Raw genomic sequence first — 142,165 nt, forward strand, 5'->3', positions numbered from 1 at the left:
TTCCTTCTGCACTCACGCACAAATGTGCATGCACACACACACACAAACACACTTATACTATATTCCCCCTTCTCATTATTAGGTTGTACCCTGCAGAGACTGTTCCGAGGGTGGCTCATAATAAGATAGCTAATTAGCCTTGGTTCTTAGGGAATCCATTAACCCACTACTGTAAGAAATACTGAAACATATGTATGTTCCTTTATATGTGTGTGCAAATGTGAGTTGTATAATGTCAGGTCAGGTCACTGGTAATTGCTAACATTTTGAGTTTTGCTTTGAGCTAAGGACACAAAATATAAATTGATGAGGTTCACTTTTAGATGAGAGGCCTTTTCAACTGTTATAATCTGATGAAATATCTTGGTTCGCTTAATGTTTAATTATGCACATCAGTTAGAATTCTTACTACTATGCAGTTTGCCCGAAGTAATTAAATATACAGATCTCTCCAGAAAACATTGTAATGTGTATGATTTTGATTTTGTGTATTTGGTGATGCAACTCCTTAAGTGTATGAAAGTTAAGAAGCTCTACTGACGCAATCAAGATGGTAGCCAGCCACGCTGTTGGAAAGTCATGCTTCAACAAAATCTTAATGAAAAAAACAAAAGATCTCCAGTTATAACAACATACATAAGTTATGTCAGCCCTTTAGTTCAGTCCTGGGTGAGGTTACACTAATGACAAGATTCAATACTCATCAGGTCTTCTTGGCACCTGAAAGTGATGAGAACAGCACGCGTGTGAGCCAGAGACTTCAATCCTAGAATAGCTTCCTGACATGTTGATTCTCTAAAAGGAGCTGAGTTCCTATTAGAAAGAGGCAAACATTGGATGCAAGTGTGACAGAGTCTCCTCCTTCAACACACAGAGAAGCAAAATGTTAACAGAGAATCAGACACAGATTTATTGCTTTGTGATACAGGCCATCAACACAAGTGCTAAAAGCTTTGCTGTGAATATTGTTTTTTATCATGCAAGTGATGCGACTATGCTTGCTGTTGGTATTTGTACATTAAGAAACCACGAAGTTTGCCTAATGAAGAGTAATGTACTATGTCCCTGTTTACTGGTTAAACTGAGATTAAAACAATACTACAAATACTTCATCTTATTTTGATAGCTCACTGACATTTCTCATGCATATTCTTTGAGCCGTCATTGTCCTGCAGTGTCTTGGGGTTGAGAAACCACACTTCACAACTTTATGTCTCAGCCAGGGGCATCATACGACAGCTAGGTTTCACTTTATGATAACATTTTGACCACCAGCAACTGAAAACAAACACATTGGCTGTTTTGGACATGCACCATGGCTGCAGAGGAACAAAAGAAGTAACAAAGGAAAAGTGACTTTTAATGGCTAGAGAGTGCTCTGGAAAGAGACAGAATGCAAGATGGATGCCAAATTAGCCTTCATTAAGGTGGGGCCAAAGTTCAGTAGTGTCCATTTAAAACAGCCAGACAGCAACAAACAGCATTAAAACAGCATTTTTTTTTTTTATGAATTTCCATAAAATGCTCCTTCTGACATTCAATATCTTGAGAAGATGACCCCATTTGACTCTTTTTTTCAGCGTTGAACGTATTTTATACGTTAAAAGTTTTCAGTGATTTTTAAGTAACTGATAACATTAAGCTATCCATCCATTCTCTATACAGCTTATTCCAATTCAGGGTTGGAAAAAAGCTGGAGCCTATCCCAGCAATTATCTGGCAAGAGACACTGTACACCCTAGGCAGTCCATCACAAACAACCACTCAAGCTCACAGGGAGAATTTAGAGTGACCAATTAAACTAACCCGTCCAAAAGAAGCCAGAGCACCCGAAAAGAACCCACGCGTACACACAGAGAAAAATCTCCCCAGCCACGGCTTAAACCTGTGACATTCTGTCTGTGAGGCCATGGTGCTAACCACCACACATTACACCTGCTTCTCAGCTGCAAATTGTGACACCTGCTTCTTATTTATTGTTAATCCCCAGTATGCTCCTTGGTTTTCATCAGTTCAGTGTCAGACTCTGTGAAACAACAGAACATGTTCACTACAACTGACATTAGAAAGAATAGGAAGGAAATGGGAGATAAACTCAGGGCAATGAAAGTAACATTTAAAATCCCAGGTATTTTACAGGGTAGCTCAGGAGTTGGTACGTAGGGCAGGAGATGTTTTTCAGGATAATTTTTCACTATATTGCTTAAAATCCTATTCACACCCCGACTGCAGCCAATTAATTAAACACTCAAAAAGAAAATTTGGTCACCTGTAGAACAGACAGGACTGAAAAAACACCATCCAATCATTTTAACCAGTCTGTTGTGAAAGATTGGTTGGTGATATGTCTATCAAATTAAACTGCCATTTGTCATAATAATTGTCAGATTTAGGTCTTTTTCTGGGATTCATGTGCAGAGTCTATTAGTCCATTTTGTATTAAGCTGTTTTAGTTTGTTTCGTGTTTATCCTGCTGTTGTAGCACTGTTCAGCAATTTGATTAAATTTTGTGAGTTTTGGTCTGCTTCCCATTTTTCTGCGTTGTCCTTCATTTGGATCCTACATAGAACAGAATAGAATAGAATAGAATAGAATAGAATATCTTTATTTTTGTTGCAACAGTTGTCGCAGTGAAATTGGGTGGGCATTCCTCCCACAGTGCCATAAAACACATAGAATATAAATACAATCACAAGTAACTATAACAAACATAAAAACGTCTCCACATCCACAAACATCCACAAACATCCACACGCATACGCACGCACCCACACACTCACACTATTGCACATTGTACAACAATGGATGGGTTATGTTATGAATAATACTATAAACAAAATAAGAACATACAATAAGTGTGTGCCTGATGTAGCAGTGACGGTGATGGTGCATGTGGAGGTTAGGCATTAAGAAGCCTAATCGCTCTGGGGTAAAAAGGATTTCTAAGACTGTTTGTCCGGCTGCTGATAATTCTGAACCTCCTGCCAGAGGGCAGAAGGTCAAAGAGGCCCCGACCGGGGTGTGATGGCTCACCCAGGAATTTCTTTGCTGTATTTAAGCCACTACATTTTGCAATGTCCACCAGGGAGGGCAGGGGGCAGGCAATGATTTTCTGTCTTAATGACCCTTGTAGGGCTTTTTTATCCTTAGCTGTACAGCCAGCAAACCACACAATGGTGCAGTATGCTACAACAGGGTTACAAAAAACTAATAAGGTTCTACAGATATTTTCTTTTCATACTTATTTAATCAAATAATTGTTTATGTTTTTATTTTGCAGATTATATTACTTTAAAATTGTTTGCTTCTATGTTGTGTTCAGCACTTTGTTCAACTGATGTTGTGTTAAAGTGCTCTATGAATAAAGTTGAGCTGAATAAGTAAGTAAAGTTTACAAAGTGCTTTGCACAGATAAAATCACAATGTTCTGTACATGGAAATGGGTGAAATAAAACAGCATAATAATGATATAACATGGTTCTTGTAAGCTAAAATAATATAGAAATGCTATGAAAGAAAATTCAAGTGGTAAAAGTATAATCAAATTGTGAGCTAGCAACTGTGAACCATGAAATTGCACAACTTGCCGATTCACATTGCCTTCACGAAACCTTTCATTTGGTCTAAATAACCCGTATCACTGTCCGCTGTCCTATCCCCCCTCATTGCTCCATCTTTCTCATCCTCTCACGCCCCCCTTCCACTTCGATGGCCTAGCAGCCAAAGGAGGAAATTATAATGTTCTTTCCCTGTCTTGCTTTCACACTCCTTCTCTCCTTCCTCTCACTTCCAGGAACAACTGGTTGTGTGTTTAGCTCTCTCTGCTGACATGATTCACAATAACCACACACCACATGGGCATACATTCACAAATTGACTCATGCTCTGATTGACTAACTGGCAAGGGGTTGTCTTGTGCTCTCTCCAGGTGGTGGGCTTTTGTGTGAAAGCATGAGACCAAGTTAATGGAAGTTAATGAAAAGCCATGTATACTATACTGAAAAAACTTAACATTTTCTTTCACAAATTAGGCAGCCAGGTTGATCAATACACTCGAACACTGCAGTCACTTCTAATGAAGAGTTACTGCTGTTTCTCAAAATACTTGAATTGTGATTACTTTGTTTATTTGACATGTCTTCTGTTAAGTTACTTTGAATAACTAAAATAAAGCAGTTTACTGTAGGTGTACGTCTACATATATTCAGACATTGCTGATTTTTTAAAATGTATTTTATCACAAAAATATATCAAATATAGACTCGGCTTCGGTTTGAAGATATACAAATTAGTTTTGCTATAAATAAAATCCTGTGCACATAATCAATAAATAAATGGATTTCTGCCCATGTGATGCTTTTCCAGGACTGATTTTACTGCAGCTGTCTTCAACTCATTTGTGTTTCTAGGTCTTTCTTCAACAGGTAAAAAGGAGCCTAATCAGGTCAAGATGACACATTGAAGAATATTCCACTTGTATTTTACCTTAAAAAAAACTCTTGCAATTCTTTTAACTGTTTCTTTTGGTTGCTGTTTATCTGTGCTGTGAATCACCATTTAGTCAGCATTGGCTGTATTTGGATGATTCAGAGTAGATATCTAAATGTACCATAGTTTAGAGTTGGCCTCATCAGCAGGTAACTCTTTGGTTATTGGCTGAAATTGCACATTTTTCTTTGCTTACTTGGTTGTTATAAGCATCATTTCTCAGATGGTTTTTCAGTCAAACACTTCAGAGCTACTTTCTCTGGCTCTTTAACAGTGGATGTCTGTTTTCGTGAAAATAAAATACTCGATATGTCCAAATAACATATCCAAAATCTATGAGAAGTCAAATGAATGGTCAGCAATCAGATAATCCCTTCTGCCTACATGTAGAGAGCTGAACTGCATATGGAGATGCAGTCCTTGGGACTGTGTTGGTGTTTGCATTCCTGTCAGTGAGGAGGCTGCAGTCTGGCGCCTGCCTCCTTCATCCTGCAGTATAACTTCAAGGACATCTCATTACAAGGGAGCCTGGAGGGAAGCAGTGTGATGTATGACTACAATGACCATCCTACCTATTCCATCCGAGGTGTGTGAGATGCCTCATTTTTCGCAGTAAGTGCTAAAAAGCCACACTGATGTGTATTTGCTAAGTAATAGTTTATTAAGCTGCAAACACAAAGTAGCCTATAGTGTATCAATACATGTGAGTATTCTCACTGAAAAGTTTAAGTCAACAGATGCCCTATATGTGGGTTGTCTCAATTCAACTCAGTCCACCACACTGCTCACATACATATCAGAGCTGAAGTGTAAAGATTTCCACGTTACGAACTTCTTCTTGACACTTCGTTGAAAGTGTTAATTTATGTAATTTAAAGCACGGGAGTGTGCAAATCTGTAGCATTTCACTTTCAATTATTGTTTGGCTTTTTGTTTGTTTGTTTGCTTGTTTTTTAACCAGACAATTGTTTTCAATTTCATCTGCTAATAGTAAAACTAGTTTAAGGATGGATGGATTCCTTGCACCCGCTTTCATTATAGTTAAATATAAACAGGCCAAATATGTCCTGTGTTTCTAGATTTTTCTGTCTTCAAACGTTATTTGATTTTATTAATACACTGGTCATGTTAAAGGTATGTTGACTCAGCTTTATTAATATTAGTTGTGAGTGTTTTTCTGAGTGTTTTGTATCTAAATTTTGGCAAGACAGAGTAAATGTGTCGTCTTTTCCTCCTTCCTCCTCCCTCCCTCAAATCTCTCCACCCCTCAGAGTATTGGCACTGTGAGGCGCGCGGCGCACAGCGTGGACTTGGAGACTTCTTGGAAGGTTTACGCACGACGGCGCAATAAACTCGAGAGCCTCGTTTAGAAGGACGGGACACTTTTAAGCCGAACTGGAATGCCATTCAACTTATGATTTTGGACATCAACTTTTCCCAGTAGCAACACGACTTTTATTTCATCATCTTCTCTCGGATCTCGTTCTGTCATCAGAGGGACTTGATGACTTCTCCTTTTATCCTCTGATCACTGCTAGAGGAGTGGGAACGATGTAAGCAGAGTTGGCAGGGAACAAACTCTAAAGAGCAACAGTCATTTTTTTAAAAAATAGATCGCAGATAAACAGGATGATCCCGCCAGCCAACGCGATTCAGGAGGACAGTGGGGGCAAAGAGGACGAACGGGACCAGGATGAGACACCCAAATCCCCGACGACGAGCGCTAGCCATCAGGAAACCAAGGTAGGTCTGCCCTGATATTTGTATCTTATTCAACTAACGGACCTACTGTAGGATCAGCCTAACTTTTATAAACATAATCAAACAACTTTTAAGAAAATTAAATTAAAAGTCGATTAAACTGAGAGTAGCTTTAAAAAGCGAATAAACGCAGAAAAATAGAAAAAACATTTAAACAAGTGTAAAGAAACTTTTTAAACAAAGCCCCAAAAGCTACATTTAGTAAGGATATCATAGAAATATCCAACCCCAAAAATCTATAATTACCAGTTTACATTTTTATTAGCAACAAGCTACCACCACATATAGTCTAGATAAATACATCCTTCTTAAATGTACCTTTGTAGACCCATAACCATGTTTCTTTATTTAGAGAAGACAATATAGTCAGTCCAGTTATTGACTGTGGATTTATTATTTTTGGATGACAAATATGTGTTTTTTAAGCTTCCAATCTGCCAAAAATAAGTTATTTTTTGTGGCTAAATAAACAGTATGGTCCAAATAATATATTTGTATTCATAAAATAGTCTGTGCCTCCTACTTGTGACTGCCTTTGGCATTTTACCATATATGTGGGTCACTTGTTGCCCAGTCTCATACAATTAGTAGGACATTTTTGGACCAGTCATCAGGGTAGGATGGCTGCAGCAGCTTTCCTCTTCTCCTGCCTCAAAACTCCCACACAGGAGCATCTATTTCTGTAATTCTAATAAATGAATGTGTATGATGCTGAGGCTTTAATCGGTTTTCTCAGTTGCAGTTGGGATGACCGAGAAAATATCTGCATTCATGTCTTTAATTTTATTTGTTAAATTGTGGAACTTAAACGTAATTTTTAAAAAGTTTTTTACTTTATAGAGTGTAGAATAGCTTTTTAATCAACAACTATCAAGTGAAGCTGTGTTTTTATTTCTATTCCTTTTTTAAGAATAATGTGAGGCCTGAACACCACAAGCGCAAGGTGAGCCTCCACTCATTTGTAAACTATAGCAAACTTCTGATGTTAGCCCATCATCATAAAGATATGCTTGCATGTACATACAGATAAAAGTTGTTTTGCATAATTGGCACCACAACTTTTACTGTCTTATTTACATAGCTCACTCTAAGGAGTCAGGTTTCATCCATCATCAGCCATTTATATTTGCTATATTTAGCAGAAGTACTTTAGAAATGAATTGAAATGTAACAAAAACTTAAAAAAAAGAAGAAAAGAAACTAAACGAAAAGAAAAGTTGGGTCAGAGATATGATTATATTGTGTTACATCAGCCTTCCTTTTCTGACACATTACAGTCATTGATGATAGTAATTGAGCCTTTCTAAATGAGCTTGTGTCAATTCTTGCAATACAAACTTTTAGCTGCTCAACAATCCTTAGTCATTTTTGTCTGATTCTCCTCCTTATAATGAACCATACAATTTCAGTAAAGATCCAGTCTGGACTGCAGGCCAGTTAAGCACACACACTTTGTGTCTAACAAGCCACACTGTTTTAAATCATGCAAAATGAGGATAGCATTGTCCTGATAACACAACCATACATGCAGGATGACAGCATACATCTAACCATAATTGTAATATAAACCCTCTGCACCATTGGTACCATCACACATATTCAAGTCTCTCACGCTGCTGGTGAATCTCAGTACCATTGTGGATACTGCTTTTTTCATCTTTTACTGATAACAGCCTGGATGATCCTCTTTGCAACAGAGAATTAAATGTCAGTTTTTCCAAAAATCAGCTAAAAAATACTCTCAATTTACCACAAAACACAGCTGTCTTTCTGTCCACATAAGATGAGCTTGTGCTCAGAGAACTCTGTGGTATTTCTGCACATAACTGATATATAGATTCCTCTTTGAGGAATATAATTTTAAGTTACATATCTGGACACAGCTGCAGACTGTTTTCAGTGACAATGGTTTTCTGAGGTCCCCCCCTCATAACATACTGATCATGGTGGCACGGTGGACTTGAAGACCGCTTGAATCCAATTGTGGTCTCCGGCCTTGGACTTTATACACCAATATTTCCCCAGACTTCCTTAATTTTTTCTCAGTATTACCCCTATGTTGTTTGCATGTCCTCCAAGGAACATGTACAACCTAAAACACTTACTTCTTCAAACACTTGACAAATTTGCAAATAAATTTCTTACCGAAGGCTAACCTTTGGTAAATGCCCTTCTCATACTGATAACCTTATCTATCACTATGTTATCAGCTGATTGGGGAATCTTACAGAACTCTGTGACACTGTAAATATTTCTAGCTTTCTCTGCCTCTGTCCCAGCTTCTTATTATTGTGTTGCTGGCATCCATTTTTAGATTTTGTTTTAATTCCTAAATGCAATAAATTTGTCTAATGAAGACACCTAAATGATTTCCTTTGGATGTGCATGCTAAATAAAGGTTCAAAAGCATAAGTCACAAAAAGTTTTATTGGATTTTAGAAAACTTCGCAACCCTTTTTTCTGGAGTTTGCATTTGATTCATGGTACTTTAATTTCATACAAGAAGTAGCTATTGCAGCTTGTGTAGCAGCTGAGCAGACCTTCATTAACCCTCCCTGCTTTATCATAGATGTTATTGGTTTGGAGCCATCTAACAGAGCATGAACTGCATGCACACCTTTAGTCGCTTTGCTTCATTTATTACCAAAACGTAGGGGATAATTTGTTTTCTACTCTACCATAGCATGTTTAAATAAGTCCTGCACATACAGACATTGCATAATGAGTAGTAAATCCATATAGAATCAAGATCTATTTGTCTTTACCACTACCAGGAAATTATACAGTATTTGTGCTGTTGGTTCATCTCTTAGTCTGTGAAAGCTTGTGTGTTTGTGCATCCATGTGTGTGGGTGGTAATGGTAGAAAAAGGGTCAAAATTGATTGTTTCCAGAGTGATCTGCAGAATTGATTCACTATTGTGCAGCTGCAGTGACTCTAAACAATTTGCTCAGGCATGTTCAGAAAATTGACAAGTGCAAACAGAGTATGAGCAGTGTGTTAATTCACCTAACATTTCTGTAGTTTAAGGCTAAGATTTCTCTGTCTTGTCTCTGTGCTTTGTAACAAACACAGATTTCCACAGATTGTTTACAGTTGTAAAGACAAGCCTGAGATTTGCAACAGGACCTAATGGATAAGAGTCTTTCCTTACCTATTATATTGATTCAGTTGTTATTCACAATTCAAAACAAAAACGAAAACATAAAAACACTTTGCCATTTTTTTAAATAATGTTTTTCTCAGCTTTAAGTGGATCTCACAGGAGAGGAGCCTCATGCTGAGAGATTAAATGAGGACTTGTCAGTATGGAGTGTTATGAGTAGTTTAACTGTAGAGACGAAACCTGATGTGACTGATAGTGGCTGTAGCCAGAAAAAGGTGCTTGATTGAGAGAAGTCATTTTCAGGTAATGCACTGGCGGAGGATAGAAATGACATTATGAACCAGATTGGTTCCCACTGGACAGTGATAAGTTTGCCCCAGTACTAGTCTTTTTACTGGCCATTGAACATGGAGGTATTAAAAGTTTAATAGCCAATGCTTGTTGTTGTCTAAGGTTGTTACACCAGTTTATTCACTCTACATATGCTTTCTAAATAGTTCTCTTTAGATTTTTTTCTCATCTGCTGCATTTTCTTTTAACTCATCCTCTCTGTTTTCAGCTGCAAAGACTCAAGCGCTCCTTGTCCTTCAAGACTAAAAGCATCCGCAGCAAGAGCGCCGACAACTTCTTCCGAACCAGCAACGAGAACAAGACTGAGCTGCTCTCTGATGTGAGCAGCAGTACAGGCCATCTCTGCAACATCGGGATGGCTCCACCACACACCACCAGCCTCCCCATTCCTCCGGTCCCACCGGCCATTCCCTGCGCTCCTCCTCCCACATCACGCTCCCAGTCACGCAACCCACTGCAAGTAGATTCAGCAGGACACTGCTTCATGGAGCACATCTTTAAGAAGCCCACGTTCTGCGACGTCTGCAACCACATGATTGTAGGTACGCTTGAAACATCAGAACATCAAAGCAACGTAAAGCAAAGTAGCAGCTTCTGCAGCAACTTCCACATGCTTTTCTGTCACCAGAATCAAGCTGTGAGAGTAGTAAACCTCTACTTATAAGGAAAAAGCATGACGTTCTGCATAACATTGTTTTTATGTTTAAAATACTATATTGTTATCCAGTTGGAAAAGTGTGCAATCCACTGAAACTCACACACAAACACAATGAGGCATCTGACCCTGAGTATCCAATTTGACCCTCTGACATGTGACCAAGTCCGTCCTAATTCACACACTGAGCTCAGTCCCTCCATCTGTCTGCTGAGGTGTCAGATCGCCAACAGTAGCTGTGCCAGCTCCTCTACTTGTCTTGCCCTTGCCAGATGTTCTCTTGCTACAGACTTCCTGTTGACCATCAGAGCCAAGGGACACAAAGTCTTTGTATCAGAGACTCATGATGGTATGTAAATGACAAGGTCTACTGGCACCATCTGCTCAATAACCCCCTCATATCTTGTGCTAATAAAAAGAAAGATCAGAGAAGTGGAAAGGTGAAAATGTGCATGGCATCACAAGTCTGAGCAGCTTATCAAATATTTTTAAAAAAGAAGGTGAGAATCCAGAATTAAAACACTGCAGAAGTTAATGAATTTGAGTAATTTTTTGCAGAGCTCTAAGTAGCTCTTGCAGGAGCAGGAGTTCAAGACATGGCTACAAAGAAGACAGGAAGAAAATAGTCATGGCAGGTTTAAAGTTGTTGTGGTACACGTATCAATCTGTGAAAAATAATGACAAGTTTACGGCTTTTTTCCTGACTGTGACCTAACTGTAAGAAATGTAGGAGTAATACCATGATTAATTAACCAGGCTCACTTGCAAAAGCCGTTTTTATTTTCAATAATTTAATTTTCCTAGGGAAATTAAAGTTAAATAAAAATCAATTATATTAAACAAGTTCACTGTACCTCAAAATGTACTGATACATAGTTCAAAACATGTTTACTTATACTGATCTGCTTTACACAGTATGTTTAAAAAAGTGTGTCCAGTTGTAAGCCTTGGGTGGTCTGTCTGTGATGACAGGACTGTGTCAGCCCCACCTGGCCCTGTGATTGGTTCTGTGCCCTCTGCTCCACTCATAAGATACTTCTTTGTTCTTCATTTGTCCTGCTTTAATGAGAGCATATTGCGTGTACTTGTGTGTGTATTTGTGAGTAATGAGATGTAATGGTGCTGTCAAAATCAGATTCAGAGCAGAACACTCAAGACACAAGGAGAAATCGTTGTTGTAAACAAGTAGGAGGGAGCTGAATATTAAATGAGCACAGCAATAATTTCTATGATTCCTTGAAAAAGAAAGAACATTTAGATACATTAAAAGTGATCCAGGTGTAATGTGTAGTGTGTTGTAATCCTTTTGTAAGCATAGATCCTCATCTGTTCGTATATTCCTTGTGGGGTCAAATTTTCTTTAGTGTGGAATATTATTTGTGTTCTTAGAGCAGAGTGTGCAGCTACCAGTGAATGGCAGCCATCTGTAAATCACATAAAATCTGACAATGTGGCGCCTTCCTGTGTGGTGGAGTGGAAGCTTCCAGAGGTGTTGTTCATATTAGTACTGCATAATATAGTCACATAACAACTGGCACACTGTCTGAGTCATGCATTTACAAGTAGTAAACTAAAATAATTCTCAATTTGCCTTTAAGCTTGACATATGATTAAGTTTTTAACAGTCTAAATCCATTTTTCCATAGGCTTGTGTAATAGAAATGCACCATGTAATACTGTATAAAATATATTTAGTATTAAGTTAGTGATGCTTAAGTTAACTTGCAAAATGCATTTGAATCTCCACGTCTAGGAATACCTACTACATGCTGTACACTCATAAATGCTTAAGAGGTGAATACAAGTATGCTAACACCACACAGGGTTGGCAGGAATTGCTAAACACATAGCTTGTTTATAAAAAAAAAAAAAGGTGCTCTATTTTATAGAAATTCAATATGCCATCTATTGTGAAATAAGACCAAATTTCATCACAATGCTTTCTGACTTTTTCATTAGCTTAGCATTAGCAGAGTAAAATAAAACGAGTAAATATTAGATAAAGCAAAGTGCTGATTTCTGTAAAGCAGCATGTTGAATACATAACAGTATCCTTGCTATTTTACATTATTATTATTATTATTACGTGTAATTAAACATAAATCAAACATGGTTCTATCTCGACAGGGATTGTTTGTAAAACGTAGCATATATTAGCTGATCAAGCAGGAAAATGATTTTTTGTTTAACTAATTGAAATTTAATTTTCACTACCTTTGATTTTAACAAAAGAAAAGTTGTTCTGATTTATTAGGGCTTCGTGTGTACAGCGAGCCAGCACACATGGCTCTTTAAGAAACCATAGATACAGAAACGGCCCTATCTAATAGATTGTCAAGACGGTTTCTTAAATAAAAGCACTTGATGTTATATCCTGTGTAGTCAGCGTTAGAGGATCTATGATTAGTGCAGGTAATCTACACTGGTATGCAGGAGGTAACGTGTCAGCGCAATGGATCAATATACGACTGTCATCTGAAGAGTGTGAGAGTGACAGAGTCATTGTGGGTAGGAGATTAGAGGATAATAGGAGGAGAATATTGAAGGAGGAAGATTAAATAGGAAAAAATATGAGGTGATGAAGAAGGAGAAAGTTGGAATCCTGTCCTGTCCTTTCCTGTTGGGTAAATGAATAATGGACTATGATGAATGTATGATTATACATGTTCCTAAATACACACTTTATTATCCAGCCATTAAAAGAAAAGAAAAAGTATATGCTAGTTTCTTATAGTTGCCTGCTGAAACAGACTGGTTAATTTCCCCCTCTGAGTTAGCATTTAGTTATCTCATTATTCCCCCATAAGAATGAGCCATCTAAAACAAGCCAATTAACAACAGCTTGACAAGAGCATCATTTGCTTCCTGTCCCCATGCACATACCCACGGAGACTAACAAGAACTCAAATCATGGTTTCTTAAAGATATCTCTTGGGACTACTTAGCTGACCTGAAAGGGAATGAAACACAAGCAGCTCATTAAGGAACATAATCTGTCTAACTGATTTAATGACCCCCCCCCAAAAAAAAAAAAAATTCCTGCATTGTATCTGCCGCTTCCGTTGTTGTTGTGGTGATCCATGGCTGACCTGTGTGGGTTCAGCTTTCTCTCAGTTTCTGTCTCAGTATAACTAACTCTGCCAGCTCTGTGTCAGATGAGAGTCACACAAGCTTTAAATGGGGGATCTAGTTTCCAGTTCCTGCCAATGTAGCCCAAATCCAAAATAAGCATGACACCAGTTCACATTACAGCACGTGAAAAGCAAAGATTTTATTCCTCCCTTTTTATTTCCCATGAGAGGTTTAGCACCTTGACTACAATTTCTTGTATTTGTTGTCTTGTTCAGGGATCTTGTTTCTCTGTTTGGCTTCATATTTAAAGGTCAAACTCACTTTAGTTGTCTGCCTTGGGAAAAATTGATATACATAAAAGGCTTGCTGTACAACACAAACACATCAGCATAAAATACAATAAATACACGTCAAAGCAGCTGAAAAAAGTTACCAATAAACATTTTAGACCTGTGCAAATATACGGTTCAACTCATATCGACTGACATGCCCCTTCATTCCTTTCCACCACTCGCATTCATCCTTACACACCCAAGTCACATTGGGCCATTTAAAAGTTTAAGGAGTTTTTGTATCTGTTGCGCTTACACAAAAAAAAACTCTGAACCTCCTCCCTGAATTCATCCTCCTATATTCAAAGTACAAAACATGTTTGTCAACTGGTAAGATGTTCTTTGCCAGTCTGCATGTGGCGTGCTCTAAAAGGTCCAGAGGACTGAGGAGAGTTGAGGAGTCCATCGTTTTGGATTACTTTTCTATTCACAGTAACGCTTTAAAATAAACTAATTCTGTACAAATTGAAAACGTTTCATAGCTGAAATTGTGGCTTGGCAGATTGCTCTCTCAGTGTCCACAGAAATAGATTGATGGTACTTTTGCGTATGCATATTCTCGCACGTATCTAAATGTGTGAGCCTGTGCAGGGCACGTGCTTATAGATTAATCAATAAAGAGCCACAGTTGCCAGATTACAACTAACAGCGGCACTATGAGTGTCCTCTACTGTTAAGGATAGCTCTCAAGAAATATACAACTGCTGCTTCTAAGTGATGGTTAATAGTTTATAATGACTAAGAAATTATTTGCCTTCTCAATAACTTTTTGTTGCTTTCTGTAAGTTATGATTATGTTTGTCACTTAACATAATTTTCCTTTATAATCAAAATCATATAAATTCCACAATTTTCACTAATTTAAAAGTAATATCTGGCTTTTATCTCATTTACCAAAGTGTTGCTCAGATTTTTATAGTTTTTAGGTTTTCCTCAGTTGAACTGATCACTTTAAGTTTTTTTTTTTTTTTTTTTTTTTTGGATTAATGTCATGGATTAGAGTTGGTCATTCGAAAACTTACTGTTTTCTTAAATTATTTGTGTGCTTAGTCGTTGACTCTCAGGGTTCAGCTCATGAGCTGATGTACTAAACATTTTTGTTTTGAATTTGCTTGAATAATTCAGAATTAATAGTTCAGTCTGAAACAGCAGGTTGTCCTAACCCATATCCAATAAAATAAGCCCAAACCTTGATCTTAAGGTCATAAGGGGAGCTGTGTTTTTTGTCCAACAGCTATCTCCTTGCAGCCCTGCGATGTGCATCTTTAACTCAAGAAATTTGAGATGTAAAAGATCTTATCCTGTTTCCTTTGTGACCATTTGGAATAAGAGATGCCTTGCTCTTGCAGAGATCTTCTGGGATCTAGTACTCATGGGGAAGATAAGATTGGTCTTGAATTTTCTCCCTTTGTAAACAATATGACTGTGGCTTTGTGGAGTACAAAGTTTTCCATGGCGTCCACTCACATCAAATTGTCATCCCATTGACTGAAAACCCCTGACTCTGATTTAACCTTTAAATCAACTGCTAATCCTGGCGATACACATACTTATGCCCTAGGTGATTTCCCCTTAGGTAACCAATAATTACAATAATAATTTTTGCCTAATATTTCAAAGTTTTCTCTTCAACTACATTTGAACTTATAGGGATCTCTTTAATCCTTTAGGTCATGAACTGGAGGACTCGTCGTCGCTTCGTCATTTGGTTAGGTAGAGCCTTTTGCCTGTCATATCTCGTTAATATATCTTGGTTATCATGAACAAATTTTCTTACTGAAATCTGTAAGGTTACCAAAATTCTTTTCTGCATCAATAATATCCTCCACCTCTTTTTTTTTTTTTGCTAGTTTTACCCATGTATAGCACCTTTGTCTTCCTGTTAATCTCTAACCCTTCCTTGACGATTCTGCATTATTAACACACTTAGTGCTCTTAATTCAACACCCAGCTGCAGCATTGCAGTTTCTACTTTGAACAAGACTGTTTTTCCCATTTGTGTTTCCCTAACTTTGTTTTTCTTGCTTCTCAATGGGTATTTATTAAAGTCATTCATTTATCTCCACACACACACATACACATGCCAAATGATTGCACTCATGTTGTTGCATGACTTTGGCTCACAAATTAATACGGTTAATCTTATTTTATTTCTGCAAATGTGAGTCATGTATTAATAAGGAAGAATAAGCTTCACTCAAGCAGCAATCTGACATGCTTTCAGATGGTGGAGATAACGCTGGTTCAGTTTTGGTGTGTTTGGGTGTAACAGAAGTTTACATCATGAGACTGTTTTGGTAAATTTTATTAGAACATTCAACCTTTAGTTTTTCTTGAGTACACTGGGAACTCCAACATACACTAGGAGTAAAATAAATTTGTAAAGGCAATAAAATCATGGATGTCACAGTGTTTAAAAAAAATACATTTTCTCAGATGTTTTGCAGAGCCTTTCCTGTTCAATGAAGAGCATCATTTGATTGCAACACTTGACAGATTGGAACTGGTTGTCTCTTTTTCTGTTTGCATATCAGGCACAACAGCCAAGCACGTGGTGTTCCTGGCGGGAAACACAGCCAAGCACGGCCTCCGCTGCAAAGCCTGCAAGATGAGCCTTCATCACAAATGTGAAAACGGAGTTGGGCAGCAGCGCTGCATGGGGAAGCTGGTGAGAGGCTTTACAATGTAACTACATCAGAAAATATCAGAAATGGCTATGGGACATTTCCCACCACAGTGTGCTTATTCAGAAATCACACTCTATGTGTCAGTGTGCAGGCACATCTGTGACCACCATGCATCCTCATCATCGTTATATCATCACTGTCCTCGTGTTAGATAATAGTGATGAAGCTTACTGTTCAGCCTCCTCTTTATTACCATCAAATTCTGATTCTGTCATAAACCATGAAATTAGGAAATAAGATTACTCTGAAGCATCTCATTGACGATCATGTGGCAGTTTTATGTGTTTGACATTTCATAGTCTCAACTGTGATGAGGCTGTTTTTAACACAAGTCAAGTCTGGTCTTTTATGGAGTTACAGGCTGTGGATCAGATGAAAGCTGCTAACTGTTCATTTCACCTAATAAGTCATTCTGTTTTAGATTCTGACACCATCCTTTTCACCTCTCATGGGAACATATTAACCACTTCAACTGGTTACTGGCAATTTATTCCATTGAAGAGAGGATGTTTGAAAAGTATTTTAACCTTGCCATCAACAGTTTAACTTTGCCTTTAGATGTTTCCTTTGCTTATAGAAGCCAATTCTGTAGCGAAAAAAAAAAATGCTTTGAAGGTTGAAAATAATTTAACTTTTGGTCTACATTTACCTCTTCAAAACCTCACTGTAACCTCCTGGTCAAAAGCTTAAAGGTTTTCATAAAGGCAAAGTATAAATGACTTTTCCTTAAGGCTTGCAAGAGTGGCCTGGAAGAAGCATGTGTAGCGCACTCATTCACACTAGTGGCAGGTCCCACTCTTATTAAAGATTTTCTAGAACTTCCCCTGGTAGCTTTTCAATGGGAATCATAATGGATGCAAGAAGACAAAGGCTGATTGGCTGATTTTAAAATGGCCTTATTATAATTGCTTTGTTAGCATTCCATTGCAGTTAACTGATGCATAGATATTGAGTAGAGGTACGGCCCAAAGAATGCAATCCTTTGTATATTGTGGTGCATTTCTTGCTGAAGCTCACTTTCTTAATGGGATTGTTGTCAATGTTGGTTGGTAACAGCAGTGACTGGGATAAAATAAGTCACAAGATTTTTCTTTGGGCATTGTGAGGGGATTTCATTAAAGTGAGATCTTTGGTCCTTGAGTGAGTATACGAGGGTGGTCAGGTTGTTTTTACATAGCTAGGCCCAGTCATGCTGATACCAGCCACTACCAAGAAGCATTTTCACCTCCACAGCAGTTCAAATCAACAGAAGGGACTCAACTCAGCAAGAATAAGGAAAATAAATTCTGTATTAAAATGCAAAACTAATAGCAACAATACAGCTGGTCTCTATATTTTTCCCCTGTTGCATCTTTTCACAAGATGCCTGTGGGATGAGGCTTGAAGATATGACTGGCTCTCAGGAGTGGAAAATGAGGTTAAAGGTCAAGCATAAAAAGGAGCGTTTTCCCAGAGGACTGCAGCTCTAAATTCAACTCACTCTAAACTTGGATGCTTTTGCAATCATGCTTGTTTCTCTTGGCTTGCAGACCCCTTAGAAACAAAGCAAGTGACTTCATGCTCTGAATCTTTATTAAACATGAAACCAGTGAATCTTCATTTTTCCAGTAAGCTTCTGAACATAACAACACAAATACTCCCTTACAAATGTAGATGAAAATCAGTGTCATTTGATATTTATGTCTTGGTAGTTCTGTTCTCCAGTTTCTACTGTTACTGTGGAGGAATTTTGGAGGAGGACTTTTTTTGTAGTGTTGCTTTATTTAGGATCAGGTTTGAGCCATTCATTTTAGCACAGCTTCCTTAAGGTCCCAACACAACATTTCAGTCAGATTTAGGTCTGTACTCTGACTTTTTTTCTACTATTATGCTGTAGATTTGTTGCTTTGTTTTGGAGATTTTTATCTTGTTAAATGACACAGTTTCAACCAAGCATTGGATTTTTGATAGATGACCTGATTTGACTTCAGAAAACTTTAATTTATAGGTCAACTCAATAACTGCAAGGTGTCCCACTTCTGTTGCAACAACATGAATCCAAATGATTGGCTTTCCACCTGGCATTCATACTGATTTGCTGTATTTGGTTTCTTCAGATGTTGGGTGCTGCATTTTAACCAAACATCTTCACTTTGGTCTTGTTTGTTAAATGGACATTGTTACAGAAGTCCAGTGGGTCCAGATTTACAAAAATCATGCTATATTTTTTTAAGAAAAAGAAAAGGCTTTCTCCTTTCTTTTTTACATTTAATCATAATACAGCTGTTGTTTGTGGGATGCCATTTTGGATCAAACTTAGTAGTGATCAGTATTTGTCAGTTAATCTGTTATTTGACTGCTTTACACTCAGCTTACACACGGACAACAGTTTACATGTCGTTGAACAATATCTGACACCATATGAATGGCAGATCAGCTGATTCAGAACATTATTTATGGTAAATAGTGATTTCCTTATCAGTTTTTGATGAGTATTTATCACGGAGATAAAAACAGACTGCAACAGCTTCACTTCATGTTCACAGCTTCATTCAGGTTCCTTGGTACACATGCAGACTTTGTCCCATGTGTCCTACAAAGTACTCACAATTCCCTGTGTCAGACAAGACTGGCTTCAACAGTTGTGTGATTTAACCTTTTCCTGAATGAGTTTGCTCTTGTTAGTTTGACATCTTATCTCTTGAGATCGGCCTGAAAAGCTTTAGAGTTGCTTATTTTAGCTGCCTCATCATTAGAAGTGTCAAAAGTCGTCTTAATCAGGGAGTGATTAGATAAGTGAGGTTTACCACTTGTGACCTCAATGCACTAAAAGTAATCAAACTTCAAATGAATAAATCAAGTAAATCTCCAGAAAGAAGAGCAATGCTTGAATGTTTAGAGAAAACAAAACAGATCTAAATGCATACATTAATCTTTAGTAGATGATATGAAGTCTCCTAGGATTCAATCTTCTGCATTTAGGTGCACTTAAGGCTTCAGAACTGATGGGAGAGTATTGATCTGATGTGCTGCCACTATAGATCTAGAAAAGATAAATGTGTGAGGATCTTGGCCGATTGGAGGAGTATGTGACAGGCAGTTAAATTGAGATAAAAAAACTATAAGACTTGAAGTTTCTCTCACTTGACAAATGAAAATGAACTCAACAAATCATACATGTCAGTGTGATTAATTAGTTTTTATTTATGATGCACGTTAAAATGTGGACACTAATATTTTTCCATTGATGCAATAATGTGCTGAGAGTAAAATTTAGTGGAACTAATGGTCCGTATCAGCTTCAGGGCCGTGCAGTATTGAATGTGACGTCTGACTGAGTCTGACGTCATTTTGTAAACAGACACAGTCCCTTCGGCATCTGTTGTCCACTTTGCCCTTGAACAATCTTCTTTGCAGAGATCTCACCATTTATTTAATGTGCTCACATTTTTGGGCTGCTTTAGTTTCTATGTTGCTTTGTGTATGTTTTTGCATTAGTTTATTTTATCTGAAATTAATCATTTAGTTTCTTTATCCATGAGTTGATCTGTGGTTTTTGTCTTTCCGCATAATTATGCTGCATAAACTAGTGGCAAATTGTAATACTAGTATATAGGACTTTCATTTTTAGCACATATTGTAGATCAATATAAATGCCCATGAATTGTGACTATTTAGCTCAGCTAATTGCTAGTTTTGGGTTCTGGTGAAAGGCTAAGTTAGGACACTGTGTGTGTCTTACAGTACATGGAGAAATTCCCCATCTAAACAGATACACAACAAAAAATGTAGTCAAAGAAGATTTGAAAGAATTCAAACTTTGTGTATTTTGCATTTATTTTTGTTGTGTATTGCTTAGACCAGAGGTGTCCATAGTTGGCCCTCCGGGTCCACTGTCCTGCAGGTTTTGGATGGTTCCTGCAGCAGCACACCTCATTCAGATTAATGGGTCAACATGCTTGGACAGCACTTGACAACTAGCTGGTGAGGTGAGCAATTTAAGTTGGAGCAGGGAAACATCTAAAACCTGCAGGACTGTGGCCCTCGAGGACCAGACCCGGACACCCCTGGCTTAGACAAACTGATAAAGGTGGACAAAAAACACTGTGCAATATGAGTTATGAGTTATTTAGAAATAAGTAATTTGTTAAATTAATTAATTTACTGTAACAATTTCTTATTTTTATTTTCTTTGCATTCATTTTTAAAGGGCAGTTGAAGGACTGTTAATATAAAGTTTTGACCTAATCATACAAAGTCTCCGATCATTGATTGTGTACATTCAATACACACTGACTCCCATTCAGTAAAAGTGTAAAATTTTCTCCCTGTAATGAATTTATTTTGTTTTTTTAAGGTGTACAATTTGCTTCAGTCACAAATATCATCTATTATGCTAAAACTTTCCCAGTTTGAAGTGAGCTGTGTTCAGAAAAGTTCAACTGTGGGCATTTTCACTGTCAGGGTGCAGGGCTGCCTGCGGTGGTGCGTATTGATTTGTTCCCAATGTCTGTCACATCACTCTTTTTCCCTCCTCCCTATCTTTCTCTCTTCAGCCAAAAGGCTTTCGGCGATACTACAGCTCTCCATTACTGATCCAGGAACAGTACGGCTGCATCAAAGAAGTACTGCCCATCGGTGAGCAGCATAAATCTCTTCCTCATTTCAGTTCTGTGTGGGATGGAATGCATAAAAGTTAACTCCCTTTTCCCAGAACCACTTTTCTGCTTGAGCTGTTTTATAAACCTCATCCACAAGGTTTCATAAATCACAACTTGGCTATTGTGAAAGCTTCATATTGGTTTGTTGTCAGCTTTTAGTAATTTCTGTTCTGTTCTTCTCCAAAGCCTGTGGCAATAAAGTGGACCCTGTATATGAAGCCCTGAGGTTTGGGACGTCACTAGCACAGAAGGCCAAGAGGGCCAGTGGCTCTGAGTCTCCACACAGAAACTCAGTAAGTACAAAATATCAGTGAATGTTGTTGCATAAAAGACACATTATGCCTACTTTTAAACAAGTTAAAACAATTTCCAGAGGTGAAAATTTATGACATGTTTTGGTCAAAATGCTACCGGAGAGACATTACAACAGAACCCTTTTCCAGCCCTGACTCTACACCTCCATTCACACTAGCTGGCTTTAGTGGGTGTTGTGAGCTACTCTGCTTCTCTCTACCCTCCGTTTCATTAAGAGCATTAAGTACCTAGCTGTAGAGCTCACACTGACACACAGCAGACTGAGCTCAGACTACTACACACTAAACTTGAAAATACACGACTGGAAAGTTTATTTTCATTTACATTACCATGTCTGCAGGTCAGCCACAGACAGTTGGTTCAGATCCCTGTTTTATATACAGGCTTGTCATGTGTGATATCTTGATCTGGTAAGGATAGTAAAACATAGAAGAATGGATAGAAACACTAAAGGAACAGTAGCAATAGCATCATCTGAGGCTGTGGGTAGACGTAAAGATGGAGAGGCTGGATAATTTCACTCTGAGCCTCAACTGTAACATTACATTTGGCCATGAAACTGAGATCTTACTGGATGACTTACTCTTAGACCTAGAATCGATCCCAAACAAACTGACATGGTTTTATTACAGTATGTTGGTGTTTCTGAACTAGCGGTTGTCTGAGACATGCTCTAAAGTAAAAAACTTTTTAAATTTAATCCAGAAAAAGCCAACTCACTGCACTGAGTTTTATTATCTGTATGATATGACAAGACTATCCTTTGTTCAGCTACATACAACTTTTGCCCCACTTTAGCAGACAGACTGTTGCTGATTGTCTAAATAGATACCGCCACAGCACGGCTATAAACACTACCAATAAAGGCAGTGTGGTCCAAGCAAACCCCTTGGAAGCTTTCACTGTAAACGGTCATCCTAAAGCCCTGAAGATTAATTAAACTGATTTCCAACTCCTTGTCAAATCTGTTTTTCACAGCATATCAGGTCTGGTAGGAGAACTGGATATGGGCCCCTGTATGATGACATCTTAAAGCTGTTGGGTTTGGGCCATCCTTTGCTGTCCTGTGCAGCTGTTAGAGATGGGGTGTGTGTGTCAGGGGTCTGATAATAGTTTCCAAATGCACACATGTTTATTGCACTGCAGTTTTCCAAACTGATGGTTAGCCTGTGAAGTTGGCTGAGTTTTAGGTACTTTTATGCTCAGAAATTGAAGCTGATCCATCTAGACTGTAATTATCTAACAAAAGCTATTCCTGTAGCAGTTTATTTCTCCTCTCATTCATTAATCAATATCTGTCTTGATCTCACTAATCACTGCTATCCTAATTTCTGCAGACCAGTGACTTGGATAATGTTCCAGAGGAAGTTGTGGCCCACAGCAGTAGGCAAGAGCTGTCAAGAAAACACAGCGATGATGGTTAGTATCTGTTGCAGAACCATATGTGGATCTTGATTAAAGCCATGCAGTGACATATAGCCAGAATGCACTGCTCTTATTCTTCCTACTAAATAGTCTAAGAAGGTTGCAACATTAAATATTTCTCCCCATAAAACATCAAAAAAGGCTTATCTCAATTTTCCACTGAGCTGAAGTCATTCTTTTGCTGTGTTTGCTCACTTTGAGACCTTTGTGTTGCCTACAATGTTTGCCACTCTTGAGTCAGTGATAGCGGGGGTGTTACAGTGGCACAGTGGACAATAGTTGGTCTAGTAACAAAACACTTAAACTCTGAAACACTCAGTGTGGATAGCGGTTTCAAAGCAAACAGAATGCACAAATGTTTCTGAAATGTGGTTGCAATGCTGCTGAAATAGTTCCACAAAAAAGCTGCACAAACTCCATACATTTTATGCATTTATGGTTTAAAAAGTGTTCAAATGTAATGAAGTGCATTTATATCAATCAACCTTTTTATAAAAAGAAGCTTGTTTGACAATTTAGTTTGACAATTAAGGCAGTTTTGGGTTTTTGTATCTTGCAAAAATCCTTCTAAAACAAATCAAGCCTAAGGGGAGACATATTTGTCCTCTTAGACAACATTTTTTAATGAACCTTTTTGAAGTCTTAAATTATCCAGAAATTCAGGCTGAGTATGTTACATCTCACCCTTCCCTTGCGTGATGTTAATGTTTGTAGTTTTCCCATCATATGCTCTAGATTCAGGTTACAAAACAAGAATAGATGAGCTCTGTTAAACTTGACTTGGTCTTTATTCGTGCCTTGAGATGAGTTAGTTGTGAATTGGTGCCGTACTAATGAAGCTAAATTAAACTGAAATGGAAGTGTGGTGTGGGAAAGAAAAACACATGAAATGATTGAGCTGACAAAGAATGTCCCTCTTGTGAAATTTGCTGCTCTCATCCATGTCCTCCAATGACACCTTGTGATTTCTGTGATCTTTTCAGTGCCTCTCAAAAAACAAAAATGAATCTGTTTTCTCTGTTTTCTGGTAAGGTTCAAGGAATATAAAATGTGTTAGGGTTTCATTATATTGGCTAAAGAGAGTCAAATTAACTGTTAATGAGTAAGACTCATTAATAGATTTATTAAGACTGTGTTGATACTATCGTTGTTTTAATATGCTGATATTTTATTTTTGTTTGTTTGCTTGTTTTTACAGTTTTTACAGTCATTGAAAATGGAACTGAGCATTTCTACCTGCCTGAGAGAAAAACTGAGGATTTACTGGTGAGAAACTGTTGCTGTTTTTATTTTTTTTATTTATTTCAAATGGCAGTGAACTAATTGTGAGGCAAAAAGTGTTTTTTCTTTCTTGGTCTAGCTCTTTAGCTGGAAGATGTCCTTAAACCACGTCAGCTGTCACTTTAGGTTAAAACACAAACATTGTGCTTCCACTTTCATCTATGTAAAATATAGCAAAGTGATGAAATTGTAAGTATGCTAAAGAACATAAACTAATTTAATGTTTCTGAGGACCTGAAGGGAAGACATTCTGTTGAAAAGCATTTCCATTTTATGTTTTTTCCCTTCAATTTTTTACAGTGTTGGTCATTCAGCAACATGTATTATTTGCCCTGTTTGCACTGAAAAATTCTGAGAGCCGACTTTGTCCGCTGACCAGTGCTTGAACTCTGCATGGTCAGTCTGAGAACTGATACCAAGCCAGCCTGCTCTGCTCCCATTAAGCATCCTCCTCCTCCCCCCCCATTGCCTCTGCTAAATTTCCCAGGATTTTGGGAGAAAACTCTGTTCTCTTCTTACTATAACAAATCAAACCCGAGCTGACATGGCTGCTGGCCTGCACTGAGACTGAGGAGCCTTGACCTTAGTGTTTGGATCAGCTCTGGAGTTTGCGTTGCTGTAGTTCTCTAATGCAATGTGGAAGATGCAAAAATCATCCCAAAGAAAGAAAAAGGTCAAATCTCCACAAGTGTCTTATCACCTCCTGCAGAACAGTCATGAATTTTTTATGGGCAGGTTTCGTGAGTGCTCTTTCCTCTTTATCTTCAGGATGGGAGTACTCTCTGTATCAGTGTTCTGTTTCTCTTTTCAGCCATCTGTCCTGTTTACTTTTATAATTCAACATGTTTATCTTTGTTGTCAACAATAGTAAAAGACCACAGATACTTGTACATACACAAAAATAAACAAATAACCATACAAGGCAACCGCACTCACATGCACACATATACACCTATCCTCTGCAAAGCAATCTAACAGTCCACTCATCCATTTCAAGGAAGAGGTCTGAAATGCATTGTGCAGCGTTTTCAGGCTGGAGCAAGCACAGCTGGCAGCAGGCAGTTTGTCTGTCAGATGACAGGTCCATTAGCTCAGGCTGGCGGACAGACAGATGGAGGCTCTGCAGGGTAATGAGCAGAGAAAAATGCTCCGACTCTTTCTTCACCAGTGAAGAAGCCTCCATGTGCACATAAGAATCGCCATCTGCTTACACTTTTCACAGTTAGTGTTAAACAATCTGATGCTGTAATTTTGTTTATGCAAGTTTGACTTGGTTCGACAGTTTTTCTGTTCTTCAATGGCGACCTCTTTTCGTTCCAAACTTTGCCTCTATTGTTTCTAGAAGCAATCTATCATTCCCAGACAAAATCACAGTCCCCAAAAGAGCCCCCAATCAATATTTTTATATTAACACTTCATCAAATGTGTGAAACTATTGATATTTCTCTCAGGAGACCAAAAGAACAGGATGAACACTGGGCTTTCAGTCAGTTGACATACAAATCCAGATTAATTGAATTGTTGCTCTGTAATGTCCAAACAAGTAACTGTTGCTTTTTTCATGTCAGCTGCACAAATGAATACATAGCAGTTTTTATTAATATTCTAATGAATGCCCATAAATTTTACACTCTTGACTTTTAAAGGAACCTTTTTCTTTTTCTAACTCTCTCTTCATTACACTGTCCCTCACGCTGAAGGCTTCTCAGAGGAAGGGTTATTATCTTGGCTGTCCTCTGTTCCAGGCAGCAGCCACAACATCAGGTGCCCCTTGAGGCCAGTGAGCAGCTCTTAGTTAGCTGTAATGGATCACCACCGCCTAATGTTGTTGTTTTCACCCAGAGGCTGTAAAAGCAGTTTGCCTTGTGGCCGCATTTAACTCAGTTCATCCATCAGCTTGATTACCAGTCCTTGTCGGTGACACTTGGATAGCCATTTCCCTTAATTGTAGAGGCACAAAGATCGAGAACTCTCTTGATGTCCAACCAAATAGACATTATTATCATAAAAAAACTATTTCCTCCCTGTTACCAAGCAGGAAAAAGTTTCATTTGGATGATTTTCAAGGACACAGCAGGCAGAATTCAGACTCAGGATCCTGGGTGATGAAACAGGAAGCAGCACCCATCAGTTTTCTCAACTGATGTGAAGAGCGCCAAGGTGGCAGCATACCATATTTCCCAGTTAATTCTGCTGACACATCTTTGAGAACTTCCTCTCCACTTACACTACCAAATCCTGTTTTCACTTCATAGAAACCTGATCCTGTCTCTCCCACTCATGTTGTTGTTTACGATGGATTTCAAGGAACAGATTGCAGAGCAACTTGGACAGCACCTCAGTCTTTCAGTGTGCTGTAAACATAGGCCTCTTCTCCTAATGCAAATGTTAAGAGATTATTTTATGTCTGGACAGCAAAAAAACAACAGCAAACACTATGAATGAGTGTTAACATGTTTATGTCTCATCTAGATGGAGCAGAGCCAGCTTCAGAAAGACATGCTCAAACTCAACACCTATGTGGCCTTGTACAGTTTCACCGCCCAAGAGAGCCATGACCTGGAGATAAGGTTTGCTCTCCGTCTTTCTCTCTCTCACACACACACCAGTACTGCTCAGTGCAACACCTTACCAGGACTGCAGATGAAATATTGATGGCTGATTAACTCTGATGTGCCTACAATGATTTTTCTTTTTGTTCAAAATAAGAAGTAAACAAAGACCCTGAAGTTCACATGCTGCAATCTCCCGTCGCCTGTGAGCATGAGTCAGGCTCACTGTGACATTTTATATATTAACACTTTTTGAACAAGGTAGATTTAATTTATTTTGTGATCAAATGATGTGTTTCAGTTCCTAAATACTTCAGTTGCACTTTTTAATGATGGTCATTCATTTTCATTATTGACAGGACCAAATCAAGCTATGTATTCTTTTTTTTTCCCTTTTTTTATTTACAATATATTCACAATATTACAATTATTTGCATCAGCCTGCCATGAAAACTGAGCCATGTTGCTTGTAGTTAGGACTATGAATAATTGATTAAAAATGCAACAGTCAATGGAATTAAACTGTGTTTTAAGCACAAAAAATCACACATTTACAGTTTATGTTAATACTAAAGGTGCCTTCTAATTAGTGTCTTTTCTGTGCTTGATCTTATATAACTACGTGAGTCACAGCAGCACACGTTACTATAAGTAAAAACAGATTTACAAAAGAAACCAATTAGTGGCCTCCTTTTAAGTAATGCTCCTCAAAGATTTAGAGCTTTGAAGTGGCCTCATTAATGGTACCTGATGTGGCTGCCTATTAATATCTAATCAGTCTTGTGTCTTCTTAGATTTATCCTGTGAGAGATGGATGAGTTTTATCTATTTATAGCTCCCACGAGGCTGTGACACTGTGCCAGTGACTAAGATGGGACATAACGTTTTTTAAATCAAGCACTAATTTGATTTATAGTGTTTAAAATGATGAACCATTCACATTTTTCAGCCCAGCACAAAAGTAGATACCTGCATTATTTAGAAAGTCTAGATTAAAGAGGTCAGAAACATGTGTTGCTGCCTTGTTTTTATTTAAACAGTTATTTCAAATCACTCTTATTTTCAATTTTAAAATAATATTTTAGATTTAAATCTAAAATTAGATCTAAAATAAAGATTTTAAGATGCAGATTTTTTAAATTTATTCCTTTAATTTTGATGAATGTTACTTAAATAGGTATACTGACTTCAGGTTGCTCTCATTGGGTGTTATACAAGTGGTTTGGAAGCACACATTTAAATTTATAAATCCACATTTACCAAATTTAAAACAAACATTTTAGTTACATTCTAGATGCAAACCAGAAAATCTGTTTTCTATTATAGAAACACACTGACCACTCACCATGATCACTAAAAGATGAAAAACTGCCTCTAAAGTCATTTGGCTGAGAAATGATATATTTACCTTCACTATTTAAAAACAGATGGTGGTTGTCAGTCTGCTGAAAAAGTTTCACATCCTTCCTGTCATGGCAGCTCTTCACACTGAACAATAGACAAAAAAAGTAACAAAAAAGAGAAAGTGAGAAGTAAAGTGACATAATTTTGGAGTCTTAATCACCTCTTTGTTGACATTAAATAGGAAGAATATATATAAAAGTCTTTGAAAGCTTGACCAAATTACACTTCAGAAAAAGTTAAAGTTACAGCAAGACTACACAACGGGAAAACATAGTTGGGCTAAAAAAGAAGCTGAAACTACTTTGTTAGACAATGATTTGATGAAATCGCTGTGTGAGTGCTGAGCAACACCTGCTCGGTGGGTCTGCATCAGTGTACACCCACTGTGCATCATAGGTGGAGTCTGCACAATATATAAAAGTGTCAGCACATATGCTGAATGCACTGCTCAGTTCAACCATACCTCAGCCATATGGCTGATAAAACAACAGCTCTGGCTTTGATGCCAGGCAACAGTAAATTCTCAGATTCATTCGTAAACTCACAGATCTGGTTATTGTGTTGCATGCCAGGCTGCACATTAGCCGCACATGCTACTGCTGGTGTCTTTTTTTTCTGTGCTTTGTTAACTTGTCGCGATAGAATAAAGACTCACAATGCTTTCTTTTTTTATTTTTCATGTGGCACACTCCTACTATGCCAGTTTTAGCCAAATTAATACCAACTGCAAAAATATAAATAAAATCATCTTCTAAAGACTCCGGTTTTTTCTTGGCTTCAGTAGTTTAGTAGTAATTTCAATACTTAAATGACTACGCAAATATGAATGTAGCTGAACTTTAAAAAAGTTATTGCACAATCAGTTTACGCAACAGTTGATGGTTTATGGTTTTCTAACCAGTGCTGCTGGCAGATAGGAAGTGGTTTTGGCCACAGTTGGTGCATTTGTTTATCAGGCTATGAATGCTGTTGTTTCATCTATAACTAATAAAAATGACCTCATTTGATACCTCTTTGTTCTTAACATGAGTCATGTAGGTTGTTTCTCTTTGCAGAAAGGTGTTAATGGCCTATTAAACCAGCATGTTTAGAAGCTCAGGTGTAAAATATTGTAGAATAACTTCAATATAGTATTTTATGCCAGCAGACAATGATTTTGCTTATGTAATTTATAGTAGATACATAGCATATCTGTCTTACTATCTCAAGACTTCTTATGGTCTGAAGCTCAGGGTCTAGATGTTATTTCCTACCATAACCCTGATTGATTGGACATCATGTTCAACATGCTTTAAAACAGGCCCTCAGGAAAGAACAGTCCTTCAGTCTAAGTGGCAATTTGTTTCTGGTTCTCAGTGAAATCTCCTGAGGATTTAGGGATAAGATATTGGACTTGTGCACACACATACACACCCAGAGACGGTCATGCGGCTTTCCTCTTTCTTCAAGGAAAACTTCAATCCTCAGACTTAATTTGAAATTCATTGACTTCTTCTCTAAGATTCCCATCAACACCTTCCAATGTTCTTTTATGAAAGCTTACATCCAAGTTTCTCTACTCACGACAGATGAATTAATAAATCAAACAATAACACATGAAGCAAAAAAAAGAGAAAAAAAATTAATACCTAATCAAAAAGTTTCATTATTTCAATTCATAGTGAAAAACTATAATGCTGATGTGTTTCTGTTATTTCCACAGACTGATTATATGATCACCTTCCACTATGTGATGATTGTACTGATGACTTCAACAGCATTTTAAAAATAGTACATTTGGAAAACTTTATTTTAGTATTTGGAAGCTTATAGAGTACATTCTTGCTCTTCTTCTGGGAAACAAGTTTTAAGATATTTCACATGTAATTTAAATGTGAGCGCACCTTCTCTCTGCTTGACTACAGTACACAGAGCATATTCCTCAATTGGGAAAGCAACTTCTTCTTTAGAGGTTTATAGCATCTTAATGATGGTACTTCACCCTTCAATGTCCTGGTTGAAGCTGCCACTTGCACCATTTGCTGTAATAGTAGCGGCAGATTTATTTTTTTAAAAATGAGATGTCTGCTGTTGCTGTATTATTTTATCACCATGGGGAGAGATTTATAGGGAGCCTCTCTGCTGCTTTTATTTGTCCACGCTGATCAAAGACAATCATTTTCTTGTGCAATACTGCTTCTGTTTTATGTATATTATGTTCTTATTTACAGAGCAGGAGACAGGATCTTGTTGGCTGATGACTCTAACGATGACTGGTGGAAGGTAGGTATGAAAGCGACACACTGCACCATTGTTATATCTCCAAATTGTTGCTCTGTTAGTTTGCATATTTCTCTGTTTTTCTCAGAAATCCCCAAACCTTAAAAACATTTTTAAATTATAGGAAGTGAAGCAGCAAACTATGGGAGCAAGGTGCCAACTCAGGACACAAATGCATGACAGATGAATTAGAGAAACAAAGGGCAGAGCAATGACTGCTTCAGAGGCAGTGTGTTACCACTAGACCATGAAAAAACTCATCATACTTTTTAACACTTTTGTCCAGGCTGTCGATAAACAAAGACATCTGGCCAGTTTGGGCTTTAAAAAATAGACACCAAGTTGAGACAAACTTTACCACCTCATGTAACACCTCAGTGCATCTTTATGAACATTTTATAGGTGTAAATGCAGCAACAAAGGCTCTGATCATTCATACACTGGGATAATGATCCTCTTAAACCTGTTCTCTTCATTTTACATGTTTGATGAAGTCTTTTCTTGTCTTTCAGGGGGTAATTGATGACAGGATTGGTTTCTTCCCAGCAACCTTTGCTCATCAGCTGCGGCCCGGAGATCAAGTCTTCAGATGTCACAGGACGTTCATTGGCTGCAAGGAGCAAGGCCAGATCACCCTGAAAGAAGGACAGGTACCCAGGCTCATTTATCCAACATAAGAAGGATGATGACGAGTGAATGCTTTATGCTTCAGTCAGGGTAGGTGTAATATCTGAGTGGATTCAGGCAGCCATACGTGATCTGGTTTTACATCCCAGCTATTGGGAGAAAAAATGCCATCCTCTTTTCCAGCACAGCTGCTTGTTAATTACTGGAGCTTCATGCTTTTGCAGTTGTCAGCACTCACCCTCTATTAGTTTGTTTGGATCGGCTGCAGTGTAATTACCCGTGGGTATCTTTTTGAAAAGCGTTCAGATTTGGTGAGAGGTTTTCCTGGACTTTCAGTGCTTGTTGTTCAGATTAACTGTGGAGCTTTAAAGCCAGAGAGACAGAATACATGAAAGATTAATCTAGTCTTTAGCATAAGTGGTCAGACCACATATTAGTAGGGTTAAACCAAAGAGCATCAACACGATTTGGCAAAGCAAAACTCATGCTCTCATTACCACTGCCTCTAATTCATGGTCACACCTCGCCCATCAGAGCACATCAGCTTCACTTTATTCAGCAATTATTCAGCTACGTCCTGTTGCTCTCTCGCACTAGTCCCTTGCAGCCACTTTTTGAGTGACAAGCTCCACTGAACTTCACAGACAATCATTTTGAGAAAATACTATTAAATTAACATTTTTACTCAGAACCAGCCCCCCTGTTTCCCACAATGCTGTCCAGGACATGTTGGGGTTCTGAGGAGGTCTAAAGTAAGAACCCCCAGCAGAGATGAAACCGCCAAAAACATGATAAATCTGTGGCCTGTTGACTCTCTTTTCCTGTCGCCAGACCAAGGGGAAAATGTGCTCTGACCCATTGAGAAGGTCAGGGAGTAAAGTATGTGTCTTTCCTGCTGATGAAAATACCACATTTACAACTTCAAACACCATGTAGACCCACTTTTAGTCTGTTGAGGATGAGTATTCATTTTAAAGTTGTATCTATCTGTCACATAACAAGAATAATCATAACCACAAATTAACAATCTTATCTCAGTATGCAGCAATATTTGTCAGAGATTAGAACAGAAAATAATAGTAGCTGAGTACAACATGTAAAACAGAAATAAAGAAAACGTTGGAACAACAAGTGGAAAAAATGATTGCTTATTTATGAATTATTAAAAATTTCAGATCAGGAATCCAAATTATGAAAAAATGTAATATGTCCTAATAGAGAATATTTTAAATCTTGCAGCTGCAAACAGTTGTTTTCTCTGTGAAGACATAGTTGGTTTAAACAGAACGAGCAGCCTTTATCTTGCTCACAAGATCACTGTCGTTATTCTCCAGGATGGCCACATATGCGCATTTATGTGCAGGAGTGTCTTTCACTCCTACAGACTGAATAAAGTTTTCATTCAGTCTCAGTCCATTTAATTTGATTTTTGCTGAGATATAAGGATGAGGATAACATGCATCAGGTCCTTAGGTATGTCTTCTGTACAGGTACAGGTACACAAAAACCTTTGTGTATGCAACTGCAGCTATTTGAATTGGTGAAGTTAAGATATCAGTGAAATGTAGAAATTCAGTGGCTTTATTCATGTTTTTTTTTTTTTTTGCATATATATAACCACAGAAGTAACTGGACAAACCACACACCATTAAATCATCTTCCATTCTGTATAGCGATTTTTCCCAGGCAGTTACAGGTTATTTCAGCTATCTCAGGTGTTTGAGCTGCCACGTGCCAAATTTGAACACTTGGAATGAACTTGAGACAAAGAAAAAACAAAGACATGAGCCACACCTGACCATTAATCAGCTAGTCAATGAGCTTACTTGTTTTTTGTTTTGTTTTTTAGCTACAGAATTTTGGTAGATTTTGTCAGTGACATGCACCCTGATAATGGCTAATTTGGCATCGGTCTTGCATCCTATCTGTACTCTGAGCTCTCTCCAGCCAGCAAAAAACAGTCTGATGTTGACTTTTGTCTTATCTCTCCCTCTGTGCCTTCTCTCTTTTGTTTCCTCCCATCCTCTGATAATGTCGTCTTGTGTTTCTATGCTGAATTAACCATGGTACGTATTCAAAGCCAGTGTGTTGATGTCCAGTTACTAGCGTGTGGCATGGTAAACTCAGCTGTAACATGGCAAAACCTCCCGAAAGCTAAAGATGTAAAGTGTGGTTTCTTTGCCTCGGGACACTGCTCGGCAACAATGCCTCCAGGAATATGTAATAAATGTCACTGTACCATCAAAACAAGTCAGAAACTCATATTTAACGGTCAGAAAGTTACACAATGGTTGGGATGAGAATCAGCACCTCCAAATCTGAGACAATGGTCCTCAGCTGGATAACGGTCAGGAATGAGGTCCTGCCCCAAGTGGAGGAGTTCAAATATCTCGGGTCTTGTTCACCAGTAAGGGAACGATGGAGCAGGAAATCAACAGGCGGATCGGTGTAGTGTCTGGGGTAATGCAGGCTCTGCATCAGTCTGCTGTGGCAGTCTGCAGTTGTTATACTTTCCTTCTCTCACCTATGGTCACAAGCTGTGGGTAGTGACTAAAAGAACGAGATGGTGAATACAAGCAGCCAAAATAAGCTTCCTCCGCAGGGTGGCCAGACTCTCCCTTAGAGACAGGGTGAGAAGCTCGATCATCTGGGAAGGGCTCAGAGTAGAGTTGCTGCTCCTTCGCGTCGAGAAGAGCCAGATAAAGTGGCTCAGGCATCTGGTTATGATGTCTCCTGGACGCCTCCCTGTCGAGGTGTTCCGAGCACATTCCACTGAAAGGACATCCCACTGAAGACCAAGGACACCCTGGAGGGACTACATCTCTCGGCTGGCCTGGGAATATCTCAGGATTCTCCCAGACGAGCTGGCAAAGCAGCTGCCCCGGCGAACTGACCCCAGATAAGTGGCAGGAAAATGGCTGGATGGAAGTTACATTGTGCTACTTTAAGTCATCTTGGCTTTTTGATTATAAAACCACTATTGTGGAAGAAACCTGACCATACTTCAAGGTCTCAAGAACAGAACACACATTAATCTTTTTTTTTTTTTTTATTATTTTATAATTTTGCCAGCTGCTTGAGGATGGCCTGACTTTTTTTTTTTCTTTTGCTTTCAGATCTGTGTTAGCAGTGAGAGTGAGCGCGGTGGCTTCATCAAAGTAGCAAGTGGAAAGAAGAGAGGCTTTGTGCCCTGTGATGTCCTGGAAATTATCTGAGATGACGGTCGGAAATGAAGACGGAAAATGAGGGAGGCGAGCTCAGCCACAAGGAGGTGAGAGGAGAAGGAACTGGATGCAAGTAAAGGAGTTCATGTCGTCAGAGACTGGAGTTTGAACTTAAACAAGCGGCAAAGGTTTTGTCACCAAAGACGCCGCTTTGTTACAAGTCAGTCTCCCTCCCTTTTGGTAGCTTACAGACAAAAACATTGAGACAACAAACTGCTGATTGTTTGCAAGGAGACAGGGGATCACTGTGTCACTGATTTTATTTAATTTATGAAGCTTGTTTATGTTCTTTGTTTCCCCTTGTCCTCATAGCCTAATTTGTCTACAAACTGTTTCCTTTTAGAAAGGGCTGCCAACTGGCTTTAAATGTTAAAAAAAAAAAAAGGAACAAACATTCATTCAAACAAATATTTGTCAAGCTTTTAGTTTTAAAATTCTTCCAACAGATAGTTGGTTTCTTATGTTTGTACATGTATGTTCCATGAAAATGTTGAACTAATGTACACTAGTCAACAACCGCTGCTGTAGTTTCTGTCATTCTGGATGGTAAAATCTGCTAACATCAGAGGGTTATGAAAGCTGTATTAATAAATAAGTCAAAGAATAATGTAAAAACTTCTCATTTACTCCAAAATTCTGTCAAAGGAAGATATTTGAGGTTCCATGAAAGAAAAATAAACGGTTTCTATGTGTTTCTCATAAAACAGGTGAAACACAGTTCAGGTGCAAAAGGGAGATGCAGCAGTTTTTTGTTGTAACAAAAGAGACTTTCCAAATCCTCTGTGGTCCCATAAAAACATTTTCATCACACTTCACTGATTCACTGACTTAATCAAGATACAGCAGGTTGTTATCATCAATAAAATCATACCTACAATATTAATATATATTTGTCTCATTATTTACCCAGTGTAACATTTTGTATTGCCTCCAAGCTGCTAAATTTACCTCTCAAGTCTTGTCTTGAACATATTTTCTCATTGATTTCTTCTGTTTTGTTTGTCTTTCTTTAGATATTTAAGCTGCAGCCACAATCTAATCAGAGCTGAATTTGGTTTTGATTGATTCAATAGTTGCTGTTTGTTCGGCCGGCTGGGTTTGGCCTGTCAACTTCTAAGAAACATGATGCATTTCCAGTTACTTTGAAATTTGAATGTCATCAGTTTTTCTTCTGCGGTTTTTTTTCTTTCTCAGCTCAGCACTTCTTCAGATTCTAGTGAAGTTCATTTAAGTGTTGCAGTGTAGTATTCTTAGAATATCTGTTAAAGGTTGCTCTACACTGAAAATTGACTTTATTAACTGCTCAGATATGCTTTATTGAACATAATGTATGAACAAGATTTAAATGTTGTTTTTATCACAATAATAAAATGTGTCTTATAATTATTGTTGCATTACCTTTTTTTTGTTTTTTGGCTTCTTTGTTAAACAACAATTATCAAACCTTGTATGAAGTGACCATCTCCTAACATTTGCTCAAATATTTGTCTGAAAGCAGTATTTGTTGATTTAGTTTTGGCCAACCTGGGTCTTTTGGAGTTCAAAACCTTTGAAGTCATATCATATTTTCTCCGCCCACAGAGACCTTGCTCAGATTCAATGATTATAACATAATGTTTAACAGCATATAAGCCCACTTCAGTCGTATAGCTGACACAAACACAAGGCTGGAAGGTGACTCTATTGAATATGTTTTATTCCAGTCTGTGCACTGAAAAGCAGGCAATGAATAATACAAAAAACCTTAATTGCTTTTACAGATCATGGCTGTTTTAAAGTGAAACCTCCTCTCGCTGGCTAACATTTTCTCCACCACTTGTCATCACTTCTAGTTAAATAAGTATTCAGCTGTTGTAGCCCAAAGTATTCTACACTAAGCAGACAAAAAGGACCTGGCATGATAAGGGTATGATAAGGTTCTGTGCCTCATATATGTCGTAGTCTTTGAGTTCAACTTCAACTTTATCCAAATGAAATAACTTTTCATATATCTGTGATCAGCTTCTTCTTGTTGTTTTCATGTGATATTGTACTCATCACCACCTTTATAGCTTACAAAATGAGATTCATAAAATCAGTACATTTAAATTCCCTTTAAAAAATGTAAAATATACATTTTACACTACTGTTCAAAAGTTTGGGGTCACTTCCCTATTGAATCCCATGGCAAAGTGACCCCAAACTTTTGAACATTAGTGTATATTTCTGTTATATTTATTTGTATTGTAGCAACATATGTTGTCATTTTTCAGGAAAGGTATTTCTTTTTAGCAAGACAATGCAAAGCTCTGTAGTAGAAGAATCTGGGAGTTAAACTGGTCAGCATCCAGTCCAGACTGGTTTCTCACTGAAAAAATCTATTACTGTGAGTTAATAGTAAAAGATGTGTATAAACAGTATGACATTTGCCAGTTTTGAAAGTCAGTTCTAAACACTTTATTTCTTGTCATCACGCTGAAGTTCATCTGGTAAAAAGCTTAAAGTGAGTCAGGGTTTTTTTTTTCAGACTATTAGCACCTTCAGCTTGTTTATTCAGCAGAAGCAACAAACAGATGATGCATCGATATCGACGCATTGTGGCAAAGACCACAATTTCCACCCAGCATTGCTTTTCACACATTGCAAAAACTTGTGAGTTCCTATTATTTGACAAGCTAGCTGTTGTAGAGGTTCATAGGAGCGATATTCTCACTCAGAAATTATTGTTTGGTAATAAAAACATCTTTGGTATTCCTAAAACAAAAGTATAACAGAACACTCTTAAGAAGTTGACATTCTGAATCCAACAAGAGTTATTAAAAAAGCTGAAACTATAGCATTTCTCAGTTTTAGTATTTAATCTGTTTTCTTACAACTTCCTTGCTGTTTTTGAAGAAGAGTTTTAACATACAGAGATGACCTAAAAAAACACACAGCACCCATTGTTAGGTGGTGACAGCAACAGTTCAAGCACAGCTTGACAAGGTGGTGCTCAAGAGCAAGGAACTGACTTTCTTCACTGTTTAAAAAGAGTGGGGAAAGTAGCACATGACTTGAAAATAATATATTCTCAATTTCATTCTTAAACTAGTTAAAATTTTTGTTTTTTCTGTTTGTTTTATTAAAATCCAACAAAGTCAGAACTTAATGATTATGATGTACAGTAAATCACATGTTACCTATATATTGCATGGATGAGTATATAGCAGGGGTTTATATATATAATAAGAGTTTTTGTAGTAATATGATGATTTAAGAAAACTAATATTCTATGAGGACTTTAATCATACATCTGTGGTGTCCAATCTGACATAAATACCAAATAACAGCATAGTGAAGTTTTAAAATATTCTTTGTTGGCTTTAAAAGATTTGTTCACCACCTGTAAATCAGAAGGAAGAGTGTTCAAAAATCCACATTTTTAAAAGAAGGCAAAAATACCAGAGTTTGAGTAGAATTGACAATTCTTTGTTAAGCCAGTAATAAGAAAACAATACATATCTTCTCGAGAAGGAGGCCTGTTAGCTTAGCTTCTGATCACTAATACACAAAGTGTCGGGACCCTTCGGTTCAGCCAAAAGACCCGCCTAACTAAATTATCCTCCTCATTTATAGTGATACAAAGCATTGTGGCTATGTGCGTGCATGTGGTGAGCCTTCATGTGAATGTGTATTTTGCAAGGTGGTCCATCCTTCTTCCGGGAATTTGATTCCTCCAGGTCCTTCGTCTGGGGTGCGTCAGAGCTGAAAAGAAAAAGATACTATGCTCTGCTTCACTATCTTTTTCTGCCCTTCTACTGACTCCCTTGTACTTTTTCTCACAATATTCACACAAAGGTCATTCTTTTTAATAATTTCTGAGTTACTGGGAAATTCCGTTCTGCTAGGAGTGAATAGATAAGCAAAGAGATACAAAAATATTTACGATTTACTCCCTAGTGGCCATCTAGAACATTGTCAAGGCCGCTAATTGTCAGCTGTTTTCTCAGTATTGAACTCAGTAACCTTATATGAGTTTATGTGAATACACTATCTGTAACCTGCAAAGCAATGATGACAATTAAGCTGTAGTTCTATTAAAAGCAAAGCCTAATGCACGTTACTAAAATCTAAGGATAAAATGTAAATGAATAAGAATGCTTAAATGAGTAAATGAATAATAAATGAGTAAATGAATCAAAATGCTTATAAAATATTTGCAACAATAGCTATCTCAACGACTTTCACAAGCATCTGTAAATGAACCTGTGAGCAAAATAAACACAATGACTAATGTGTGAAGGGGTGAACGTCACCACTTTAACTGATGAAGCCACTGATATTACTTTAATCTAAAAAGGGCTCATGTGTAAGCAAAGGGCATTAAGCTAGATTGAATTGTTTTTGTTAAAAGTGCAATGTGTAAGAATTACTGATAACTTGTGGTAAAGATTGGAAAAAGCAATGACTTTCCAAGCACAGCTGTAAATGGACGGTGGCTGTCAGTGGCCAAACCTCTTCCAGACATAAACACGTTTTCATAGGTGCAGTGATGACTGAACATCAGGTAATTACTTTACAACTGTCCACATGTGTATTGTTTTCTGTGCTTTTTGACATGTAGCTTATTCCATTTGGTGCCCAATCACCTATCGAAGCTTGTGCTGCAGGTTCAGAGTGTTCTCACCTCACACAGAGTTGTTTGTCCATTCAGAGACACCATAGTGAAAATGTGGGCACAAATATGGCAGCTGCTATGTGTGTTAACCCATGGTTAGTAGATAGATAAATGGCTCATTCTAAAAGCATAAAAACATAACAGCTATTTTCGAAAGTGATTAGATACCAATGGAAACAATAGCTTAATTGACTTTTGATTTAGTTACACACTGCACCTCTAATTTTATAACTTGCAGTGTGTTAAAAAAGGGCCTAAAAATCTTACTTTACTGTCATCTATGAAGAACATAGCACAGAAGCTTAATCAGCTTAAAGATGAAGTCACTTATGGAAAAACAATGTGATATACTTAACTATAGTTTTATATTATTGAATATAATTAATTATTATAGGTGATTAATTGTATATTGAGCCATGTTCTCTAAATGTATGCTGCATTTTTAGCAGTTGAACATTCAAAAAGAAAATGAAGAACATTCAGGTAGATATTTCTATATTAACTGCACTTTAATGTATTTATAAAAATAGTATTGAATATTGTACTCATAATATTTTTATTTCACATAGCTAATTTGACATTTGGCACATTATCAAAACTGACTTCAACAAAAGGAAAATTTCAAACACTGGATTTTTTTCTTTTGCAGTTCATTGTATGTGTGAAAGAGTCCACAACACTTTTAAATATGGTTGTTGTGGGTGTGAACTGCAGCACAAAGACATAACTGCTAGATTAAATTGCCAGAATGATGACTTAAATAACACGTGGACAAGGCATCTATGAGAGTTTAAATGTCTCTGTATATTTCATTCATCAGGGTGAAGATTTGGAGAGATACCAAGTCAGCCAATTAAATAAACTGTAGTATTTTTCAAGGTTCTTGTGCTTTTATTGGACTGACTTCATTTTATTGCTTACAGGAGCAAAAAAATATTCCAAGTACACCATGTCCTCTAGAAAATCAGGACAATTAACAGCTAAAAAAACTGCTCAATGTCTCAACAATATTCACACAAGGAGCCTATTTAGGCAATGTCAAGTCCCATTTAATCATGGTATTTGCAGAAAAGGCTAACACTTCTAAAACAAAAATAATAAAAATAAATAAATCAGTTCTCTGGCATTATGTATCAAGATACAAATCTGATTTGTCATCTCATCAAAATAACATCAGATTAAATTAACACATTACACCGAGTCATTGTTTTTTTCTTACAAAAACTAAGATAAAATGCAAACGCAGGGCATGAAAAACTAAATACACCCTTACTGCTTCAAATTAGGAGGACAAGAAACCACCAGCAGCTGTCAACCAAGTGTATTTGAGCAAGTGATCGTCAAGTGTGTGTACACCTATATAGAAGGAAAAGTTTGTTAGTTGTACAAGTACAATACTTGAGTAAAAAGTGTGTATTGAAAGAATGCCAAGGAGAAAAGAGATCAGCACTGATCTTAAAGAAGCAAATGTTCCTACCCACCAATCTATAAGTGTTCTATAAGGCAAATTTCCTCGTTCAGTCCTCGTTCTGCAGCGATCAAGATTACTGAGATTCAAGACAGTCAGTCTTCCTAAAAGTGGTGATTATATGCAAATTTAAAATGCTGTGTTTCACTTTTTCAAGCAGCATCACATTTGTGGTGAATAAAGTGCCGATATGTTCAGTTCAGATGTAAACTGACCAAGCCATACAGCATACGAAGTCACAAAAGCAGAGGTTGAAAACAGTTAGGGTGAAAGGACAATGACCGTGAGTCATGCCATCATCATCATCATCACTTTTCTCCATGAGTAAGACAGAATTCATTTTTGACCCTTCTGTCTCCATCCATTCTCTACACTTCTATCCAGCCACTCATTTTCTGAAAATGTTTTAACCCATTCTTTGGTTTTAGCTGCTTTTGAGTCACGGAACTGTCCGGAGGTCCAAAATTAACTATAGAGAAAGAGAGGTTTCCACTTCAGATTAAACCTTTTAAGAGAAGAGTCCACAATGAAGAGGAGGTGGGAATGACACACACACACACACATATATATATATATATATATATTCATTCATTTTCTGTATCGCATCAAGCGTATATATAATTTTTTTTATTTTTTATGGCATGTTAAATGTAAAAAATGGATAAAATATTCTGTGTGATGAAGTGCGATGTGGTGTTTTCTGAAGCTTCATGACCATAAACCAACTCACTATTTCCTTTCACAGCAACAGAAGATGAGTGTGGTTACAGAAATAGAGCACAGTCTAGGTTTGGTGGTAATAGGGGGGCCGTATGAAGAAAAGGAAAGAAGACGGACCCCCCCCCCCCAAGATCTGTGTCATGTATAAAAGCTCTCTGCCATCACCACTTACACTCATACTTTGAGATCACTGCTTACTGCCAGAGATGGAAACACCCTCAGTTCTCCTTCTGTGCATCTTGGTGACATGCTCAGGTGTGGTTGTAGTGCTCAAGATGCTTTTTACTGCAATATCACTTGTCCTCATGGCATAACTATACATTAATATTTCAATTTGTCTCTTCAGTCTGGGCAGTCCAAGGGAGAAGCGTTGAGGTCAGCATCGATGATGAGGAGCGAGTGGAAATCTCCGTGGAGGCTCGTGCGGTAATATGACTGCTTTAAAGATTTGGACTTACACTAGATTTGCTGTTCATCTTTAAATATCAGATGACGACATGCATAACGATAGAGAAAGTTGCTGACTGTGCAGATACTTTCTCATGCTTTAACATTGACTCTGTGTCTAAGCCCAATATGACTGAACTCAGATTCATGATGTTGCTTAATTTATTACTCATTCTTTGCTTTTAATTTGTCTTACGGATTTCCAGCTTCCAGGAATGTGCTGGGGGTGCAAATGGGCTTTAAACAGGGTGAAGAAAATCATTGGACAGAATGCCACTGCAGAGGTGAAATGTTTAAAAAGACTGGCAGCAACAAACCATATGATCAAATGAGAAAACCATGAATGAAGCAGTAATGTGATTTTCTTCTTTCGCAGAAGCTGAAGTCAAAGCTAAATACCGTCTGCAACGAAATTGGACTCCTGAAAGCTGCATGCCGCAAATTTGTGAAAACGCACCTTGGAGAACTAATTGAGGAACTCACTACCACGGATGATGTGAGGACAATCTGCGTCAACACAGGAGCCTGCAAGTGAGTCAAAATCATAGTGTAGAGCTGATCTGAGGCCTCATGTGAAAGGGAGGCAAGATTCTGGAAATTATTCATCTAAAATGGTTTAACTAGGACTCTAATAATGTGCTCATTTTTAACTTACTTTGCATGTTACACCTAATTTCTGCATCTTCATGATGCAAGACTCAGACGTAATCAAGAAATGCAGTTTAATGTTGAATTATCATGACTCCGCCACTGAGGAATCATTGCTTTTTTTCTCTGATCTTTAGGCCAAAGGAGCTGATGGAGCTGCTCTTCTATCCAAACAATGAAGGATCAAGAAATGAGATCATTGAATTCTTCTGATGCCACCGCATTTTATTTGTGAGAAAGGAATAATCTAAAAAGAAGCTGAGTAACTGGGCAAAAAATATAAAAAAATGAAATTGTTATCTGCTATCTTGGCTTTCTTATCCTGCTGTATTAATGCACTTTTTCTGTACTTCAGTCTGTATTGTTTTCCATTTCTTTACTTGTGCTGATAAAAATAAATTTATAAATAAACTTTTGAGAGAGTTTATGTTTTGAAAAGTCTTAACATTCATTGGGAGGCCATTTAAAAACAACCTTCATGGCATGGCTACCAGGCAGATGCAACAAAACATTTGTGTGGCATAGATCAAATGCATGAAGGGTACATTTAAGCACCGTGTAGTTGTTGTGGCATTTCAAAAATCTCTTTAATCTCTAACTGAAATTTCACTTTTAAACACAGCAGGAGAAAACTCCAGCCTGCATTTAACGGTTGTAAATTGTATAATGATGAAATTTTATGATTTTATTTTGTAATAGTAAATTAAAAAATAATCAAAAGCAAGGTAGTCAAGATCAAAATTCAAGACGCACGTTCCCACATGCATGCTCACAAACGTGCTCGTCTCTTCATCTGCTTCTGACTAGATGTTTAATGATGATTAAAAGAAACTTGAGTGGATACACATTTTTAATTACAGTGGCTCTGAATGGTCAAAGACTCAGGGACCCTCTGTGCTCTTTGGGGGATCCTATTGGGTTCCCGGACCCCAGGTTGGAAACCACTGTTCTAGGTGATGGGGACTTCTAGTCCAGTTTGAAATATCTCAACAATGAATTGATCGCTCCCAGTTAAACATAGAGAAAAAACCTCAAACACTTCAGTCCTGTGACTCCATCCAAGATTTTTTTTTCAAAGTACAGATCAGGAGTTTTGTATTAGGGCCCGAATTATTTTAAACTTTATCATTTATGAAGCCCTCTCAAACCAAATATCCTTATCAGATATTTTTATTATTCCAAACTAACCAGGTAACTAACCAGGTCAGGCAGAGCCACCTACTAAATGAAATGTATGTCTAGAAGCAGTTTTAACTTTATTCTTTGAGATAAAGTTTCATTGCTGAGTGGATCATTACTACACTGGGCGGTGACAGATGCCTTCATTAATGCTCTATCATCATCAACATTGAATAGATAAAAACTAAATTACCTTTCTTCATGCATTATTTAAACCCTTTTTAATAACTGTAATCTGCATATTTACTCATTTGCATAAAAATTATGTGTGAATTTGGTTTTGGAACTCAAGTGCTGCAAACATTAAAATCCATATATTTGTTTTTAACTTTTTAATTTATCATTTTTTCCTTTTCTTATATATTGAATTGATGCTTGAGTAAACAAATTTTTGAGTGTGAAGACAGTGGATGTAAACTGTGGATGAGCAGTATGGGAAAAGTGGGTGTGTTGATGTGTGTGTATCTGCTTGTACGTCGTGATTGTCGTGTTGTGTAGCTATTTTTTAATACTTATTTTACTCACATCTCGTAGAGAGATTTCTGTTGTAATGGATGCTTTTCCTTCTGGCACCAAAATGCTGCTGAAAGGCTTCTCCCTCTCTGTTCCGGTTGTCACAAATATAGATCCTTCTCAAACATCTGTAGACAAGACACGGAGCTACAGTGTCAAAACTCCTTCATCCCTGCTGCTTCAGAGTGAAGTCTTCCCACTACAACTTCAAGGCCATTGTAGGATTGTCCCCTCATGGAGCCCTGACTTTTTTTTACATCACTCTTAACTCCTGACATGTCCATCATGGTTGATGAGGTCTTCTCGGTGGAAGACCTATCTGGGACTGTTCATTGTCTTGCCTTCTTCTCTAAGAGGACATAAATGCTGGACATGGATGTTCTGAAAACGCAGACCATTGCTCGTTTGAGACTCCTCTTTGAAAACGTACTTTTATTCTTTGGCTTTTAACCCAGTGTGAGTTTGACATGGCTTTTATTGTCTTTAGATTGTATCATTTCCTCTTTGTTTTTAGTGTTTATAATAATTATTTCTGTCCTGACTTGTGCAGCACTTTTGTCAACCATGTGTTGTATTTTTAAAGTGCTTTATAAATAAATGTGGTAATATAAAATCTGCATATTTAAATCATTTCTATATCCGATGGCTACTAAGCAAATGTCATCTTAGATTTTGTATAACATTCCAACTGCACTAGATCAGTATCTCTAATTGATTTCATTGATTCATGATAGCCTAATTTATACACCAGCTTGCACCCTAAATTAATGACTACTTTAAATAAAACATAGCTAATAACAATAGTGAAAAGCAGAAGATGCAAAAAGAATTGAGGAACATATAAATCATAATGTATTAACTCTGTAAGGACCAGAAAAGTATAATTACCTGCCTCCTCTAGCCACTGTTTTTATTCTGTTTAATTACAGCAAACATGAATTAACTTATATGAATCCCCAGGAACACTGGATTATAACAAAGTATTGGTCACATAACATGAACACAAGTGCATGCAATAACCCAGTGGGGACCAGCAAGATAAACGTGCCCTGACAACAACTTCACTTGTACTCTTATCTTTATCAGACACTACAAGGGACATAAAGTTAATACAGTTAGCACAACTGATGTAAACAGAGCCCATCTTGTCTCAAAACTTGACAACAAACTGAGGCAGCCCTGAGGTGTGTGTAGATACTTCAGATTTTGCTGAATGTGTGCTCAAGACAAGCATTGAATCGGATTAAGAGATTTTTATCTTTAATTATTCTTTGTAATACAAATCACACAATCACAGAGCGAGCTGAGGACAAAAAGTCTTTCTACACAAAAACATAAATAAGGTAAACAAAGTATTTGGGAACCATGTCACTGTTGGTTGTATAGTGCATCATTTTTCTTTCACTTATCACCCAACAGATCTTTAAAAGAAAGTCAGCTTTATTTGAAAAGTTGTCTCAAACTCACTCAAAGAAGAAAAGAAGATGTTGGAAAACAAAGATCTGACATCACCTGCAACGCACACCTCATAATGCGGAGGCTGCAGCCGTGATGAGGCACTTAGCATTGCGGTCCAGGAAGTGTCCTTGTGGCTGAGTCTCATCCCAGCTCTGCTTTAAAGTCTGTCGGTCCAGCTTGTTCAGGCCCTGAGAGCAAAGACGGAGATCCTGGACCAGCTCGGACAAATCCTCCAGTTCTTTTCGGTCCCAGGGGCCAGACACCTGACAGCCTGAGGGCCACAATGGAAATTCAAAGTGATTATGGGATATTTCTGATCTGAACGCAGCTTTCATTTTCTACAATTTAACACAAAGAAGACAACTGGTTAGATCAGGGGTTCCCTAACTTTTCAATGCTAAGACCCCCAAAGAGCATTTGCTTCTGGCTGGAAACCCCCAAACCTACAGATATCCCACATCTTTTCAGCACTGTATATTTTCACTGAATAATAAAACTTTTCAACAAATGACAGATAAGAACAGAACAGAAAAAAAAAGAAAAAAATCAAACCTTTCTCACCTCTGTGTGTGTGTGTGTCTGGGAGGGACAGACAGAGAATACACTAAAGTCTCCAGACAGATGAAGCATTTTGGGCATTTCATGGCCATTTTCTGTATGGTTCTAAAGCCATACCTAATATATGCTGCATCATATTTTAGGATTTTAGTTGCCTATAAGTTTTTTAGGTCTTTTTGCTGGAGCAGAGTCCACCATGGCAGGGTTGTTAGTCTGGTCCTTTGGTCTATTTGTTGTCAAAAACCTGCCCATGTTGCGCTAGCTAGCTAAATGCTACCTTGAAGAGCAGAGCAGCCTGATAACCACCAAGTCTACAGAGATTATGATGAGCAAGATGGTGCAAGTTTCAAATGTTTCCCAAAAAGCAACTCAATGATTTATTTATTAGTTGAATTATATGATGAGTTTGCATAAGTAGATAAAGAAAACATCTGACACACTTTGCTCAAAATACTACAGAGAGGCACTACAGCAGTTTTTCTCTAACACCATGACTTTACACCTCCACTTATGGTAACTAGTTTTAGATGTTGTTAGCAAAGGTGTGAACACCACCACCAGTCCACCTTCCTCTTCAGCAAGGTGTGTGTGTTTGTCGACTACATTGGAAACATAACTTTAGACACAAACTACACCCTACAAGCCTTGAAGCATCTCACTATTGTATAAAAGCATACACCAACTAGCCTGACACACAAAGACTTAGCAGTTTCATTACTATATTTTCCCCTTTTCCTCCAATTCAGCCAGATAACTGATACAGATTCCTCAATCTTGTTGTCAGTTTCAACATGAAATGTAAGAAGGTCAAGCACTTAGAGCATCACTGTATAATTACTACTAATAATTTGCTGTTAATAGCAAACCAAAAGCGAATACAGGATTATTTGAAGCATGACTTGGGTTGAGCTAACTATGCAGAAGCAGGATATTTCTACTCTGAGCTGCAGGTGTGACATAAAAAACACGACTAATCTTAATGCTCACATCTGTGTTCACATCTTTGTGGACCCAGAGGCTTTTTCTGAGTTTTTCAAGTAAGTTAATTTTGACACTTAAATAAAAACTATCAACCAAGGGGAAAAAAAATACACATAAATCTACTGTAAGGAAGGAAGTTTGGAAACCTTGGAGGTTAAGAAGTGTCAGTGATCGAGAAGCCTCTCTGGTAAACCTCAAGACGCTGTGAAGGCCTGCCGAGGTCACAGACGGGTTCCCTGACAGGTTTAGACTCACCAATGTTGGACATGACGGCAGGCACCTGGAAGACAAAAAAAAAAAAAAACACAGAGAACAGATTGTTTCAGTGCAGGTGCTTTGTTGCAATTAAGTAATGCAAACAACTTAAAGTGTTATAAGCAGCTTGGGAAAAATTGCTTGCAGAGATCATTAAAACAACATTGCCACAGACAGAAAATGCAGCACAAACCTGGCCAGCGTGGTTACGCTGCTGTCTGTCAGCCCATTTGCTGCCAGACTCAGGTGAGTCAGCGAACACTCGCTCTGCAAAGACGCAAGTATCAATTTGATTTCACTAAATTGCAGGTACAGTTACACTTCAGACTGTTATATCAATAACTTGACCATTTATGTATGTGCAGACCTGTGACAGGACATTGGTAAGATGTTCCAGTGCTGGGAAATCAGCAGGACCCCTGCAGATGGCAGACAGGTCCAGATGTGTGAGACAGTGGAGGGGCAGAGTCTTCAAAACCAGCTCAAACCCAGTGGAGCCAAGAGCATTGTGTGAAAGGGACACTGATTTCAGGTGGCCAGTACCTTGGAGATCAAAAGACATTATTTGTGAAGTTACTCTGAATAAATGTTAAACATACCACTTCACATCTCCACACTGAATCCTCCAGAACATAACTGTCCATCAGGAGTTCAATTAAGCTTAATGACTTAAACATTAGAGTAAAAAAAGGGAAAAAGTGTTACCCGCCAGAGCGCTAGCAAGTATCAACCGATGCTGTTGAAGGAAACGAGCTGTGAGGCCACAGGCCTGCAGGGACAGCTTTGCAAGCAGAGGGCAGCAGGACAGCAGACAGGACAGACACTCGGACACACCGTCGCCCAACGGATTCATGCTGAGATCGAGCTCCTCGAGGCACTAGTCAGAAACAATCCCAATCAGCAATGTTCATAAAAAAGAAATCTCTTTTATTTAAATAGTTTATAGATAAGCTTGTACATAGATCTGACAGGAAAGTGTGTGAAATGTAGTGTGGTTGTATGTCTGTGGTTTGAGGTGCTCAAAAAGAACAAAGGAGGAGCTGTGATATTAAATGAGTCACACTAACCAAAAGGGCTGTTGAGAAAAAAAAAAAAAAAACCCTTTCCATTCTCAGCCTGTCAAAACACCAAAAAAAGTGTGATTCACATGGGAGGCTATTCTAAAAACTTTATATATATATATATATATATATATATATATACATACATTTTTTCCCATCTGCAATGGACTGGTGACCTGTCCAGGGTGCACCCTGCCTCTCACCTGCTAATTGCTGGGTTAGGCTCCAGCTTCCCCATGACCCTTAAAGGATGAAGCGGTATAAATAATGGATGGATGGATGGATATTTTTAATGAATGATAGTGAGTAAATGTTTTTACTCTTAGAAGTTACTATAGTCTATTCAAAACTTTTTCTTTTTAACATTATCAGGATGTAAACAATGGCTGAACAAATTATTAGCAAATATCCCCAGAAAGCATGAAATCCCTGCTTTCCCTGATAGATTTGTTCAGTTCAGGCCTTTACCGGGAACGCAGGATGACTTTGTCCCTTTAAAGCATTAACAGCCTTCTCCAGCCCTTCCCCTGTGATGGAATTGGCAGAAACGTCCAGCAGCCGAAGCCGAGGCATGGTGGTTGTTGTGGCAACCAGTTCTGGGAAAAGGGCGTCTGGGAGCCGGTTGCCTGATAAGTGCAGCTCTGTGAGGCTGGCCTGAAGTTTAAGGGCACGCAGGAGTGGGCTGAGGGAGGAGGGGCCCAAACTGAGGCCACACACTGACACAGCGGCGCTCCCATCCTGAACCTCGCAGAGCCGGGTGACACGTTTGTTCTCACCTGCAAGGAGATGCTGAATTTAAACCTTAGAACGGGGTACAGAATTATGTGTAAGTTTGAGAGTTTTTGCGAGTTGCTCACCCACTGCCAGACTCTGACATGCCTTCTTGTAGCGCTCAGGGAGAGGAGGGAGATCCCAGGAGGAAACCTCTGCAAGAACCTGCAACACAACACACCGTTTGACACTCAGAACTGATGCCTTGCTTAAACTTTAGTCTGATGTGTACATCAGTTCCTAATCCTTTTTTTTTTGCAGGTTAGTTGACATTTCAATCTTCAGACCTCTATCGTGCAATCATTATTCTTATGAGCCATAAAGTCTGGCTGTGTTAATACCAGTCCTCACCTCTTCATTAGTGTGTAGAACAGCCAGCAGCAGGTCCTGTGGGGAGAGCAGAGCCCCCTCCTTCTGCAATGAGAGGCGAGGCAGGAGGCCACATTTCTGGTAATAACGCTGAGCTGCCTGTTCACACAGCCATGACACAGTGCAGGAGTCTGCCTCACTGGAACACATTGAAGTGAAATATTACTGACAGACTAGAACATGCATACAACCCGTATGCCTCTTTACATCGATTGTTATTTTAAGTTTATTTATATTAATGAATGAACACATATACCAACTTTTGTGGAACTGGGATGAGAAACACATCTTCCTGAACTCTGACTCTCATTCTGATTGGAGGAGGCAGCGATGTGGGCAGGGGAGGAACCAAAGCTTGCACTGGAGGCTGAAATTACATAAATAAAAGTGCTAAAGTTGGCATCACCTTCTCAATCAGCTCTCTAACTTGAAGCAACATTCATTGTTGCCAAAGTTAATCTGGAAAGAAGACAGATTCCTGGTGAAACATTAATGATCATCTCCATGTGCTCCTGTAAAACTTATATGAAGCATCCCTCCCAAACTGTCTATAAACAGAATTTCTCTCAAAGGTTAATGATGGCTCATCAGGAGCAAAACAGGGGTTTCTGACCTGAATGTGTATTAATGTTGGAGGTGGAGGTGTGTCGGTCCTTATGTCGTCATCATCTGGAACGGTGGGACTGTGTGACCTGCTGACCTCGCGTCTGCCTAACATGACCATCCCTGGCATCTGAGTCATTTTCACCTGATGAGGCTTCACTGAGCCGTTCTTTCTCAGAGAGTGACCCCGGTTGGTGGAAGAGGAGGAGCTCACTGAAGAACCTAAAAGAAGAAGAGCGTAATGAAGGTAAAATAAGAAAAGAAATACGGAATAAAACCCCATAAACAAACTACTTCATTACCTCTGATGGCTGTGTCTGGTATTAGCTGCTTGTTGTGACTTCTAGCAGCTGATGATGAAGCAGTTTCTTCCCCTGTCAAATGATTATGTTCCAGTCGGAGCCTCCTCTTTTTCTTTGGCTGCATTTCCCCCAAATCATCCTCCAGCCAGTCATCAGCCAGATACTCATCCTCAGCAACCAGAGCAGACTTGTTATTGGATGAAACGGCAGGTGTGCTGGAGAATTGAGGTTGTGAAAGACCCTGGAGAAGAGTTTTGGCACTACCTAAGCCACGAATGGCGGTGTGGTACTCCTCTCGCCCAAATACACATGTAGCAGGGGCCTCCTTGTTGCTTTCTCTACCTGAGCTGGGAGCTGTGGTAATTTCCTTATTTGGTGGAGCATCCTTTTGACTTGGAGCTGCTGGGAAAGCACGTCTAGGACGAACAGGACGGAGAGGACTGACCGGACCGTCGGAGTCACTGTCATCTGAGCTGCTGCTGTTAATCTAGAAAGCACACATAAATATTCTGTTTTTCTCATCTAGATAATTCAAAGAGAATTTTTAAAAAGAAACTGTGTAGTTTTTATGCACCCAGAAGGCATTTGTCAGTTATTACCCCATAAAGAACAGCAACCTCTGTTCCTCTGGCTCTGTGCCGCTGTGATGAACCGTTGCTCTGCTGCCGTTTGGGGCTCGTAGCTGCTGCTTTCGCTTCTGAACTCCTGCTGTTTCGGGACCAGTCTTGGCTTGAGGAACAGCCCCCTCCAGTGGCTGACAGCGGCTCGGAGTCCTCTGCATCAAACAGCTGGCTGTCCTGCAGGGCATCAAAAGGCTTGGCTGGGGCTGGAGCAGCAGGCACTGTGGTTGGCGAAGATAAGAGAAGCGTTTGAGAAGTGTTTGAAGTCCCATGCTGAAGGGAAAACCAAGGCTAACATGACTCAATAATGTTAAAGCTTTACCTCCTCCTGCTACCGCCTTCCTCAGCAGTTTCTCTGTAAGAACACATTCCTGCCTGGTCTCTTCATCCAGCTCTCTTCTGTACATCCTCTGCCACTGACGCAGGGTGTCCATGGCAGTTTCACCCTGACAGGGGACACCAAAACCATGAGACAGTGGACGCACAACACAAGAAGGGCAGCACATGGCTCCAACTGCACGTCAGTTCATATAGTCTTCAGTAATATTACGTTCCAATTTATAATCTTGTCACATATTTTCAACAAAGTGAATATCTTCTTTTATTTGGTGATTTAAAGCTGATGTGAGGCAAAGCAATTCACTAAGGAGCGGCTCAACAGGAAGGCTGGAGGGTTATAGAACAGTCATAAACCCAGCTCTGAATCTGATTGAAGAGCAGCGGGGGGACTCTTCAAACACCTTGGACTTGAAGAAAAAAAAAAATCATGGAAGACTGGTCAGAAATTCCAGAAATACTGGAACAGCAATGCACAACAACCAAGAAGAAGGGGGCAATACTTGCACTCAATGCTGTTAATGTCAAGAAACAATATAAATTATAGAAATGATATGAATGAGAAGGAAAATCAAATGACATGCATGAAGGAGCTAACCTGTAACATTTTTTTTTTAGCAAATTGTATTAGTATTTACAACAAAACAAAATCAGAAAAATAAAACAAATACCTGTAAAAAATCTATTGGTCACCAAAGTAATTAAAGTACACCTAATTAACATGCACTGTATCATCAAGCAGTGTGTATTTTTCCCTTTCTGATTATGACATATTTGTATTTTGCATGGTACCAAATATTTTTCCTTTCTTACTTATCTTAAAACCCCCCTAAGCCTAAAAGGTCTTTGGGGGGTTTTTGTTTTATTTTATTTTTTTAATTATGTAACCAAATAAGCATGAATATTTCTTTGCAATTACAAACTGTGTCAAAATAAAGCTAACATTTGTAAGATTTAATCAAAAGTAGAAACATAGAAATATCACCAGTGATGTCACTGCATCCAATTAACTGATGATAGAACATAGTAAAAAAAATATCCTGAAATTTTTCCTAAGTATTTATTTATTGCCTTTTATAGTATATAACTCCTTTGAACATTTACAGGAGTAAAAAATTATATTAAAAAAAACTCAAGAAAACCATAAATCAACATATGGATGTTTTTCAGTTCGCCTCTATTTGGCACAGAGTGAAGTTCTCGTCGTCCAATGAGGAATCGGAGCTCCGTCCCACTGTCTTTAAAACATCTCCTGCACTTCTTCTGTGGTGTGGTATTTGTTTTGGGATGCTACTGTATACAAAAGTAACTAGAAAGGAGGATAAAAACACTGCAAAAAAAAATAAATAAATAAAAATCTGGACAGGAAACTGCTCTATAAGGACACTGGGAGATGGAGATTTGTGCCCTCAGTGTCGTTTATCTTTTTACATGCCATCGGGTCAGCAGGTGAATCCAAATTGTTTGTTTACTTTTTTGCAAAATTTCTTTACCTGCTTTTAATTGTTTGTCATTTAAATGTGTGGTGGTCACAGAAATGGTTTTGCTTAGCTTTTAGCTTAGATTCTGAACTTTCAGTGGATAAGACACGTCTATATTTACATAACAGACCTGACGTTACAGCCCATAAAACCCGATTTAGGGTTGTTTATGTAGCTGGTTTGAGTCGTTAGAGTGAATTATGTGCTTGCAACTGTTAAAGATAACAAAACTTCTCTCCATCTATGCTGCTCACAATAACACAGACTGCTCATGCGTTTGTATTATTCCCACAAAAATGAGGTAGAAATAATGGTGGTTTACAAAAACATCTAAACACACACACACCTTGGAGTTGCGTAGCGTGACAGAAGCCCCCTGTTCAATCAGTAATCTTGCAACTTTGAAATTGCCACAAGTGAGGGCGTCATGCAGAGGAGTCACTCCCTCACATAAGGAGCCACCGGAATCGTTGATGTTTGCGCCGTGCTCCAGCAGCAAGGCTACAATATCTGCAGGACAGACAGAAAAAGGATGTTGAAAACAGCTGAAGAGTCATCGGCTTGTATCAATAAAAACAACTCTGAGCCATTATTTATGCAGGCGATCTGAAATCTGTTACCATAGTGACCGTGGTTGCAGGCCTCATGGAAAGGGGTCCAACCACAGTAATCCCTGGGATTCACTGGGTGACCCTGACAAACACACACACACACACACAATTACAAGTCATCAAACAGCTCAGGATGTTTGATGTTACACTCTCTGTTTCAGTTTGTAGCTTTTTCTAAAAACTTTGTGTTCATGAAGATCACTTTTATTTAAACACTCAAAGCTATGCTGAGAAAATCTTTCATACTGAGATTAAATTAATTATGTATTTTTACAGTAAATATTTAACAATTTTAGATAAAAAAAAAAAAAAACTTTGGCCCAACAAGTTTGACATTGTCCTTCTGTTCCGTCCAGTGCAGAAAAATCAAAGGTTTACCAAGGACTCAAGTCATTCTGAGGTAAAATAAATGTTTGAAACATGAATAAGAAATCTTATTTCTCACCTGTTCTACCAGATATTGGACCTGCATCAAGTTTCCATCTATACACGCTCTGTGGAGGGATGTCTCTCCCTTCTCATTCCTCTTGTTCCACTAAAGTAGGAAGACAAACACAAGCAGAGATAAAAAAAAAATCATTCAACAAAGAGTTCAAAGAAGAAATGATTGCTCGTGCAAAGGGGCAGCTAACTTACTCTTCCTGTCTTCCTCCTTCCAGACACCATCTTGTCATAACCTTCCAAGTCATCATCTAGAAACCAGACAAAAATTCTCGTGGGACAAACGCCTTACAAATTTAGTGAATATTAGAATACGTGTCAGCTCTGTGTCAGTCAGCTGACAGCTCGCAGGCTACCTGAGTCTGAGAGAATGACATCACTGTCATCCAGCGGCTCACTGTTGTCCATCTCCTCTTCTTCCTCCTCCCCATCACTCCCCTCTGGACTCCAACCCTTTGAAGCACAGAGCTCATTCAGCTGGGCCTCCGTGTCATCAACATTCGACGAGCCGCTGCGTCTCTGGTATGCCAGCCAGAGCGTCAGCACGCGTTTCTGTGGGAGTGAAAGTCAGCTTTTATGCATAGTGTTTACCCCCTACCATCGTATTACCTAATTATCATTATCACTTCCTTGCGTACTTAAATGGTTGTTGCTGTGTAAATCCACCGATGTGTTCTTTAGTTAGACTAATGACTCCTTGGTGGTAATTGTGTTAAATTATGATGTTTCACAAACTTTTGCCCACATTTACCTTTACTTTTAAACTGATAAAAGTCTGAACTTAACATGGTTCATAATGCCGACTTTGATCTATCACAACATTTACAGTACATCCTACTCACAATGCTTACACCTTTTACATTACTGAGTCATTCTAAAGCACATTTCTATATGGAATACGTTTAATTCTTTTAAATGCATTTTTCACCCCCTTCCTTTTAATTTAAACCAGCTTTGCAGCTCTTAACAACTCATTTCAGCTCACCTGCAGTCTGGCCTGTCCAGATGCCTGAGCACATTGCAAGGCCATACTGTAGCTGCTGTCTACGTCCTCGAATGGGCGACCACTTTCCTCCTGTGCTGCAGCAATGTTCAGCCATGTGCTACACTCCTGATACAGGCACACAAATGAGAATTCATACATGCAAGGATGCATATAACACTTGCGCAAGATTTAGCTTCATTATTCGCCCCCCATCTAATTCAGTTCAACTAAGCAAAAAATACTTTTTTTCCAAAATCATGTGCTTCCAACTAGTGATTTCTATATCAGACCACTTTCTGGAATTTAGTAATCTATCCATAAACTCCCTGATTGTGGCATTAAGATGCAGATTCTTCATGATTACCTCAGTAGAACTGCCCTGTCGTAAAGCTAGCTCCTTTCTGTAGTGCTCCACTGCTTTGCCATGTTGTCTCAGGTCTGTGTAGGTTGCAGCCAGAGACACGTGGATGACAGCCAGCTCCCTGGCAGGCTTTCCCATTGCTTCAGCACCTTTCAGCTACACCACAAAATTCATTACAAACCAGTGAATGTAGAGAGCTTTAGCTAAAACGACTGGAATGTGAGTGAGTGTGTTGTACATTTTTTCATGTTATTCACCTGAGCTTGATAGGCCTCCAGAGCTTTGCTGTAGCAGCCAACCTTACAATAGAGATCCCCCAGCTGCTCTGACAGCTCCACGACCTGACGGGAGCCAATCCTTTTGCCCTGATCCTCCCCCAACTCTTCCTCCAATTTACAGCCATGGTCGGCTGTAAAATCAACAAAACAAATATGTTATTTATGCAGCCATGTTAGAAACTGCTAGAAAAGAAACCAAGTGGATCAAAAGCTGTTCTCTTACCATATTTAAAAGCTTTCTTCATTGCCAGTTTGTCCCGTGGCCTTTGGGAACCCAGCTGGAGAGCCTTCTTCAGAGATCGTCTGGCAGCAACAAAGTCACCCAGAGACAGCTGCACCTGTTGACAGATACCATCAGAACACACAAATAAAACATTACAATCTGTCCATCTGCAGTGACAGCTAGCAGAACAGATGGTGGAGCTCATACCTTGCCAATGCAAAAGAAACACTCGCTCTCACTGAACTTGTCTTTCATCTTCCTGGCGCACTCTTTGGCCTGCTCCAAGCTGCGGACAGCATTTGAGTGTTGACCGTTGCGGAAATAGATGTTCCCCAGGTTAAAGTTTGCACGGTAGAGATCCTCTAGTAGCTGGCTCTTCCTTCACAAGACAAGAACAGATGCTGCTCAGTTTAAAACACTTTAATCTGAGCCTTCAATACATGAACTACATGAACTGTGGTTCCCTGTCGTACTCTCTTGGATATAAGTTTTAACATAGGGGAAATACTCAGCAATATGCAGAAAGACAGACTAGTTTTAGTTTGTTCCTACTCGGCAATAAAGACACTACGGCGAATGAACTCGCTGCAGTGTTTGGATTCTCCCAGATGATCACAGACAATCCCAAGATTGAGGAAAAGACGAGCCTTCATCTCACTGATCTCTCGCGCAGGCACAGTCCCTGCAGGTTAGTAAAATGTTGAAACATTAAAAAAAAGCATTAAAATGAATCAAGATTGTTTAATATACATATTGTGGAGAATATTGAACAAACAGGTTAACAGAGTAACAATACACACCTCCTAGACGCTCATCCACAATGGCCAAGCTCTTCCTGAAAGCATCCTGCGCCTGCTTTAGACTGTTCTTTGATTGGTCCGATTCATAACGGAAGAGGTAGGTTCGACCAATAGTTGCCAAGGCCCTTTGCTCTTCAGCATGATCTTTGACAGAGCGAGCCAGGTTCAGGTGACAGTGTTGGTGCTGGGAAAACAAGATATACAGAACTGCTCATGCACTAAAAACAAAAAACATAGACGCCAGTGTTATCATAATGCAAGTTAGAAGTCCACTCACTTTTAAAGCCGCCTCAGTGTTTTCCATCTCTGCAAAACACTCTCCTATCTTGCGATGTGCCACAGCTCGTCCAATCACATCATCTAGTGCCTTGGAAAGAGCCAGCTCTTGTTGGTGCTCCCTGATGGCTGCCTCATAATCACCTGAGACGAAACATGGGCAAAACATTAAAACCTGACCATATAATCAACCCCCAAAAAGGTTTAAAGTTAAAGTAAATATTATACTTCTAAAGTTAAAGATTTAAGGAGGAATCAGAAGTAGAAAAAATGCTTCGATTATACAACAACAGGAGGAGGCATAGAGCAAAGCAGGAGATAATGTCAACAATATTTTGAGATCTGAATACATTATTCTAAAGCCATGCACTGTAGATTATTGGCAATAATGCAGTGGAAGTGTTTGTATATATGAAATCTACCTACCACTCCTGGACAGCAGCTCTCCAAGCTGATTGCAGATGTTGGCTTCCTCTTTTAAGTTGTTGTTGGCCTGGGCTTTGTTTTTAGCTTTCTGCAGCTCTACAGACAGAAAACAACAGAAGATAAGGATTGCACACGCCTTTTGAACTTGCAAAAACATATGCAAGTAAAGAAATACTTACGCTTGATTGCCCGTGAAGAGCTCATCTCGGTTTAGCTCTGAACGCTGCTCGCCAAGCTAACTTACAGCTGACAGTGAATGACAAGAAGCGCGCTACAGTTTAGCCTAGCGCCGCCTGAATCCAGCGCCAACTCACAAATAACCGCAACAAACTTTACACATCATTCTCGTTAGCACGTGTCTTTGTCTTTCCGAAAAGGTTTCTGAATCACATATGTTTCCTACTGTAATCGATGTCACGGGGAAAAGTATATATATCGAACATCTGAGTAAAACCCGTGCTGTTTTAGCTTTGCGCTCACAGCAAACTTCATTGACCCGCCAGGAAGCCCGCTAGCCAATCATTTAAATTAATATATTTTGCCCGTATCGTCACCTCCCAGGCACAAAATCCTCTTACAACCCTAAATAAATAACGTTTTTTTTTTTACTCAAATATAACTCCAAACCTTTATTATGTACCATGAACTAATAATTTATAGATTTTGTAACACATATATGGAGAGCAAACAGTTCAAATTCCAACAAGGATTTTTTTATTTCTCACAACAAAATGTGCCTATCAGTCTGACAGTCTAAACTTAGGGGGAAGTAACAGCATCTAAAATAGCGCCCTCTCATTGGCCAAAGCTAAAGCGTGACGCGGCTGTGCTACAGATGGTCCGAAGTTCTGGTTGTGCACTCAAACCCAGAAAACAAGACGTTAATTTAAACAAAAGACAGCATTTGATGTCTTTTTGTGTGACTTCCACCACATATATTGAACCAGTGAAGAAGTAAATGATTAATATGCTGCCGTTGCTTGGCCTAATTATGAGTCTGTTGGAAAAGTGAGATTCTCATTAACTCCTGAATTTGTTTACAGGTTGGTCACAATGTTTTCGTGATAAAAACTGTGAAATGTGATGTATTTTGGGTCTGTTTACTAGATTAGAACGATATAACACATTAAACCATTAAGCTTTCTTAATGGAGTGAGAGACAGACTTTCTTGTCATTTTGTACACAGCAGGTGTATACAGACGAAATGTTTGCATTGGCTTCAGTTCACAATATACAGATGTGAAGGAGCAAGGATACATTAATGTGTACGTAATACGGTGCAGAGATTTGAATATTTGTATTTTATATACAATACTGCAAAAAATAAAATAAAACTAACTAGTAGTAATAAATAGTAAGTAAGAAAGAAAAGAAAATGCAACAGGTAGAGCAGTAATGTCCAGAAATAGTGAGAGCTGATTGTGATTTTACTTGTTTAACAGTCTGATGGCCTGGGGGACAAAGCTGTTGCAGAACCTGGTGGTCCTGTGGTTTCCAGAGGCCAGCAGGGTAAACAGTCCGTGGTGGGGGTGTGAGCCTGAGACACGCAGTGATTCTGACAACAGTCCTGGATGGAGGGGAGAGGGTCTTGATGATCCTTTCTGCTGTCTTTACCACTCGCCTCACATCCTTCCAGCCGGAGGCGCTGCAGCCTCCAAACCACACAGAGATGCAACTGGTAAGGATGCTCTCTGTGGTGCTCTTATAGAATTTGGTGAGGATAGATGGGGACAGGTGGGCTCTTCTCACCCTCCGCAGGAAGCACATCCACCGCTGTGCCCTCTTCACCGGTGATGCAGTGTTCACAGGTCGTCTGTGATGTGCACCCCCGGGAACTTTATGCTGCTGAGCACCTCCACAGCCATGTTGTTGATAAGAAGTGGAGCGTGGCTAGGCTGGTTCTTTCTGAGGTCAAACTTGTCGACATTCAGGATCAAGCATTTGTCTTAACACCAGCCCACCAGCTGCTCCTCCTCCTCTCTGTAGGCCAGGTCATCATTGTCCCTGATGAGGTCCACCACTGTTGTGTCATCCGCAAATGTCACAGTGTGGTTTGTGGCATATCCCGGACTGCAGTCGTGCATGAACAGCAGAGGACTCAAGACACAGTCCTGAGGGGAGCCTGTACTGACAGTAGAGGTGTTCGGTCCAACCCGCACTAACTGTGGTCTGTCAGTGAGGAAATCAAGCAGCCAGTTCAGCAGGGGGGTGCTGAGGCCCAGGGGTCCCAGTTTGCCTAACAGGTGCTGTGATATGATGGTATTAAAAGCTGAACTGAAGCCCAGGAACAGCATCCACACATTAGTTCTTCTCCAGTTATGCAAGGAGGAGTGCAGCAGTTTTGTCGTAGGCAAACTGGAAGGGGTCGAGCATGGGAGGGAGTCTGGAAATGGCGTGCGCCAATGCCAGCCTCTCAAAGCACTTCATCATGATGGGAGTTAGTGCAATGGGCCGGTAATCGTTGAGAGAAGTGATCTGAGCTTTTTTCAGCACTGGTTTGATGGTGGCAGACTTGAAGCATGATGGCACTGCGGCTTGGTCCAGCGATGGAAAGGTTGAAGGACACAGCACTATAACCTAAATAGATATTTCCTTATTATTTGTCAATATTTGGTGTTTGTAAAGTAAGTGAAGAACAAAGTAATGTACTTACTCTTAGGTCAATAGTTTGCCCAGTCTGGTTACCAACAAAGATCGCTTTTTCAGTAAAATGTGCAAAACAAAAGTCTTTACAAATTCAGTCTTTCACAATTAAATAACATCTTTTATAAAATGTTGTGTCTATACTGGTCAATTGTCTTGTGGTTGTCATACTGGCAAACAGAGTAACACTCCAGTCAGTTTAACCGTTTTTTTCCGGCAACAAGTGGTGAGAGCAAACTTTCTTCACTAAGCATGGAGAGAATATTGCAGGTGACAACAGGTATGGTTTTTATTCTTAAAAACATGACAGTGTAAAAGCCATATCATTCTCAACATTTAGTACTGAGTTACACTTTAAGAATCTGCTTTGTAATAATAACCATGACTTAATAAATCCAGATTTAATTTTATAACCTTGATTATGATATTTTAAGGTGGAATAAGGTTGTATCTTCCATGTGAAGTAATTGTGTCACTTTTGTTATTATTATTTAAACTGAATGTTTTTCTCCCTAAATAAAAACATTTCCAGTTACTTGGAAATACTTGAAAAAATATATGTTGTTTTTTTTTTTTTTTTTTTTACTCTGTAATATGTTAGTATTCTCTGATACAAACAAAAGATGAAATCTTCTAAACACAAAATTAGTTAAAAGGTCATTTATATTGTATTTTATCAGATATATCTTAATAAATATATATTAAATATATATTTCCTTAAAAAAAAGAAGACATTACTTGGCCTACATTAATACAGAATCATAAAAATAAAAACAAATGTTTATATAATCAGTCTTAACATAAGGAAGGCCTTTTGTTAATCTCCTCAGCTTGTGTTTGCTTGGTCAGCAGTACTATTGTAAACAAATATGTAATACAAATATGCCTAATATTACTGGTTTTTAGTTTGACGTAGATGCAGCTAACCTAAATTCATGATCTTATAATCCAGCTGTTCGGTCAGCTAAAAAAAAAAAAAAAGAAAGGGGGACACATGGCCAGGCAGATGGTGACGTCAGTGCTCAGACCTTTATTTGACTGATGTATTTAGATGGACATGTTTTGACAGATAATATGTGTGTTGCTAAATGAAACAAACACACTCTTCTCTTGCTTTATTAGTATTTTTAGTGAAATTGATATGTATATGATGGTAAGACTCCTGATGTGTGCAGTCTGTTAACAAAAAAGTTCTTTATTGTTGAAAATTATCGAGCAGTCATTAGCTTCACTGCTATAATATTCTATGTTAAATATCATTTAATTACCATGACATGGATTTCAAATTTCTTATTGAAATATTGTGTTGGCTTTTACTGCCAGATCTGCACACATATTTTTCTGTAGAATCATTTTTTGGGGCATCCAAAAATATTCCCTAATATGGGTCCCCTGAGAAAAATACAGTGAAAAACACCACAGCATGCAGCTGTAAAAAAAAAGAAGCTCTGCTGGCGTTAAACCAACTAACAGAAATGCATCTGCTTTCTACAGCATTTCAGCAGGAGACTCCAGCATCAGAGGGAGCTGAGGAGCCTTTCAGATCACACAGAGCTTCGTCTCACCCTCTGCAGGTCTGTATCTCTACACTAGTGACCTTACAAATGAGCATGCTGCATCATTGTGAGACTTGGTGTTTCTGGGCAGTGCAAAGTGGAAGAGAGCACATCAGAGTGCAGGGTATCTGTGAGCAGCAGAGCACAGAGAGGCAGGCACATCCGCCGCTGGAGGGATCAAATCTGTACCATCTGACGCTCAAGGATTTATGGGTTTAGCCAAAATTGCTTTTCCCACTGTGGAGATTAAGCACCGTAGGATGTTTTCCACTCAGGCCGTAGAATAGCCCAGTGTAGCTGCTGCTGCTGTTGCTGTTTTTCCCCCTTCTTATCAGCTCCGGCGCTGGAGAAGGGAATGTCTCAGGAGGGAAGAGTGCTCCAAAGCCTGGTGGGGAGTAAATTCTGATTGACAGAAGAGGTCTGTCCTCTGGGGAATGTGAACCATGCAGGTGGATGCGGTCTTTGTGCTCTTCTGTGTTTGGCTCGCAGGCGCAGCTGGGAAGATGGTTCAGTCGAGAGGTCACAAACTCGAAACCTACAAACAAACAAGGTAATGTCTGATAAAGTGTCCATAAATACTACTGTGCATGTGTTTATTATCTAAGTAGGATTAAAAACTAAGATTTTAAAGTAAAAACTGTACACAAACTGATTTGTGAAAGTTATGTGGTCCATGGGGACTTCACTTTGTTTTTGGCATTATTTTTTCATAGGTGTGCACAATGTTGTCCACTGTTTCCTGTATCACCTGTGCTGCTCCCTCCCCCTCAGAAAACAGACTTATTCAGACAGCAGTTAGGAGAGATAAGAGAGGGAGACCTAAATCCTCAAATCTATTTATGTACTACGGGTGAATGCTGTGTTCTCTTGCCCCGCAACCGCTGCAGGGCAGTTAAAGACCGTTTTCCCTGCCGGCAGCAGTTGTAGTCAATGTCATTTTCAGGTGATTATTTAGGCTAATTGCTGCCTTGTTAATGCATCCATTGGATTAGATGTTTTAGTGGGGACTGAACTAGATCTGGGATTCACTAAAGCATCTTTGTTTCTGCATATTGATTGAAATGGCTTCAACATCAGAAGTGATTTTAATAGAGAGGATTTTATTTTTGACATTTAAAATGCTGTGTGTAGTTTAAGAGATGTGACATTTGTGAAAGCACTTAAGACAATCAGTCAATGAAGCAAATATTGTCAACTGAAAGAAAGGAATCAGAATTACACGCTTTCTTACACGCTAAAAGAATGTGACTACTATGAAGCACACATCTTAGAAATGGTTCGCTTTTTGCTGTGATTGCATAGCTGATTGGTCCAAACGAGTCCAAACAGCATTTTTTCTTTGCATATGTTTTGCCAAACTCGCTCCTTAACAGGACTCACAAAGCAATCAGCTGGTTTAGTTTAGTGGTGGATTCTTAAAAAAAAGTCATCATTCTTGTATTTATCTGTACAGTTATCCAAACTCCCAAATGAGACAAATAAACCACCCAGTTTGCACTTGGATGCAGATGAATGTTTGCTAATCAAGCTGCAGAATTAATTAGTCTGCCTCTCCTTGAACATTACATTTTCTTTTTTTTCAAGAAGTGGTGGTCCAAAGAACTGTTTGTTATGGTATTAGAAGTTGCACAGTATGCAGTAAACAGAGTTGTTGAGTTCCGATTACTATCTAATTACCATTTTATTATTGTGTGATGCACAAGGACAGCTGGGAATCTAATCTAGATGAAATTACAACCTTGAGGATTTTGTTTCGTTCCCCCTTGAACTCTTCTTTCTACATTTCACTGCATCAGATTAACAAAGAAAACTATTAAATTAAAAATAAAATGAGTTGTAGCTGAAAGTGTGTTTGTGCACATAACTGCTTACTTACATGCCTAGTTTATTTATTTATTTATTTATCTGCATGTCTTGACGTGCTCTTCAAACCAGGTTTAACTAAAATCTTCATATAGATTGTTGCCTTTTGAGAGCATTAATTCATCACTACTGGTTGAAACTGATAATAAGCAACGTAATCTCACAACGAATTGAGCCCATGACCTTCAAGCAAGATTGCTGGTTTAAATCCTGTTCCTTACAAGCTTTTCCTCAGTTCATCCGGCTCAGAACAACTGCCCTTGTCATCACACAATTGTGAAGCCTATATAGTGAGACTGTTGTAGAAAATATTGTACATATGGACAAAGTTTAATCTTTAATCATTTCTGGTGAGACTGGGCTGCAGAAATTTTGCCAAACACAAAGCAAGCTCACATCTCAGCTTTGCTTTAAAGAGATATTCTGCCTTTTTTTAAAGAAGGGTAGCTAGCACCTTTCCTGCAGGCAGAGTGCTCTCAGTTTGGAAAATCAGTGGCACATCCTGGCAGGCTAAATGCTACTTAGATAAAAACAGCTAATTTCCCTCGTTTAAAAAAAGTCAAATAAAAAAAAATCATTTTGATTTGTGAATTCTTTTCACTGTTCCACTTCTGGATCAGGTGGCGATCTGGGCTGCAGTAACATGTGCAGCTTGTACTGTGTAACACAGACTGAGGCCGTGTGGATGCAGAAGTGGTGTCGTATAGAAATCTTTTAAATACATATTATTTGAACAGCTAAGAAAATGTTCAAGTTTAAGCTGCTTTAGATGCTTAAAAGTTTGCTCTTTCTGTGGCTGCTTCTGAGCATCTTTCAGTTTAGCTTAGCTGCCTAGAATCCTTCTGATTCTCCAAACTGAGAGGACTCTGATCTCTGTGTATGGATGGTAAGACGCTGACTACTCTGTGCTTCACACAACCCCACTTCAGAGGACTGTGAACCCAAAGTGAGCTACAAAAATGTGACAGCATTTGATTTTAAGAAGAATTTCTTTCTAGTAGCTGTTAATCTCTTAGATATAAATAAACAATGTGTTTCAAAGCCTTGGCAGAAATTTTTGTGTCAATTCTGTTGAAAACTTGAATTTGTATCTCAGACCACACAGGATTTTTTTTTTCAATTGTCACCAACATTGTCCAATTAACCAAGCCTCACAAAAGTTATCAGGTGGATTTTAAATTTCCAAACCTGTTCCAAATCCATCTGTCACATCCAGTAAAACAGCCTTGCAGAAGTGAGATTATATCCCAGAAAAAGTTTCATGCTCCAAACTCCAAACTTGGTTGTGTTGACTCAGCACCCATTCCAGAGGTTGCCTAATAAAACATCATTATTTGACAACTTGATGAGGGGGCTGTAATAAGATAACAGTGTTTTCCCTGCCAGTGCTTTAGGCCATCTTTTAACATGGTTTCCTTGGCAACCGAGCAGTGCTGAACCCTCATTAGTAGTTTTCCCAAAATTGATAGATCACCTTCAGATGGCTGAACACCTGCTGAAAGCAACACTATTAAAAATACTTGACTTGGTCGAAGGACATATTTGCTGAGTCTGACATACATAAATATTAAATAAGGGAAGACTTTCACTTAATGATGAGTGTAGGAAGGCATCTTTTCCAGCTGTTAAAAACCTCTTTGTCTTGAGAAAATCAGCACAGAGTCCATCTCTGTAGCCGACCGCCTGAAGTGAGAAACGGCCTATGCAATAATATCTGGTTAAGATGATAAGATTTTCCCAAGCAGACTAGAGCGACATACGCATCTAAATGCTATCAGCGCTGAATGATTTGCATCTACTTAATATATTCAAAAACACTGTCAAATCATAATCCCCCTGCCTTTAGAGACAGTATCACTTTTCGTGCTATAATTGTAATTTATAGATCAGATGTAACAGAAAAACAATGTGCTCACTGTTAAAGAGTGTCATCCAGGTAAAATAAATTTTTGTTAAAGCAAAACTGCAGGTTCTGATCTTACTAAAAGGTCAACCATGAAGGAGAAACCCTGACTTTTGTTTATGTAAATGATTCCTGGTTAAACTAAAGCTATATTATGTGATTATCAGAGGTCTTTCTTGATTAAGATAGTCATTGAGTGGAGCACAATCATAATCATAATCATCTACAAAAGAGGCTCAAACCTGCTGTGCAATCTTTTAATACCTGTGTTGGCTGTTATAAAGTCTGGTTTTGTTGATTGTTATTTTTTTTTTTTTCCTGCACTAGTTAAAAGTCACCTCACATCAGTCTTCTTCCTGCTGGTTTGTACACTCTGCGAATACAAATCAAATGTAAATCTCTCGTTCTTCTTCTAGCATGGGGGATATCACATATACTTATGCAGAAGTCAAACTCTTCTTCTCTGTGTCTCTCATCACTCCACTCCTCCTCTCCTGAGTGTGAAATTGCAAAAGCGTCTGGGTGCTGCTGGCGTGGGTTTGTGGGAGTTTTCACAGCATTACTCTCTCCACTTGACGCCTTGAGAAGGAAAAGCTGAGGGGAGGATTTGTGTTGGACAGAAGAGGCCCACATATGAAAACATCAGAGGAGAACACCCTCATGTTATTCTAGAGTGGTTGTTGGATGTCTTTTTGGGGCAGAAAAACACATTTTAATGAAAAATCTTAATTTTTGTTTTGCCCACTTTCAAAAGGCAAAGCTACATGTGTAGTACAAAAAAACAATGCTATGATCAAACTCTGATTTCAAGCATGTCAAATGAACAGAAGCATGACGTCAAAGCAAATGTAGCTATAAATACATAAAGTACAGATATGTCATTTCCATCTGCTCATTTAATCTATGTATTTTTTTTTTTACTTTAGTGTTTTTCTTTCTGCCCCTTGCCTTTGTAAGCCATTAATGTGTTTAGAATAACCTCTGCAGAAGTTTATCCCAGTAACCGTAATGCAGCCTCAGCGGCGATGGCCTGCAGGTCCGCGGCTGCAGAGAGCAACAAAGACAATGTGGGACCATGCAGAGCAGAGCGGTGTGCAGACAGGCAGTCTGCTGTGTGTTGAAAGCAGGCAGGGAGGGGATTGGAGAGGAATTTGTGCCAAGAGGATTAGGAACCAGCTGCTGGATAGACATAGATGTGTAGCACCCATTGGCCCTCAGTACTGTGCAGCCAGCAACCAGTGAAGCGCTTCTCTTTGAGTTTTATTTTGCTCTTGTATTATTTTCTTTCTGTGTATGTGTGTGAGCTGTTCCTTCATCTCTTCCTCTCTCCTTCTGGGGCTATTTTCTTGGTGCATGTGTGCAGTTGTAACAGGGATTTGGCTTTGTCTGTCACAGCATGCTCTACTCTATTAATCCATTTTAGCGTTTTTGGAAAATCATTTTTCTGTCTCTCGTTCTGGTCTTGGCCCGAAATTTGTGGCTAAAGAGCTAACATACATAGGCAGTTCTTTGAAAATGTGACACCAGGCAAAACACTGGCTTTCTGTAAACTGGATGTGATGAAAAGATGCTTTGCTGTCCTTTGGCTGATTGTGGATGAAATTTACGTGATGTAACAGGATGTACTACAACTCCTCAGGGAGTCAGAGGCATCAAAACAAAACAAGTTATTTGTGTTACTTTAAATCAACATTAATGAAGGCCTTGAAATAATTAACGAAAGCTTAAAGGTTTTTTATTATTATTATTACTATTATTTTGGTTTGACCTGTCGTTTTATGAGTATATTTAGTTTCTATTTGCATTGGATTTTACACAGCCACTCTAATCACAGTAAGATTTCTAGTCCTGGCCATATGAAACAATACAAATCAGTACAATGACTAAGAAATATAATCAGCTGTTTTTCCTTTTATTATAATAAGTTTGCAGTTATATGTTATAAGTGGTATTTACAGCATTCTAAGTTTGATCATCCCACATGAAAAATAAAAAAATAGCATGAAATTTAAAGATAAATTATAAGCAAAGAGGAAAAAAACTACATATTTTTGCTTGAAAAATAAATGTTTTAACAGAAATTATGTTGACTATATTTATCAATAATTTAGTTTCCACAAACTAATGTTCCATTTCATTTCAAAGTTTAAACAGAAGAAAATAGTTCAATTTATATGAATCATGTTTACTTTGAATATTACTTGTCTTTATTAACAGGTCACGAAGAGAAACCAGAATGGATGGAGGAGGTGGGCACAAGACTGGGAGGCAAGTATTAGAAATATAAAACAAATTATTTTTCTTTTTTAAACATATATAATTGAGGCAACAAATGGCTGTTTGTGATGTACTTCTTCTGTTTTGGTTTACAGCCCAATTTATAAACGAAGCCCAGATCTGACAAAATCTCCAATGACAAAGTCTGAGCAGCTCCTGAGAATAGACGACCACGATTTCACCATGAGACCAGCATTTGGAGGTTAGAAACGTGTTCTGTCTTCTATAGACCTAAAGCTTAGAACATCTCTTCAGTGGACAAGGGCAGCTGGATAAGATCTGTGCAGAGGTCTTAGGTTTAAACCAAACAAGTCTGCTGGTGCTAAGCTCTTGAAGACCTTGGTGACACAAACCATGCAGCCTGTGCTGGAGTTTCTGATTGCAGCTCAGTGTTTTATATCACAAGCGTGACAATACACAGTGATTTAATGTCAGCTATTTGGACTTAAGCGTTATGTCAAGCTAAATGGACGCAGGCTTTTCTATCCAAACATAGTGATAATACAAAACATATCTTTTTGAGCTGTCTTTATCTTTTTATTTGTCATTTGAGGCAAATAATCACAAACACAAGAGCTTTATTTAGTGGAAACAAATCAGGCGCGGCGGCTTTTGCTTTGCAACACATGCTGTTTTTATCAGACCTTTTAATCACACAACAATCTGCTGCTGAAAACACACAAAGTGACCCTTTGCGGAATCCAGCATCCGATTTCAACTGCGATATAGAAAAAAAGAGCTGGATTTCGTCCACCGCTGCATCAACTTTGATCCATTATTATGACCTGATTGTATTTGTGCACTGTTGTTGGATGATGATGCAGAGTAGAGAGGCTGAAATAGGTCAAAAGAAGAATGAAAGCCAGACTGTCACAGTTGTGGCACGAGCAGTTTTCTATACTTGTGATTGATTTTTCACTTTTTTTTAACCTGGTTTCCTCAACAGATGAGGTTCGAACAGTATCGTCTATGTTTGGATTGGCCTTTAAAAACTTCTGAAGCTTTTATGATCATATAGAAAATCAATTTCCAACCACAAAAATAACATTTCTGCATATTGTTTGTTTGTTTTGTTTTGTTTTTTTGTTTGTTTGTTTTTTTTAATATAAAATTATTTTCTTTCAGGTCCTCCAATCCCTGTTGGAGTAGATGTTCAGGTTGAAAGTCTTGACACCATCTCTGAGGTGGATATGGTAAGTATAGAAGAGCTTTTAGGTCAGTTAACACAAGAAAGGTATGTATTAATAGTAATGATTGTAAGTAATTAAATATATTTAATAAAGTACTGTACTGTTTCAAAGGTTCAATACTCTGTGCTGTAAACCTTGAATAGCAAACAATTGTTTACTTTGTGAGTAGATAACTGTAATATGATCTCACCAGAATGAGCCGCTTGGTATTTTCTTTCACAAGCTTCTTGTTTGAAAAATTTCCTGGCCATACGTTTGTGCATGAAAGCATCTTTTAGGGCAAGCAAAGTTAGTTTTTTCTGATGATGAATAAACCCTCTTTTTGAGTTAAAGATTCCCACCGAGAGAGGGCTACGCTCTGTATTGTTTAGTTTTGTTTTTGTTTCTGGTTTTCCTAAAATTGAACAGTAGCCCTTTAAATATAGTTTTAAAATCTGTATTTTGTTTTAAGTACTGTATTATGCTTTTACACTTCAGTCTTGATTTATCCAGAATTTGAAAATGATAAAAACACACAAAGAGAAAGAAAAACTGGACAAGAGTCTGAAGCCATGGCTTTTTAATCTAAAAACAACTAGATTATGTTACTCAGATTAATTTATCTTAAGGTTTTCATTATGATCAGCTGTCTATAGTATCATGTTTCTTATTTAAACTCTTAGGTCCATGGTATTTTTCATTTGAAGTGGGAAGTTGAGCAAAGTTTCAGCTAAAATACTTCTCCATATGTCCCCTGATAGTTTCAAACCATCTTCCAACTTTTATCCAATCTGGCTGCCCTACATAAAATGTGGTGAAAGTTAAAGTCTATTTTGTAGCTCGATAAATTAAATTAGTTGCACATATATTGTCCAGAGTTTACTTGTGAGCATTTTAGAGCATATTTCCATAGTATTGGTATGTGCCATGTGTTGTAATGAACCAGTATTAGACTATAACCAACCTGGACAGTGTGGTTTACACTGGAACATGTTTAACTCACGTTTCTATTACAGTAAACATCAGTATATAACAGTAAAGACATCAGAGCTCAGAAGTACGGTCAAAAATATAGCATTTTATCTATATTCTGCTTCTTCGCTCATCCTTTTTAACAACTAGATGTATTTTTTATGCAGTAATCCAATAAACGGCTAATTTTACATTTCAATATTATCAATGATTAGCTGTGATATGATAAGCTAGCAATTAAGACCATCTTTGCCAATGTAACAGACTTTTTCTCTCTTATAAAATAATGTAAGGTATATAGCTGCTGATGCCACATCAGACACTAACAATGCTTATGCACTGGACCTTCCAAGTTACATGTCACATAAACAAATATGGGTGCAGTTACAGTCTAAGGTGATGGACAGCACAAGTTTGCTGTGTTTAATTGCTACCCTATAATTTTCATCTCTCCACACCATAAATATAACACTTAATGATGCCAATCTGTGTGCACCCATAACTTTTTTATTTTTATTTTACCGTTTTTACCTACACAAGCACTGACTGCAGTTGTAACTATATAATAATTTTCAATATACTAATAATGAATTATTATTATCCTTTAAATGCAATTATTATCAAAACTGCTTTTACAGTTATTGTTGCTTGTATGCTGAAATTTAAAAAGAAATGCATTATGGTCTGTTTTCAGTCACTCTTTTACAAGTCTATAGTGTACTATATAGTGAATGAAAAGTTTCAATTAAAACTTCAAACACACTTAAAAATATTTGACTCACTTTGTCACATTAAAGTGAAAGTGTGTACAATTATCATTTTCAATAAGAGACCTCTTTTACCCCTTAGGTTAACAAACAACTCATCTATTGAACATAAATCTTTCAGCATTGAGCTGTATTGGCAGCATATTGAACACTCTGCAACACTTGCAGTTGTTTTGTTTTCTTCCTGCAGGACTTCACCATGACGCTGTACCTGCGTCACTACTGGAAGGACGAGCGGCTGTCATTTCCAAGCACCAACAACCAGAGCATGACCTTTGACAGTCGCCTGGTGAAGAAAATTTGGGTTCCTGACATGTTCTTTGTCCACTCTAAGCGCTCTTTTATCCATGACACCACCACTGACAATGTTATGTTGAGGGTTTATCCTGATGGCAACGTGCTCTATAGTCTCAGGTTTGTTAGATTTTTTTTTTTATTGTAATCCAAAAATAATGATAAGCATTACAACAGCAAATCGTTTTTGACAAGAGGGCTTGCAAAGGTCACAGCTGATGTGTTGCATTAACATGTGCCACCTCACTCTTTTAAGTTTTGAAGATGTAAATCAGCAAAGTCATATATATATTTTTTGTATTTGTAACATTATCTAATAAGTTCACTTGATTAAAAAACTGGTGGGCTTTAAAGAGTGAATAGTACATGGAGACAATCTAAGGAGGTACCTGAAAAAAACAGAAAAAATGTCTTTTGAAAAACAATTCACAAAAACAGCTTTATAGAAGAAATAGTTGAGCAGCACAGCCACAAATTGAGCAAAGAAGGAATGGCAATAAACCAAGCTGGCAGGCCAGCAGCTCCAGATAGGTCATTTGTTTATCCCACAAGGAAAATTTTAATTGTAACGTCCTAGCATTAGCTTAACTCTAAGTGAGCCTCTCATTATCAAGGACAAAACACAGTTTGAGCATCTATTTTTATTCTTTTGCTCAAGTTCCACATCCTTTGTACTGAAATGTGTGAGTCTAACATTCATTAGTATGTTGTCATGAATATTAAAATGACAGTAAATCTTTTATCTTTGCTATTTTGATGGTTTTCCCTGTAGAGTCACAGTCACTGCCATGTGCAACATGGACCTCAGCCGCTTCCCTCTGGATACCCAAACCTGCTCCTTGGAGATTGAAAGCTGTGAGTGTATTTTTCAAACAAAGATAAATACATCCAAAAAGGATTGGTAATCTCTAAATGCATTTGGTACTTGGTGTAAAACTGGATCCAAAGCAACAACAGTGTACATGCTTGAAAGTTTGTGAGCCATTTAAAGTTTACATTTGAGAAAATAATGCAATTTCTACATATATATGATGTAAAACATGCACCACAAACATTGCAGTGAATGCAAGGCAGACTAGTAAAAGAAATGAAAGCAGGGGAATTTAATCATTTAAGTCTCAAAACCAAGAACAAAAGAGTACAGAAGACAAAAGAAGAAAAAACACTCTGACACAGGAGGCAGCAAAATGGAGAGAAACAAAAACAACAAGGACAGAAATGAAAAACACAGACCGCCACCAGAGATCTGACCAGGGGAGCAAACTGCAAGAGGGCACACACACACACACAAAGATTATTTTATTGGATTCTCTTTATGTACTTTTAGTACTAGCATAAACGTCTCCTGATATTTCAAGACATATTTTTGAAGATATACAGAGATGTTTGTTGGATCATAAACTTCCAAGCATCATAAAATAATATGTACCATTAAATGAGTTTTTTTAGAAGATAAATTCCCCTTTGATTTACCAGTATTGTACTTCTCAAAGCTTTCTGGTCTTTATATGGTAAAAAGTGCACTGTTAAGGGTACAACAGTAGTACCTTTGAGGGAACCTGTTACGGACCCCTTCTGGTCTAGGGGTGGAAAGGATGGAGTAACACAACAAGCCTGAAACAAAATTTAAATAAACAATAATTTATTCACAAAGTTACTGCTATTTACAAATAAATTCAACATAAAATGTCCTTTTCAGGTAAAATACAACAACAACAAACAAAGGGTGTCCTCTAAAAGGAAGTGCACTCTAACCGGCAGCAAAATATAACTCACTTACAATAAAAAAAAACAAAGGAAGCTTAACCAAAGAAATCAGAGTCAAAATGAAAACCAGAATAGCTAACAAAAAGGATCCTAACAAACCAAAAGAGGGGAGCCTCTCCTAATGAGGAAGCTCCCTAATTACAATCTGGAAATTTAACACTCTGTTTTAGCAAACCGTCTGTTGAACAGCCAGAACAGGAAACCGCTCAGGGTAACAACGCCTCATCAAAACAATCTAAAGTGTCCACTGACACCAAACCACACACAAAGTCACAAAGTGTGCTCTTAGCAAAACAGTTTACAAGTGCCACTGTACTTTGTGCTATGATGCTCTGAATCCTGACATGGTATGAGCCCTGCCTTTCTGTGTGGAGTTTGTATGTTCTCCTGGTGTATGTGTGATTTTTTTCTGGGTACTCTGGTTTCCTCCCACAGTCCAAAGACATGCATGTTAAGTTATTTGTTCATTCTAAATTCTCTCTAGGAGTGAGTTTGAAGGCAACCGGGTTTTCATTTCTCTGTGTTGTTCTTGCAATGGACTGGTGACCTGTCCAGAGTGTACCTTGCTTCTTGCCTAGTAGTTGCTGGGATCATCTACAACCCCTCATGACAATGCTTTGTAACAAGTGGGTATAGACAATGGGTGGTTGGATAGTTTAGATGGAGCTGTTATTCTTGTTAAATCAGAGAGCTGTACAGGACTGTATCAGGTTCTGCAGATGCCTCTAAAGCTGCTGTAGATGAGACATCAGTAGTGGGAAGGATGTCATGGATTTTCTCTCTATTAGAAATTATTTTGTTTATGAAGAAATTCTTCAAGTCATCACATCTGCGAGTTAAAGGAATACACGACTCAACAGAACTATGAATCTTAGTCATTCTGGCTACAGCGCTAAAAAGAATCCTGAGGTTGGTCTGGTTCTGCCCTATCAATCAGAAATAATAGACAGTTCTAACTTATAAAGGACTTTTTATATACTATGAAACTTTCTTTACAAGCTAAGTAAAATTCTTCTAGATCAGATGAGTGCCATTTTCTTTGTAATCGCCTTGATGTCTGCTTTAAAACTTGTAGCTGTGAATTAAACCAAGAAGCCAGCTGCTTCTTTTTCAGAGGTGCAACATTGACTAGTGTGGTATGTACTGAAACTGTTGCTCTGTCAGCAAGATTATTAGTTTGTGATGAGATAAAGCTCAGATCCCTGCTTTCTGTCATGTTGGCAAAACACACACACACAAAGTCTTTGTCTTTGCACACTAGACATCTCATGAAATCTTATTAATATCATCCCAATTAAAATTTCTATCCTCATTCCTGCTTTATTGGAAAGGCATTGCTTTAAGTCCTTTTTCACTTCCACCATGAATGAACATGGTGTTAACGTTGCAGCCTCTAGGGGACAGCTAGTGGGAGTTAAGAGTTTAAGTCCTGTCATTTTTTTATCTTCTTTGTTCCACATGTGGTTTACATTATCATGCAGCTTTGTACTTGCAAAATCTGTTCTGATTTGGTTTGTTACCTAATTCACATATTTCCTAACAGATGCGTACACAGATGATGACCTGATGCTGTACTGGAAGAAAGGCAACGAATCCCTGAACACAGATGACAGAATATCTCTGTCCCAGTTCCTCATCCAGAAATTTCACACCACAACAAAACTGGCTTTTTACAGCAGCACAGGTACCATTAGACCAGAGGAGTTCACAATTGATTTAAAACTTCATTTATTCTCTCTTTTATTTGTTTTTCTTTTTTTTTAAAAAAAAAGGATTTTTTTTACTCAACATTAGAAAAAAGAAAATATTCTTCCTTTGATGTCACACTAAGTTTAATGTATTGCTATTTAATCCTTACTGCAAAATTAAATTTATCAGACTCTGCCAACCACTTGTACACAGCTGGAAAGCTACTATGAAAGCACTGCAGCTTTCTCATAACCACGTGTCATTATCCAACAACCTTAAGCATTAAAAGGGATTTTGTGTCCTATCTTTCTGTGCCAGCTTCACCCAGCTTCATGTGCTGATACATCAGCAGCCAACATACGACAATGTGTATATAATGGTGATGTTTCTTCTTCCCAGGCTGGTACAATCGTTTGTACATCCACTTCACCCTGCGGCGCCATATCTTCTTCTTCCTACTGCAGACGTACTTTCCTGCAACCCTCATGGTCATGTTGTCCTGGGTGTCCTTTTGGATTGACCGCAGGGCCGTCCCCGCTAGAGTACCACTAGGTAGGCAAGGCCTTTTTTTTTTTTTTTTTGAATGACCTCTACAAAAGAAATATGGACATACAACAATAATTCCTTAGTACTTCTGGACTAAATTGGTTAGAAATATGTGGTAGCATATTGGTTTTGCAGAATGACTGAACTCTCCCAGGTCCCTTTGAGTTAACTTGTGGCTTTGAGCTGCTGGTTTTTTTTAAATGAACATGTTTTATAAATTACATTGGTTTTAACAGTGTTGGCTGACTCGTAGCCAAAAAAAAGTTATATAAGCAAAAATTAAACCACATTGTGACTTGCTGAATGTCTCCACGAGTTGAATTTTAAAAAGCTATGTAGCAGTATCTTAACTAACTCATTAAAGCAAAGGTACTTAGTCATTCAGATAGAGCCATGGTGCACAGTGGAAATTTCCATTTGCATGAGGGTAGGCAGAACAGAAAGTTAGGCATGATATAAAAGTTTATGAAGTCAAAAATATCTGTTAGTCCATGCAGAAAACTGCTTTTGTTTTTCTTTTCTAAAAACGTGTCCTTTTGTTACAACAGTTTACAATGTGAAGCTACCAAACACCTTGCATTGTGTTAAAACAGCAGTGTTTTGGAACACTTGACTTACTGACACAGAATCAGACAGAGCAGAAGTTTCACAAATAGCTCAACCACTTTCAGACAGTTTTCCCTCACGCAGCTGATTCAGATGCTGTGTATCACTGATACTTACTGGTAAAATTACAGGAAATTTACGAGGAAAGTTTTAATAGCACTGCTGTTTATTTCTTTAATCTGTCAGATTCCTCTGAGCAGCTGATCAGAAACCAAATGAATCTCCATCTATTGGGCTACATGTTGAAAGTAACATGTTACTACAGTCTTTCTTTATCTGATTACCTTTAAAAAGTGTTATGGAAGAGCAGCACACATGACAGGGACAAATTCAGTTGCCACCAGATTAATGGAAAGCTAAATTGACTAAAATACCCTTTTTATCTCTGCCTCATTTCCTATAATCATCCATGACAACTATGAATACTTTAACAAACTTTCATGATAATTTTTTTAGTTTATGTCTGAAATTACATATATTTTTGTCCATCTCATGGCCAATAAACTAAATTACTAAACTATAACTACTATTACTAAACTGAACTAAGACCTATCTTGTTTTTTTTTTTTTTTTTTTTTTAAGATTAGAAATTGAATGTCAGTGGCCGGTATTAAATGTCAAAATGTCAGTTAAATGAAAAATCCATATCTGCTTTGATTGGCTCTGAATTTCATGGGGACTTGAAATTAAATGCCGTGTGTTGAAATAAAAACAAATTGCTTCTGTATTGTTCTGCTGTTGGTTTCAGCCTTCCAACCAATGTAGTAAATAACAGCACTGCTGTGACTAAACTGCATTTTTCTCCCCTCCAGGCATCACCACAGTGCTGACCATGTCCACCATCATCACCGGGGTCAATGCTTCCATGCCTCGAGTCTCCTACATTAAGGCAGTGGACATTTACCTCTGGGTCAGCTTTGTTTTTGTCTTTCTGTCAGTTATAGAGTATGCGGCAGTGAATTACCTCTCAACTGTGCAAGAGAGGAAAGAGAGGAAGCTGAGGGAGAGGGTAAGTCTTTTTTTTATCATTGGTCATTGCCTGCAGTTGAAAAGAAGTGGGCCTTTTTGTATTTTTTCTTTATGATTCAAACACTTTATTTCAACCAGACCGGTGCAAAAATGTCTTATAACTGCTCAGAATTTTCTCTATTAGACGTTCCTCAGCAGTCAAAATGTTCCAGAGAAAAAGTATGAAATATACCCAGTGGCAGTATACAACTAATTCATGAGGTTTTCTGGCATTTCTAGAGGGGGTTGTCATCCAGGGTTCAACTGAGTATTAAAAATGTCAAACAAATATTCCATGACATAAACCTACATTTGTCTTTTATTTTTATTTAAAAAACAATGCGAAAATGCAATTGCAAAAGATTAAAAGGAAACCTTAGATTAATTAGATTAATTCCCTGAATAGATAAGATGACCATCTATGAGTCTAAACAATTATTTTCATCCACATTATTATTGTAATAGCAAACTTTAAAATGTCTCCTCATGGTAGGAATTAAAAACTCAGTTTTGGCCAATTCAACAGTGAATTGCAAATGAGAGACTTTTTCCTTAAAAGCAATAAATAAGACATTTCAGGTTTTTAAGAGGCCCACTTGAGGTAAAATAAAATATTTTACACATGACATTATTTATAAATTGGCAGAACCAGGAATTAATAATTCATGTATACAGCCAATAAAAAGATGTATATTTTCTAAATTGGCTCATTTTAAGATGCTCTTAGGGCAATGGCAAGTTATTTCTGGGACTCTAATATTGTTATTCTTCATCTGCCAACTGCTGTGACATATGGAGCCAAATTGCCCACACAACCCCTAGGAACATTTGCAGCACAAACATCCTTTTTTATAAATGTTTCATAACAAAGTCGTTAAAAGGCTGAGTGTCCTGAAAAATATTAACATTTGAGAAACTAATTCATCTCTCTGATTTTTATTCCTTTCATGGCCTCAGAAATTCTAAGATGTTTATTTCTTTTCTTATTACTGTGTGTCTGCTCAGCTGCCGTGTACATGTGGCATCGGAAACCCAGACGAGATGATGATTGACCCCCAGATCACTGGCTATGGGTCCATGGATGTCAACACTACAGGGAATTATGGGATGCCAGAGAATGGTGGCCGTCAAGAACGAATTCTGGCTCAAGTGTCGTTGAATGACCCACAGATTGCAAGCCAGGTGAAGCCATCCAGAGGTTACGTTAACATCTGGATAGACACCCATGCCATAGACAAGTACTCGAGGGTCGTCTTTCCTGGAGCATACATCCTCTTTAACATCATCTACTGGTCCATATACTCATAAATGGAGATGTATTAAATGGTCTGAGAGCTGTTCATGATAGGACCACAGGAGTTCAGCTGGAAATATAACTTTGCGCTTCCCGTGCTTTTCAGAGAGAAACTCCTCATTAGATGCATGGGGATCATTAACAGATGGGTAATCATTGCCTTCTTTACCCAGCCACTTAAAACTGACGAGTTAAAAAATGAGCAGGGGTTGCCACTGTTTTTGTTACTCCATCAAATCTTTGTGGTTTCATGTAGTTTCTGTACCATCGATGGAAAGATGTTTGGACATTGTTGTCACCTGGGGATTTATTGCGCAATGAGATGCTCAGACTTGGATTCGTGAAGTTAAACACTACATTTCTGGTTCTCCATGCAGTGACTGACCAGATTTTCAGCAGAACTGAAAACACATTTACTGGTATTTCCAGTGCATGGACTGATCTTCTCTTATAAGCTGTACATGACAATCATAGACAAACTAAGTCTTCAGAGGAATAGTTTTACACTTTCTTGAAAAGAAAAAAATGGTTTATTCACTTTCTGGTTGAGAAAATCAATGGAATCTATTCAGCACCAGTTAGTTTTGCCTAATGAGTGTCAACAAGGTGAAACAGTTTGCATTTTTAGCTCTATCTAAACCAATAAATGTTACCTGGTTAGGCTTCAAATTGTTGGCAACGGATTTTGTCACTGATTGTTGGGCCAAACCCTCTATAGAAGACCAAAAATGCCAAAATCACAACCTAAATAAATAAATACAGAAATACTGAAATATATACTTGAATGTGATAATTATTAATTCTTCAATTTAATTCTGTCTTATTTCATTCTTAATTGATTTTTACATGCATATATTTGTTTATTTCAAAATTAGTTCCTTCTTTATTTTTTGTTGTATAGTAATTAGGAGGGCATTGCTAACATAGTTATAAAGCAGGATTGACCACATGTGAGAATCATACTGTCTCATTTGAAACACAGAAGTAAATAAATGAATAAATAAGTCTATAAATACATAAATTACTGTGGAAAAAAATAAATAAAGCTAAGAATACATGAATAAAAGCAAAATATATATAAAATTATTTAATAATTTCTATATTTCTTCACACAGTTTGTTTGTCTTTTTATTCATGATAATGGCATTTTTGGTCCTCCATAGTTGATGATTCCCTTTTTGTCTGGTCTCTGTGCTAAGCTTAAGGCATCTGTCTTCTTGCTGTGGCTTTATTTTTACTATACAAACATTAGACTGTACGAAAAAATGAATGTCGTTCTTATGAAATTGATTTGTAGACGGCCATTTGAAAATCTGAAATTTAGCATTTTTCTTGTGACTTTCTTGGTTTCATTTGCTTCTGTGCCTGCAGTAGCCACCCCCGATAATCGTCCTCACTAGGAAGCCAAATGTATTGAACTGTTACAAAATCTCAAAATCACTAAATGAAACATTTTAAAAACATCTAAAAAGTCACAGGTCAGCTTCTCAGACTTTGTAAAAACAAAAACACTTGCTTGCTTTTTTTTAACATGATTATTTGTATGATAAAATTTATATTTTGTCTGTGAAACGGTGATGTATTGACACTGATATATTGTCTGACAAAATTTCTCTTTGGTCAAATACTGAACTGGCAGTACTGATCTTTGGTGCCCATCCAATAAATTACTTTAGATCTTCACTACATGTATTATCTGGGGTTTGGACGGGCATGGAAGTAAAGACAACTTTCTCTTTGGAGGTAGCATGCTGCTGCAAGGTTTAATACAGCAAGTAATAAAGGCGGATTTATGGTCACGCAGCATCAGCGTCAGTGTAGCTCCGCACAGGCTCGACGCGTACCTCTTCCAGACCTGACATGCACCCCTACTACGGATATCTGGATCTTCTCGCTGAATTTGTGCGGTAACCACCGTTTTTTAAAACAATAACTAGTGGATCAAGTTGATTAGAGGCTGATTGAATTATTTATTAATTTTCTTCCACAAGCTAATAAAGACACTAAACCATACTGGACGCCATTGTTGTTATAAAACAGAAAATACCTACCAAACTGAAATGAACCAGCTAAAGAACTCCAACCTGATGAGTTTACCGGCCGATACCACCCCTGCTGCCACCTTCAGATTAGGAGGAGAAACTGCAACGCAACACCAAAACGATGCATACCCCCAACGCTAGAGAGCAAGAGCAAACTCACCAGCGTCAGCTATGCCGTAACCGATTGCATGCAGATGCCGCGCTAGCATAAATCCGCCTTAAGGGCAGGATCAAAGTGAGAACTCAAGGACAAATGTTTTCAGAGGAGCCCCCTGCTGGTCATTACAAAGAATGCAGATTCCTCATTATCTTCACTTTTCAGACCAGGAGGCTACATCCATGTTTTATCTAAAGTCTATGGTACAGATGAGAGAGTCATTCCAGTTTAACTCTGCAGGAAAAAAGAAAACATCTGACATTATTTTTACTCTTGAAGTTCCAGTATTTCTTACTGCATGTCATTCAGTTTGTTATGTTTTCTTGTGAACTTGTACCAGTGCGGTTGTTTTCACTGTCAAGCTGCTGCAAGCCATTTGTATAAGTGGACAAAGTTTGGGAAAGATAATGCAGCCTCTTAAAATTACAAATGTAAAAAAAATATGTCTAAACAATCCCAGATTTTGACTATAGTATTAACTTTTTTTAATGTCCTTATATCTTCTTTTTTTATACAACTGAAGCTCATCTCCTTTGTGCGGTGTTGTGAGGCCACAAGGTTCACCATCACCTGTTAGTTGCTAGTTTTATCATCTTTTTCCATCTTAAAATAAATTCTTAGTGAGAAACAGATACATTAAAACTGGATTTAGGTGGTTTGCTGACCAAACACAGCTATTACCTAAAGTAAATAATATGTTATATGTGGAGAAAATGTTTTAATAAATGTTTTGTTCGAAAAATGTGAAAATTATTAGAGCTGAGTTTAGTTGCTGTACATCACAGCCACATAACTGTATGTTTTAAGACTCTTGCATGTAATACAAGCAAATGGAAAAGCTTTGAGATGCATGGCTGAAAGTTGTTTGTTTTTTGGTTTTTGGTTTTTTTTGTTGTTTTTTTTTTTTTGTTTTTGTTTTTGTTTTTTTGCAGCATAAATTAAAATCGCCTGAGCAAAAACAATCCTATAAATTCATGTCCAGATTTCATATCAACTGCAGCAGATGCAGATATTTTTCCATGTAATCTCTGAAGCCTCAGCCCTTGCAGACTAGTAGGACCTTGGAGAGTATTACCTATGAAAGGTGAGGTCCGGCAGCCTACAAAGAAAACAGATGGAACCAACTTCAACAACGTATTGTTTAGGGCCCCACAGTTCATTTTCGTGCATTGTGAAAACTGTAGTAGCATTACACACTTGACAACATTATAAGGTAGTAATGTAATGCTAACATAGTTTTTCACAATAATCTTCTTTTATGCTTCTATTAATATTATTACCACTTATTTATTAAAGCAATAGAAATTGCAATTCTTAAATGCAACTTTAATTGGCTCTTCTTCATCTTAGGAATCAGTTTCTGGCTCAAAGCTGAATTATTCTGATGAAGTGGTTCCCAAACTTTTTCGAAAGGGCCCCCTTTTTTATCGATACCAATAATGTCAAGGGCCCCCCACTACTACATGACCCCCGATGCTTACATATGTACAAATACATGTGCCACGAAGTAGTCTTTAGTTTATTGGCCGCTACTTAAAACCATGTCAGTGGCAGAAGGAGTTATCAATTCTTCTTCTATAGTCTGAGGTGTTTTAAATCGAGAAACTCTGCAAACTACTTCAGGTGAGTTGAACTTTCAATGAGACGGATGCTGCTTTTGTAAAAAGAACTCTGCTATAACGACAGATGAGTAGTTTATTTCTAAAGTAATCAACAGGCTTTTCTTTGTGTTCAGGATGAGACGTAACCAAGTGGTGTTTTAACTTCTTTGGCTTCATACTATATGCTGATATTTTTAAATATACAACACTGTGGCCTCTCTTCACTACCCACCATTGACCATTACCCTTACTTGATCATTACCTGGTCAAGGCTAGGACAAGATATGTCTCATCATATAATGTCTTTTTTTTTGTAGTTGTAATCTTTGTTGTAAATCCTTCATCATTTGTCCATTGGTATTTTCACAATTTTGCCCATGTTTTTTAAGGCTCCCAGTTTGGAAACCACAGCCCTAATGTAACTTCACCCTAATGAACCAATCATTCTATTACATCTGATGGTGGGTGGTCCAGTCCAGTACCCCTACCTTATTCCTTAAGAGCTATGCTTTGGGAAGAATGTGGTTTTGCAATTGTCTTGTAGAAAAATATATAATATCATAGATTTGTAAATTTATTTTGCCGAGGGTCCAGAAACAACCACATACCATCCCTGAGCCTGGCTTTTGAAATTTTTGATGATTTTCTTGAAGGTCCTTTAGTCTTTGGCCAGGAGCACACACAGTATAATCTTTTGCCAAAAAGAGACTCTGACAGCTTATTTATCTCAATATATTATGTTTCCACTGTATGATGGTCCATCCCAGACATCTCAGAGCTCAAGGAACATATTTCTTTTTTGCACATTTCAGTTTAAACAATTGTGCATGCAGTTAGTGCTCAAAGGTTCCCCACAGTAATCCCCTTTCCATGTGGTTATATCTGACATTGAATGGCATGAATAGCAGTTCTACATGGAGTCCAATCTAAAGGAGTCCAAGATCACGTGTGTGTAGCTTAGGCTTGCCCTCATGCCCTTTATGTGCAGAAATTCCTTCAGATTCCACAAATCCTTTACACAGAAAAATACGTAATCCCTTTCAATCTTACTTTGAGGATATTTTTAACATTTAAATGACTTTGTTGGCATTTGTTGACAAAGTGGAGATCCTTTACAAATCTTTGTTATTGCTCCAGGATCTTCTGTTTCATGTAAAGGTCTGATTACTGACGAGCATTCAGACAAAATATATACAAAATGTATATTTTTGTAATAACATTAACTGCATGTATGTAAAAAAAAAAGGATAGACATATATGCAGTATTTAGGTCTTTTTTAAGTACATATTTTTCTTTTAGATTTCTCTAAGGGAGGAAAAAATCCTGACTTACATGTATGTTGAGAATATCTCTCCTCTTTTAAGCCTTTGTTTTGATCTCAGTAAGACCCCAAAGGGCATGGTGTTGATTTAAAATCTGCACCATCTTCCAACAAAAATCATGAACAAAGGTATCACTTCATCAAAGGGTAAAGCATCATAAAGATACCCATAGCTTGATGTCCTAACCACAACCGTGACCACACGTGGGAAGTCGAAGTATCGAATTGAACTGTGCAGCTGTTGAAAGCATCTGTGAAACCTAAATGAGTGGGTGTGGTGTTGCAACTGCTCAAACATGAAAAAAATCAAAGTGAAACCAAGTAGAGAATATAAAAAAATGAAAAATCCTTTATATACTTCAGTTTAATTAAATTGCACAAAGGGGGGCAATTACATAATAAAAAAGATCAGTTACTGAATATCATTCACTCATCTTGTAGTTAAGGAGCAACATCAGCATTCATTTGGAGTCATATTTGTGTTCACCTGGTGAATCTAATTCCACCATCCTCTCTCCTTTACCTCTGATTTTGATCTCCAAGAACTCCTGATGGAAATATTTAACTCTTCAACACTTAAATGCTCCACTAGATTTATTTGCAAAAGGTTATTTGGCTGAAAATGATGCTATGAGAGCAGTGACAGTGATCCAGAGTGGTTAAGTTCTGTTTTTATAATAGTATGACCAACTCTTGGTACTGTTTATTATCAATATATTTCCCTTAATTCAAACTCAGCCAAATTCTTCCTTTGGATATTTTAGGGTGAGTGTATTCATTATTTATTGGAAATGTAATGTTGCCTTCTAGTCACTCCTCCAGTTTAAGTCTGGCTCGGTTGAAGTCTTCTCTCACTTGCAGAAGCAGATCTGGGCAACACACTACATCCACAGCTGTCATAGCCAGAGCCTTGGCTGTCCTCAGGGCGTACAACTGGGCCTTTTCAGCTCCTGGCGCAGGAAGGATGGCAGTGAAGGAAAATAAAACATGGAATAAACAGAAACTAACAAACCACATGACTTGGAAAGAGATGACGGCAGAAATCATCTGATTATTACAAGAAACTTGTGATCCCAGTCAACCTGTGCTACGATACCTGCTGCTTCTGTGTATTCCTCTGTGTGGTTTAATGCACCAGTGCCAATGTGGAAGAAAGGATGGATTCCAGGCACTACGAATGATACGTTGCCAAAGTCTGTGGAGCCTGCCAGATAATTACAAATTCACTCTGAAAACAACTCTGTCTTGATTCACTGCACAACAGGATCAATCTGCAAAAACAGTGGTGTCTCTTGTTGTTACACATGTTTAGTTTCATATATTTATGATAGACAACCCAGAAAGGAATGATTATATGTATATTTATTTTTTACCTACCAGAGAAACTGGCTGGCTGCTCTGGAAACTCAATCCCCAAAGCTTTTCCATTACTTTCATACAGGTTTGCCAGTGTGGCATTAGGCAGAATGTTATAGTAGGTAGGGGTTGGGTAGATAATCTCCACCTACAGAAAACACAAGAACGCCTACATGTAATACTGCTGTTTTCTGTTACTATTTCTTCTTTTTCTGTTTCCACTCTCTTGTTTTTTTTTTTTTAGCTAAACCTGTCTGAATCATGTGCTGACCAAGGAGAAAAGTAACCCAAGGTAATGATGAATTATGTAACAGTAGTACAGCACCCACAGCATAACTACAGGAATGTTACGAAAAGACAATGTTATATAAAAGTATAACTCAACATTACATTTCTTTACACTACATTAACATCTATTACTTTGTTCTTATATTAGAGATATGATGTGTCTGTAACCTAGAGGAGAGCAAATCAAAGACAACAACTCACCTGGCAACCAGTGGCCACAGCAGCTGCCCTGAAACAAGCCTCGGCCCTGGCCTTCAAGTCACAAAGGTCCTTCAGCAGTGGAGTACGCAAATAAAACTCTAACTCAGAGTAGGCAGGGATAATATTGGGCTTCACCCCTCCATGCTTGATTATGCCTGTAGAGAAAAAAGAAAGAAAAAATGAAGAGGTTGGAGGGTAAGAAACCAAATTTGCTTTGATGTCAGGTGTGCGACAGATGTTAGGAGACACTGACATGGATAATTTGAAGTATTCCTCTCTCAGAGGCTTAAAAAAAACTCACATCTGATTTTTTTCAACAACTTGAGCAATGACATTCGTTGTGTTGGCACAGAGTGAAATATTTTGATAACAGCATTGTTGGAGCATCATTAGGGAATGTTCCACAGACATTTGTGGCATAATTAGTGCTTCAACTGAAGTCTTGCAACAAAAGTTATTTCTTCAAACATTCACATATTAGATTGTAACCTAACTTTTCCATTAGCAATCTCTCCTTACACTCCATACTTGATAAACTGAACAGAAACTTTCTACTTTGACAATCTTCTTCAGTAGATAAAGGTCTGGTAGCTGTCACAGAGTAAAAGTTAGACGGTTAAATTGATCTTTTCAAAGCACGACATGCCATGTTGGCTTAAAAGTAAACATGCCTTGAGGTGAGACTGTTCTGTGAGCTGTCTCTTGTGAGGTTGAGACTAAACTTTGAAGATTGTTCCAGCTTTTTTTTGTTCCTCACCGTGAAGCCTCCACTCTGGTTTGAGCTGCTGTCTGAGCAGAGAGAGGTTGTTATAGGCCAGCACAGCAGCATCCAGCGCGTTCAATCCCTCCCAGGGATATGCAGAGGCGTGGGATGCCTTCCCATGATACTTTACTGACACCCTGGGTAACATCGGCATGTTTGGATAAGGATTGTCTACAATATGTAAAGGCTAGGCAATCAGATTGAGAAAGGAGAGAAGATATAAAAATCTTGAATTCATAGGAATAGTGAGAAGGAATTTACTCAGCGATGGTGACGGTGGGGAGAAATGAAGCATCCTGCTGAGCTGGATGAGCCATGAATACGAGATCAACATCAGTGAAAGCTCCTGCCTGGATCAGGTTGATCTTTCCCCCAATGGCCTCCTCTGCAGGGGTTCCCAGAACTGTTATCTGGAATAAAAAGTGTTCAGTCATGGTACTTCTCAATCATTCGGACTATTTATAAGCTGTTTTTCTTTGTTAAACAAATGTGTGTAGGTTGAAAATGTAATTTCTTAGGTCTAATTTCTGACTTCCTGTGTGCACTATGGCCCTTACCTTACAAGACGAACATGAAACATGATGAAGAAGACATGAAACAATTCACTGAGAGTACAAATTTACTTGGAAAATGTTCATAGAGGTAATCTCTTTAGAAATAGGTCATCTCCTCATAGAGAATAAACATCATGGGGTGAGGCATTCTGGGTAATACACGCCATAGTAAAGGGCAAGAAATCTTTTTCTTTTTTTTTTCCTCCAAGTAATTTTCTGCCTTTATGGTAAACATAGTCAAATACACACAATGTGTAGGCATTTCATCAGTCTAGCTAAACTACAGTGTGTTTTTAATCTTAGACAACATTAACATCACCAGCATGTCAGCCTCTGATCCATTATTAATCTGTGTACCACTACCACTGACCTTAAATCTCTCAATGCCACTTCAGCTGACATGACAATCCTCCTCTCTCTACAACCAGACTTCATCATATAAGTACAACCAGAGGAGGTACTCTATGTTGGCCTCTAAATAGAACACACGTTTAAGGCAGCCCTTTTCCGAACCAGAAACTACATTTATCTTCTACAGATAATCTGTGCTCCAAGCCACATACCACTAGGCTCTTAACAAAATCCTTTTTTCATTCGTTCATTTGTTGGTTCATTCATTTTTTACACCTCTTAGTCCTATCCCAGCAATTAAGGGGCTAGAGGCAGGGTACACCCAGATCTGGTTGCCAGTCCATCACAATATCAGATCAAAAATATATGAATAGAGCAGACTATGATCCTTTTCCATGATTGTTAAGCCATTCATCTGTTTAAAAAGTAGCTGGATCAAATCAAGGTGGAGGATTTTAAATACTTAGGGTCCAGATAAAGAGTGTGTGGAAAAGAGGTGATGTACACAAGCAGGATGTAACAGGAGGAGAAAAGTATGATGGTATGTGATAAAAAAAGGAAAGTATCAACAAGAATGAAAGAGAAGGTGTACAAGATGATCAGCAATGTTTTATGGTTTAGACAGTAGCTTTGAGGAAAAGACAGGTCGCAGAAGTGGAAGTAGCAAAGATTTAAAAAATGTTGAGGTTGTCTTGGGGAGTGGCCACAATGGACAAGATCAGGAATGAGTACATCAGAGGGACAGCACATGTTTGATGTTTTGGAGACAAAGTCAGTGAGACCAGACTTTAATGGTTTTGAGTATTCAGAGGGGGGATAATGAATATATCGGTAGAACAATGCAGAAGATGAAACTTCCAGGCAGGAAGCCTAGAGGAAAAATAAAGGGAGATTGATGGATGTAATGAAAGAGGACATAAAGTTAGTTGGTGGAAGGGGAAGGCGATGCACACAATAGGGCTATGGAGGCATATGATTTGCTGTGGGGACCAATGAAGGGAAAAGCCTGAAAAGAAAAGAAGAAACTAAAATTTTGTTATGGGACCATTTGCAGTTACATGACTGAGATGCCACCATTTAGTCTCATGTTGACAGCTTAACCATCTGCACAATAACTGAGGCCGGCAACAAACAGCATGCTAAAGAGCATGTATATATATATGTAAGTCTCTATGAATTAAGATTAAGAAACTATTTCAGTTTAAACACAGAAGAAAAAGACTTAGAGAGGCCCTTAGAGATTTTTTTAAAACTTGTGTTTTATGTTCAGTTTATGCTTTTAACTTGGTACCTTCACTGGGACCGGAAGTTCCAGCTGGTTTTCTAACGCAGCTTTCAGACCCACCGCGGCCGCCGCTCCCACCTCCGCTATCAGGTTGTGGCCGCACGCGTGCCCCACATCCGGCAGCGCGTCATACTCGCACAGGAAGCCCACGTTCAAGACGGGTTCCCCCTCCCCACCCCAGCCACCTACAGGACCCCAACTGGCCCGGAATGCGGTCGGTAGCTGGTAGTGACTTTGGACCGTCCAATTCTGGTCCCGCTGTGAGAAGAAGCGGACCAGCCTGTCGTGCGCGTGCGTCTCATTACCGGCGAGCTCTGGTTGGCTCCAAATGTCCTGACTCAGACTGTAGAGCTCGTCTTTAAGTGAATCTATAAACAGTTGGAGGGTTTCCTTCATCTGCTGTCGTTTCTCCATCCAACCGAACTTCCTGTCTGCAGAGTCCAAGTTCATAATAACCCGTTACCTTGTCCTACATGGTCCTGTCAAACAATGAAACTTTAATTTGTCCTGTTCTGTCTACTAATAAAATCGTTCCGGACTCTCAGAAATGTTAGCGTTTACGCTACGTAAAGGGGGCGGGGCTTCTTACCGGAAGTGCTAAAAGTTGAACTCTGAAGCAGCTGCAGTTGCAACCCTCATAGAAATCTGGCAGAAAATGTGTCACATATGTATTTTCTAAACCCGCTGCTCAGCCTTAACAGGGTTGAGCTGTTTCTGCACATTTTAGTTTGTTAAGATGCGGAATTAAGCGGAATTGCAATCATTCAAATTTTCACATGTTCAGCAGCCCAAAACCTGTAAACAGAGATTTATTTAGTTGCTCAATTTTATTTGACTTTTTAATTTTACTCCACCGCATTTCAGAGATGAATACTTTCTTCCATTCTCTGACTATTAATTTGACTGTTTAAGTTATTGTGTAATTTTGAAAATGAATAGTTTATACACTCAATAAACATAACACACTTTTAAATGACATTGCAGGGATTAAACCTATTTAGGGTATCTTGTCAAAAACAGTGTGTGGTCTGAGTCACATCACAGATTCTTGAATTACCAGCATCCCCAGAGCTGTGATTTTCTCTCAAATCATGTTATTATATTAATAAATATTATAAGGACTAAATAGTTCAATGCAAAGTGAAGATTAGAGAATACAATCTGAAAGCTGGATTGTTTTTCAGAACTTTTTTCCTTTTTCTCCCTCCTCTTCTACCTTTCAAAAAAGAAAAAACACCTACAATGATCAGATGTTTCTCACACATTGATCATTCAGATTTAATAATCTAATGATGTCATACATATAACTCAGAAAGACCTAACCAGTTATTTTTATTTATTCTCAATAAAAGTGGGACAAGCAGAGTTTTATTTTAATGGAACTATTTTCATGTTTTGATACTTCCACTTCAAGATCTGAACACTTTAACTTCAGGAATATTTAGGAAAGTTTTACACCACCACACCATTTTACACCAAGACTGACACATATTTGCATTTAAACTTAAACTGATGTTATCAATGTCGCTAGTTGACAATGCATTATAAAAAAAGGGGGTCAGTAACTGTGAAATTAGAAAAACAGTGAGGAGGTGTTGAATCTTTCTGGGGATAGGCTGCCACCTACTGGTCACAATCGTACTAAGTCCCTGCATTACTTATGCTAAATTCTAGATAAAGGTAGGGTATTGATTTCATTAATCAAGATCTTAATACCTGTTGAAAAACTATATAAAAAGAATCCAAGATGATAAAAAGGACCATAAATTATGTTAAGATATTCTCAGTCAGTCTGTTACAAAACTGTCTAAATTTGCTAAACCATTTTACACTTTGGACTACAGAAAACTATAAAAAGTCTTTTTATCAAAGCCAACTACAAGACATCTCTTCTGGTGTAGAAATTGCATGAAGAATGAACACAAAACAAAAAAAACCAACTAAATCTTTTCCACATAGCTCTGTTTACTGCACTAGAGGGACCCAAAGTGTCATTTGTACAAGACTTGCCGTGCACGCAGTGTGTAGTCTGCAGGGAGAATGTACCAGTGATCAACTGCTCTTTGTGTTTGACCTCATAGAGCAGAAATATCTTTGAAAAAAAAAAAAGATATATGATCCGTAGGGACGTTTATTTAATTATTTGTTCATTCAGGGCAAAGATGCAGCAAGCAAACAATACTTTTCCTTGCATTGGATCAACCATGATCTACATTTAGAAAACAAGGTCAGTTTAGCGCTGTGTGAATGAATACGAAGCTTTACAGCTGTCACACACCCAGCAAGAGTGTGTATGTATGAATATGTGTGTGTCAAAGTGTGACTGAGAGATCGCAGGTGTACATGTATGTGGTTTCTGTCTGCATTTGAGCTGGAGGTTAATTGGGGGTGGTTGTCAGTCACAGGATGAGGCATGTTGTACAGCGCTCAGTAAGCTGACACCACGACCGCCTCCTGACATGTCCTGTCTGTCAGCTCACTCTATGCCCCGCTGACGACGCTGACACTCTCCATTGTGTATCAATTAGGTGAGTGAAGGACCCATGTGTTACCCCATATTCTTATTCAGGGATTTGCCCTGTGAGCATGTGTTTAATCTCACATGAATACATGTGTACTTGGTCTTTGATTCAACTAAAAAAACTAGTACCTTTTAGATTTTTAGACTCAGCATTGGAAGTTGTCCTTATTTTAGATAGGGAGGGTCGATCCGTTGTTGAATTGTATCTCTGGATGATGCAACAAACAAAACCTCATGAAAACATGAGACCTAATTTTTCAAGCAGGGTGTATTTTTCAGGTTGAGACAAAGGTCATCACATCAAGCCACAGTAATGCATACGCAATGAAAGGAAAGGCGTGCAGGCGTCGCAACAGCAGGATGCCCCAGAAGACAACAGGCTTGACAGCAACAATGAAGGGACGTGATTTTGATGACAGCATGTCTCTCAGATGGGAAATGAAAATAAACAACAGGCTGTACTTGGGCAGGAATGTGTTTGTTTGAGGCCCCTGTGAGAGCGCTGCCCACCTCATCTACCTGTAAAAACAAAAATGATAATAAATGAATAAATAAATAAATAAGGATGTTGAAAAGTTAATTAGTAATTACCATGTCCATGTAAGATAGTAAACTATGTGACTGAAGATTGTTCACAGACCCCAATAATTGTATAAGTGGTTGTTTTTTTGGGTGTCTTGAATGAATTTAAGGTTCCACAGATTTGGGTTTAAGTTAAATAAGATGCAACAACATCCAGTGGATCTTTATACATAAAGTAAATCTGTCTTCAGTATAAATGTCTCCTTGCAGCTCTGATCAGAGGTTGTATTTTTAAAATCTTTGTGGCAAGCAATTCACAACTAGGAATGGAAAATAAATCTCATTTGTCATGGTTCACAGCTTTCCTCTCTTCCCCCCTTTTTGGAGTATTTCTTGTGTATTCTTTCTTCCTTTGTGGCTCTTGTGGACTCCATCTTAGCCTCTCCTTTCTTTGTGTGTTCGTGCTTGTTTGTGTGTGCATTCATTCATTCGCTTTGTGAGATTTTTCCTTGTTCAGTGAACTTTAGTTAAGTCAAAAGACACAAACTGGTAATTAAGGAGTCTCTTCTCTATCTGACGAATTGTCAGTGGTCTTCTTGTGGTCCTTCATTTATTAGTGACTGTGTGTTATGCTCACAGTCCACTAAATGTACTGCAGGGAACCCAAATTTACAAATATATAGTAGGGGAGCAAGAAGTGATTTTAGGGACACATGAACTGGTGGCAGCTTTTTTTTCTTTAATAGTAATTTCTTTGTATTTTATGCTCTAAAAATACAAAAGAAGCCACAGGAGAATAAAAAGGTAAGCATGTGTTCTATCGTGATGCATCTGAGGTTAAACAAGATCACGAACTAGAAGCAGAACAATTTTTCTGTGATTTATGAATCGTCACAATTAAAAATTGATGAATAAATGGGCTTCTATGAGGGATCTCACACTCTGGTCCTCCAGAGAACCTGTTCTGCAGGCGATGTGGCTCAAATTAATTGTGCACAACTTAACAAGCTGTTGGAGCCATTTAATTTTCATTATGTTTGTTGGAGCAGAGAAGCACCAAAAACCTGTAGGAACGTTGCCTCACGGACTGGAATTTGAGAGCCCTGTTTTATAGTGTTGGATGGTGCAGTGAGCAGCAGATGAAACTGGCTTCTGGCACCTTGATGAGCCAAAATAAAATTTAAAAATAGCCTCCTTTTGACATTTTATTTCCAATCTTCTGATTTTATCACATAACTGACGACCATCCTTTCCCGCCAATCCTTTATATCTCCCAATTGTGATGTTTGATGATATCTTACATTTTTTTTTTTTTTTTCAATCTAACTTAGCATTGTTCTTTCCCTGGGAGAAATGCATTTCCCATTTTACTTCTAGTAAATCATATTCTCCATGTACAAATCCTCATAAGCTCTTAAAGAGCCCAATTTTAAACGTGAAGTTCCAGCTGACTGAAGAAAACTGACAACGTGTCTCGTGAGCTTGCTTTGTCCTGTCAGCATCACTATCAAAGAGATGCAACCTCTGAGGAGTACACCCCACACCCCCTGAGGGCCTCAGAAATGTGTGCGTGGAACTTGGCAGTCTCGCTTCTGTCATTAATGTCACATCATCCCAGACACAGAGCCTCACTGCTCACCAAGCTGGAACACATTTACACCTCGGTTTATCAAGTTGTCTTGATTGTTCAGATCAGGTGAAATGGGGGTGGGATTACACTCCATAACACTTGCTCAAGTTTTTGTGTTACTGGATGATTCATATCTGCTTCAGCTTGGTCTGTCATGAATAATAAACTGCCAAAACAAATTACTATTACGTTTTTTTAACACTGTGAAGACTTGCCTGGTTAAATGATATTCATTTAATTTGATGCTTTGTAACTTTGAAATATTTCCAGTTAATAAAAGCTCTGCTAAAAAAAACAAACAAAAAAAGAAAATACTTTAGAAAATCAAGGATGTAAAAACACCAAACTACAAAATTGATGTGGTTATTTGAAGGATTTTTTCTTTTTTTTTTTTATTGTCAGTCCTTTCCTCCTCGGACGCCCCCAATTCCACTGAGCTGCCCTCCTGAGTCAGAGGTAACTGCTGCATCCTTTCTTTGTTTGACAGAGCTGAAAGGGCTGCTGTCTGCCTCTATAACATCAGCCTTTGTGCAGAGCCTGGTGAACAGTGGGAGTACAATCTCTTGAACCCCGACGGACCCCCAGCCAGCAGGGTAAGAGCAAAGTGAAGCTGTAGAATTGAAGATGGTTATTGTGGATGATGCTCTTCTTTAATAATAGAAAGCTTTGTAAAGACATCGCAAATATTTAGTTAATCACATTCAAAACAATGCAAAACGATATTCTACTATATTAATTAAGCTGTTTGAGTTTTTGTTTTTTTCATATCAGATGAAATTGCAGTTCAGTATTCTACAAAACAAGCTTCCTTCAACCACTGTAAGCTTAATTTGTAAATTAAAGACTCACTCTGTTCCTACGGGGCAGGATTAATTTCAGTTTTCTGCTCCAGAGGAGGGAAGAAACACTCCCTCCTCTTCAGAGAATCCTCCAGCTCTGATAAGCTTGAAACTGCTTAAATAAAATACAAACCGCGGTGACGCTTTGAATCCAAATGTCTGCAGGTCCAGCAGAAAATAAGAAAGGGATCAGTGTTTCTGTGCAACACAAAAGACATACCAGCTTCTGCAATATTCCAAGAGAGCACAAGGGAATAGGCAGCTTTTCGCAAGTAGTAGAAACAGAAGTGTTGATTTTTTGTTGAATTATACCAATTTAACAATTTCTCAGATATCATGACCAAAACGACAACAGAAAAAACTAAAATCAGTTCTACAACAGAATTTTACATATGTGGTGTAGCCTCATTGCTCTGATGATGTACTGGTTGTGTATGATACGTCTGTCTCTTGAAGTTTTTTTTTCTACCCCTAAAGGTACAAGGTGTAACAAAATTAAAACTTAATGACAGGAAAATTTATTAAATCATTAACATCTTTCTATTTGTATTTCATCACTTTACTAATATGACTGTTATGTTTTCCTTCCGTGCTAGTATCATTTGGGATAAGTAATGCCTTAAATGGTGCATAGAAGAAGAGAGCACATTTACACAATTTTGAAGTACTTACAGTACCTGTACTGCAGTCATTGCTACACCTGAGGCCACTGGATCCACTTGCAGATGAAAACATGTTAGTGTGTGGAAGAGTTTTGGTCACTGATGGCCACCGTCCATTCACAACTGTAATTTCTTTGTCCATTTTTACCATTAGATGTCAGTCATTCTTACACACTGTACCTTTAACCCTTTCTTCAGCTGATGCCGTGAAAACTACAATGCATCAGTAAGTTCCTACCAAGCTTCATACCATTGCCAGCCAAACAATTTTCTCCAAAATATTGTAGCCCCACGAGCAAATAATGAATGATGTTGCAAAAGCAAATGTGTAACATTGTCCATATGAAGGTCTTTGAACATTATTACTGTATGTAAGTTACTGATTTAATGAGGTACAAACCAGCAGAAGTGCAAATAAATGGTTTATTACTGCAGCTATCACCACTTTTCATGCTCAGCTTATTTTAACATAAGAGTAGCTGAGGTTCCATGTGCCAGCCTGATTTATTCTTCACCACACACATCCTAACTACTCTCACAAGTATTTCCTTTACTATGGCTCTAAGTGTATTTAAATAGACCTTGTGGTTGCAGAGATGTTCTCATTTCATTATGGGTATGCAATTTTCAAAGGTCAGGGACTCAAAAGGTCCAAATGCAACACACACCATTAGCACTTTTGTTTCACATTAAGAGGGTTCTGGGTTAGAACATGTCAACTAAAGTTTTAATGTTCTCCCTGTGCATTTTCTCCTGGTGCCTTAGCACCTTCTTCTCACTGTCCACAGACATGAAAGTAATTTTAATTGATTTCTATAGATCATAACTGTGAAAGTGCATGGCTGTCTGGGACTGTATAATACCCTACCTTTTCCTCAATTTAAATTCATAGCTGGACAGGCATTGTGGAACAGCTGGCATTGTCCTGAAGCCATATAGAAAGGGTAAGCTATAAAGAAACTCACAGTATCTGTGAAGCCTTTATTTTGTACCTGAAATTACTCATGGTACTCATATTTCACATGTAAAGAATGATGTGTATCCTTTGTGTGTATGCCTGAGCACTCTCTCTTGAAGCAGCCAACACTTCTGGGAGAAAGCTTAAGTGTTAATTGGAGGCTGTCCCACGGGGACTTGTAGGCGTCTTCCGTGTCCTCTGTGTTTATCGTCTAATGTGATTGCCATGGCTCTCTCAGACTCCCAGCTACTCTCACATAATGAGCATACTTAATATTCCTTTCAGATTCTTATGACCTGTTGTGCGTGAATAACAGTTAAGCTTTCAAAGAATTAGACCCAGCCAATGCAGCTGGATTTATTGCACAACATACACTGTGGTATGTTTATAATAGTCGCTCTTATGCAGGATCAAATGAGTCCTGCTTTGATATATGGTTTCTTCTGACTTTTGTAGAGTGTTAATAATCTTGGGGAACCCCCTGGGAGAATCTTTGGTATTAAAAAGGCTCTCAGAGGAACAGCCTGACATTTGATAAAATACATTTATAAAAGATTTGACATCACCCTTGTGTTTTTCTGGTGAACATGACCAGAAAAACACCAGCAGCAATCTGAAAGGTCATTCAGTAATTTTAGTAGTGTACAATATCCAAAAAAAAAAAGATATATATATATATATATATATATATATATATATATATATATATATATATATATATATATATATATATACATATATCTGTGGGCGGTCCATCCATCCAAGCTCAGGTCCTCAACCAGAGGCCTGGGAGCTTGAGGGTTCTGCACAGTATCTTTGCTGTTCCTAGGACTGCACTCTTCTGGAACGAGATAACTGAGGTTTGTCCTGAGATCTGCTGTAGCCACTCTTCCAGTTTGGGGGTTACTGCCCCGAGTGCTCCGAGCACCACTGTTGCCTTCACTTTCCAGGCCTTCTCAAGTTCTTCTTTCAGGCCTTGGTATTTCTCCTGTTTCTGAAGTTCCTTTTCCCTGATGTTGCAATCGCTTGGTATTGTGATGTCAACTACAACGGCTTTCCTCTGCTGTTTGTCCATCACCACAATGTCTGGCTGGTTTGCCATTACCATTTTGTCGGTCTGGATCTGGAAGTCCCACAGGATCTTAGCTCGGTTATTCTCTACCACCTTCGGAGGTGTTTCCCACCTTGACCTCAGGGCTTCCAGTCTGTACTCCCCACAGATGTTCCTGTACACTATACCAGCCACTTGGTTATGATGCTCCTTGTAAGCTTTCTATGCCAGCATCTTACACCCTGCAGTTATGTGCTGGATTGTCTCAGGGGCCTCTTTGCACAGTCTGCACCTGGGGTCTTGTCTTGTATGGTAGATCTGGGCCTCTATTGCTCTGGTGCTCAAGGCCTGCTCCTGTGCAGCTATGATCAGAGCCTCTGTGCTGTCTTTCAGTCCAGCCCTTTCTAGCCATTGGTAGGATTTCTCGATATCAGCCACTTCAGTTATCTGTCGGTGGTACATCCCATGGAGGGGCTTTTCCTCCCATGATGGTTCCTCCGTTACCACCTGATCTGTTTTCCACTGCCTGAGACATTCACCGAACACTTTGTCCGTTGAGGCCATCTTCCTGATGTATTCAAGGATGTTGGATGTTTCATCCTGGATAGTGGTTCTGACACTCATTAGTCCTCTGCCTCCTTCCTTGCGCTTAGTTTACAGTCTCAGGGTGCTGGATTTGGGGTGGAACCCTCCATGCATGGTCAGGAGCTTTCGTGTTTTCACATCTGTGGTCTGAATCTCTTCCTTTGGCCAGCTTATTATTCCCGCATGTATATATATATATATATATATATATATATATATATATATATATATATATATATATATATATTTCTATTTTCTCTATGTATGGTAAGCCAATAGCTGCAGGTTTAGAATTTTTTAAAACAGATGTGAGCATATTTTTGTTTTCATCTAGTTCTCAATAAGGAGGGTAATTACAGTATTTCTTAAAATGTCAAATTGACTGTGGCTGAGCCCATCAGTTATGGCTGTTCTCAATATTATCTTATACGGAAAAGGTCAGAAAAGATGCGAAATAACCTGAAGGGACCTTTATTTAGAATCTCTTAACAGAAGAAGAAATAACAAAGGGATTTGATGGTTTGGGGATTTGTCCTTATTTTGGTTCCTGTATCTTGCATATTTGCCTCTCCTATATTTGCATTATTGATTTATCCTTTTTGTCTCCCATGCCTTCCATTTTGTGTTGTCTTTTCTTTGAAAGGCCATTTTTTTCTATGCACATTTTAACATCATCTCCCTGTTTACTCGGTTTATTCATCCAGCATCCTTATACCATGACATATGGAGATCTACAAAGATCTGTTCTCAGGTCTTTCCTGTTCAATGTGTAGACGTTTCCTTTTATTGAATTCTTGAACGATGTAGAGATGTTGATTAGCTAAGTGGAAGACATTCAGATCTGTTATTACCATCTCATGGTAGTGGTGTTTAGGCCTGTTATGTTCATGCCTTGAGAAAATAAACAAATGGTTTGTTTTTTTCCTAAATTTAAGCAGACTGATTAAATCAATTATACGGTTTCAAATGAGCCAAATTAATGTAATCAAGATAACCTTAATTGGTCATTTTTATCAGGTATAACAATGTCAGTTTGAACACTACAAGTATGCTCAAGGAAAATTAAATGTCGTCCAAAGATAAACCTCATGCTATAATCACATCTCTGTAATTTTAAGTGGTGTCTTGCATAGTTTTTAAAAGTTTGATGAATGAATAAGTTGCCTCAGCAGAAATTTTTAACAAAGGCTCCCTCAACAACCTTTTCGTGACAATGTTGATTATGACTTAGACAATCACACAATCATTCTACAGGATCTGAAGACAAGATTGCCCACCACAGGAGGCTGTTTACACCCTGATTAGTGGGAACTGCAGATATGGAGCCCATTATGAAAATATCTCATGACTGAATAATTGTTGATCACTCCGTCAAAAAGCTTTGCATAATTACACATTCCTTCAGAAAGAAGAGCAAAAAACATCCATGCAATAAACATAACTTTAGACCTTTTGAATGACTAACAGGGATCTGTGCACTATTTTTAACACCTTCATTTAATTCTTGTATTTGCTGTAAATTTTATGAATATTTGCTACAGTCAAGCAAAAATATAAAATAAAATAAAGTAAAAAATCTTCATGTACCACATATGTTTGTTCAGTAATTAAACTATTATTGACATTTATTTTAATAATTAAGTGGATGCATCCTGCATCTGTTGGGCCATTTATCTGCATGTCAAATTTAATTAAAAACTAGGCTACATTTTTGAGAATATCTGGGAACCATTTGTAATATCTTCTTAGCTCATTAGGTAATAGAGATACTTGCGTTTAGGATAAATTTGCATCTGTATGATGCCTGACTCACAAATCCTGCATCTAACCCCAATTACAGTTATCTATCAATCACTCTGCAAGAGGCAATATGCATATGAAATGCAGTGAGGTTGGATGGAGATGTGACGGTCGGTGGGCAAATAATCTGCAACAAAATTGGTAGAAATTTTCAAAGACAAGCTTATCACTCAAGTCTGCAAATATTCACGTCTGATATGCCTATGCTTTTATACTTGGCATAGAAGCATGTCCAAATATTTCATTTTCAAGCTCAATGCAGAAAAATAAACAGAAACAAGTTACTGTGGAAAAACTACCAAATGGACATTTAATCCACCTGTGTGACACCTGAGCTGACTTATAAATTTTTTTTCACAAGTAAAATTAAGAGTCTGTAAAAACTGTTTTCTTTGTTAATGAATGGAATGTCCTGCAAAATATAATTAACACTGAAACGTTTTTTTTTTTAAACAAACAAAAAACAGGCCTGGTGAAAATGTAGGCCAGACATGCAGGGTTTCTGTAATCAAAACTGGCTGGTATGTCATCTCAGAATACAGACAAGACATATTGTATATGTAACACCTTCCTGCATGATCGTGCTGAGGTTGGGGAGATTTGTTTGTGATTAAAACATAAAAATGATCAAAAAGTCATAGAATATGTTTTACATAATTTTTTTCATGTCCATCCCTCTATGTTTTTTTTTTTTTTTTTTTTACTCACCAGCTAGTGGAGTGCTCTGCAGCGTGGGAATGAAATCGTTATGAAACTGTTCCATAGATGTTTTTCAGATCACCCCTTTTCCCCACACACTTTGGATAGGATCAGATTGTGCTGTAGTCTCACTGGATTTTGATGCAGCCTCGAAAAGAGACCTGATGGGCTGAAACATTTTCACAATGTAGCAGATGATGGAAAGTTACAGCAGTTTGCCAACCAACTGTCTAATTTCATGAGTCACGAGTTAGTAAGTCAGCAAAGTTTGCAAATGATCAGAAGTGGACCAAACCAACAATGTTTTAGAAAATCCCAACAAACAAAACACATAAAAGTTCTACATAATCCCTGCCTGGAGATGGACTATCTCACAGATGTCTCTTTTCTTGTGGTATTGATCTGTGTCCTGTTTGGGTTTATATATTATATTTGTTCTAAATAGTGTTGTTACACTTGCTCACATATCAAACCCAGAGTATAAAACTTTTCTTTTCGAGATGCTGCATTTACTTTCCTTTTATAGCATCTTCAGTGGACATCTGTGTGCTCGTTCATGAAGCACATTCCTCCTTTTGATTTGAGGGATCTAACCGTCTAGTGTCTCCATATGACCTCCGCTGTAATTACCTGCAGAACAACCAAACCAAGCTGTTTTTGCTCTCCTTGAGGCTACTTGGTTTTCAGAAAATTGTGGACATTTCAAGCTTTTCTTTCAGGCTGTCTTGCTTTATCTTTTGGTTGCTTTTAGTTCAAGGTGAAGCAGAGATACAAGAGAAAAAGAAACCTTGATGCTTTCAAACTCTACCTTCCAATCAATACAAAGCACCCCTTCTTTGTTTCTTTACAACTCTATTCCTGATTAGTTGGGTCTTTATGTGCATGTAAGTGTGTTGTGTATGCAGCAGTGACAAATCACCTTTTTTTTTAAAAAAAAGGAAGACTGAAAGAAAGGTGTCTGTCTGGATATAATTGTGCTGCCTTGTAACATTACTGTTGTATATCTGCACAGAAATTATATTTTAAAAAATGCCAGTGTTGTCCACAGAACACAGTGTGTGCAGATTCTTGTCCTTGAATTGCATAAAAAAAAGTTGAGGTAAGGGAATATTTGAGGCTTTTCTTTTAAATAATAACACTGAATCGCTTCTGTTTCACAAAATATAAGAAACAAACAGTCAGTATTGGCTTTTCACAACCAAAACCAGAGTTTGGGCATTACTGGCACCTTAACCGGGGAAATCTGACAACATGTTTCTCCACTTGAATTTTATTTTCTAACAACAGTCAAAACATGCTAGCTGGAAGGATGCAACAGTTGCTGCAAGCTCCCAGAGCTCATACATCAAACAGAAATTTCAAACACATATAATGTGACAGATTAACACACAAACACTCACACACACAAATTTAAAAAAGGAAAGCTGTATCTGTTGTGGGGAAGCCAGAGGTTACAGTGACTCCTAGCAATAAAACAGATAAAAAGCTGATTTTGTTGTTGGAACAGGTGCTGCTGCGTGACACCTCATTAATCAATCAGGACTTAACAATGAACTCTCAACTCTGGTGGTCAGGACCTTTCACCTCATCCATGAACATGTATTTGAGAAAGATTGATGAGGGCTGAACCTGCAATACAAAATTGGGCAAAACCAATGAGCTGAGACTGAAATAATGTATTTCTTAACACCGACTGCAGAAGGATAGAGCCCAAAGTGTGACCTATAATGAAAAATTAGTCGATTTTGCTTCTAATTTATCAAATTTTATTCAAATTTGCAACAAGAAAAACTAAACAAAGTCACCGAACCAGTATCTGTCCATCTGAATCTTGATCTAACTTATTCCCCCACATAGCTGATATATTCTTGTCACTATAATGAATAGACATCGTCATTTGATCTTGAGTCATTCACATCTACAGCCCTCAAGTTTCCATAAATCCTTCACTGTCAACTCCCCTGACTGTCTCCAGGAGCCTCAGAGCCTGCCTGATTTAGGAAACAGCTGCTTGCTACAGCTAAAAATGACGCCGTGGAAGTGAACCAGGAGAAAAAAGATGAATGACCGCAGGTTTACAAATCAAAGATGATCATCTTTGGTTAAAAAAATAAATAAATAAATAATGCGAGCTAAAATAAAAGTATCAGTTCTTATTGAGATATTTAGATAAACCACTATGCCAGTGAATTGTTAAGGCAGTGTGTCACCATGAACTTGTGTATTTACAGTAAGCCTAATGTAAGTATTATAATTACTTCTCCCACTTTTATGTATCCTTAAACATGCCATTTGGAGGATTCAGGCTCACAAGATCTGAAAATGTAACAGCAAGTTCCATACAAGTAACTGTGAATTTGTTAAAATGCACATTATGTGAAACTGTGTTACAAATAATGCTGTAAATGTGCTGCACTGTTCAGTCTTGACAGAAGGCATGCTGGTGTATCTGCATCACAGACCAACTGTTACCCACTATCAGCAAGAAAAGAAGAAGAAAAAAGGGAGAAAGGAAAAAACTTAGCTTGTAAAATCACAATCCAGAACTAATGAGAGTCCTGCAGTCACACCACTTTTCATAGACACTTTCATCAAACTTGCTGTGGATACTTTGTTTGAACTGCTTTGGTCTCACTCCAGCATTAAGCACAAGATAACTCTGTTGTAAGTCAGGTGACCTTGAGCAGTTGTGGTACAGCAGAGTTTCCATGGTGATGCACGCAAACTGCAAACAAAGATACGGTGCATCTTTTATATTCCTCTCACTCATGAATATGACTGCTAATTGCTCTTGTCCACACTAAAAAATATAGTTTTTTAAAGAATGCAAAGGACAAAAATGATGAAATGATGAAAACTGTGAGAAAAGGAGAAATGAATTAAATAAATAATTTTTTCTTTTAGGAACTTTAGTTTACTAATGAAACTGATACAGATTTTGTAATGCAGTGCTTTCTCTGTGTGATAAGTCACTGATGAGTCAAAGTTTGAAATGCATGCATGCAAGCCTGCAGTCAATTGGACCACAAGCTATAAGTGATAAAAGTATGGGGGGGGTTTAAAGGCATAAAATGAAGGATCATCTGTGTTCTGCATGGCAGGCTGCCAATAGGTTGTTTATACTCTGCAGCAATAAAACTATTTTCCAGCACAGATGGTTAAGATTGTTTTCAGAGGAGGAAATTTGAGCTCTACCTGACAAAGATGACATTATATCTGTTTGTGTTTTTACTTATGGTGCGCCTAATAACATGTATTAACACATTACTGATATAGGCTAAACAGTATACACACACACAGCACTCTGAATCCCCTCATGTCCATGTGTGGACAGTGAAATAAATAAAAATCTGAAATAAATGCATTTAATTTAGGAGATAGTTTTACAAAAGGTAGTTAAGTCCTCAATCTGTCAGCTGTGGCTGTAATAAACTAAACAAACTCAGATTATAGTGGATATTAAATTACCAGTGCAAGAAAACGTTTCCTGACAATGTTGATAAATGATTATTTCATCCATTAGATAAAAAAGACTCTTGCAATTAAGATATAAATCAGATAAAATCCAGATTAATTATCAAATAGTTGAAATTGAACTTAAAATTCAATTATTTAGTCTAAATTAAATTTGGTCTTTTAATCAGAGGAAGGATGGAGACCTGACCTCCACTCCTGTCAAGACCAGCATTTTTTTGTTTGTTTGTTTGTTTTTGTTTATGTTTGTGTGTGTTTGTTTGTGTCAGGCTGTACAAAGAAAAAGGATTTTAAATGTTTGTTTCACAATTTCCCATATTTGTTCTCAAATGTTTGTCAGCCTGGTTTTCTCATTCTATTTTTGACATAAATGACTAAATTAAACGTTTTAAACCCACAATAGCTGCTTAAATTTAGATGTCAGTGCATAAAATGTTATAAAATAAACCATTTAAAATGTCACATGCAACAACTGCCCATTTTTCACCCTATCACATCTTTTGATGAAAGAAAGAATATAGTGTATATTGCACTGATACTGGTTTTCTGAGACAAGTGTTACAGCCTGGCTCAACAGCTGCAACAATCAGAATGTATGTAGCGTAAAAAAAAAACAACTCATGCTGAGCCTGCTAATACAGAGGCGATCTCCTGGCCCAAACCAGGAGACACACTGACTGCAGGCAGGTGGAGGTCTTAAGAAGGGCAGAGCACACTCGGCCCAGGTTGTGGCTCATGCCAGTGGTTAGGTCACATTGCACCTGCAAAACAAGCTCACAAACATCGGTGGTGGGCCTGTTACACAAGTCAACCTCAAATCAGATTTAAACTGTTTGTCCTTTGATGTCAGTTCATTAGGGTCTCCTGATCTTGTGATAAAGCTAAAGACTGAAACACAAAGTGATTCTGTGATGAACTCTGGGATGTGAGAGCAGATTGTACTACATGCATTTGCCAATAATGAGTAAAGTAACAGGATGGCCGGAGTAGGAAGAGAATACATTTTTACTGTGTGTGAAATGCTCTCAGAGAAGTACAGGACTCAAAATCCTTTACTAGTGAAAGTCACTACAGACAATACATTTATTAAAGTGTTGCATGTGGTATTGATTTTTTTTTTCTTGCAGAATATGACTTCTATGAATAATTAGTGTGTTTCTGGATTAACAATTTCTAAATAGCCATTGTTTCTGTTGGCCAAACAAGCACATACAAGACTTTTCACGTGCTCCTGCTGGGCAGCTAAATACCCAGTGGATTACCTTTGGGTAATTCCAGGTCAATTCAACCATAAAGCTCTTACTGTTGTGCTTCTTTCTTTTTCTTTTTTTATGAAGAAACTATAGATACAGATACATTTTTCAACCATTAGTAAAATGGTACAGTACTTCTGTAACATCTCTTCTTATAAACACTACTGAAACATAACAACTAAATATACATTTTAGTGTTTATTTTATTATGTTGGCACTTTGGGGAACGCTTTAAAGAAATAGAGAATTATTTGTTGATTTTAACATAGCCCTCAGTCTGTGACCCTCTTTCCAGTCCAGCCTCTGCTCGATAAAGGCCATTAAAGCCACAAAATTTATATATAAAAACATAACTTAGAAGATAAATACAAAACTTTTGCATTAAAAAAATATCATGCCAGGAATGTTTGCCACTTTTACAATACTACAAATTGTCAGGATGTAATAAGGGATTTATGCTGAGGCAGATCTTCTAAAGTTCTTTCACTTTTCAACTTCACTGTAACTTGTGTTTTGTAGATTTGGGCATTAATGATACATGGTTATGGTGTCAAATTTAAATGATGCATTTAAGGCTTCATCATCACATCATGTTAATGATGCTCTTTACAAACAGCAAAGAACATGAAATCTTCCCATAGTTTTATAAATTTTCAATGCTGCCATTGTTATTGGGACATGGCTGCACCATGGTGAGAATAGAATTTTTTTTTTTTTATCAAATTTATTATTTAATAAAAATGTTATTTCATTATTTCAATAGTAATATTTAAAGGAATTTAATATTTTTTTTGTAACTAAACATTAATCTTGTTTGATTTGATTTTTTGTGTGTGTGTGTGTGTTTCATTATAATATTCATCCAGTCATATTCTTCATGGAAACTATTTTAACGTATTTTTCTGTGTCCTAGACGTTACTCATTTCTTTATTTATTTTTAAACATGCAAAATGTGACATTTTCATCCTACAACCATCTCCACAGGCCACTTTCTGCCACATTAACCTCATCAGAGCTGATCCAGTTTACGTTTAAGTTATGTAAGTGTTTCTTCGTCATTCTCTAGAGACAAGAATAAAACTAAATATTTACAATAAAAATCCAAGGTTGAATCCTTCTAATAGCTTTCATGTTATTGTGTTAATTACCCTCAACATTTTGCATGTGTGTGTCTGTATATGTGAGTGAAAGGGGGAGAGAGAGAGACATTATATCATCATGTCCTGGGTGTAATATGGGATCTTTAATCATGTGTCAGTTCTGTGTTAATGGCTTTTTTCGGAATATTTAAATGACATAAAAATTGTTTTCCATTCCTGATTGCAGAATGCATTGTATATAGTTAGAAAAAAAACTTGCTTTCCACACATATTGAGTAGGAAATCTGTACAGGAAATGAAAAGAGCACAGAGTTATAAATAAAAGTTCAATTTCACAAGTCTTCTTCTTTCTGACGGAAAATGGTCGTGTGATTACAGGTAGGGTGACTGCTGGTGTCACGGCAGTCACTTTCATTTGGGCTTTTTGTCAGTCCGTGAAGCTCTGCAGCTGCACGAAGGGCAAATGAGCGATTTTCTTGCTATGAACACGCCAGTGGCACTGCAAGGCTATTCCAGATAACAGTTTTACTCTTTTACAGGGCTGGAGTTTCATGAGCACCTCATGAGTTTATTTTCAATCAGAAAAGTCAGTGACTCACATACACTCACAGATTTGCTTTCAGGCTGCAGCCAGAGATACTGCTGTGGGTATGGTTTCACTGCTTTAACTTAAAACCATGAAGGTTAGCACTGAGAGAAATAGCTAGCTGGGTATTTCTGCATGAGTGGCTCATGTGCCAGTAGTATTCATTTGCAGTGTCTGCACAAGTGAGCGTTCACTGGACCACCTGCTAAGTCTTTGTGATTACAACTGTGTTCTACAGAGATAAAAAAGGTCTTTACATGACTAAATGGTGCATGAAGGAGATTTTACCCACTGACCATTATGTTGTCTGTCTGCTTTGCACACACACACACAAAAAACATTTTCTGGAATAAAAAATCCTGCATTACGTCCTGCTTTAATCTTTTTAAGAGAAATAAATTATGCTTTCTCTTTATATGTCATTTATTTCAATATCATTTTTTTTCTTTTACACAAGAAAAAGAGGACAGAAAAGCATAGAGAAAATCAGTCACAGAAGAGCGTGAATCACAGCTCCTTCGTGTTTTCAACAACACTGCTGTTTCCTCAAAAGATGATGTGTGCAGAGATTTTGAAGCAGGAGAAAAATCTGGTGACAAATATTCAGATTTTGCTTCCCATTATTTTTCTGTTACAGTGTGCAGGGTTTAGAGTAGTTTGTTCATTTAAAAGTAACTAGAAAATATATAACTTGATTATTTAGATTTTCCAAACAAAGCCAGACAGTTTGAAGAAATCTGAGGATGATTCTGAGAAGAAATGTGTAAAATTATCATTGTGATTCATCATTACATGCCAGTCGCTGCATTTAGGACTTTCTCCAAGATGCAATGATTTGATGTAAATCCTGTTTTTAACTTTGGTGTGTCATCTTGGCCATAATATGAAACGACTCATTCAGGGGGCAGAATATAGAGGTGACAAATTAGGAAACAGTTAAGAGCTGTCAGCGTCAGCCTCCCCCCCACCCCAACTCTATTTATGCATCTCTTCCTCCTCACCCGTCCTCCCCCTCCAGCCTCTTGAAACAAACACATCAGACAGGCCACCAGCTTTTGAGTCTCGATTACACTTTGTGTTTTTGATCACACACCCAGTGTATTGTACAGATATTATGCAGAGAGAAATTCCTTTTTTTTTTAAAAAAAAAGATATCAGTTATAAATATTTTTTCTGTCTGTATTTCAATCCATGCATCTGTGGAGGACTTGCCCCCGACTGAGAGTAATGACTCTATAATGCAGGCAACCCCTCGTCTAACTACTGCCTGTAAATGGCAAGAGATCAATATTAAATGGACTACATAATGGTGCTTTCATGTGGAATCCTGCTAAAATCAATCACTTACGATATTCATCCTCAAAGCCCAGATGGATGTGAAACAATAGCAGCTGCCCCTCCAATGCAGAGGATTAGGAAATTTTCACTTCTGCAGGTTGCTCTTCTAATTGTACGACATCACAGACAGTTTTGGGATTGAAATCTTTCCCTCTGTCTCTGAAATAATGATCGTAGTTTTTAGGATGAAGGTGGATTGCAGCACTCCTGTTCTGGGTAGATGGGCCATTTTAAACAAAACACCACTTGGTCAAACAAAACTCACTTTATATCAGAATTAATTACAAATTAAGTCTACTCACACCGGCCATAACTTAGCTGTTTCTGTTAATCTTTCTTGATGTGTCTTCATGAAAAGAGCCTGTTGGATATACTATTCTTTTGCTGCTTGAATCTGCTTCATAATCACAAGCAATCACTACTAGTTGGATGTCTCCTCCTCTGCGACTTCTATTCTGCCAAAACTGGAGGCTGGCACCATGTGCAGTGACTTTCCTTGTTTTCCCATGATGATGCATTGCCAAATGTCGTGCATTTTCAACAACGAGAGACATGTAATTTGCGAGAAGTACTGAAAATACACAGTGGAAATAATTGTGCAGCTGTGTAGGGCAGGAAAAAGAAAAAGTGTCCACGTGACCCCAAACTGGAGAAAAAGGAAAAGAAATAGTGAAGGATATTTAGAATTTTGATACTTAATACTGTGTATTTATGAGCATGAACTTAATGGAACATTACTTTTCCAAATGCAATAGTGGAAGAAACTTTGTCACATTACTAGTAAAAGTCCTGCAAAGAAAAGAATAGTTTAAGAATTTAAAGGATGCACTTTGCCAAATGTCTCTGGATTATTACATGAAAGCAGCTGGTTTAATGTTGTACTGTATATTGAAAAACTCATTTTTACTCAGTATAAGCTTATTATTTAGTTTTATATTGAGGTTTCTAAACATAATATTGTGTAAAACACACTCACAGTAGATTGTTTCCTTATAAGGGTCTGTCTTAAAGGACTGTACTGCAACCCAGCACAGGATGTAAACATGAAATTTGGAGAAGCACACATGAACATCCTATATGTAAACATATGTGTCTGGTTATGATTGGCTTATTTCAGACCTAAAGAATGTCTTTGTCTTAAGAGTATATAAGACTACAGCCCACATATAACAGGTCAGGTCTTATTTTCATTCTGATCCCAGGACCTTCAGATTTTCTTCTGCAGAAATCTGTATTGATGCCTGACTTATATAACAATTCCTGTGTTTTCGAAAGAGAAATGTTTTCTCTCATTTTAAATGGGTTTTTACACATTTCAAGGCTAACTATTAGCCGTTGTGTGGTGAAATGTGCTGAATGTTTGGTGAAATAAGCAAGGTATTCCAAGAAAAAAGAAACTTGAATGGAGGAATACAAAAAATGCAGGCTTTTAAACTCTGTGCTGTAAGCAAATCATATTGTCCTTCTGTTGTGTATTTGGTAGCAAGATTACCAAAAATCATTTAGGATTTTGATTGATTGAACTACAGAACAGTCTCCAAAATCACCACCCTTTATCTTGAGCCTCAATCTCAGGAGGGTGGTGACATTTCTAGATCAAAATTAGGTGAAATTTGGACTGAGTACATAACATTTAGTAAAATCTAATATCACAAATGATATAGTCCTATTTTAACCATTGCATGCATACAAATTCAGGAAGCTAAGTTAGAAAACGTATCAAACTGGGAGGTCACAGTTGTATACGTCTGCACATTTGACTGCAGGTGATCACACCATATTAGTGCAACCATGCACTGATATTTTTATCAGGAAAGTTCTGTGTCCTTCCTTCATCAACGCCACAACATTCTTGATCACAATGCATATTATTAATGATCTATCACAAGTATGTGTGCAATAGTGGTTAAAGGCTTGCTATGCACAACCTATACAAAACAAATAATGGCTGATGAGCAAATATCGTCCACTATTTTATTTTACAAATTTGTTCTTAAGATGGACAACATTATAGTATTTAAATGTTTGTTTGTTGTTTTTTTTTTAAATGTTTTTATGGGTAATTTACATGAGCTTCTTTCATTCCATACGTCTCCTCCTGCCTTACCCCCTAAGACTCTTCCTATTTGCGATTATCTTGTTATAAAGGTATGTATTGATAAACTCATACGTTTCCTTACTTCACCTCATTACTTTTCTTTTTGGTCACACAACTTTTCAGTGTTTTGCCTCCCCTGTTCTGACTTTTTGTAAAAAAATTAATTAATTAATTAATTAAACAAACAAACATAAATAAATAAATGCAGCTGAGACCAGTTTTAAAATGAGTCTTTTTTTCTTTACTTATGAACAGTGTAATTCCTCATTTATGACAATGTTTTCTTTTGTTCTTTTTATTTATTTATTTATTTTTATTTTTATTTATTTATTCATTTATTTGCAGTTTTCCAACTGTAGTGTTGAAAAAATTTGTAATTCATATGACTTTAACCATATTTAGGTCTCAAATTGTTTCCTTTTTGTTGTCGTTTGTTCTTCTTTTTGGATGGTGGGTTAATTAAGGCTGGTTTATTTCAATAAAATAAAATATTTTGTTGCTTTCTTTTATATGATCACAATAACACATCGATTTGACCATTTATAAACAACTGAGCATGAGACAATAGCTCTTCCTTTGTCCTGGAGTCTCGGACACTGTATTTTCATCTCCTCCCTGTTTGTGATTGAAATAGATTATTTTCACGCGAGTGATGAAAAGCGAAGCAGTAAATCTTTACAGAAATCTGTTTCATGTGTGTTGCCAGCTGCTGTGTTCATAATTGGGTGGGGATGATGCTCAGGGATGCGCTTCCTACACTGCGCTTTAACACCTCAAACCACGTGACCACCAGGAGCACAATGCCCAGCCTTATAACAGCGCGCGCTCTCCTAAACAAACTCACACCTCGCCGGCTGCTCGTCTGGCTTTACTCACGGTGATTTTCTGACGAGTCCGCGCGGGATTATTCACCTGGTAAATCATCACAATAACAACAACTTCACGATCACTTGCAGCGTTAGACTTGAGTTAGTCTCCAATTTTCTTCTCTCTCTCTCTCTCTCTCTCTTTTTTTTTTTTTTTCCTTCTTGGTTAAAACTTAAATTATTTTTCTACTTAATGGATCGGTGCGGGACCTTGGTCGAGAAAAAATGAAGGTATGTCTTTTTAATCGCTATAAAATGCATTTATAAACAAATGTCTATATTATCATCAATATTATTATTATTATTATTATTATTATTATTATTATATTATATATATATATATATTATTTTGTTCATTTTTTGCCTTGCATTTGAACCATATGGTACCTAATTTGTCAATACAAGCGCTATTAATCCAATTACTTGGTTTCTCAACTTCAGCAAACGTCTTATTCAAAAAGCTTCATGCAAACCTGACTGTTAATAATTGATATCATGATTACTGACACTAAATATTAATGGCTCACTGATTAGATATGTTCAGTCTTTGTAGTTCCTCCCATGATGCCTAATTAATCCAGTGATTACTGAAAAAAAAAGCTTAATGCCTAATGACCTCCTTTAATTAATAAGAAAGCCCCGACTGTCCTACATACTTAATGCAGTGATCTCCCCCGAGGCTGCACAGGTTCATCAACTGTTCAGTTTCCCACTATTGTCTGGGATGCATCTGTTCTGGAGTCAGCTGGCTGATGCACAGATTCCCTCAATATCTCCTGGCAACACTTTTTCTTTCCTATTTATTAATTATTAGTAAATATTGATATAATTAACTTCTCACAGAAAGATGGAAATGTACTTACCTGCTTTCCTGCATTCTTTAAGAAAAAAAATGTCCTTTTGTTTTTATAGATGTCCCTTTGTATGTGTCTAATGCTGCTAGACCACCTGCCCGTCTACTGAGCATTTCTGCAGCCCCAGACCAGCCATGAAGCTGGCTTTGCACCAGATAGCAGGCACCGCAATGAGCACACTAACAACAGGTGTCCAGTATCTCGGCTCCAACGATGCCAGCTACAACAACCCCTACATCGACTCCAGTCTGGTTAAGAATGGATTCCACTTTGAGAAACCTCACTCTGCCTCCATCAGTAGCTCCTTCCCTGAGCTCATCCCTGGAAATAAGGAGACCATTTATACTGTCCTATCCCCCATTTTCCCCACCAACATGTCAGACTTTATGCTTGGTAATGCTACTTCTGTGGAGAGCGGAGGAGCCACACAGTGTGCCGAGAACTTTGTGGACAACCTCGAGTGCTTTATGATCCTCACTCCCAGTCAACAGCTTGCAATTGCCATCTTAGCCCTCACCCTGGGTACGTTTACAGTGCTGGAAAACCTCATGGTGCTGTGTGTGATTCTGCACTCCCAGGCGCTTCGATCTCGGCCTTCATACCACTTCATAGGCAGCCTAGCTGTGGCTGATCTGATAGGGAGCATCATTTTTGTGTACAGCTTCTTGGACTTTCACGTCCTCCACAGAAAGGACAGCCCTAATATTTTCCTTTTTAAGCTGGCTGGGGTTATTGCTTCCTTCACTGCCTCTGTGGGCAGTCTGTTCCTCACTGCTATTGACCGCTATATCTCCATCCACAAGCCCATGGCATACAAACGCATTGTCACAAAGACTAAAGCAGTCATTGCCTTCAGTCTGATGTGGACAATCTCCATCATCATCTCACTGCTCCCACTGCTGGGCTGGAACTGTAAGCGTCTCGGATCGGTCTGCTCAGATATTTTCCCTCTCATAGACCAGAAGTACTTGATGTTCTGGATTGGGATGACAAGCGTTTTGGTCTTGTTTATCATCTACGCCTACATGTTCATCCTCTGGAAATCCCACCACCATGCTGTCCGCATGCTGAGCCGCAGCTCCCAAAGAAGTGTGATTGTGTACACAGCAGATGGGACCAAGGTGCAGACAGTGAGGCCTGAGCAGGCCCGCATGGACCTCCGTCTGGCTAAAACCCTGGTCATGATCCTGGTGGCTCTCATCATCTGCTGGGGTCCACTTCTAGCTATCATGGTTTATGACCTCTTTGGGAAGGTGAACGACTTCATCAAGACTGTATTTGCCTTTTGCAGCATGTTGTGCTTGCTCAACTCCACGGTGAACCCTGTGATTTATGCCATGAGGAGCAAGGACCTGCGAAGAGCCTTCCTCAACATCTGCCATATGTGGAGGGGCACAACTCAGCCTTTGGACTACAGTGCTGAGAGCGACTGGAATATCAGGAGTGTGAGAGCTACAGCCGGTGGGGCGGGGAAGGATGGAGGAAGCTGTGGAAAGACACGAGTGAAAGTAGCCAAGGTTACAGTTTCTGGAGGAACTGAGACTTCTACTGCAGAGCCGGTCTAAAATGAAAAGGCAGACTGAGCTGGTACTACTGTGAAGTATGGATGGTGGGGAATGCATCTTTAAAATGTGCCAGAAATTACTAAGTGTCAGAACTGAAAAACTATTTTAGTTGTAGTTCTTTTAAAAAGATGTAACCTGAAGTATAAAATCTGTACTCCCTGTATGGTGGAGTGAGATGGCCCAACAGTTATATCAGTGTTATTATCAGAATGTCTTTCATAATACTGTACAAGATGTACTCTATTTGCATCTTAAAAGCATTTTGCTTAAGGGCACTTTTCCTATGACTGTCACAGACAGTTTCATGCTGAGACATTTTTGCTTTTGTTTGAACTGCTGAAAGGATAAATTTCTGCTTTGTAAAGACAAAATAATGTCATTTCTTGTTGTGTTTTCATTTTTACTTGATATAGCAATATTGTGTCAGCAATTCAAAGTGAAAATCTGCCTACAGAAATACAAAATATCAGTTCTGAATGTCTTGAAACACTCCTAGTATATCTAAGCTCTCATTAGTCATTAGAAATTGACTATTAGTAGATAACCGAAGAGCATGATACTGTTAAGTTCAGCAGTTGTTCATTTTTATTAAATTTTGCTGTGTGTATGTATTTATTTACTTATTTATTTAATTTTGCAAAGCAAAATGGTGAGTTGTGTTTTGAAATACTGAATGGGTTTTTGATCAAATCCAAACTTTAATGGGATATAATCAGACATTATTGCTTAAGGTTTATTATTATTTATTTATTTTCATATGTTTCAAAAGCAATTACAACATTTTGTGTAAAGCCATAAACTTCTGAAACATCTATTGTGCCATCTTTGTGCGATAATGAAGTGTGCAACAAAGACATGTTCTCGATAGAAACGTGAAATTTGTCTATTTTTTATCATAATTTTGTCCTCATGTTCAGTATCTTTTTTATAATAAAATGACAAAAGCAGCTAATCCGTTCTGTTTTTACCTCTTACTTTTTAAATGCAAAACCTTTTTGTGAGTATATATGATAGTGTGTATGTTTATTACTATTTCATAACTTTGTAGCCTTCTCAGTATTGCAAGTTTAAAGCTAGTTTTAGATATAGGTGGAGTATGTAGTTAAATAAATCATCAGGGACTAATATATATATATATATATATATATATATATATATATATATATATATTAGTCACTCCCTTTTATGTGTGCAAGACTGACCTCTTGTGGAGACAAATATAAATTGATATAGCTAAAACCAGTAGCATTTAAAAATGGTTGTTCTTATCCATGAATTACTATTAGGCAGTAATGTAAAAATAGCATATTCAAAATATTACTTATGTTTATTTAGTCTAACATATATCGGAAGAAATCTGGCTTTCCTTCCTCACCCTGTGCTGTACTTCACTACATGACCCAGAATGCGTTTTGTTGTGGCTCGTATCTGACGTCACGAGCCGGAGAAGCCGACAGCCTCGTATCATAAACAGGCTACTAAGCAGCGTTAGCTAGCTTCCATATCTAACGACTGATAGTTGACCCACAGCTGGCTTGTCGTCGCTTTAACTTTTTGAAAGCAACTTTTACAACAACACGAGTTGACGAACGCAGCCGAATAGGCAACCCTTTCTCCATAAAAGGTAAAAGAAAGTCCGGTTTATTTAAATTAACAATAGAACGTAGTATCTTCTCAGCGATTGTCAAAGCTAACCATTAGCTTTGTTTTCTTTTTGATTATTGCCTAGCAGGAAAAGCTAACGTTAGCTTGCTACTAGACATTTAAAGCCTGAGCTGCGCACCGTGTTCAACATGTATTCCTCTGCAAGAGAGACTTCTTGTAGCAGAGAATTCACATTTTAACTGACGAGACATGTCAAAGTGTTACCACGTCCAGCCTTTATATAAAGCTATCGGTATTATCGTCTCATTATTGGCTGTTTAAGTATTATTTACCATCTTTCCCTTTTACAAACTTGAGTCATGGCGTGCGGAGCAACCCTAAAGAGGACCATGGATTTTGATCCGCTGATGAGTCCTACGTCCCCCAAAAGACGAAGATGCGTCCCTGTGGCTCCATCGTCTTCATCCCCTAGGAAGTACCTCAGCATGGAGCCTTCGCCATTTGGGGAGTCGTCCTCAAGACTTAATGCAGGTAATGTTATTAATGGACGCTAAGTTGGCCTCTGATTCAGCTCCGTGATTAGTTAACCACAGGAACATTAACAACGTGTTGAGCCACACAACTACAAACCAGAAGACTATTAGCGGTGGGTGGCTCCTTAACGTTACATCTGACCAGACTTTACTGACAGACCCCTTTCTGTCTTTGGGCCCACTAGAACAAATCCTCAACAGCATCAAACAAGAGTACAAACGTATTCAAAAGAGGAAGCATCTAGATGGAGGCTACCAACAGTCAGAGTGCTGCTATTCTCCAGAATCCCCATCCCAGTCGTCAACTATGCATGTTTCAAGCATGCCAGGTAGGTTCAAGGAGCAAGAGTTTCAGCTAACACAAACTTAAGTAAACAGACATCATCATCATCAACCTAATCCTGAAAGTTGTGTTTGATTTTTGAATAGGGACATGCTCCGGAGGTGTCTCTCCATCTAGAAAAGAACAGCCATTATTCACCCTTAGACAAGTTGGAATGATCTGTGAACGGCTGCTGAAAGAAAGGGAAGACAAAGTGCGGGAGGAGTATGAAGAGACCATGACCTCAAAATTGGCAGGTTGGTTCATTTTGAAGAAAGGATGCTGGGAATTTTAAAATGTTTTTCTCAGGACATAAAATTGTTATTGACCACTCACTTATGACCATCAGCACCATGTGTGACTCTTAGGTATGCAACTGATTATCTATTTGTAAACTATGGACAAGTGTATAAGTTACCAGAGATTACAGTATTGTTTCATTCATAAAGTATTGTGTATAAAATGGCTCAGGCAAATTAACTGTGAAATTATGTGTACAAGTAAGTGTCCAACAGTAACGGCTGTAATTTCCTGTTAAATTCCAGAGCAATACGACACCTTTGTCAAGTTCACACATGATCAGTTAATGCGACGATTCGGGGAGCAGCCTGCAAGCTGTGAGTTTTTATATTTCATTTTTCACATTCCTGTTTCCCTGGCACAACGTCAGTGAGAAAATCTGCCTTTGAAGTTTATACTAACAAGTCGGATTTCTGTATTTTATTTCATCTTCCTTCTCTCCAGATGTTTCCTGAGTGTGGCACAGAACATTTGCAAGACAGCCTTCTCTTGCTGCAAGCTATCGTGGTATTTCAACAAAGAAAAATAAATGCTCACCATTGTAAGAGATTCAGTTTAGCTAGTTTAAATGAGACTTTCTTACTGTGCCATATATCTGTCTTTGGGCAAAAGTTTATATGAAGCTGTTGTTGGTTGTTACCACTCTTGTAATCAACTAGGTGCTTCCTAATGTAAATTAATGGACCCTATCTCTACCAGTGGCCTCTGTTCCTACAGCTGTACGTATATCTACAGTTATCTCACTTTTGTAATGATTCCCAGCATTCCAGGCTTTCTCACTTGTTTCCGTTTGTTACGTGTAAATATGATGAAGCAGTGAAGTTTTACACAAGGTTTGCTGGTCGGTCTGACAGTAAGTGAATGAAAGAAGTTGAACAGTGTGTTTGCAGTTTGTCCTCTGCTCATTGCTTTTTTTAAATTGAGCATAAAGTGGGCTTATTTGCTTTCTCATTTTTTCCCTTCAGTGTTTTTATTTATTTTGAGATTTTTTTTTTCTGCTGGTATCACTTTGAAACTGATGTACTTAATGGAAAAAACCCAATAAAAGATCTTAAGACTTGAGAATCTTAATGCATGTAGAACATTCTTGCTTTAATTCAAATGCCTAAAACACAACTATTAAAAAAAAAAAAAAAAAGTTCTGTTCAATAACTACTGGGTATTGATTAAATCTTTTATTATCACATGTTAACAGGGACTAAAGAGGACAAAAACAAAGTTTGTGTTTCCATCTTGGCGGTTGCAGTCAGCAGCCTCCCCAGGTGAGTCGAGCCACATGGTCAGTCTTCTGCTTGGTGGACTTTATGAAGCCCAGAAATTCAAGTTCAGACACAGCGCGGATGAAACGAGCGCTGAAGGATAAATTAAGGAATAAAATGTTTGAATTTATTTCAATCTTTGTCCAAAAAGTAATACTTCCTGCATATCAGTACAACCACATTTATCCTAACACAAGGACTATTAAACATATAAAGAGCTAAAGAAAAACCTCATAATTCACTACAGCTGTCCAAATCTTAAAGTTGCATCTAAACCACGTCCCTGACCAGATAAAAGTGAAGCTCTTGGTTTTCTTTTTTTTGCTGAATGTGATATTAGCTGTCCAGAATTTTCTCATTTTTTGCCTCCATAGTGCATCACATATCTGATAAAAATGGCTGGACTGCAGGCAAGCCACTTCAGCATCCAACCTTTTACTACAAAGTCAAAGCTGCTGTAGCACAAGAGGAATGTAATTTGGTTTGGTTGTAAACTTTCTTAAATGACAGTTTCTTTTTACGGTCTTCCTGACCTCAGGCATGATGGCTTTTAAGCTTATAGCAGTAGTAAACTGTAGGTGCTGATGGTTGTTTTGAGCTTGTGCAGCAAACGTCTTTTACAGTTTTATCCATCTGTGATGTTTGCAGGCCTGCAGATCACAGCTCAGTGGCAGTCTTTTTCCCTGAGTACAGATCTTTCTGGATTCACACACGATTTAAAATAATTACAAAAAATCTCCAAACTTGTGACAATTTGAAGTTGAGAAGTTTAATTGACTATTTTTAGTTATCCCCCTTCATCTTTACTTCTGAAAGATTTAGCTTATGGGATTTTTTTTCTCTTTATGCATTACAAGACAAAGATTTTTAAGTCTTTAGTGGCTCCTGTCCATATTTTTTTTTTTTAAATGCATGGCAGATGTTAATTTGAAAAATATTAAAAATGGAAAAAAAAAATCATTTTTGTTGTTTTTGTCCCACAATTAAATATAGATTATACACATCATTTTTACACACTTCTGAACATCTAATGAGATGTGGAGAAGACAAAAAAAAAGACCTGACAATAATGCATCTATATGCAGAGGATACTGTTTGACTTCATCCACTTTCCCAAAACTGTCCGAGTCCGGATCGGTACCCTCGGCTGCAGAAACCACCGTGGCGTAGGCCTGAAAACAAAGACGTGTCCGGTCACGTCAGTATCTGAGTCATCCTGGAGCAATACTAGATCTTCTAATCAATAACAAGATACTTTGGAAATGTGGATCAATAAAGCCTCTTCTACAAAAAGACAAAAAAAAAAGAACTAAGAAAGTAAGAGGTGCCGTTAATGTTGAGAGATAAAACGCTGTAAAGGCATTACTTTTTCTTTTTTAACTCGTTCTTTAGCATAAAAACTCACTTCAAGCCAGTCATAGAGGTTGATCAGCCTGCCGCACTCCAGGTGGAGCTTATATGCAATACAGATATCAGGAGCTGCGTTGGAGACGGTCCCATCTTCCGTCTTCAAGCGGTCGTTCTGAAAGAAAAGTCAGACTGCTCTGCGAGTGGAGAAAAACATCAGAGCACACTGGCACATTTCAGCTGATGCTCCATTTTCTTTTCACTAAAGACAAGGTGAGGCCGTTGTACCTGGAGATAATAGTAGGGATTGCTGAGGGCAGCCTGTATAGAGGTTCTCGGTGTTGCGTTGAGGTGGCGTCTCACGGTGGCAGACGAACTGTAGTAGCAGACTTCATAAAGAGTTTGAGACTCTGGTGGCAACAGATGAGTCCTAGGTGGAAAAAGCCAAATTTAATAAAGATTTTGTTGTGTTTGGAAAGTTTATTGGCCTTTGAAATAGAGCAAGAGTGAGATTTTTCTTACTTCACTAAACTGTCAATGAACTCAAGAGCTTCATTCCTCAGAGTCTCAAACAGACTCAGTTTCTTTGACCTACGAGACTCGTTCATCTCCAGCAGGGTCTGCAACCACGACAACGGAGAGTTTGCATTAATAACAGGTGTACAGAGCTGGTGAAGCTTTTCAGAAAAGCTCAGTGAAGGTAGCTAATATGTCATTCCTAAATATACCGGTGACCTACTTTCTGCAGCTGGAACAGATCCGTTTTCTTTTGGAGGTTTTTCACTGGAGAGGTGAAGCTGTCTTCCAGACTGGGGACCACTTCAGCAGCAGCTGTTGTAAGAATGAGGAAAAACACAAGGGTGGCTTAGAAGACGACTACTGTACTGTCAGAAATAATTATCCCTGACAGAAGACAGCACCAGAATGAAAACACAGGGAGGGAAATCCAAGACTTTCTGCACAAGGAGAAACAAAAAGTCACATATTTAACTTTTTTCCTACTTACGATCCAGATGCTTGAACTTGACAAGTCGTTCCTCCAGCTGGAGAAAAGCATTCTTCATTGTTTTGGATTTGACAGGCTGCAGAATCTCTGTACACTTTTGTAGCAAAGAAATCAGCTCATCTTTAGCCACCATCCTGGAGGGAAATCACAGCCATTTAGAATTAACTGCAAGACAACATAAGAAGGAAAACATTCCAAGAAAAAGATGCGTGTACAGTAACACAGTGGCCACCAGGGGGTGCAATGATCTCCAGAGAACCCCTAAACATGTTTTCACCAGGTGGAAAAATAGGTAGAATAGAACAGTTCTAGTTATGTCACCCACTCATTTACATACAGCTCAGTTATTTGCGCTTACTTTAACAGCTTTATGGCAGACTGATAATCCTCATTCTCCCACACGTTCTTCTCCAGACATGTCAAATGGAGCTCCCTGATCTGTAACACGCAATGAGACACTTAAATCAAAGCAGATGTGATTCTGTTTAAACATAAAAAAAAAAAATCTAAGTTCTTGCCTGTTTTCCAAGAGGATATCGAGGTAAAGATGAGGTCAGTGTGTGGAGACACCGTAGGATGGGATAATAGTTCTTGTGGTATTCGCGAAGGTCTTTGATCAGTTTCTGACATGTTTCCTAAAATAAAAAAAAAGAAAATCTTGTTAAATAACTTCTCTTTTTACCCAGGGGTGGGCACTTAATAAAACCCTCAGATAAGGAGACAAAACAATGAACACACCTTTAAATGAGAGTCATCTGTCATCAAATTGACCTGCTCCTGTGTTTCCTGCTTCTCTACATACCTACAATATACACACACATTAAAAAAAGAGACATCAATGCCACCTTTTACAACTAAAATGCAAAGAAAATTTAGGAATAAAGCTTAATAAACAGCCTTATATCCTGTCTAACCAACAACTCACAAATATAAGAAGTGGAGTCATTGCATGCATACAAAAATAAATCTCTTTTTCAGACATATCTGTGCGAGTACCTCTTAAACGATGGCAGCTGCCTGATCCTTTCCAAATCTTGGTGACAGAGCTGCATCACATTAAGCAAGGCCTCCTTCTTCTTACAGCAAAGCACGCTGAGGGGCTGCGAGTGAAAGTGCTCCAGCAAGGCCAGCTGCAATGAGCAGGAGCAGAAATTTTAGACCGGTGTGGGTCTCACAACGACATCTTCAGAGAGGCATGGACGTTTAAAAGCTGATCTTTACCTGCAGGCCCTTAATGAAGTTTCTAACGGAGAAATCGTGATAGAGGAAGATGCTTATTAGCACCTGCATCACTTTTCCGTTGAGTTTAAAGGGAAAATGATGTGTAAGGATCAACTGGAAACAAGCAAGACAAAAAAAAAATTTGAAGTTACATCTTAGTCAAACAGTTTTCATACAAATCTAGATAATATGCATGATTAGAAGTTGTGCAGCTTGTGTCTTGACTTAGATTAAAACTAAAATTGTTCCTTGAAGTAAGGGAAATATTTCCCCTTTGGAAGATCAGGGTGCTGCAAACATCCCAATCTGAACTGACTCCAGGGGAATGTTTGTTTTAGTTGTGGAGCTGTGTTTCAGGGTAAAAACTACCTTGTCTATGACCGTGGCGAGGTGCTGCGTGCAGGACAGGGACTGGAACAGCTCTATGCACAGCAGTGAGGACACAGAATGAGGCAGCATGTGCTGGATGGTACTGGGTGATGTGGCGATCCCAAAGATGAACATCAGCGGAAGCTGTTTGATGTAGCGGCTTTGGAACAGAGGTTAAAGAGATGCTGTGTGAGTTTATTAAATAGAATAATTTTCTCTATTATTTTATTTATTTAGCCCAGATAATTCTGGCATCTGATCACATCTTTCTGAAAATGAAAACATTTACTAGAGGTTTTTTACCTGCAGATGAGTATGAAGTCCTGAAGAACCTTTGGGTTAAACGCTTCAAAATCCTTGAAAATGATCACAATAGGAGGCTCCTGCTGCTCCTCCCTCGCTGAGGAGCTGCGCTTTTTTCCAGGTGTGTTACATTTCTTAAATCCAAATAAACACTAGCTGCAATTACTTAAAAAAAAGACAAACTCAAATGCTACGTAGCCAGCTGTAAATGTAAAAGCATGCACCCCACATATTAGCCTTCAGACCTCACCTTTGTTTTTGTCATGTACCAATCAGAGAGTGCACTGAGGGAGCAATGCACACTCCTGTGGAGCTGAGCACTGGTCTGCTCAGTTTCCTCCTCATCCTCATCATCCACAGCCACGACTGTATCCATCAATCTCTCCAGAACCTTCTTCATCAAATGCTTCAATGCTGGTAAGATAAACCAAACAATTTAGACCTGAATTTAATTACATGCATATGTTCTAAAATACAGATGCACTGGCTTTTTTTTTTAAGTCTTACCTGTGCACTCTTTGGCCTGCACAGAAGCCACATGAGGAGAGACAGATTGCCGGAGCAGGTCAGACAGACTCTGAAAGGTCATGTCATGATCTGGGACATTTACACCTGCGATTCATATCAAAGGTAAGTCAAACTGGTTTTAAATGGGGTAAATGGAAACATACAGAGTAAACTGTTGTCTCCAGAGTTTTACTAATGAAAAATGGACGTACAAACAGGAAAATAGTTTAATGTAGAGATCACGAACTCCAATGTGAAATATGACCAGCATACCCAGCACAAGAGCAGCTGTGGAAATTTCACTGGCCCTCATCTGTGATGCCCAGTCGCTGTGCTGACGACTGAAGGAGCACTTCCTGGTGAACTCCAGTAAGCTGTCCAAGATTTTCCTGTTGAGTTCATCCTGTAAAACCTTACAAGTAGTCAAAATCGTCATTAAATCTCTTTGCATTCACTTTGTGTTCTTTTTAAACATTTATAAGAGAAGACCAAGATCCCCTTAACTTGTGAACACCTATGCCTACATAGAAATATATTATCTCGGTATGTAAACAATGCATTTGATTCAACGCCACTTTCTAATCATACTGCATGTTTTGCTGTGATTTCTATAATAAAAAACTGCTGTGAGATCATGTTAAACATCTGTTTTTACCTCTGTGTCAGCTTTGATTTTGCCCCACAGATGCTGACAGAGCTTGAATCGCATTTCTCTGCTCTCAGCGCCCTCACAGCCATGGATGAAGTAACTCTCTGTGTACATCAGATAGAAGACATCAACGAGCTGAGACACCAGACAGCTAACTGCGACTCTAACAGATAAACTGGAAATGCATCTTGTATTAACACCAGTATATCTCACCTAAATCCAAAGTCTTCTTTTTCTTTGTGCTGGGCTTGAAAACAAAACAGCCCTGAAAGGAACAAAAGTCATAAAGGGTGTCAGCTAATTACAAACATATGCAAAGGAATATAGTGACGAAGCCATCTTGTTTCAGGTCTATTTTATGAGGTTTTGTCCAACATTCATGCAACATAAGTTACCTTTGACACCGATGAAGTAGACATTGTTGCATCAGATATATTAAGCAGCTGTTCAGTCTATCAAAACTTAGATAGCTCAGCAGTGCTCGCTTTTAAGATGCCGGCGGCGTTTCGTCTCACTGAGTGTGGATTTCCCGCCAATGTGACGTTTGCGGAAAAGGTTGCGTTCAATTAATAAACTGCTTTAAAATTAGTTTTCATTGTTTTATTACGCATAAAGTGCACCATCTAGAATTTACAGAATTTTAATAAGCGAGTAGAAAGATACTGTGCGATTCTGGCTTCGGTTTTGTTGGAATAAAACCTGTATCGTGTGTTTTATCTTCTTGGAAGATTTGTTAACGCTGCTGATCTTGAACAACCCCTCAATCCTCCTCGCAGTACGTTTATTATTTTTTTCTTTTTGCAACCATCTTTTTAGACAGAGGGCACCTTGGTACAACTATTTACTGGGAACAAAGCTCCCATTGTGTGAGATTATCCTACGACTTTTCAAGTAAAACCTAACTATTATTTTAATTGAGTATTCTACATGTATGTCTTTTAATAATTAATTACTACTGAGATAAAAACCAGGTTCCATATATTAAATATATTATTTTTCTAAGTTTCATGACACATTAGGACCACAAACATGTCAGATAAAAATATATTCTGTACTTTAAACGTAACATAAACTATACAAATAAAGAAGAATACGGGATCTGCAGTCTGTTTTACAAAAAGAACCAGTAACATTTTATTGAACACTTTGTGGAAGACATGTAAATATTACAGATAGGTCTACTAGTGTTGAAAAAGGATGAAATAAATACAAACAGAACTTGAAATCCCATAGGGATATATAAAAACATAGTTTTCTTTAAAAGTCTCCATTTAGCCAAAAAAAAAAAAAAAAACATCTTTAGTACTAAGCATAAATACAAACATGTTTCTAAAATCTATGCCCTATAGGTTACCTGTTTATTATAACTAACATACATACTTAAAATCATCAGAGACAATTTGTTCAATAAGTACAAAATAGGCCATTTCATCATTAACTGTGACCATGACTGTTAACAGATGGAAATCTGAAGCATTAAGAAATAAACCATTCTGCAGCATAACTTCTCAAATCCTGAGTAAGATTGAGTTAGAAACCAAGTATTGGGCTATGATCCGCTATAAATCCACTTTTTTATTATAACTATGGGTTTCATATCTTGTAACTGCTTAAGCAGAATATCAGCACGGTCCGACAAAGTTTTATCCATGACGATTTTTACATTACTCACAGAGTTGAGATTCAGGGGATTTCGGAAGTCTATAAGATTCTCACAGCCTCTAATTTCTTCAGTCATTTTACTTTTCACTGCAGATTTGTGTTTTTGAGTTTGTTGCCTTTTGGGCGGCACTTCAGCGCTAGATTTCTCATTTAATTTGCGTTTTGAGGAGTTTGTTGACTCTGAGGTTTCTAAGAACTTAAGGAATGAGTCCTCAAGTCCTAAAGGCTTAAAAGACCCAGACGTAACCCCGTCGTCACGTTGCTCTTGGGCTGTAGGGGTACCAGGATTTGAGTTCTCTCTTGAACTGTTAACAGTCGAGCGGTTTCTAAGGGTCTGCATCCTCTCTGGACAAGCTGGTGTGGGATGTGCCGGTTTTCTGGGACGTCCTCGTTTAATTCCTCCATCTGCACCATTGGAAGCTTGGGATTCTGCACTATCATCATTAGACAGCTTGCTGTCCTCTTGGCTTATTTTTTCCAGCTCCTCTGTTTTCTGGTCGCTGAGCTTTTCACCTTGGTCTGGCTCGAGCTCTAACTCCAACTCTAGCTCTGGCTCTGCCTCTAGCTCTGACTCTAGCACTGGCACTGGCACTGGAGCTAGCACAGGTTCTGCCTCCTCCTCAGAAGAACTTGATGCACCCTCGGATTTGTTTGTATCTTTGAATCTGGAGCGTGAATATTTTTTGCAGAAAATGAACTGACTCCTCTGATCTTCAATGTATCGTTCTGTGAGGCCATGAGTCGTGTAATGCTTAAAAATACTTCTTTCCGCCCGCTCCACTGCATCACAGCCTATGATCATGCATGGGTACTGTAGAGGAAACTTCTTGGTGCACATGGCTGATGCCTCTTCGTGGGATTTTAGCGTAGGTTTGCCAAAGCTAGTCCAGTGCTCAATGGACTTCCCATCCTTCTTTTTAGTGTTCTTCTTTTTCACTTTAAATTTGTTTTCTACATTCTCTTTCCCATTGTTAACCCCTGGAAAGAGCCCAACTGATTTAGTCCTTCTTCCATCACTTGCTTTGGGGTCATAAACATAATTATGTTTTTTGATCAGGTGGCGGAGGAGGTTGGATTTTGTAGTGTACACACGGTCGCATCCGTCATACTCGCACCGGAAGGTTGGATCGACTGAGCCGCTCTCAGAGATGGCGATTTCCTTGTGGAAATTCTTAATGTGCTCGATGTACTTATCCACAGACTCAAAGGGGAGAGCACACTCTGGCCGGTCACAGTTAAAAGTCCCTATGGTCATGCTGGCCATCATGGCGGTAGCTTTGTCACGGGTGAACTTGTGAAGTAAAAGGTAATGCTGCACTAACCTTGTGATTCCCATGAACACCCTTGAACAGTTTTTTACTTGACACCTGACTTCATTATCTTTTTCTATGCTCTGATTGCTCTGATTAATCTCTTGTGTATTATTACTGACACTTGTCTTTTCTATTTCAGGTTCAGCTTCTGTTTCAACTTTATTAGGGGGCAGCGATGCCTGATGCATGGCCCTGTAATGGAGAATCAAATTGTGCTGGATCGTAAATGCTGCAGAGCATCCTTCGTGAACACAGCGATATGGTCTGTACGGGCTATAGGCATTATCTGTGTCGCACATTTTGAGGCTTAACCTTTTCTGAAATTTGTCTTTCTTCTCCTCTTTTGTCGGTGTGCTTTTGGAGCTGCTGGGTTTCTCTGGGGAAGATGAAGCAGACGCAGTAGAGGACTGTGGTTCATTTACTTTACTCTGCAACACATCTATTTTTTCTTGCTGCACCTTTGCTTTTCCAGCAGGACTTAGTTTTTCTTTTACATTAGGTTTAACTTTCACGTCTGGACTCTGGTTTACCACAGGTGGTTTTGGCTGCTCCCGAGGTCTTTCAGGAGTCGCTGGTGCCACCTCCTCAAGTGGCTTTTCAGTCAAATAGCTCTGAGGTGAGGGCAGTCGTGTAACAGTTGATACCTCAGGTGTCAAAGCAGGTTTTGCTGCCTCTCCTGATGCAATTTCAGAATCTTCTAGATTTTTCTCATTCCTTGGTTCTGGTGCGATTACAATGTCAAGGGGTTCTTGCTTTATAGCGGGTAATACTAGTACTGGTTGTGTTGTGCAACCTGCAGTAGATTCAACGCCTGTACGACTATTGAACGTGACATCTTTGTTAAGTCTGAATGCTCGTCTGTTTCGAGCACTGATTCTTAACTTTTGCATTTCTGCTTTTGACAATCTGTGGACTTTTTCATAGTGAATTCTCAATCCTGTTGTTCTTGTGAATGTTTTTGGACAAATCTGACAAGGATAAGGAGACAGTTTGGATGGAGTTCTTTTGAGCTCTTCTATCATCTCATTGGAATAATCATGCATTTTACTCAAGTGTTTGAATAACGCCTCCTTTGTCATGAATGAGAACTCACAGTCAGCCTGGTCACACTTAAACGGCTTTGGTACCTTTTCAAGGGGTTTCTCATCGTTTTTACTCTGTGTTTTAGTTTTTTCAGTGTCAGTGGGTTTCTCACCATGACTGACATTTTGCTCTAAGGACATAGCGTTCCGCATCTTCTCTTGTGCAGCCTCAATCAAATCCAGCCTTTGAAAGGCATGTGACATTTCCATCAGGTGATCCTCTTGATAAGGTCCAGCAAGGGGAGGATTAGCCACCTCTGTTGCTTTCTCTTGCTGGTTTTCAGGGGGAAATGAGAAGGAGTTTGAATGTTCTGTTATATTTGTATTCTGTGGCTCCTGTTTCAGCACCATAGGTGAGGTCAAAGTGGTCAAGCTGCAAGATTCCCGTGAGAAATCTCCATTTGGCATGTTGTACAATGCACCATTAGCGTCAGGGACATGAGGGTCATTGAGGAAATCCAGGAATGATGTTGGCAAATCTGCTGTAAGGTCAATTTCATCCAGAGGTCTGCACTGTGAGCGCTTAGACAGATGCCCTCCAAGAGATTTGGTGCTTGTGAACTCTCTGAAACATCTCCTGCAGATAACTTTGCCATCTTTGATGATTGCTGGCCATTTAGTACGCTTGCTCAATCTGCTGCGTTTTCCCTTCTGTGTGTCAGGTTCCTTTTCATCTGTGGGGTTGGCTTCACATTCAGCAGCTGGACCGTCTTCATCATAAGGAAAATCAGTGTGAATGACACTGTGTGGACTGAGCATACCATCAACAGAGTTGTCCATCTGTTCATAACCTGGGGTTGGTACGTTCTCTGTTTTAATAATTTCATTTGTAGCTTTTACTGGAACTTGAGCCTCTGGGCTTAGACATTTCATGGGCATATCAACTGATGAGCACTGAGTAAGACACGAGCTCTCACTCGGAGCATATGGAGTGTGGTAACTTCCATCAGGAAGGCTGTCAATTGTTGAGATACTGTTTCCATTATCCATTTGTCCTGTCATACTTGGACTGTTTTTTCTTATACGGTCTACGCCGTCTCCAGTACCATCTGGATGCATAAGTCCATACTGATGTCCTCCGTTATGCATGTGCCCCCCATTGTCAAGCATTAGAGAACTGGACACATACTGAGACATCAAACTTGAATCTGAAGGAGGATGTGGCATAGTCGGACCATGTATAGCTGCCATTGAGTGATCTCTGTCAGAAGGGTGGGACAATGTGGTTGGATAAGAGTCTGCTTGCCAGTGAGGATAGCTGCGGGAGGGGTACTCATTCATGTTAAAGGCATCAGGATAGCTGTTATTCATAGAAGATGGAGACCATGACTGAGACATGTCTGACTGCATCATCGCACTGGGATTGTTGGGGCAGCCCCAGGAAGGATACAGTGTGGGATTGACCATAGGAGTAATAGGCACAGGCTCCATTGATCCAGGATAACACTGGGATGGTGAGGGTGAGCATCCCATTTGATAATCCATTTGCTGCATTCCTGGTTTGTTGCATAGTATGCCTGGCTGATTTGATGGTCTATTCCCCTTTTTTGCTGTAATTTTGGCCACTTTGTTGTATTTCTTTGCCAATTTCCAATCTTCAAATATTTCAGGATGCTGCTTCTTTACATGCCTAGACAAACTTTTGTTTGTACTGTATGCTCTTGAACAGTCGTTAGATGGGCAGCAATGCAGGTTCTCTTCACTTCCTGCAGGAACAGCAGGTGTGCTGGAAGGATATCCTTGTAGCGAACAAGGAATTTCTGTCTTGATTTGACTTGGAGAGATTATTTCTGGTACCACTTTCTGAAAGTCATTGCCTTGTATATTATTATGCAGGTTGTCCTGTTGACTTGCTCCAGGATTTGTAGCACTAGGAACAGGATACACTGGAGGAATATCACTTTGTGGAGTCACATTATGGTGCATATGTGGTGCCTCTGGTGGTAAATTTCCATCAGCAGGTGCTGGAGTGGGGTTAGTCAGTGGAGTGTAGCATTTCTCTGGTTCTTTTATCCCAGGGCCTGCTGCTAAATTCAGCATATTTTCAACAGAGTGTTTCACTTTCATGGAGACAGTCTCTTTAGCCACCTCTGGTGATCTGCATGGTGATACATTTGACTTTGATGCTTCCTTCACATAGGCATCTGTGCTACTTCTTTCAAAGCTTAAAACAGCAAAATGTGCATCATCTTCGCTTGGCATGCTCTCAGGTGGTGGTCCTACAACTGCATTAACAGGGGGAGGTTGATTCATAATATTAAAACTGTTTATGGGCACATTTGCATTATGATGCTCTTGGTGAGACAAAAATTCAGACTGTGAATAGAATATCTTGCCACAGTTGTCTGTTTGGCAGGTGTAAGTGAGGTAATGTTGAGCCTCATGATCATACAATAGGTAGGCCTCATTGAAAACTTGGCCACAGTTTGGAAACATGCACTGGGCCTTGAATTCTGGGTGTGTTTTTCTATGCATAAGAAGCTCTGAATTGGAATTAAAGTTGGCCTTGCAATCCAGCTGTATGCAGATATATGGTTTGCTGCCACAATGCATCTGCAAATGATCATTAAGATGTCTGACATTGACAAACTGTCGCCTGCAATACTGGCAAACCACCTTCTGTTTTTGTATTTCTAAAAACCTCATGGCCTCCTCGTCATCCTTGTGAGATCTTACATGAGCCATGAGGTTACGGAAAAATTTGAAAGACTTTGAACAGTTTTTCACAGGACAGAAACAATCTTGACTAATCTGTGTGTCTGATGTAGTTTGCTCCATCTTTACGGGCATTGCCAATTGGTTGCCAATTATAGATTCAACTTTTACAGGACTGTTTGTCTTCGCTGCAACTTTTGAAAGTTTTGATGGACTTTTAGGAGACTGAAATGGTTTGGTTACTTTCCCTGCAGCTTTCATTGCAGCTAGTCTTTCTTTGCATGATTGCTTTACATGGGATGCTACATGTGGTTCTAAAACCTCCCTACTTTCAAAACTGTCAGCACAAATTGGACAAAGATATACTCCATCTTTGAAATGTTTCTGAGCGTGGCGAACAATTCTGTGACCCAAGAACTCCTTGTCACACAAAACACAATACTGCATGTAGGCTCGCCAATTTCTGAACCGTGCAGACACAAAACCTTGCTCCCTAAGCTTTTTAGCCTCTCTGTTTTTTTCTTTCTCATCTGTAATTTCATTGAGTTCATTTGTAGTGGTTAGCAGGAAATCCTCCAGATCTCTGTATTCAGGGAGTTTGCCAAGTGCACTTTCCACCTCCTGTTCATCTGTGTCATTGAGTGTGTCAATAGATGAGACAATAGCTGCCTCCTCGCCCATCAACGCTAAGCAGTTGCGTTTCAGTGTTTTCCAGTCCCAGAACTCTGGATCAAAAGGCCACTGTGTCTTCAAGGCCAGCAGTAACTCGCAGCGTAAAGAATTGGGCACAGGCAGACTACCGTCCTCCTCAGGTTTTTGGTCTGGTTCGTTGTACAGTGACTCCACAGCATAATACGAGTCAACAGTAGGCTGCAGGAGAAATTCAGTCAGCTGGCATGCACGCTTAACCTCTAGATCAGTTGGTAAGAGGCAGGAAATAGTCTTGCAGATAGTAGACTTGCTGTCTTTATGGTCACTGGAGGTCATTTTCAGAGCCTGAATGCACATTTCTACACACACTGGGAGCCCCACCTCTCCAACCTAAGAAAAAAACATACAGTAAATACCAAAGATATTACACAAGTCATTCTCATACTTCTGTGTTGAATCAGGTCTTACTGGATTGTAGTTATGTCATCACATGTCATCACATACAGCGACATACAAGTCATTGTTGTAAATGATAATGTCAAAGTTCTGTATTAGTTCCATACAGTTAAAATTGTCTTTGCTTACCTCATTTTGAATTACTTTGATGAGAAACAGAATGTGACAGACACTTCTACAGAGAAGAGTCATCTCTTTGCTGTGGCTGAGAAATGACTCTGCAGATGACTCCAACCGCATGAGTAGTTTACTCCAGAACAAAGTGAGCTCCCTGGAAAAGTCAACATGAAATCTAGTCAAGATTATAATATTAAGCAGAATGTTAACACAAATTATGGCAAATGAAATCCTTTAAATTGTTTACCACAGACCATAGTCATGTTTATATGCACAAAACTTCTTCAGTTAGGTTACTTTTCCAATCACCCATGTACTGGTCTTCCAATCATAACGTGTTTACAAGCATCCTGTGTTCTAACAGAATAAATCATTTTGACATGCAGATTGTCAGACTTTCCAGAATCAGCTGTAAAAGATATTTAAAACTGTCGCAATAACACTGTTGTGTCTGCATATTTATTGTCATCTCACCGATTTCACTTTCTCCCCCTTAATAATTTTAAGTTAAATTAAAATTTTAAGCAGTGTATTTGTATTGGAAATCAACCAGTTCCGTTTTGGTCCCCACATTTTTCCCCACAAGCTGTATTGGCTTTTTTTTTTTTTAAATATATTACCAGTCAAAAGTTTGGACACACTCTCCATTAGGATTTAATGGGAATGTGTGTCCAAACATTTGACTGGTTCTGGGATGTTATCGAACAAGATGAACAGTGTAATAGAAGTCGTAGCATGAAGTGTGGGAATACGTTACGATGACCTACGGCAAACGTAACAGGCATGCACAATATCGGCAGTCTCACTGCACAGTATTGCGCTCTTCTACTCTATTCTATGCTATTCTATTCTATTCTATTCAGGATCATTTCTACATGAACTGCGTAACGTGTTTTCATGCACACCGATCAGAACAACAATCGACATAACCCATCCGCCTTGATCGGAATGCAGTTTTGATCCTTATGAGTGTGATCGGATATATTTTGATTGACATGTTTACACGGAGCATTTTTTTTTCCGATCAGGCTTTCAATCCAAACACTTGTGTTCATATAAACACGGCTAGCGTCTCACTCAATGAAAATTGTGGATCTGAAGAAATGAAGTGACACTAGGTCTGTTTGCAAAAGACATTACTTTTTAAACAACATAAGCATCTTTAGCATTGTTGATCATTAAATTTTAAATAATCCAAAAGCAGTAAAAGTAATTTTTGAACCAATTTGTGGGAAACATTCAGCAACACTTACCAGGCACAATAAACATCTCCTTGGAGAAGCTGTCGCTTGAGAAAGGCAGTACACAAGCAGAGAGCTCCTTTCTCATCTCCCTCTGACTCCAAGTTGCAGATCATTTCAAGAGCGTCTTTGCAGTCTATTGATGCAATCTATTAAAGAAAAGCCAAGAAAAATATTACTGTAAGATCTTTCATTGGCTGCATTTAAACACACTGCAATATTGGGTCTAATGACCTTGATCTGAATAATACATTTTCATATTATGCTGCTTGAATACGTCACATATTTCATTCATATCCTTGTTCATGTTATGGATCATAGTTAATTAATAAGCCACACATCCCCTATGTTCCTGCAATATTCTAGCCCATCAAACACCGACATTACATCTGTCTTTAAAAACATGGAGCATTACTTTGGTTTCTCCTTCTCCCCAAAAGTGTGTCCTCCAACCTCAACTAATTTGTTCTGAACAAACTCTTATGCTGAAGCCTGTGTGACCAGATCTTGTGGCAGAAACAAGCAAGAAAAAAAGCAACTCAGTCTACGAAAACAAGATAAGCAACTGGGTCCCTGACAATAAGAACCCTAAAGTCTTGTAACTGTCAGACCTAGCAACAATAGAAAGAAAGGCACTTCCTGTAAAGCAACAGTGAGGATCGCTGATGCCATAAACACAACCTTTATTGGGGTTAAAGTAATAATGAAAGATGTACGTGGCTAGTCTCATTCAGAGTAAGGTTCGAATCAAGATACTACTGGAATAATGCTGTCCATATAAATTACCCCGTTGTCAGTTATCAGGGATGCACTACACAGTTAATCTGATGGACTGCATTTTAGTTTAATTTAGGAAAACCACAAGTTCTGATTCCTTGTTATAAAAGCTTTCATAAGATAAAATACATTTTATTAACATGATACAATAAAAAGCACTAAAACTCCTAAACTTACATTTGCTAAGTCGCTGAGATACTAATAACTAGAAGTTTAGAAGAATAGTGTTAATTCAGGTGTTAAAGCCTTTTTCAGGTATCACAGTTCATCAATACTTGATGTTACAGCGTGATTAAACTGTGACATCAGTTTGCTTTTGTAGTCTTATTCTTCAACAGTAGACGGACACAACTACGCTGCAGGAATAGCCCTACAAGCTGCTGCACAGGAAACACAAACACAAAAATAACTACACAGTAAGCTTATCTTTAACGAGGGGTTTGGTATTTGTTGCATTTGTGATGATGGTGCCTTCTTAGTTTTCAATAGTCTTCTACCAATACAGCCTAACTTTCTAGACGCTCTTCCTGTTTTTTAAAAAGCAGCATGCTGCAGTGTGCTAGAGGTTACAAAAGTTAAAAGTCTAAAAACAGAACATTTGCAGGTTAATGACTGCAATCATAAATGTAAAGCGGAGGCTGTCTGATCTTCACAATCCTTTTTTTGGGGAACAGAGGCCATGTTGGCAAGGGCAATGTTAATGCCACTTTGAGTTGGTAGCTCACTTAATCCACATGTGTGTAAAGGGGAGAATGAAAAGCAGTGCTCTAAGTGGCATTCTGCAAAGCTGGTAGACTATGTAAAACCATGAAGCAGCATCACACTATCTTGGTGTGGATGAACAAAGGTGAGCAGCTGCAGCAAAAAGAGGAAATCTTCTTTGTTGAATTATTGGAAATCTTTGTGTAAAAACAGGCCTACTCGATGAATACTCTGTCCACAGAGAACTTTTTCTTACCTCTTCCATCAGTTGCTCCTGATTTTTTGACATGCAAACGCAAAGCAAGTAGGTCTGTTTGAAGTTCCCTTTTCCTTCATAACCTGGATATTCTGAGCACATCTTCGCAAGGACAGCAGCTTTATCAATGCTGTCCAATTTGATAAGGTGCTTTATTCGCATGTTGAGAAGCGTGGGACCCTCTAATTCAAGATACTCGTGGACTGAGGTGAAAAAATAAAGAAAAAGAAAAGTGCAAATGTCCATGAGAGGGAATTCAGACCAACAGACAAACAAGAAATTACAGCAGTCACAACTCAATTTGAATGCATCTCCAAACCAACCCAGATGTGTATGAAAAAAGAAGAAGTTTGCACTGACCTTGTTCGGTTTGTGGAATTTGATTGGACAGGATGCTGCTTAATGTAGTATTGTCCCAGACGCCATCCTGCTGTGCCAGAATCCAGAGCAGGTGGAGCTGTGTGCTCCCACTTTCTTGCAGAAGGTTGTGTGCCAACTGCAGCAGAACAATAAATATAAAAACTGAACTACTGAACCATTGATGGGACATTTACCTAATAACGTGACACAATACAATCAACATTTCAACCGATGTGTTTTGCTTCGTAAATGCTTAGCTACACCAAATGCTTTAAAATTCTAAAGATAAGCCTCGGTAAAAGAAAAAAATCTAATAGCCTGGGGGATACTGACCTTCATGGAGGACTGAAACTCCTCCCATAAGGCAACAGGAACATGCTGGGGCAGTAAGAGCAGCAGCTCTGCACAGCTCCTGTGAACCAACACAGTCATTTGTTAAAGCCAGATTTAGGTCAAGGATGTGCTCACATTCTATAAAATAAGAATAATCATACAAGAACAACTATTCACAGAGTGTGCAGCAGTAAAGTCAGTGTGCGATTGTGAAAAAAAATTATGGGGTGAACATGTCAGAAGTTATAATACACTACCAGTCAAAAGTTTGAACACACTTTCCATTTAAATCAAATGGGAAAGTGTGTCCAAACTTTTGACTGGTGTGGCACATTCATCCATGTAGGTTTAGCCACTGTTGTTTTTTCTATGAGAACAGTGTCCAGAATAAATACAATCTCTTTTTATGATTATTAAAATCACATCGCTGATTTTAGTGACCAGTCCGTAAGATTTCATCATAACACATCATTTCTATTCTGCATTGTAGGCTGGAGGACTTCTCCTCCTTTTCAACTAAAACAGTTCCAGTGTTAGTTCATGGCTGGTGCTAGAGCCAGTTCTAAGTTGGTCCTAGCAAAGAACTTTTTCTTTTTTCTTCTTCCAACAGACAGTGAGCTACTACAGAGCCACGTCATTACCTCAGTTTAAACATCTTTTTCAAGACAAGTTTGACCCTCCCACCACTGTATTGTGAATTTCTGCAGACAACCACAGTGTAAGGAGACAGTTTATCTAAAAAACAAACAAAAAAAACAACTAAAATCATATTACAGTGTTTAGACCATTTTGTCTCCCAGCAAAGGGACATTTTTCTGTTTCAAACAGTTGAAACAGAAAGAACTAGTTTTGTTAGGCTTTGGCTCTGAACCAGCACTGGAACCGCTTTGCTGGAAAAACCATCTGTCTGTCAAGAGCACAAAGTGCAGCTTGCTCAGAAGTCTTGTAGACTATTTACATAGTTTTAACAACCTTTTAAGTCTATATTTCATGAGAGCTTTGAGTGAGTTTTGTTTTTGTTTTCCTTATAACCAAAAACTCATCCTTTGCCCAGAAAAATAAGTGTGTGAAAGTTATGGTAATAAAACAAGATATAAAAAGACTTATTTCCACAGACATATATCCCACAGCATTTTACTCACAGTGCTAACTTTTCAAGTAGGAGTGGCACATTTTCACATTCGGAGGAGAGACAGGCGACAGCTTTAGCGAAGCTGAGGATGGCCACAGTATAAACCTCCAGCAAAGGCAGCGGATCCTCATCAGTTTTCCAACGACCAGCATGTTCTACAAGAACCTAAAGAAAAACACAGAATTACAAGGTTAAACCTTACAATATTTTTTATTTATTTTACTTCTATGTTTTTTGTTTTGTTTTTTTTGTCAAAAAAAATGTTGATTTGAAACGAACACCAGTTCTGCACATCTTAGAATAAACCATGTCTATTTTTAGTAAGCAAATAAATAAATAAATACTGATAAGAAATTGTGATTATAATGTGTATATTTCTGCTTTAACAATCATTCTGGCCAACAGAAATGTTCAACATTCTTGTCTACCATTGATCCTCTCCCCAATTAAATATCATTATGGTCTTTTAATTTATTTTATGTAAATCAAACATATCTAAGAAAACAATTTTACTAAATAATCCATGTAGATTTGTCCTATGTGACTCCACAAAACTGGGATGTTCCTTTTATAAGATAATTTTTTAAGCTTTTTGGCAAATAAATTTGATAAATTCACAGTTATAAGCCTGCCTATTTGTTGTTTCTTGTGGCATGGTGTACCAAACCAATCCTACATGTGTTATTACATAAATAAATTATCTTTAGAGTTAATCAAAATTAAGCTTAAACAATCAATAACATAGCTTTTTTAGTAGTAACAGACAAACATATTGCCAAAGATATAATTAATATGTTGTCCAATACTATAATGGAAAAAGAAACTAGATCGGATCTACAGCGACGCATACAGACCCGTCCCCGTTTTTTTTTTTTTTTTTTTCTTTTTTCTTTTTTCCTCCAATAACTTTAAAGTTGAATGAATTCTTCACAGCGGTGACGCGCGGGATGGAAACAAACCTATAATTATCATACAAATTTGGTGCGATGACAAAAAAGAAAAAGGAAAATATATATTTGTATCGTACATTTTATTTGCGTAACCAGTGTTAATTAATGAGGAGGATGTAATGGAGTCAGTGACCACTGACACACTTTCCCCTTCGAAAGGGAAGTCTCAGCCAGATGCAGTCGGATCGCTTGATTTTTTTTCTGCCCCTGGCATCATTTTAACACAATTCGCTGATGATGGCTACAACATTGTAATTAACATCTGAGGAGATGTTATTAGCTGGATTAATTAGTACAAAAGGCCCAGGCTAGCACCCTGCAGGAAAAAAAAATCACTGCTCTCGCTGTTCAATGAAACACCTTCACAAAAGTAACCAAATTTTACATCGTGATAAAATCTAAAAGTAAAAAATAAAAGCATGGATATGTGCTGTTTTAGCGTTTCTGTGACGTTTCAAACTGCTATTACCAGCGTATCTTTCGGTGCACATCAATGTGGTCGCCCTAGAAAATCTCGCTAACGCAGCTATCCATTTTTTGCACAGCATGACCACTGCACAGGACAGGGGGACCCTGCATACCAGCTAGCAACATTCATCTGCTATTAGCTATCTGGCCTGGAAAATACGAGTAATACTTGCATAGCTGATAGACAGTACTGTGACTTTAAGCCGCAATAACTGCTTGACTTTGCAAATAAACGCTCTCCACTCATGAACATCACTGAGAGAATGGTTGAAAATCTCCAAGGAGGTTTTTTCCACACCATGAAATGCCAGGCAGCTAGCTAGGCTGCTAGCCCCTTAGCTACATTGTTGTAGCAAACGTAGACGCGCATCCTCGGCCAGGAAGCCAGAGGGGCTGCAGGCAGCCCGGGATGAGTAGCAGGATAACGGACTAACCTGACAAAATTCCTGGCAGAAATGCAAGGTGGCTTCCAACGAAGACTGCGAACTCTCTTTCAAAGCTGTGGTCAAACCCTGGAACCGCTCTCGGAGCTCCTCGATAGCTTTCCGTGTATCATATTCCTTCTCTGTCTCCCCCTCCGCCATCTTCACAACAATCACGACCGCGTACGCACAGATGTTACGCTGCCAGACCTACACACGCACGCGCACGCAGGGGGGAAGGGAGAGCACACAGTGTGTTCCTCATACATGTCCCTGATGTAAAAAAAAAAAAAAAAGCATCCATGACCAACACATAATTACACTGCACACAAACAGGGCGCCTAATACTTCCCCATCAGCTAAATTTTGAGTGAACAAGGTTTACTTCAAATCTGGATGGCACCAGACACTGCAGCAGATAAGCTGTGACCTCCATGCAGGGACCATTGTCAGTCAGCCAAACTACTCCCAGGTAAATATAATTGACATTCAGAAAACTTTATTCGAGCCTTAGTGAAAAAAATCCTTTTTTTTCCTCACAAGTTTATAACTTTACATCCCTCTGAAGAGCTTTGCAGCATCACTGATTAAATGCAACTTGCCCACTAGTTCCTATGTAGGGTCAGACAGTGTATGTTGGATTTTTGTGTTTACAAGCAAGCACTTGGTATTACCTTTTAATCAAATTTATTAACAGATTTAAATAAAGTGAAGTGTAAATGGGCCTGAAATTCAGATCTCTTATGTCCGTTTTGTAGTTTAATTGTCAGAGATGATGTCTCATTTCTCTTACTGCACTTATATATATTTATATATACATATACATATATATTACATACACACACACATATATATATATATATATATATATATATATATATATATATATATATATATATATATATATATATATATATATATACACACACACATACATTACCAATCAAATGTTTTGACACATTTTCCCATTAAATCTAATGGGAAAGTGTGTCTAAACTTTTAAATCATACTAGATATATTTAAAAAAAAAAAGACTTTCAGGCAAATATAATCGTGCACATTTTAATTGATTGAAAAAAATTCACAATTAATTAAATACTTTTATAACTATGCAATAATGAAAGCCAATAATTACACATCACAGGTGCAGGAACACAATCAAAAAGGTATCTGGCAATAACAACAATATGTACTTTAAAACAAAAACCAGCTTGCACATATTAAAAGAAAGACAGTGTGTCTCCAAGCTGAAAGCTGCAGAAAGGTCTCAGGTCCTCCATCTGTTACGCTTTCTTATGAAAATAGCAAGTGCTGCAGTGACAGCCTGTGTGGTTTTTCAGTGTTATGCCATTTACGTTTACCTGAAAGGGGAACAGATGAAAAGGAAAAAAACAAACATGATCTGTTAAAGTGGATAACAAAATAATTTATATTTAGCTCTAAAACAAGAAGTCAAACAAAGTACAAATTAAAATTGGAACAGACTTTAAACAAATTTGTTATAAACCTGTCATAGACAAATGCAGCCTAATTATCAGTTAAAAAACTAGTTAATGTTAAATACTATCAGTACTCTACATTAGTTAATTTTTGGTGTACTGCCATTTGAATGGTAGTAAATTATTGCCATATAGCCCCATCTTAACACCTGATCCTTCCCCTGAGTTAAAGTTAATTTGTCATAATGTCCATTAAAACTGACATTACTGACAGAACACGTAATCACAACAATTATTAGATTAGAGTATTATTATCAGATTCTATATATTTCCTACATTCAGCGCAGCAGGACAGACACTAGTACACCACCACCTGTACCTCAGAGGTATGACTGGCAACGCAGCACGTTGCCTCTGAAGTGATGTTCTTTGGTACCGCCATTGTGTCCATGGCACTGCGAGGTGTTGGATATGCTCTGGAGAAGCAGCATCCTGCACACTGGTATATTGGGAGCTCTCTTGAAAATAAACTCTCTACCAGCATGCAGCTGGGACAACCCACAAGAGAAGGTGGTTTAGAAAGCAGAAGAATGGACAAGAAAAGAAGAGAAACTCCAGCTGATTTCATTGAGCCCATAGTGGTTGCAGCAGAGATCTGGAAATGTGGAAACAAAAGAAAACAGTCAAACAGAAACCTGTTAATCAAGACATGAGTAAATTATTGATACAAACAGAGTGGCACCTTATTGAGAGAAGGTTTCCTCTTCATTGTGACCCCGCATTGGACTGCTTTATATTGAGGGCTTCTGCTTCACTTCATCTAATTTTATATCAGTGTTCCAGCAACTTCCTGGATTAGGTGAAGCCTGCCTGCCTTATCAGTTATCTCAGTGACTCCTTTGACCCCTCCCCACTAATCCCTTTAAAGCCCAAAATGGTGAAAACAAATCGTGGAAACTCATAATATCCTTCAACCATCCTGAATATGTACCTTACATTTAATCCCTTGATTTTTGTTACTTGGTAACTAAGAGTTGTTATCATTTGTCAGGTCACAATAAATGGACAGACATTAATTAGAGATTTTATTCAGCATTGTGGTTGACTGCAGAGCAACTGTAAAAGTGAAGACTGCAAAAAACAAATAAATTAATTAAAAAATAAATAAAATAACATTATTTTCAAGGAAGTTTTTCTTTATTCAGGTTGGAGACTTTTGTTAACAGCTGTGGATCTGTTTTCTCTTTGGAGTTTCACTGAAAGGTCAGGACTTTATTTACTTTCTCAGTCTGTGGATTTGAATGTAATGATATGCTACTAAAAATTTCAATGCAAAAATCTTAAGCCAACCCACATTTCTTTACGTATTGCCATAAATAAATGAAAATCCAGTATAATGCAAAGACAGTTTGTCCAATTCTAATAAGCTTATAGTCAATGAATAACCATTTAATTCGTCAGCAGAGTGTAAATTCTCTTAGACAAGCTTCCTTGTCATGTTTTTAGTAGTCTTCTGGAATACTTCTCCATGTTTCTTGAACAACATTTCAGAGCTTTTCTTCTGATTTTGGCAGCCTTTTGGTTTGTTTTTGTCCAGAGGATACCACACTGCTTCAATAATGTCAAGGTCTGGGCGGTTTTTTCACTCCATGTGACATTTTGTGACTAATTTTAAGTCCAGCACTTCTCTCATTCAGCATATATGATGTTTTCACTAATTTGCAACTGATTTAATTAGTCAAAATTTGACAGATTTATAAAAAATAAACTGTGTATTATTACCACATCTTCTGTGTGGGTCAGACTTGTTGGATTTTGAGATCAAGACTGGTAAATATCTGAATATGAAATCCTAATCTGGGAGAAATTCTAATTGAATTTTTAGCAACAATTTCCTAAATAACCCTAAGCAAATGCATGACTCATAATGATTTAATGCATGAATGACAGCAATTTGTATCATGAATTCCTTACCATGATCAACTGTGATCACACTTAATAGATTGCCTGTTAATAAATGTTATTGACATCATACATTTATTGATACGCCACAAAATCACATGGTTCCCATCACTATTTAAATTAAGTTCAATGCCTTTTAATATTTGAAATTAATATTTATGTTCATGATCCACTGATCAGAAGAAACACCAGAGACCTACCCCATAAACTGAAAACCATAGTGTGGATGATGCACATAAAGTATTAACTATTTCTTCACTGACTTAAAAGGGACATCTTAATTCAGTTTTGTGTGGAACATAGATAATATGGAAGACTGGAAGTGATCTCAAACACAGCTTTTCGTGTTTAGTTGGGAGTGGCCTTTGTTTTTCTTAGTGTCTCTCTACTGGTCTCAAATCCAGGAAGGTCTGGATGGAGGGAGCAATGAATTAATGAAGAGATATTTGATAGTTGTTATGGAGTTTCCATCTGTCCACCTACAACATTTCATTTGAAATGTCAAGGATGAATATGCATTTTTCTTGTTTTCCCTTTTTTTTTTTTTTTTAATGTTGGTGGGGGGTTAATTTATAATTTTGCTTAAGTGCTCATGTGTCCTTGGTTGTTCTGGTGATAAATCCTCGTTCTAAGACATGCAGGCTGACTGTGAAGAGCAAGATTTTAAATTACTTAAATGTCAAAGGCTGCTTTTGGCTTACACTAACGCTTAAATTGTAAAACTACTAGTTTTATACCAAAAAATGATCTGTCATTCCAAAAAGATAAAATATAGCAATGAGTTTTTGCTTTGTCTACATGCAGTTTGAATAAACATTGAAGACAATGGAATCATAAGCAACACATTTAGATATGCCTTGTGATGGCACAGATTTTTTCATTTAATTTGTATCATACTAATTCATTTGTTTTATTTAAAACATACAATACAATATAAACCATATGATCACAAGGAAGAATGTGGCATCTCTCAAGATCTGATAGCCTTTTCACATTTTCATACTCTCAGAGGAGGAAAACTGCACACGGGAAATTTAAATGAAACATCATTAAAGAAAATAAAAAGCAAATGCACATGAATTTAGTATGACTACTTTCCAATCTCTCATTTACCTGCAGGGTTCTGTTACTAAGTTTCTCATCTTCTGCAGGCTCACTAGAAAAGCAAAATCCTCAAACAATGTAGCCTACATAGTTATAATCTCTGTTAATTGATTAGGATTTTGCCCCAAAATGAACAGTGTTTACAGGCTTTGCCATGAATGTACACATAGACAGCTTTAGCCCTCCTACAGAAAGCACATGCTCCTTATTGTTGCTTCTGCATCAATGATCACATTCCAGTTCTGATTCTCTGCTTACAATATTATGTCTTGCAAGTCATTTTGGGTCAAAACTTAAACTTTAACATAATGTAAACATTTTTTGCATGCACATATTTACACAAGTACAGGCAGTTATTCCTTCTGTTTATCACTGATCAGAACGGGTGAGAATACCTGGCTAAACATGGCCCCTACTGGCCAGTTTCATTTAACTAATAACATCAATGAAGCAGATAACTTGTACAATAGGTCACTTTTCAGAATCACTAAATCTTCCTTGTTCAAGCTATAGTTGATATAAAGTACTTTTTCATGTAGTCTCAGTTTTCTGGTTTTGATTTCAGAATTTTTACAGATTCAGTCAAGTTAAAAATTACATTTTGTCCTCTTGAATAAACTTAATTCATTTTTTTTTTTTTTTGTTAAAACCTGAAACAATTCACAAACTGGTGCTGCTATCATATAATTAGACAACAGTAATGAGATGATAAAGCTGAGGTGTCAAACATACAACCCAGGGGCTAAAAACCAGCCTGCCGGAGGGTCCAATCCCATTACAGGATGAATTAAGAAAACTTGAAAATGACACAGCAGATATTAACTGCAATTATTTTAATAAAAATATCTGTAATTCCTAATTTGTTTATGTAAGTTTGTATTTTTATGTTTAAATGTAAAAGGTTTGCAAGACGGGGATTACGTGTAATATCTTCTATATCTTACTAACTTAATCTGACTTCAGTTAGTATTCAAATTTGAGTCAATTCAGGTGGTCAGAATTACTAAACAAATGAGGAAATGTGCACATATGTACATTTAAAATAACTTCTAGATCATGAAAAGTTACTATCTCTCACACACAACATGCATTTTCTCTGTTATCCCGCCTACTATTCATCTTGATTGTAAATGGTTCTCTCTGATGACTTTTCAGGGTATGAAATGTGGGGAAAAAATACCCCCTTTTTTCCTTGCAAAAGTTACATGCCTTTCCTTACAAAACCATGCCAAGAAAAACATCATGCATGTTGTTATACATGCAAATCATCTCGTGTCTTGTGCATTTCTCATAGAAAGGGGCAATATAGACTGGAATACAGGTGACTGAGATCTTGCTAATTTGTTCAGGAGGCAGATCAAAGAGGCCCCTAAGATACTCTCTCTACATGATATCAGTTAAAATCCTTATATTCTCACTATCACAGTCTAAAGAGTTTCACATTAATATTAAAGCTAAGTCTTTTGGTGACCCATAACAGATATTTACTTATTACATTATTATCACGGCTAACCATACATTGATTTTCCTGTTATTTCTATTTAAGAAGCCATAACTCTACAAATATAACTCTGATTTTAGATGCTAGAACTTTACTTAGCTTTTTATGGTTAAATATTATTTCAGTCTTAGCTACTTTAAAGCTCTTGTACAAATTCTACAGATTGCTTATAAATGACAATGTACAGAAAAGCATTTTACGGTCTTTTCAGAGCTATGTCTTTATATTTTGCTAGGCAAGTTGCATTGTTTTGTTAAGCATGAATTATTTATTTTTTTACTTGTTTTGCGCCAAGATTAAAATGAAGCCATTCTGTTCAAATGTCTCTCAAAAACGTCCAAAAAGACTGTAGGATACTCTGTATAATATTGTCAAATGCCTCTGATATCCACAAGTGATCTAGGCAGCCAATAACCCGTTCTTAAATCCTGCATTGTATTGTCAGTCCATACTCAAATTATTAAACAAATAATTCTGGAAAATAACAAATGCATGAAC

General features: G+C 38.1%; 10 protein-coding genes across 17 annotated transcripts; 5 read left to right on the plus strand and 5 right to left on the minus strand.

Moving 5' to 3' along the window:
* Window positions 1–5,788: 5,788 nt before the first annotated feature.
* Window positions 5,789–35,531, plus strand: stac (SH3 and cysteine rich domain). 2 transcript variants are annotated; one of them, XM_041972267.1, is made up of 12 exons: window positions 5,789–6,231; window positions 7,160–7,192; window positions 9,915–10,248; window positions 16,300–16,433; window positions 20,988–21,069; window positions 21,279–21,385; window positions 22,745–22,826; window positions 24,031–24,098; window positions 26,586–26,683; window positions 30,280–30,331; window positions 30,841–30,978; window positions 34,072–35,531. In XM_041972267.1, exons 1-12 carry the CDS (start codon window positions 6,118–6,120, stop codon window positions 34,168–34,170), a joined length of 1,341 nt encoding a protein of 446 aa, XP_041828201.1. In that variant the 5' UTR covers window positions 5,789–6,117; the 3' UTR covers window positions 34,171–35,531. The 2 variants fall into 2 exon arrangements, with proteins under 2 accessions (XP_041828201.1, XP_041828202.1); XM_041972268.1 differs by lacking the exon at window positions 7,160–7,192.
* A 5,662-nt stretch (window positions 35,532–41,193) lies between these two features.
* On the plus strand, window positions 41,194–42,525 carry nkl.4 (NK-lysin tandem duplicate 4). Its single transcript, XM_041972270.1, has 5 exons — window positions 41,194–41,258; window positions 41,350–41,429; window positions 41,657–41,734; window positions 41,827–41,981; window positions 42,236–42,525. The coding sequence occupies exons 1-5, from the start codon at window positions 41,210–41,212 to the stop codon at window positions 42,309–42,311; spliced, it is 438 nt and encodes a 145-aa protein (XP_041828204.1). The 5' UTR covers window positions 41,194–41,209; the 3' UTR covers window positions 42,312–42,525.
* Window positions 42,526–45,034: 2,509 nt separating this feature from the next.
* Window positions 45,035–57,514, minus strand: tonsl (tonsoku-like, DNA repair protein). The gene is made up of 28 exons (XM_041972266.1): window positions 57,166–57,514; window positions 56,987–57,082; window positions 56,562–56,704; window positions 56,285–56,468; window positions 56,037–56,166; window positions 55,692–55,863; window positions 55,485–55,599; window positions 55,241–55,392; window positions 54,987–55,139; window positions 54,623–54,748; window positions 53,994–54,189; window positions 53,833–53,888; window positions 53,642–53,731; window positions 53,206–53,278; window positions 52,932–53,095; window positions 51,091–51,214; window positions 50,748–50,989; window positions 50,149–50,635; window positions 49,857–50,068; window positions 49,504–49,610; window positions 49,226–49,382; window positions 48,961–49,039; window positions 48,572–48,879; window positions 47,748–47,919; window positions 47,410–47,585; window positions 47,236–47,309; window positions 46,934–47,067; window positions 45,035–45,519 (listed from the first exon to the last, which is right to left on the minus strand). The coding sequence occupies exons 1-28, from the start codon at window positions 57,188–57,190 to the stop codon at window positions 45,317–45,319; spliced, it is 4,350 nt and encodes a 1,449-aa protein (XP_041828200.1). The 5' UTR covers window positions 57,191–57,514; the 3' UTR covers window positions 45,035–45,316.
* A 318-nt stretch (window positions 57,515–57,832) lies between these two features.
* Window positions 57,833–79,213, plus strand: LOC121631719 (gamma-aminobutyric acid receptor subunit rho-1). 4 transcript variants are annotated; one of them, XM_041972755.1, is made up of 13 exons: window positions 57,833–58,029; window positions 58,430–58,665; window positions 59,901–59,910; window positions 61,125–61,736; window positions 67,170–67,220; window positions 67,325–67,431; window positions 68,355–68,422; window positions 70,328–70,551; window positions 71,204–71,286; window positions 73,742–73,882; window positions 74,287–74,439; window positions 75,852–76,048; window positions 77,053–79,213. In XM_041972755.1, exons 4-13 carry the CDS (start codon window positions 61,630–61,632, stop codon window positions 77,353–77,355), a joined length of 1,434 nt encoding a protein of 477 aa, XP_041828689.1. In that variant the 5' UTR covers window positions 57,833–58,029; window positions 58,430–58,665; window positions 59,901–59,910; window positions 61,125–61,629; the 3' UTR covers window positions 77,356–79,213. The 4 variants fall into 4 exon arrangements, with proteins under 4 accessions (XP_041828689.1, XP_041828692.1, XP_041828690.1 ...); XM_041972758.1 differs by lacking the exon at window positions 59,901–59,910 and having other exon boundaries at window positions 61,125–61,204; window positions 61,522–61,736; XM_041972756.1 differs by lacking the exon at window positions 59,901–59,910 and having other exon boundaries at window positions 57,833–57,994.
* Window positions 79,214–82,402: 3,189 nt separating this feature from the next.
* On the minus strand, window positions 82,403–88,119 carry LOC121631710 (peptidase M20 domain-containing protein 2-like). Of its 3 annotated transcripts, none has more exons than XM_041972734.1 (7): window positions 87,268–88,115; window positions 85,333–85,481; window positions 85,066–85,208; window positions 84,309–84,463; window positions 83,841–83,967; window positions 83,560–83,667; window positions 82,403–83,413 (listed from the first exon to the last, which is right to left on the minus strand). In XM_041972734.1, the coding sequence occupies exons 1-7, from the start codon at window positions 87,709–87,711 to the stop codon at window positions 83,274–83,276; spliced, it is 1,266 nt and encodes a 421-aa protein (XP_041828668.1). In that variant the 5' UTR covers window positions 87,712–88,115; the 3' UTR covers window positions 82,403–83,273. The 3 variants fall into 3 exon arrangements, with proteins under 3 accessions (XP_041828668.1, XP_041828669.1, XP_041828670.1); XM_041972735.1 differs by having other exon boundaries at window positions 87,466–88,113; XM_041972736.1 differs by lacking the exon at window positions 82,403–83,413 and having other exon boundaries at window positions 83,616–83,734; window positions 87,268–88,119.
* Window positions 88,120–109,017: 20,898 nt separating this feature from the next.
* On the plus strand, window positions 109,018–112,611 carry LOC121631709 (cannabinoid receptor type 1B-like). 2 transcript variants are annotated; one of them, XM_041972732.1, is made up of 2 exons: window positions 109,018–109,475; window positions 110,157–112,611. In XM_041972732.1, the coding sequence occupies exon 2, from the start codon at window positions 110,233–110,235 to the stop codon at window positions 111,661–111,663; it is 1,431 nt and encodes a 476-aa protein (XP_041828666.1). In that variant the 5' UTR covers window positions 109,018–109,475; window positions 110,157–110,232; the 3' UTR covers window positions 111,664–112,611. The 2 variants fall into 2 exon arrangements, with proteins under 2 accessions (XP_041828666.1, XP_041828667.1); XM_041972733.1 differs by having other exon boundaries at window positions 109,018–109,293.
* A 503-nt stretch (window positions 112,612–113,114) lies between these two features.
* Window positions 113,115–115,485, plus strand: LOC121631673 (akirin-2-like). Its single transcript, XM_041972671.1, has 6 exons — window positions 113,115–113,287; window positions 113,626–113,799; window positions 113,987–114,130; window positions 114,231–114,380; window positions 114,669–114,740; window positions 114,868–115,485. The coding sequence occupies exons 2-6, from the start codon at window positions 113,628–113,630 to the stop codon at window positions 114,876–114,878; spliced, it is 549 nt and encodes a 182-aa protein (XP_041828605.1). The 5' UTR covers window positions 113,115–113,287; window positions 113,626–113,627; the 3' UTR covers window positions 114,879–115,485.
* Window positions 115,486–115,593: 108 nt separating this feature from the next.
* orc3 (origin recognition complex, subunit 3) lies at window positions 115,594–121,856 on the minus strand. Its single transcript, XM_041972670.1, has 20 exons — window positions 121,480–121,856; window positions 121,298–121,349; window positions 121,091–121,188; window positions 120,709–120,847; window positions 120,436–120,540; window positions 120,179–120,342; window positions 119,929–120,062; window positions 119,626–119,785; window positions 119,257–119,370; window positions 119,032–119,165; window positions 118,774–118,837; window positions 118,554–118,670; window positions 118,394–118,473; window positions 118,036–118,169; window positions 117,769–117,860; window positions 117,552–117,649; window positions 117,318–117,459; window positions 117,088–117,204; window positions 116,775–116,854; window positions 115,594–115,775 (listed from the first exon to the last, which is right to left on the minus strand). Exons 1-20 carry the CDS (start codon window positions 121,501–121,503, stop codon window positions 115,670–115,672), a joined length of 2,154 nt encoding a protein of 717 aa, XP_041828604.1. The 5' UTR covers window positions 121,504–121,856; the 3' UTR covers window positions 115,594–115,669.
* A 333-nt stretch (window positions 121,857–122,189) lies between these two features.
* On the minus strand, window positions 122,190–135,856 carry znf292a (zinc finger protein 292a). The gene is made up of 8 exons (XM_041972278.1): window positions 135,674–135,856; window positions 133,832–133,986; window positions 132,690–132,768; window positions 132,357–132,492; window positions 131,997–132,199; window positions 130,274–130,410; window positions 129,033–129,174; window positions 122,190–128,837 (listed from the first exon to the last, which is right to left on the minus strand). The coding sequence occupies exons 1-8, from the start codon at window positions 135,821–135,823 to the stop codon at window positions 122,634–122,636; spliced, it is 7,206 nt and encodes a 2,401-aa protein (XP_041828212.1). The 5' UTR covers window positions 135,824–135,856; the 3' UTR covers window positions 122,190–122,633.
* An 853-nt stretch (window positions 135,857–136,709) lies between these two features.
* cga (glycoprotein hormones, alpha polypeptide) lies at window positions 136,710–137,937 on the minus strand. Its single transcript, XM_041971955.1, has 3 exons — window positions 137,843–137,937; window positions 137,480–137,755; window positions 136,710–137,022 (listed from the first exon to the last, which is right to left on the minus strand). The coding sequence occupies exons 1-3, from the start codon at window positions 137,867–137,869 to the stop codon at window positions 136,945–136,947; spliced, it is 381 nt and encodes a 126-aa protein (XP_041827889.1). The 5' UTR covers window positions 137,870–137,937; the 3' UTR covers window positions 136,710–136,944.
* Between the last annotated feature and the right edge of the window lie 4,228 nt (window positions 137,938–142,165).

Source organism: Melanotaenia boesemani, chromosome 20 (genome assembly GCF_017639745.1).
Source record: "Melanotaenia boesemani isolate fMelBoe1 chromosome 20, fMelBoe1.pri, whole genome shotgun sequence".
In the NCBI taxonomy this organism is placed as follows: domain Eukaryota; kingdom Metazoa; phylum Chordata; class Actinopteri; order Atheriniformes; family Melanotaeniidae; genus Melanotaenia; species Melanotaenia boesemani.

Coding starts and splice junctions, on each gene's coding strand:
- stac (XM_041972267.1), top strand. CDS start 6,118: ATGATCCCGCCAGCCAACGCGATTCAGGAGGACAGTGGGGGCAAAGAG. Junction 21,386..22,744: donor AGTCTCCACACAGAAACTCA/GTAAGTACAAAA, acceptor TAATTTCTGCAG/ACCAGTGACTTGGATAATGT. Junction 30,332..30,840: donor CTAACGATGACTGGTGGAAG/GTAGGTATGAAA, acceptor CTTGTCTTTCAG/GGGGTAATTGATGACAGGAT.
- nkl.4 (XM_041972270.1), top strand. CDS start 41,210: ATGGAAACACCCTCAGTTCTCCTTCTGTGCATCTTGGTGACATGCTCA. Junction 41,430..41,656: donor TCTCCGTGGAGGCTCGTGCG/GTAATATGACTG, acceptor ACGGATTTCCAG/CTTCCAGGAATGTGCTGGGG. Junction 41,982..42,235: donor GTCAACACAGGAGCCTGCAA/GTGAGTCAAAAT, acceptor TCTGATCTTTAG/GCCAAAGGAGCTGATGGAGC.
- tonsl (XM_041972266.1), bottom strand. CDS start 57,190: ATGAGCTCTTCACGGGCAATCAAGC. Junction 55,600..55,691: donor GTTTCTTTTGCATTGGCAAG/GTATGAGCTCCA, acceptor ATCTGTCAACAG/GTGCAGCTGTCTCTGGGTGA. Junction 47,068..47,235: donor AGCGTAACCACGCTGGCCAG/GTTTGTGCTGCA, acceptor TTTGTCTTCCAG/GTGCCTGCCGTCATGTCCAA.
- LOC121631719 (XM_041972755.1), top strand. CDS start 61,630: ATGCAGGTGGATGCGGTCTTTGTGCTCTTCTGTGTTTGGCTCGCAGGC. Junction 67,221..67,324: donor GGTGGGCACAAGACTGGGAG/GCAAGTATTAGA, acceptor TTTGGTTTACAG/CCCAATTTATAAACGAAGCC. Junction 71,287..73,741: donor CTCCTTGGAGATTGAAAGCT/GTGAGTGTATTT, acceptor ATTTCCTAACAG/ATGCGTACACAGATGATGAC.
- LOC121631710 (XM_041972734.1), bottom strand. CDS start 87,711: ATGAACTTGGACTCTGCAGACAGGAAGTTCGGTTGGATGGAGAAACGA. Junction 83,968..84,308: donor CTGTGGCCACTGGTTGCCAG/GTGAGTTGTTGT, acceptor TGTTTTCTGTAG/GTGGAGATTATCTACCCAAC. Junction 83,668..83,840: donor GCAGCCAGCCAGTTTCTCTG/GTAGGTAAAAAA, acceptor ATTATCTGGCAG/GCTCCACAGACTTTGGCAAC.
- LOC121631709 (XM_041972732.1), top strand. CDS start 110,233: ATGAAGCTGGCTTTGCACCAGATAGCAGGCACCGCAATGAGCACACTA.
- LOC121631673 (XM_041972671.1), top strand. CDS start 113,628: ATGGCGTGCGGAGCAACCCTAAAGAGGACCATGGATTTTGATCCGCTG. Junction 113,800..113,986: donor GTCCTCAAGACTTAATGCAG/GTAATGTTATTA, acceptor TGGGCCCACTAG/AACAAATCCTCAACAGCATC. Junction 114,381..114,668: donor CATGACCTCAAAATTGGCAG/GTTGGTTCATTT, acceptor GTTAAATTCCAG/AGCAATACGACACCTTTGTC.
- orc3 (XM_041972670.1), bottom strand. CDS start 121,503: ATGTCTACTTCATCGGTGTCAAAG. Junction 121,189..121,297: donor AAAGAAGACTTTGGATTTAG/GTGAGATATACT, acceptor TGATGTACACAG/AGAGTTACTTCATCCATGGC. Junction 118,170..118,393: donor TCTGCCATAAAGCTGTTAAA/GTAAGCGCAAAT, acceptor ATTTCCCTCCAG/GATGGTGGCTAAAGATGAGC.
- znf292a (XM_041972278.1), bottom strand. CDS start 135,823: ATGGCGGAGGGGGAGACAGAGAAGGAATATGATACACGGAAAGCTATC. Junction 133,987..135,673: donor TCTGCCAGGAATTTTGTCAG/GTTAGTCCGTTA, acceptor GTTTTTCTTTAG/GTTCTTGTAGAACATGCTGG. Junction 128,838..129,032: donor TCAAAGTAATTCAAAATGAG/GTAAGCAAAGAC, acceptor TTTTTTTCTTAG/GTTGGAGAGGTGGGGCTCCC.
- cga (XM_041971955.1), bottom strand. CDS start 137,869: ATGAAGAGGAAACCTTCTCTCAATAAG. Junction 137,756..137,842: donor GGAAACCTTCTCTCAATAAG/GTGCCACTCTGT, acceptor CCACATTTCCAG/ATCTCTGCTGCAACCACTAT. Junction 137,023..137,479: donor TTGCCAGTCATACCTCTGAG/GTACAGGTGGTG, acceptor TTCCCCTTTCAG/GTAAACGTAAATGGCATAAC.